Source organism: Acomys minous (genome assembly GCF_964271855.1).
Source record: "Acomys minous genome assembly, chromosome: 14".
NCBI classification, from domain to species: Eukaryota; Metazoa; Chordata; class Mammalia; order Rodentia; family Muridae; genus Acomys; species Acomys minous.
In genome coordinates, this window is record NC_140496.1 from 86618188 (window position 1) to 86762366 (window position 144179).

At 43.9% G+C, this 144179-nt stretch overlaps 1 protein-coding gene across 9 annotated transcripts; it reads right to left on the minus strand.

Moving 5' to 3' along the window:
- Nucleotides 1–2003: 2003 nt before the first annotated feature.
- Nucleotides 2004–83961, minus strand: SGMS2 (sphingomyelin synthase 2). Of its 9 annotated transcripts, none has more exons than XM_084756234.1 (6): nt 83801–83961; nt 24454–25150; nt 19280–19397; nt 14176–14329; nt 7645–7811; nt 2004–6323 (listed from the first exon to the last, which is right to left on the minus strand). In XM_084756234.1, exons 2-6 carry the CDS (start codon nt 24906–24908, stop codon nt 6120–6122), a joined length of 1098 nt encoding a protein of 365 aa, XP_084612360.1. In that variant the 5' UTR covers nt 24909–25150; nt 83801–83961; the 3' UTR covers nt 2004–6119. The 9 variants fall into 9 exon arrangements, with proteins under 9 accessions (XP_084612360.1, XP_084612358.1, XP_084612366.1 ...); XM_084756232.1 differs by lacking the exon at nt 83801–83961 and adding an exon at nt 83477–83697; XM_084756240.1 differs by lacking the exon at nt 83801–83961 and adding an exon at nt 83573–83674.
- Between the last annotated feature and the right edge of the window lie 60218 nt (nt 83962–144179).

Below are 144179 nucleotides of genomic sequence, written 5' to 3' on the forward strand. Positions count from 1 at the left end.
CTCTAAGCAGAATGATCACTATCTGAAGCGAATGAAGGCTCTTTACAAGCCTATGACCAGAATAATCTCCGAACAGAACACCCTTGGCACCTTGGAGCTGAGCCTATTGTTAAAATAAGCATGGAGGTGACGCTGCTCTATCTTCCAATGTGGTGGGGACAGATTGTGCAAACCTGACAGTGACACTAGCTGAGATTTCCACCCATGGTTGCTGTCTAATCCTGGTGCCAGAACTCTTGGGCACACTACTACACCCTGCCTCTAAAATCAGTAACTGGAATACAAGCCTCTCACCAAGCATGGATGACAAGCTTTTTTTTTTTTTTTTGTTCAGGAGCTTTGCACACAGTTCTGACATGTGGCTCCATAGTGGGAGCAGCTTAAGAGAACTGTGGGTCCAGAATAGTCCATCCCATCAGCACTTCTTAAGGCACTGGGAGACAGTGATGCTCTCACAGGAAGCCCACCAGGGGCTTCCTAAAAAGAAAACAAAAGGACCAATGAGCCTGTTAGTGGAGGCTCTGGCCTGCACCTAGTTAAATGGGCAAGAATTCCCATCAGTATCACACATTCTAGATAGCCACGGACTGAGGCTGAGGCCCTGTGCAGCAGCTTGCTGCTGTTCCAACAGGATGCCCATCACTGGGGTGAACTTTCCAGCTACCCTGGCAGAATTGGCACATCTCCTCTGTGGACCGCTGCTCTATCACTTTTAGACAGCCCAGGGTTAAAGCCGGGACCACTCCCCACAGCCCCATCTCTGAGCCCTACTGTCTCCCCCTCACTGTCCTCCCTCATCCTATTGGACTGCCTTTACTACCTTTCCTCTCATCTTCATCAGGGAGTCTAAAAATAACCTTCTGAAAGCTGCCTTGGAAATGACTAAGGAGTCCAATTTAGGTTAGTACTGTCCCCACCCCCCATCCCCCTGTGACATTTCCTTCAGAACTGGGGGGACAGAAAAGACCCTCCGTGTCTTCAGGGACTATTAAGTTTGTTTCTTAGAACAGTAATGATCAGAATATTGGATCGTATAACTGATTTCTTTTCCACCCACGAATGTTCTAATTTTTTTTTTTTTAAACCTTAAATCCATGGCTAGGAAAAATAAAATATTTAATTTACTTACAATTCCTTTAATTGAAGTTTATCCTCATCCAAAAAAATGTTTGAAGAAAATAATTCTTTGTACTTAAAAAATGACTTTATTTTATGTGCATTGGTGTTCTGCTTGCATGTATATCTGTGTGAAGGTTTCAGATATCTTGGACCTGGGGTTGGAGGAGGAGGAGGAGGAAGAAGAGGAGGAGGAATTGTCTCAGGTCCAAGACAAACCTTATGTGAGCGGCCATATGGGTGATGGGAATTGAACCTGCGTCTTCTGGAAGAGGAGCTGGTGCTCTTGACTGCCAAGTCACCTCTCCAGCCATCACCGCCCCTCTTGTGCTCTTACTACATCCTCTGAAAACCAAAGAACACAACTTCTGAATGGAAAGGAATGCTGACACCTATTTTGAAAGATGGACGACATTACTGTGCAAATACTGTGCAATTACTAGGCAAATACAGCTTTAGGCATGTGTAGGCCAGAAACCAAGTACACATTCTTCTGAATAGAAGCAAAAAATAGTTTTGTTACTCAAGCACTTAAATTTAAATATAAACTGGTCATTTCCTACATCCCTCCCAGAATATTTTCATGAGCACAGAAAATACATTTATTTCTAAACAAAGGACATTTTCTCTTAAAACAAATCAACAATGAAAACTTAACTCCCATGTGACAGATCAGTGACTGAGACACTATGAGGTGGCTTAGTGGGTAAGCATGCTTGCTGTGTGAGCCTGGTGGGGAAGAACAAATCTGACTCCACAATGTTGTCCTTTGACTTCTGCCTCCACCTATCCCTGCTCACTCACACACTCACACACACTCACACACTAGTACGTTTTTAAACATGTAAAAGATACTAGTGAGTAGAATAAGAGACTGAAAGTCACACTTGATTAAAATGTAAGCATTTAATAAAATGATTACAACAGCACACAGTAGATAATCATAATGAAAAATATAGGTCAGGAAAATAATGAATTCTAGACTTAAAATTTTACTTTACAACAAGGCACTTTAACACATCGAAATAGTATAGTAAATTTCCAAAAGAATGCAACTGGCTGCCTCTCATACCTTGTAAAGATATTTCTTTTGTGAACATACTGTAACTTATTAACTGAACATTTTTGCAGCATTAATCATTGCATAGGAGGTAAATTAAATAATGAATTCCCACTTGGCAACTAGATTAGCTCACAGCGTCTCCTCTTTCTTTTAAAGGACAGTTTAAAATAATTCTACAGTGACCCACTCTTGTCGTTCTTGATTAAGAACACAGTACAGTAAGATCAGTGAGTAATAAACCAGCGCTTACAAGGCCTCTATCTGTATAAAAACGTATCTTTGGGTACACAGACATCGAAGTCAAGAGCACTTCTTCATAAGAGATGTGTTTTGTTAAATGAGTCAAAGGAGCTAAATTATTGCAACACAACAGCATTAAAAACAATAATATTAGAAATTTTTATACATATAGAAAAGGTTCTAACACAATGCATATAACTTACATTTGACTTAGACATGTAAACTATTAAGGAATTCTTGCCAGATGGTGGTGGTGGTAGGCGCCTTTAATCCCAGCACTCAGGAGGCAGAGGCACCAGATCTCTGAGTTCAAGGCCAGCCTGGTCTATAGAGTGTGTACCAGGACAGCCAGGGCTACACAGAGAAGCCCTATCTCAAAGAACAACAATAGGAAAAATACTAACAACAACAACAACAAAAATCCCTTCTCACATTTCCTCACACTACAGAGGTGTGTTAAGACCAGCTTAAATTTTTAATCAGTTTTATAGTACAAAACCAAAATAATAACAAAAAATGTAAAATATTTATGGAACAAGAAAAGAACTACCAATTAAAATGAAATGATGAATTCTAGCACATAAATAAAGATGAGACAGTTGACTTTGGTTTTGAAGTAAACAAAGTCTGTAGTTATAGACTAGATATTAATGATTGTGACATAAGAGGTAAAAATGACCAGCAAATATTCTTTGATCAGATAGATTCTGAGCTCTTTCCCTATGGGAAGGATTTACAATGTCTTTAAAATACTTTCTTTCTCATAACAATTTCAAATTTTGGCAAAAACTGAACAACAACAACAACAAAAGTCAAGCAAACTAACTTTAGAGAAACCTTGAAAATATATTTTTAAAGTGGCATTTGCAGTCCAAACATGACATATTGCCACAAGGAGGCGCTGGTAATACAGCAAGGAACAAGGCCACAAAACCTGCCCAGAGATTTCAAGGGTTGAGTCTCAGCCACTGCTTCCTGGGGTGCCAGGAACTCAAAGGACAGTCAACATTAGATCAGGAGGAACTAATGGGAAGATGCTTCCGCTTTCAGGTTTATTGGAGGAGCTCAAATATTGAAGTCTGAGAGAGCCCCATTTCCATTGGGAGGCTTCAGAAAAGACATGTGGCATTTGTAGACATTCCCCAGAAGCAGGACACGAAAGGAAAGCCTTCCAACAGGAGCTTAGGCTCACAAAAGCCAAGATAATGGGGAAAGATCTGCACTGTACTTGGTAAAGGAAAAGTGCTGCAATAATTTACTGCTCTGGGCTGGGTGGGCATGGGAGCAGACACCTGCAATCCCAGCATTTAGGATGCTGAGGCAGGAGAATTGAAAAGTTGGAGGTCAATCTGGGCTACACAGTGAGATGAGACCATCTCAAAAATAAAGTTACTGTTCCGAAGGCAACATCATAATTATCTATATTTTTATCCCGAAATGGCATATTAAGTCTCAAATTTGCTTTCATACATTGAAATGAGTTTCTGTTATTTTTTGCATCTTGAAACCTTGGCGACGCCCGCTCTTATTTTCAGGCCATGTGCTTCCCTGTCAGCATCCTATCAGAGAGCCACAGCAAATACAGAGACATGGCAGTAGTACTGGCCACACAAGACTCATGGGTATTTTCACTTAGAACGTGATGGTATTGTTTTTAATAGTCTGGTACTTGGCCAAATGCAAGCTTTATTGTTTCGGGGATTCCCAACGATCAACACGCAATATAATAAGGCCCAAGCATTTCCCTTAACTGAAGAAACATGGAGAAGCCCAGGCACAGCTAGATAGGCCTTTCAGGAGTTTTGTTTCAATGAGAGACTGACAGACCAAAGCCTGGGTGTCAGCGTCAAACAACACTCCCATAATCAGACACAGAGGTTAAACTAGTATTTCCGAGCAAAACACTCTGTTCTGCCACAAAGCTGAGGAAACAGACATGTGGAAAACTGTATACAGTTGTGTCTAGTACAAGGTAAACTGGGCATGCATTTATTATTGGCCTAGTCAATAAAAAATACTTGGGGGAAAAAATCCCTGTGTTTCAAAGTCTGCGAAAGACGGTTAGACTTTCTGCTCCTGTGAGGACAGCCAGGTTTGAGAATCTTCCTCCCTTGTCTTTGAATCCAGTGGCCTTTATTTCCTTTACCCACCCCGAACCACAGAAAAAGAGACACTCTGAACACATACACAGAAGTGTAGCACCAGAAGGCAACGGTCCTTCTGAAAACCTTGGCATTGTGCTTTCCCTCCAAGCACTTTAAAGTTTAATTTGAACAATCAAGGCTGACTAGCTTTCAAGGATAACTCGGGGAGGTGTGGGGGGAGGGGGCGGGGGAGAGGCCTCTCTCTCCCTTCTCACCAGTGTGAATGTAACTGCGCCCTTCCACTGGGTGTCTCTCTCTCTCTAGAAGTTTCACAAACTAACCTTCTAGATGTTAAGGAAATCAAGGCAAAGATTATGTGAGAGCGAACCAGCACTTGAGTCATGTTCAGACTAAGTCAGATAGTTCTTAAAGCCACCAGACTTTAAACATCCATCGCTTCACATCAGACAAAGCTGTCCCCTGTTCCCATGGGGTTGCTGTAGTTGTCTGGAGCGCTGATGCCAATGGCATGTTTAAGTGCAGCACCACGTGTAACTAAACTGTTCACAGGACGAAGGTGAAATTGCTCAGTGGTGGTGGGTGCCGTTAGGAGCACTTAGGGAGATACTTTCAGCATCTTGCTGAAAGGCAAGGAAACAGTAAAAACCTTCGGGACCCATCTTGCCTTTCCTGCGATGCACAGTATTAACTTAAGAAACTGTTCTCGTGGACTGTGCCCAAAGGTTTCTCTAGGTTTCCCTGAGAAACGCGTCCCAGCAGGGCCCAAGCTAAAAGGGTAGCACAAGCTTGCTCCCCAGTGAGTGCGAACATTGTTCAACTGTGTTTATAGCCTGTGCTGGTGCCTTTAACAGCCCTGGGCTCCAGGCAGGCAGCAGTTAACGTGTATAGCAGGAAAGCCTCATGCTTCCTGTGTATGTCATAGACTTGAAAGTGAAAACTCCACACATAGGGGGAAAAAAAATCCAAGGGTGTGTCACTTTCATGTTTCCTTGGAACACCCCTTCTTTAAAAAAAAGTAAAAGTCATACATAGTGCATTGGGGAGGGGGTAGTGGCAAAGCGAATCCAGGATAACACCCTAACCTTCTCCTACACAGGGCAGACACAAAGTGACCTTGACTTTGACCCACCTGTGACCCACTTTTACTGTGACCCTCATTAAGCTGCGTGATGGAAAGCTCTCCTACCGTCAACTGTGGGTATGTACACAGTGGCCATACATATGCAGGCATTTTATTCAAAACATTAGCAAATTGTTGTGACCCTGATGGGGGAAGACAATCTGGAAAGAATGCAGAAGTGGAGGAAGAAATGAGGAGAGGCACAGCGTGTTCTTTACCGCCTCTTTACAATCCCAGTTTTGGGGGCCTTGTCATCAACTAACGAAGAGCTGCAGGAAAATATACGTTTCTTGGGATGAATTAAAAAAAAAAAAAAAGAAAGCCAAAAGGTAATACTTCATTCATCACTCTGATCTTCTGCACAAAATTTGGTCCACTTCATTTACCAGTCAGTTCTCTGAAAATAAATATAAAGCTGTGCCTTCGGTCGCAGCACGGACTCTTTTGGTGTAAAAGCTGCTGCCCCACTGGCAGCTCAGGTAGATTTCTCGTTGTCCTCTCCGATCTTCTGGACCCGTGAATACTTTTTACACGATGACTTGAAGCAGCCAGGGGGCCAGGACAGCGGCCAGGAGAAGCAGCAAGGAATCGAGCCTTGGACATTCTTCTCAAAAAAATAGAAAATGGGGAACCACCAAGCCCGAGATAGGAAATTTGTCTGGGAAGAAACCTTCAAGTTCTGTAAAGATGGGGAAAACGGAATAAGGCGTGGCTCAGAGATGCAGTCTAGATTTCTTAGTTAAATGGCTTTTTTTTTTCTTGTAACTTAGAAGGTGAACAGAAGTGAAATCCCATGGCACTAACTACCTACCACCCTGCCTATTCCCCAGCTCTGCTTTGACCTTGGCCCCATGCCTTGCCTTCTGTGGCTCATGAGACCTTGGCCTGCAGCTCCCTAAAGAGGTGGCCCAGGGATAGACATGGACAGCATTCAAGGGAAGCATCTCCAGGAAGTGCTCTGGTCAGATATAAGGGTCAAGGAGGAGAGGGAGGACGACTCAGAAGGCTGAACACACTCGAGGAGAAAGATGGAGATTTTGGTTGAGGTGTCAGGAAGCATCTACATCAGTGTGTAATCAGGCAAATGAAGGCAGGGGCCCACAGAGCGAGTGGCCGAGCAACAGGGTGAGATCCAGGGATCCACAGAAAGGGCAGTGGACACCAAGGGTTCTGTGTAGGTCTTTCATCAGTGACAAATCAATTGCTTATAGATCTTACATGTACGTACACACACACACACACACACACACACACACAAAGAGCACACCACACCACACCATACACACACCACACCATACCATACCATACCATGCACCTACCACATCCATCACAACCATGGGGAAATGTCTTCCAAGATAAATCAGTCATTGCAAACAGACCAACTGTATTACAGCAAGGATATTACCAAAGCCAGAAAAACCTTTGTTGTGTGGGTGTGGGTGTGGGTGTGGGTGTGGGTTGGTGAGGCAACCTTGGGTCCAAAGGGAGAGAACAAGAGAAATGAGATGTTTCCCAGGATGGGGTGAAGGGAGTGGCATTTGAGGAAGCACTAAAAGGATGAATGAGAAGATAATGGGGGGGAGGTTCTGATCACCCCAAAATATAATTGCTGAGGCAGGGGGCACCCCTTACTAACCTGCACCCTAATGCTTTTTTTTTTTTTTTTTTTACAGAGAGGGTTCCTAAGTTTTCGGTTTGTGTGTGTACTCACTCCTTCAGTTCCAGTGTAAACCAGCTGGACTGGCAAAACATATTGTCCATAATTTTATAACGTTCTTAATCCACACACATGTATATTTGTTAAGTTTTTTGTTGTTGCTGGTTTTTTTTTTTTTTTAAATAAGCTGCAACAACAGTAAATTTAGCTGAACTGACAAAACCACATAGCTGGGCGGCAACAACAGTCCTTCCCACGAAGCTATCTAAAACTCCCCGTCTATGAACGTGGGTCCCCGGCATGTAAAGGACATTCCTCCTCTAAGGACTGCCACTGCTCTCACCTTCTCATTGGCCATGGAATGGTACCACCAAAACAGTCGCGTCGTGATGTAGTAGGCAATGATCACGTCCACAGTATAGTGCTCATGTGCTACGAGAATGCAGATGATCCCGGCGGCGCTGAGCAGCCAGCAGACCAAGTGATACCACCAGAAGTGACGAGGCGAATCTAGGCAGTGGGAGAGCACAGTTAGCAAGATTCCCAGAGATGGCATGACTAGCTGACTGACTTGGGGCGGGGGATGGGAGGGCTGAGGATGGAACCCAGGGTCTTACACATGCTAAGAAAATGTTCTCTCCCTGAGCTACATCTTACAGTTGTCCCAATAACCTCAAGCAGAACAATTAAAGATTGCTATGGCAATGTGCTGCCTCAGTTTGCTCAGGTAGAGAGAGGGTGGAGGGAAGTGAATTAGCAGGTATGGGGCAGTCACTCTCAGGGTGTGTGTGTGTGTGTGTGTGTGTGTGTGTGTGTGTGTGTTTGTGTGTGTGTATACATACATATATATATACATACACATATATACAGAATTTTATTATGTCCAGAAATATATCCATTCATATACATTGATCAATTTTCCCATTTTTTGACAAGGAGGTTGATGGACAATGAGATATTCCAGGCCTTTCCATCATCAATAAGTTAATATGAAAGAGAATAGCTGAGTGCATTGATATACTACTGTAGTCCCAGCACTTGGTAGATAGAGGCAGGCAAATCACTGATTTCAAGGCCAGCCTGGTCTACAGGACATCCAAGGCTACACAGAGAAACCCTGTCTTGAAAAACAAACAAAAGACAAAAGGAAAAGAGAAAAGAAAAAAAAAATGAAGTAGAGAATAGAATTATTATTTAGGTTGGCTAGAATTGGCCCATACCAGCTCATATACATGACCCCAATGGAAGAGAAATAGCACAGGCCAATAGAAAAGGTCTATGAAAATAAGGGGGACAAAATGAGTAAGCAGAGGTATTTTGAAGTCTTAAGCTTACTTTTACTTTTTCAGGTGTGTATTTTTTTCATCTGTAATGGGGAATGTCACTGTGGCAAGCAAGATTTGATTCTCAGCCATTAAAAAATTTTTTTATTAATTCATTCATATTACATCTCAATTGTTATCCCATCCCTTGTATCCTCCCATTCCTCCCTCCCTCCCATTTTCCCCTTACTCCCCTCCCCTATGACTCTGACTGAGGGGGACTTCCTTCCTCTGTATATGCTCATAGGGTATCAAGTCTCTTCTTGGTAGCCTGCTATCCTTCCTCTGAGTGCCGCCAGGTCTCCCCATTCAGGGGACGTGGTCAAATAGGGGGCACCTGAGTTCGTGTGAAAGTCAGACCCCACTCTCCACTCAACTGTGGAGAATGTCCTGTCCATTGGCTAGATCTGGGTCGGGGTTCGATGTTTACTGCACGTATAGTCCACAGTTGCAGATAGCATGGTGCAGCTCTCCAGGGGAAGGCTCTGGCTTCTCGCCGTCTCCCTACAGAAGTTTAGCCTCCTGCTGAGGCTACTGAGAAATTCTTTGCACTGAGCGGCTGGGAGAGAACTGGGTTATGCATCGGGCTAATATGGCCACAACCTCCACTCCTTCTCACTGGAGTGTTCGGGACAGACATGGCTGAAACCGCCTACGCCTTAGTTATCTGGCCATCTGGCACCATTCCGTTTCTTTCTATTTTAAAGCTTTACTGTCTCGCAATAAAAGTTTAGTGGTCTAATAAACTGAAATCATTTTCATATTAAACTTTGTTTACGTTCATAGCAACATACGTGCTCAACTGTAAGAGAGTGCTTGAAGAGCATAAGGCTGACTCCCCAAAATTCCAGATGACCCAAACAGTTATTGTTTGTACACAAAATGATTCTTGGGCTGGGTGTGGTGGTGCATGCTTTTAATCCCAGCACTTGAGAAGCAGATCTCTTTAAATGTGAGGCCAGTCTGGTCTACAAATCAGTCCAGGGACTATATCATAAAACCAAAAAAAAAAAAAAAAAAAAAAAAAAAGAAAAAAAAAAAAAAAGAAAAGAAAGAAAAAAAATTCTTGGCAAAACAGCTACAGTTCTGTGGATTCTAAGTACATCCACAGCCCTATATTTGATTCTCTCATTTCAGTTTGCTCCTCATCATTTCTTAAGCATTTCACCCTGCTTCTACATTCCCCAAGATAATTTAAGGAATCCTTGGATTTAAATGCCAGGAGGGGCCTCAGGGGGGCCCAGACCCAGTCCAGTGGCTATTGCATTAGAACACTGAAAGCAGAGGCAACCCTAGCAACGCTCAAGGTCTCATTAAATGCGTTCTGCAGCCCCATGGTCCAGCCCTCCTGAAGTTTCACATCTGACCTACTTTGCTACACGTTGGCCATCGGGGACTTACTAAAAGCACAGGATGTTTGGGCTTTAGAGCTGTTCTGTACCATGGGTCACCAGGAACAGAGCCGAAATGGGGGTGGGGGTGGGGGGAGAGCACTGTGGCCCGGATGGCTATCTTATGACTGTTGGCATCGAGGGTGGGGTTTTTAGGGATTCTGGGAAACCCTCCTGTGTCCTTCTATGAAAATGTGTTTTCCATGATGCCACATTGAGACCACAACCCACTCTCCCCTCTCTACCCACTGAGATTTTTTTCCTGCTATTTATTGCTTTGACAAAATGTCTCGCTACATAGCCTTAAACAACCCTCCTGCCTCAGCCCCATTAGTTACCCACATCCAGCTAGTAAAAGCTATTTTGGAAAACAAACAAAGCGGCCAATGGGAATCCCGCTTGTTCTCTTACTGTAGCAGGGATAGCATCGAGTAAAGACATGACAAAAAATGGACCTCATTGTCTGTGTGAGATCTCCAGCACAGTTGGCATTAGACTGTGGCAAGCACTAAGAAAATCCATTGATGACAAGGCCAGACATATAGTATTAACAGCCACAGCTGACTTCTGCAGGGCATGGTTTCTAAAGAATCCAGGCTCCCATGAGCTTATTGGTGCAATTGAACCCAGTCATGTCAACTAGTGACATGGTCCTGATCCAGTATGCCCTTCCAATGTAACTCTGCTTTCAACCAGAGCACTAGCAAGAGAAGAACCCAGAATGATCCACAGGCAGGGGGGTAATCACATATAATAAGCAGTACTTCTTCTAGAAGCAGACTCTCCAGAGGACCCACCGGAGCCTCAGCTTACTCTGGGAAACAAGACAGCTATGACTGAGACGGTGACCATAGGACAGGTGCAACCACAGAGCACCCCGTGCACATAGAAGGCCAACGATACAGCTGAATTTATACTAGGCAGTGAAGATCTGATTTTTTTATTTGGCACCAAAAGTTGTTGGAAAAAATATAATTCTTCCCGTGCCATATGTAAACTTATATAACTTAAAAAAATCATGCCATGGGAAAACTATATTGTATATAGACTTAGTCATAACCTGCTTTTCTACAGCCCTATTTATCAATAAGTAGACTTCTTAAACAATCGTATAAGACCAGACAACTTGAAATGGCTCGTTTCTTTTTTTCTTGTTTCTCTGTGTGTTTGTTTTGCATGTGTGTGCGTGTTTTGCATGCATGCGTGTGTGTGTGTGTGTGTGTGTGTGTGTGTGTGTGTGTGTGTGTGTGTAAGCTGGAGGGGCCAATGTCAAGCGTCTTCCTCTGTTGTTCTTTGCCTCACTGTTTGAGTTTGAAGCAGGGTCTCTCACTGAATCTGAAGCTCACTGTGGTGGTTTGGTAGATATGGCCCCCACAGACTCATGTGACCACAGAGAGTGGCGCTATTAGGAGGTGTGGCCTTGTTGGAGGAAGTGTGTCTCTGTGGAGGCTGGCTTTGAGGTCTCCTATGCTCAAGCCACGCCCAGTGTGCCACACAGTCCCCTTCGGCTGCCTGCAGATCAAGATGTAGAACTTGCGGCTCCTCCAGCACCACATCTGCTTGCACGCTGCTATGTTTCCCGCCATGATGATAGTGGACTCATCCTATGAAACTGTAAGCCAACCACAATGGAAAGTTTTCCTTGATAACAGTTGCATTGGTCATGGTGCCTCTTCACAGCAATAGAAACCCTAATGAAAACACTCACTGAGCCAACAGGCCTAGCTATCAGCAAGCCCCAGGGACACGCCGTGCCTGCCTCCCTCCCCCCCCCCCCCACGCGCTCCTTCCCCACACAGTACCATACTGTCTCTATATTCCCAAATATTCCCAATGCTGGGATGACAGGCACGTGCCACTGCATCCAGTTTTTTGTTTTTTGTTTTTTACAGGAGGGCCAGAGATCCACACTCAGAGTTCCATGTTTGCAACAGCAAATAATTTACTGTCTGAGCCATCTCTCCAACCTAAAATCTCTAAAACTTCTGAACAGAACCAAGAAATTAAGACCATAATCTCAAGGCAGGGTGTGGTGGCGCATGCCTTTAATCTCAGCACTCGGGAGGCAGAGGCAGGCGCATCGCTGTGAGTTCAAGGCCAGTCTGGTCTACAAAGTGAGTCCAGGACAGCCAAGGCTACACAGAGAAACCCTGTCTCAAAAGACCAAAAAACGAAGAAGAAGAAGAAGAAGAAGAAGAAGAAGAAGAAGAAGAAGAAGAAGAAGAAGAAGAAGAAGAAGAAGAAGAAGAAGAAGAGACCATACTCTCTGGAGTCAGACTGACTGAGTTTGAAAACTCAATCCTCAAATACTAGAGCTGTGTATAATAAATAGCCTGGTCACTTTCTATAAAAGTGGAGAAAAATGGAGGGGAAACAGCACCCACTGGAGGCGGGAAGCTAACACTGCAGAGTTAGTTTGTGTCAAAGGCTCAGATTAATGCTGGCCATAGAACCATTCCTCTCTGAGCAGGATCATCGTAGCCATATCACTTACTCTTTAGCTACCAAGTAAACGGACACTGAGTTCCCTGGGATGTTTTCTTTTCACTACTTTAGGGTTTTCAACACACAGTGCCTTTGCTGTGATGTGCAGCACCTGCATGCCCATCCTCTGTAAGCTTCCCACAATCCACAGATGGAAGAGTGTGCCACTGGCCTAGAGAATGTCGGACCCTCTATGGATAGAACTTTCTTGGGCAAAAGGTAGAACTAGAACCTTAAAGAACATGCTGCCGTAACTAATAATTACAAATTAGAAAAGTGGCAATCCCACTTAATGGGGAGTCTCTGAGGCTTGTGAAGAGATGAAATAGCTCATCCCCCAATACACTGTAGTGTGTGCATGGATTTCTGGGATTGGCGCAGAAGCTCCTGGGCGTTAAATGCAAAGGTGGTAAGAACCCTACATGTGACTCAACCTGTTTGGATTAATGAAAAGTCGAAAGAGGAGAGGAAAGCCAGAGTTAGGGAAGGCCCTGGATGCAGGCCTCTGCTTGTGGGGTTTGAATAAGAATGGCCCTCACAGGCTCATATATTTGATTGTTTGATACAAAGTTGGTAGAACTATTTGCAAATGAATAAGAGTGTGGCCTTGTTGGAGGAGGTATGTCACTGGGGGGTAGGTTTTGAGGTTCTGAAAGGTCACATGAGGGCTGTGAGTTCCAGGCCAGCCCTGTACAAATACCGACAAACCAAACACCAAGCACTATCCGATCAAATTGAAAAAGTAAACTACTAGAAACATTAAAACAACAAACTACTACAAAAATAAGGACTTTACATAATGGGGACTCCGTGTATCAATACAGAAAGGATTTCAATTTCTTGCTAGGCACATTTCTTAAGGAGGAGATATTCCTCAACATACCATAGTATCACAGAGAAGGCTGGGAAGTGATGAAAGATGACATTGGAATAAAGTAGGGCAAGGGTGTGGATAAAATTGAGGATATATATGAGTTACTGTAAAAGTCAAAGGTCATTTGTCTTTTTTTGTTGTTGTTGTTTTGTTTTTTTTGAAACAGGGTTTCTCTGTGTATCCTTTACTATCCTGGACTCACTTTGTAGACCAGGCTGGCCTCGAACTCACAGCGATCCACCTGCCTCTGCCTCCCAAGTGCTGGGATTAAAGGCGTGTGCCACCACGGCCCGGCTAGGTCATTTGTCTTTGTCTTTAGAATGTACTGGCCTTTTTACAATACAATTTTCATTCCATTTGTTGCCTACTTCACACCCTTTTTGAAAAAAAATTTTTTTAAAAGACAGAGCCTCACTTTATCTCTGGATAGCCTAGAACTCACTATATATACCAAGCTGGCTTTGAAGTCCCAAGATCCACTTGCCTCTTCCTCTCTAATTCTGGGATTAAAGGTGTGTGCCACCACGCTTGACCTGATCTTAGTCCCGATATTAAGAACTTTATGCCTTGAGAGGCACTCAGGAAGGAGGGAGGTGTTTTGAGGCATAGTAACCGCTAGAAACAAACCACAGCAAGACTTCACTTTCCAGATTCAGGCCACAGATGGCTAGATGGAATGATAAAGTGTGTGCGCAGAATCTTTACATCTGTCTCTCTCCTAACTGTCAGTCCCAGTGGCAGGAGGGATCCCATCCATCCCAAGGCCCCAGGACCCCGCCCACCATAGGAGTCAGTTCACTTACATTCTTTGATGAACAAGTAGGTAAGTGTCAGCACAACTGTATGGCCGCTGAAGAGGAAGTCTCCACACAGGATGTGTGACCCCGTTATGGACAGTCCACCGCCAGAAATCAAGCGGAGAATCCGTTGTATTTTTGCCTGAGAGTCTCCATTGAGCTGAGTGACACAAGGCAGATAGGAAAGGTTACACAACGCTCAAAATCATGTAGAAAAGCCATAAGGTTGTGATCTTCTTTATAAATCTTTCCTTGTAACATGGAATGTCAAAAATATTCCAAGAGGAAACTCCTCAAACTAGGTTCTCCTCCTTACATTGGTCAGGCCTATTGACATGTTTTAAATTATTCAGCTTGTTACTAATAATATTTTTAGTGGTGTTGCGTCCTTGGGCAAAGCTTTAAAAATACTAATAACCAATGACTTCATCACTATGTGATAAAACGCAGATCAGAGCTACTTTGTTTCCTTTTGGCAGGAGGAAGTGAGGATTCGTGGCTACTACCATCTCACTGAGCTGTGTACCGAATCTATAGGTACCTTGTGTCAAGTGTGCAGCATCGAGTGTGAGCATCAGAGTGTGCACACAGTCTCATTAGTGCCTGCTGGTGACATGGTTACAGGAATCATCCATAATTTAAAAAGGTTTGGAAGAGACATGTTAGGGATTGTAGCAGCAGGCTTTCAAAACTTTGACCAGGAAAGCATACCACAAAGTTCTACCCAGGGGTCAAGGGTGCTGAAATCTCTCTAAACCACAGAGTGATGTCATAAGAAACAGTAACAGGCTAGGGCACGAGTATCAGGCAGTGGTTTAAAAGATGTACATCCTCTTAAAACTGAGCAGGCTACCAAGAAGAGGGAGGAGGTCACCCTCAGTCACAGTCATATAGGGGAGGGGAGTTAGGGGAAAATGGGAGGGAGGGAGGAACGGGAGGATACAAGGGATGGGGTAAGAATTGAGATGTAATATGAATAAATTAATAAAATATATTTTAAAAAGAAAAAATTAAGAGAATGAAAAAAAAGAAATAACTATGAATGAAAAATTCTTCAAAAAAAAAAAAAACTGAGACATCCAAGAAAGCGTAAGTTAAACTATGAGACATAAAAGCTTAGGAGAGGAAGGCTGAGGAGCTGGACGGACAACACAGAAAGCCAGTGGAGCGTGCCAGAGAAGGGTACTTAGGATGAAACCAAGTGATAGTTTGCATGAAGGAGGCTCACAGAACTGGTGCTGACTTAGTCCCTTGGGATCTTGGGGAGAAGCTTGTGACATGCTTTCTTTATACTCAGCTCTGCTGGTTCTGAGTGCTGCTGGTCCCTGAATTGTGGGCATCCAGCCGCACCAGTGGTTAGAGTGGCAGGCGCAACAAACACCGTCATGTCTTGCCCAAGTGGACACAGGTTTGTGAAGGAGGATGCGCACGGATGGATGGGGAAAGCCTTAAAGCAGCTGGAGTACAGTCCCACCTAGCACAATAAGGAACTACAACCAAACTCTTTGTCCCCCTTTAGGGGACCAGAAAATGCCCTGATTTAAAATATACTCCTGGCCTAATGCACAAAGCTACCTGCTTACTAAGAGACCCATGTAAGAAGGCAAACACACTGCAGTTGCTCAGCACTTAAATAAGCGCTGTATAGAAATGACTCAAAACGGAATTAGTACAGTGAGGGACTGAAGGCTTCTAACACATTTTGCCTTAAAGTTTGCTTCAAGATGCCCAGGTAGCAAAACAAAAATGAGTTTCCAGGAGTGGAGTCCTTATGATGAGCTGGAGAAGTGTCTCTCACGTATCTAAGAAGTGCTGCTGCTACTGTCTAGCTACTAAGTGCCCAGGCAGGGTGGCACAAGCCTTTGATGCCAGCACTCAAACTGCAGGCAGAGGCAGGCAGGTCTTTGTGAGTTTGGGCCCAACCTGTGGTGGGGTGAGATTGAGAGAGAGGGAGGGAGGGCCTTTTGACAGTCACATGACTGACTTTAGGCACTCCTCAAAAAGGCATTCAGCGGACTATATCATATAAAGCACCCGGGCCCCTGATACCAAAGAGACAAGCATTTGCTCTATCTGCAGCCATCACCCTTCCCCTGCCATGAGATTGGTACAGAAACTACCCATGATGCAGTCGATAAAAAGGAGCAGGCGTGATGGCCGGCCGAGTACTGCACCCCAGACTGAAAGGACATACTACAGTAATTCATTTCGCCTCTGCTCACCTGTCCCAGCGACTCCATGGTTCTGAAGGTGGGAGCACTTACGCCATCAGGTCCCTCTGCTGTTCTGCACTGTTGGCATTTGATGCCCTTCCAGCCCCGCCCAGTCCCCCTATAGTTTGTATTCTCAGGTCTTAGTTGCTCATAGTCAACCACAGCCTGATCACAGCCCCCTCCCTCCTCTCCACCCAGTCCCACTCTCCCTCTCTTATTCCCTTCCCCCCTCCCCTTCTCCTCAGAAATGGGAAGCGCCCTCCCGTACCAATCTTGTACCTTTTGGGGGGGCTCTTTTCCTTCTGTTTCTTTGTTTTGTTCTATTCTGATACGTTTGGTTTTGTTTTATCATACTATGTTTTATATTATTTTTATTATATTAATTATAATATATAACTAATTATATTATATATTATATTGCCTTAGAAGCCTATTCATTTTCTGCTGCAAGACAAAAGGGGGTGGATCCAGATGGGAGGGGAGGGGGAGAGAATTCAGAGGGGTTGAGGGAAGGGTAATGTGAAAAGAAAATCTATTTCCAATAAAAGGAAAAAAAAAACCAAATAATATGCTTATACAAAATTTTCAATTAATGAAAGAGCAGGGGGGAAAAAAGCCCTTTGGCCATCTATAGCCATTGCAAGGGGAAAGCAAGACACAAAAGGCTTCCATGCGAAAGCAGCATGTCCCTGTCCCTATACAGAATGGAAAAGTGAAATCATTTCACAATTGAGCCAACGTTCACCTAGACATTCAAACAGACATTCTGGCTGTAACCCAAAGCTTGGGGGTGGGGGGTGGGGCGGGCAGGGTGAAGCAAACTGTCAGCCAAGGGCTTAAAAATGCCATAGGATAGGTGAGGCAGAAGCTGATGGCCAAACTGCAAGAGCAGGAGTGGGGGTGGGGGGTTGGCGGGGGATGGGACATGGAGGGGGGGTGGCGGGGACTAGTGGGGAGGAGTGCCACTGTGATGACTGAGTGACAGTTGTGCTGCTCTCCAGTTTCCAGGCAGGGACAGCCTCTCCCAGCGACAGGTTTTCGGCATCCGACAGATCTGTCACTGCTGGCTCTGAAGGACATTCTACAGCCTTGCCAACACAGGAAACAGGTAGATACAGAAGAGCCCTGTGGCTACAAGCATCGAAGCAGCACTTGGGCCAAATTTAGAATGCGGCTTTGACTCCTGCTCGCTACCAGCACAGAGCTCCTTCAGCCAAACAGGGAGATACATGTGTCTGTTTTACAGATCTTTTCTTCGCAGGCAAGTGCCGCCTCCCTCCTTCTCGGGTGGAGGACGGGGCCTGATCCCTGACTTTGTTGGGTGCTTAGTCAGGGAGCCTTCACCAGGAGTGTCTGAGGCCAGGAATATCCCATAGGATATTTATGTCCTCCCGTGAAGGGTGACACTTAGTCCGCCTTTCTGTAATAAGTGATCCTTCCCACTAATCTCATCCACTCCTTGGAAGGCTCTGCCTTCCCCTTTGTGGTGGCCACCTCACTACGGAACACACGGTAATACGTTCAGTAGCCAAGACGCAGACCCGCTCGTTGCGTTTCTGAACTCTCATGTCTAAAATTAGTTTCAGTCAAGCCCAGCCAGTGTTTAAACTCAATATGTACACTGTTTTAATTACAGACACTCACTGCTTTGATGGTTTTAGGAAATGACTGCCTTTCCAAGCCACACCTATATTTGGTAAGGGAGGTGGCTGGCTGCTCCAGAACCACTCTGTCCCCCCCCCCCCCCTCCCTCCTCCTCCCCCCGCTTCCTTTCATATCTGCTTAGTGTTCACAGAACTCTAATGTTAGCCCCTGTTCCCTTACCCAGAAAGCACATGAGCTGTAAGCTTTTGCCTCATAAATCAGAGTGTCCAGGGATCTAGCAAGAAGAGTCACCCTCCTGTGACTGGGTACTATGTGAGAAAACTAACTTCCCTTCAGACAGCTTCAACAGCAGCGAATGCTCCTCTGTTATGTCCAAGGCTGAGTCAGCTGAATTCATCCTTCCTGTTCCCCTTTCAAACCCCTAGCCACAGAATTAGTGTGTCCTCTCAACCTCACCTGCAAGACATGTCCTGAGTTCACTGACATCACTTCCACCATCATGGCCACCGAGGCTCACATTCTCGACAGCAGTGAGAGCCTTTGCAGCCTGTGGCCAGCCCTGCTGACACTCCCGCTACCTGCTGCTCCTTAGTTGTTCTCCTAGCTCTCACCCCATCCATGTGGCTGACTCTCTTCCTTGCTTCCAGCCCAAGTATTTTTTTTTTTTGTCTGTTTGTTTGTTTTTAAACATCTTCTCTTGACCATTCTGTAGAACAGTAGAAACCTACTGTTTTCCTCTGAAAGTCACCTGGTTTACCACCAAGCGATACATACTGAATTTATTTATTATTTGTTGTTCCGTGAAAAAAATATAAGCTCCAGGAGAGGGCCTGTGCTTGGTTTCTACAGTGGCCGGGACATAAGTACAATCCTTACAGAATGAATGCTTGAGATACATAAACAAATAGGGGGGAAAAAAAACCCAAAGAGTGGTAAATATTTAGTAAGCAGAAAACAAATTCTTTATACATGTAAATGTAAAGTTTTTTGGGGGGAGTGTCTCAAGACAAGGTTTCTTTGTGTAGACTTGACTGTCCTGGACTCGCTTTGTAGACCAGGCTGGCCTCAAACTCACAGCGATCCACCTGCCTCTGCCTCCCAAGTGCTGGGATTAAAGGCGTGTGCCACCGCCGCCCAGCTGTTAATGTAAAGTTTTTAATGGCCGCCTTTCCTCAATCTAAAGCCAATTAGAGAATATGCTAGATTGCAGCTAACATCTATGACAGTGTGTGACAGAGCGGGGGCTTTGGAATTGCTTTCTTGATTCCCCTCTGTGGGACCCGGAGGCTTACCTTCGGAGCACACTGGAAGTGCATTCCTGGCACAGGTAACGTAGTGACGTACATAGTAATACAGCGATACAGGTATAAAGTTCCGATGATAAAGAAGAACCTGCGGCCCACTATTGACCTGAAGAAAACATAAGGATGGGGAGGAAACAAGTTTAGCAGTTTTCCGTCTTGTTATTATTTTAATTTCTTCTTTTGAGGGGTCGGGGCAGGGTCTCTCACTCTAGTCCAAATTAGCCTGGACCACACTATGCACCCGAGTCTCACCTCAAACTCAGGATCCTTAGGCCTCAGCCTCCCAAGTGCTAGAACTACAAGTGTAAGCTCCCACCCCTGGGGCCCCTGTAGTCCTAATGCAATATGAGACAATGTTTTATGGACTGAAAATAATGGAAACAGTGCAATTAACAAATAAAGCTCAGCTTCACATAGTTTTAAGGCCTGCGAACTTCCTATCCCATAATTCCATAGTAAGACTGGAAACCCCATCTCCAAAAAGAAAGATTTATAAACTGAACTACGACTAAGTGATTTGGGGCCTAAAAGGACTAAGAATATGGGGACAGGGGCAACTTAAGAAGACAAAGCGTCTACACAGTCTCCTTTCCTAATAAAGCATCTCCCTTTGCCAGGGAATTCAATGAGCCTCTCTCTGTTTTCAGTCAACTCGACGATTAACGGAACTCTCTAGAGAACACATCAGAGGTGTAAGTGAACCGTGGCCATAGAGGAATAATCTAATGAATCAGGTGACATTACATAATTGGATACACAGGGAAATGTGACAACTCATTAAACCCTAGTTATGTTTCGAGAAAGATTTTAATTGGGACCATCCAGAGGTAGTTTGACAGCTTAGGTATGAACTGTTTCCTCTGGCCGCATAGATTTTCATAGAATTATATTTTGAACACGTCCAAAGTAACTACTGCATTGATTTGCTATTGTCTTATTCACTATTGATTTTTAAATGGCAAAAGAAAATAAAAAGGAGTAAAAAGGTTAGTATCGTTTGCCTCTTTCTGAACAAGACTGCACTATTATTTATTGAAGCATTATTAAAGCATTGTTTATGATAACCACAAAATGGAAACAGCCTGAGTGCCCACCAGCTGACAAACAGATAAAGAAGACATCATGTGCATATACAATGTAATATTACTCAGACAGGAGAAAAAGTGCTCAGTCCTGTCATTTGCGGCAAATCAGATGGATCTAGAGGTCATCGTGCTAAGTAAGCCAGTCACAGAAAAACAAGTGCAGAAGGACTCCACTCCTTTGGCAAGCTGAAAAAGGCTGGTCTCTGAGAAGCGGGGCACATCTAGAGTTTACCAGAGACTGGGGTGACTCTGTGTGGTTGGAAGGATGTGTGGACTAAGCTACAGTTAGGAACAGGACCAGGTGCTGGGATGTTGCATATGGCAAGATGGCTACTGTTAACACGGAACTGTGTATTTCAAAAACAAGTTACAAGGACTGTAGATATTTTGCCATGAGGAAAGTAGTAAGTAGGCTACAGATAGATGGCTCGGTGACTAAGGGCACTGGCTGCTCTTCCAAAGAACACAGGCTCGATTCCCGGCACTCATATGGCATCTCATAACCATCTGCAATGCCAGTTCCAAAGGATCCCATGGCCTTTGCGGGTACCCAGCATGCATGTGGTGAACAGACATACATGCAGGCATAATATCCATATACACAAAATGAAATTTAAATTTAAAAATTTTAAAAAAAGAAATGTGTTTAAAGAGAGGCATGCTTGGCTTGATATGAACATCACATAATACATTTATATGAATATGTATATAATACCTCATTATGGAATCCAGTCTTGTATGCTTTATGTACCAGTTGAAGGCCTATGAATGTGGCTTAGGTGTTAGAATATTTGCCTTTTACACAAAGTCCTTGTTTGGCTTTCTAATACCGCATAAACCAACCCCTAGGATTTGGGAGGCAGAAGCAGGAGGAGCAATAGTTTAAGGTCAACACTAGCTACATCATAAATTTAAGGCCTGTCTCTATCTCAAAAATTAAAATAGAATTTGATAAAATGAAAATGAAAAAAAAAAGGCAAACAGGTTAAGAAATAGAGGCAAAAGTCCTTTTCACTGGACATTTTACCTAGACTGCACATGTTTATGAAGTGGTATGTAATAAACACACACACTTAGAGTAGATAGTGTGAAATTTCAGTATGGATGTGCAACCTCCACTGTGAGGCTCTGAGCTCTTCTGACCCTTCAGCCTAAGCTGAGCCCACTGACCTCCAAACCCACAGCATGGCTGCCTCGTGGGTGTGCCCGCGTGGTTATAAAAGGGTCTGCGGGCTCCCGGGTCCAGCTCATGGTGACAGTGCTCTTTCTGTGGTTATGTCTGTAAGCACTGGCTCTGAAAGTGGGCATGAGTCGGGGTGTATTACCCCCCCTCCCCGAGTTGCTCCTTTTTTAACTTCTCTAGAACATAAAGTGCATTCACCCCACTGGGCTGCTCGTCCTCACTGCTCTCAAACTTTCCCAACCATCCCTGACCACAAGACTCTAGAGGAACAGGTAGCCTCAGGGATGAGAAGGTTTTTTTAAATGTCAAATTCTGGTAACTGTTGGGACTTTTAATTAAAAATATGTACAAATATCTATTTTAGTTGTCTGCCACCAATAGCTATTTCGAGAACATTCTAGGGTTTCAGGGGAGGGGCGGGGAAAGAAGTAGGACCAAGGCCCTTAGAGGGAAATGCTTATTGACTGCATCCTTGGTAACCTAGCTTTACTCTCTTTGTACTGAGGAAGAATAGGCAGTTAACAGCACTGGATGCTCTTCTTTGGTTAAGGGAAAGCAAGTCACTCCGGGATTCAGCCCCAGGCCCCACACACAGCAATGCTGCTTTGAATTGTGCCCCGTGCTATTAGACAAGGACAAGAAATAAGGAGATGTTACTATGAGTCAATTACACTCCTTCCAGCATCCTGTGCCCAGGACAGAAAATTAACTTAGATGGGACATTCACTCCACAGGCTTACCTAGAAAAAAGAACTGCATATGGAATATTTTCCCTCATAGCTTTTGAAAGAGAAAGAGACTTGAGAGTTATCTCGTGGTTGAGGACATGCCTGGCATGTGTGTGTGCTGGGTACCAGCACCAAGAAAGGCCATATTGAGAAAGGCTGGAAGGGGCTAGGATTTCTTACTTGGATAGGGTATTAAAAACAAGGTTATGAGAATTACTCCGCCAGGTACCAAAATACAAGGTCCAAATCTACTTCTGAAACAAAATGGCAAATTAGTGCCGTTTGAGATGTTAGCAGTGTGTATAAACTACTTGGCCTAGGCATGTGACCCTTGATTATTTTTTTTAAATAGATAATTTCTTTTTGATTGACATGTCATAACTGCACATAATTTATAGTAGATAGTGTGAAATTTCAGTATCAATGTATAATGATAAGAGTAGGGTAGGGCATAGCTTTTTAACTGTTCCTCTCTTTTTATTTTTCTTTGTGTGCCGGGGATTGGCTTCATGTATGTAAGTCAAGCAAGGCACTCAGTGAACTACATCCCCAGTCCGTGATCATGACTTTGACGCGGGTGAACTCTGAGATGACAAGAGAAAGTCAGTCATAACAGCCGGCGCTCACATAGGCCAAGATGAAGACTCGACTGCAGGATGGAGTCCAGTCCCACACCAGACTAAAGATCTCTTCACACAAATGGGACTATGAGTCACCTTCACACAGAAAGTGATGGACAAAGTAAACACCCACAGCCTATGCAAGCCCTGAAAAGATAGCTAATGGTCAATAAATATATTCTTGCCTTTATCATAAAGGATGCCGTAGCTGAAACATGCAGAAGCAATTCATTTCTATTATATAGAAGGCAACTGATAGCTCTGCTACTTAGCAAAATACATTGAAGAAACATTTTGAGACTTACAATAAGGAAACTGCTTACGGGTGGCTTCAGTTTGCCATGCAAGTTTAGAAAGCTTAAAAATACAGGGTTGCTTTTGGGAAAGTCTTTAAGGCGAGCTGGTTGAATTCTAAATACAAAGCAACTGTCACCTTGATTCTGTCTTCTAAAAGTGACCTTGTAGCACTAACACTAAACTCTTACTTGACTTTGAATTCTGGACCTGTTTTGAGGGAGTTCCCCACACTTCACTTTTTTTTTTTAAAGTTGTAGATTGTGGGTATTTTGTTCAGACTTGTGTTTTAGGGATTTAATTTGTAGGCTCCAGTAGAAAGAAAATACCTAAATGACAACCGAGAGGACAAGGGGAATTGAGTGGCTTCCAATTTTGTGGACCAGAAGTTAGAATTTACACAGAGAAGCAGAAATAGCCATATTTTGCCTAGCTTCAAGTTGCAAAGCCTAGTTTATGCTTCCCACTTGGTACCGTTCTGAGACAGGTCGAGAGAGGCAGGGGCTGGACGACTGAGCCATGTCCTCCCTCCCAGTGCCAACGGGAAGGCAGGGAGGACAAGTTTACTTTAGAAATCTAAAACCCAAACCACCGAAACCCAGCTGGAAATTCAGCTTCTTAAACAAACACTTGTTACCTTGTGCCTGGCAGGAAAAGGACAAGAAAGGAAAGAGGGCTGAAGAACTTTTGAACAGATGTAAACTCAAGGCGGGCCATTATGGCAGACCAACCATCCCATAATAAGTTAGTGTCTTAGCCTATTCTCTAATGTACCTACTGAGAGCCTGAAGATCATTAGTCCTTTCCTAGCTTTTTTTTTCTTTTTTTTTTTGAGACACTATGTAGTCCTGGCTATCCTGAACACTCTATGTAGACCAGGCTAGACTCGAACTCGCAGAGATCCTTCTGCCTTTGCCTCTCAAGTGCTGGGATTAAAGGCATTTTTCAAGCATCTTGATTTAGAATAGGACTATGGCACCACCTTACTGGAAGCCAGGAACTGTACTTTAATTTGATAAGCCGAGTCACCCCCACAGGACTACCACAACTTCTTACTTTCCTACATGGTCACTCAATGCACGCTTCTGGAACTGTGACTGACTTTATCCAATTATGTCTGTCTACGCTTTCTTTCCTCAAATGCCTAGGTAAAACTAGATGCATCAGAAAACCCGAGAAAGATGATTTTAATGGCACATCATCTCTTTTAAAAACAAACCCAAACCCAGACACCTTATCAGTCAATACTTACTTGTATCTCAGAAAAAGCCACTGGACGATCCATAACCCAACTAATACAATCCCATTGATTTCTGATACAGAAAATGCCCATTTGACCCGGTCGATGTAGTCAAAAAACTTGTCTGGGAGTGGAGGGCTGAGCTCCTTGGGAGGAACCCTCTCGTGCACAACTGTGATCATGACCGTCGTCAGCACAAGGTTGAAGAGTGCATACACAAAGGCAATGCCGGTTTTCCACCACTCCAGGGGAAACTTGCTCCTGGAGTCAGGGGGCATAGAAATCTGGATGTAGTCCGGGTACTTCTTGGCTCCCTTTCGTAAGCCGTTGGGTAAGCTCTTGGGTTTACCGTTGCCATTTTTGCTTTCTTCTTCCACAGCTTCAGGAGGACTTGTGTAAGTGTCGGTGGAGTCATTGGTTTGATTTTCCAAATGGCCTTCAAGCTTTGCAGTGTCTATGATATCCATTGTCTGCCAGCCTTCAGAGCCGAAGGAGATGGCAAGGCTCCTGCTGCCTGTGGAAACTTATCTCTTTTAAATCCTTCTGCATCCAAGACCAACATGGACTCTTAGAATTGATTGTGTATGCCGATACAAAATGTAGACGGGTGGCCTTCTGGTTCCTGGTCCTCCCATACAACAATCTGCTTGCTGTGTGTTCACTACTCGGAAGCAGGTTCTCTTTCCCACAGGTGATGCTATCTTCCCTCCTGTAAGCAAAACAGAACGAAGTCAGAAATGGCTTGTCCAATTCCAACGAAATGTAAACGCTCTCAAAGTAAGGAAGCTAGTACCCAAACCGCCTGCTTTACACAGATAATCCTTGGAACACAGACAGGGCTGCTGAGATTGAATTTATTTATCAAGCACTGGATTGTTTAATATTGGATCTCTTGTCTCTCTTTGAGCTGATGTCAGCATAGATAAGAACATCTTAACAATCAATTCCCAGTTAATTTCTTCCAGTAAAGCCAGGAGACCTAGCATTTCAAACATTTTACAAGTTGCTAACTATGAAGTCATAATATGCTAGAAGCGGCCTGGACACCATGCCCCTCCTTCCTGAGACTGGAGCTTATCTAAGAAAAAGGATCAGATGGCAAGGCAGGACGGCTCACACTTCTAATGACAGCATTCATGAGGCTGAGGCAGGAGGACTACTGTGACTCTGAAGTCACCCTGGACTACATAGTAAGTTCCAGGTTGGCCTGAGCCAAAGGGTAAAACCTTCTCTCAAAACTATAAAAATGTAAAAAGAATTGAAAACAGCAGGGAATTGATGAATTGTTACTGTCTGCATTTTCCAAAATAATGTGGTTTTTAACTGTGTATTTTTAAAAAAAAACCCTATGATCCCGTTAGTGACTACGTTTATGAACAGACTGCAAAGCAACACAGTCAATGTAGTTAAAATGACACCGCCTCAGTCTATCCTTTCACATCCAGAGACACACACACCACACACACAAAGCCAACCAGCTTAAAACTACCAGAGTGGAAAGATGTGAAAGATGTACAAAGTCTTTTCTGTGTCTCATTTGGAAAATGGTTAGAAGGGGCCGCAGGGTGGACTTCCTAAAACTACCGCTGGAAGCTGATAACAATATTTTGATACAATCATCACAATTTCTACCAAGCAACAGAAACCAGCTCTCTTGGTCCCTTTGGGGAACTTACCTACTGTGGCCGAGGAGAGGCACCTTTGGTGTAAGTGCCACACACAGGCTCCGAGGAGCAGAGACTTCTTGCCACATGAGCCGGCGACTCTTATACTAGCTTGCACTATGGCCCAGCTGTTCCCAATTTAGGAAAGCAGCATTTCAGTCAGCCACCAGCCCGGCCACCTGAGGAGTTTTAGAACCTTGTAATTAGTCCCCACCCTGAGCACACTGTACAACTTTAGCACGCTTCTCTAGATTTTAAAGGCCTCTTTTTCAGGGTAGATGTGGGTAAATTCAATGTAGTGACAGCTAAGCCTTTATTTAATGGATAAAAAGGAAAATGTTAAGGGGTACAGTTAATACATCCTGCTAGTTCCTTGAAACTGTGGGGCAAACATCAACTACAAGGTTTATTGCCCACTCATCTTAACATTGAGGAATGCCGGGGCAGATTAAAGGGTTTTTGTTTTTTGTTTTTTGTTTTGTTTTGTTTTTTTTTAAAGACAACACAACACAGAGATTAGGGAGATGATGGCTCGGCTGGTAAGATGCCTGTTGTACAAGCATAAGGACCCGAGTTTGGATCCCAAGCTCCCACTTAAAAAACCAGGCAAGGTGGAGCATGCCAGTAACTCCAGTGGAGCAGGGGGGTGGGGTGGGGGTCAGGGTGGTGGCTGGAGACTCACGGACCCCTTAGGCTCACTGGCTGTCCAGTCTAGCAGAAGTAGTGAGATGCAGATTGACAGGCCTGGCTCAAAACATAAGGTGCAGGATGCCTAAGGAAGACATCTGATGTTGACCTCTGGCCTATACACAAGCATGAGTGTGCGTGAGAATGCACTCTCATAAATGTCTCTCACACACACATACACACTCTCTCTCTCTCTCTCTCTCTCTCTCTCTCTCACACACACACACACACACACACACCACACACACACCACACACACACACACACACACACTCAGCCAAAAGCACATAGTTTAGTTGAAGAGAGACAGAGCCACAACAAGGCTTTGGGAGACAAGGAAATATACACATTGTGAAAGAAAGACCTGAGATGAGCTGGCCGCTAGATAAAAGGTTTTTTGTTATGTGTTCCTCTCCTCCATCAAGAGGCATCCACCTTCAGACACGGCCCACTTGGGAGAAAGAAAAGCCACCGGGGAAGTTGACCTGGTAGGAGAAGTATCAATGGGGAATGCAGAGCCATCAGGGGTCACCCCCTTCTAACATCTCACCTTCCTCCTGTCCCTGTGAAAATCACCCAAGTCCTGAGACACTAGAGCGGGTGAGAAAGCCAGGGTTCCCGTAGCCTGACCAATGTTCTCTGCAGTGCCTTAGAAAATGCCATGGGAAGAGTAAGTGTTGCCAAGAGGAGCCTCGCCAACACGATTCCAACTTCACCTCTCTCCACCTTCCGAGGAGGATGCCCAGGCCCTCAAGCAGAAAAGGCTGGTTTCTACCCACTCCAGCTTAGTTGACTGAACATATCCAACATCCCACAAGCGCTCCTAGCCTGGTGGTGTTCATGCATACAGGACACTTTATCAGTGCACATACAGGTGGCCTTTGTAAGGTAGTCACCTAGTTCTAGAACATGGAACCTGGAGGAGAAAATCCGATCCATCACTCTTCTCCCCCAGAGGAAGAACTCCGGAACCTACCTCGGGGGACTACTATGAACTTGACTGAAATAATGATCTCGTAGAATGTGAGCCCTTGGGAGGAACCAGCCCGTGAGCACAGTGCCCGCTGATTGTCATTAGTGGGAGAATTGATATTTTCTTTGGGATTTCATTAAGGTTAAATACATAGCCTATTTGTCCTGGTAATCCAACGTCAGACTCTATGTGCACTGTGAAGATGATGACTATGCCATATTTGCCATATTCATTCTTATAATTATCCCTTCCCATCCCTGCCTGAGAAAGTGGCAAAAGCCATAGTCATTTCCTATTTGGGTGGCAATCCGATTAGTTTACCTGTTTGGGTTACCTACCATACCAAGGCATAAACAGGCGCACGACAGCAAGTACTGTGACTTACCCTACATAACGCTACGCTGCAACGATGTAGGGCCTTTACAAACCTATCTACTTCCTTGTGGTAGCGAACGCAAAATGCTGACACTTGTTTTTGGTACATTGGTATGGGACATATTACAGGTTTAAAATTAGGAAGTGATTATAGCCAAACATACCAAAAGCACATGTAAAAAAGGGGTCGTTAGGCTGGAGCTGGGGCTCCGAAGACAAGAGGACCCGCTGCTCTTGCACAGGGCTCGGGTTTGTTTTCTAGCACCCACACGGGGATGAGGGGGGTGGGAGGTAGGTGGATGGGTGGGCTCTCACAACCTCCTGTAACTCCAGTTCCAGAAGCTCCAACAGCCTTTTCAAGCCTCTGTGGACACCTGCATCACAGGTGCACATGCTTCCTCACATATACACACAGATAAAAAGATATTAATCTTTTTTTTTTAAGTCATCGAGTGAAGTAAAAGGGGGCATCTGATAACTTCCAGGATCCAGTTTGCAGATAAAAGTATCCGGTGCTAGGACTGGGAGGTAGCATTGCTAGGCTCAGTTGGTGGCAGTATCACGTTTAGTTGTGTTTTACCTGAGGTGATGTCTTGTGGGAAGCATTCCCGCTGCTGCTTCCCTTTGTGGAGCAAATGTAGGATCCTTCGGTCAGTTACAGATCACATACTGTGTTCCTACATTTTATGCCTGTCATCTTTACTACTGAACAGTCTTCTACTCGGTTAACCAGCTGCCTAGTGAGGGTTTCCATGGCTGTGATGAAACAAGAGGACCAGAAGCAATGTAGGGAGAAAGGGGTTTGTTTGGCTTACACTTGCACATCATAGACCATCACTGAAGGAAGGCAGGACAGGAACTCAAGCAGGGCAGGAACCTGGAGGCAGGAGCTGATTGCAGAGGCCGTGGAGGGGTGCTGCTTACTGATTTGTTCCTCAGGGCTTGCTCAGCCTGCTTTCTTATAGAACCCAGGACCACCAGCCCAGGGATGGCCCCACCCACAATGGGCTAGGCCCTCCCTCATGAATCACTAATTAAGAAAATGCCCTATAGGCTTGCCCACAGCCCGATCTTATACGGACATTTTCTCAATTGAGGGTTCCTTTTCTCAGATGACTTTAGCTTGTGCCAAGTTGACATAAAGGTAGGCAGCGTAAGACAAGTGATCCTTCATGGTTTCATAACTCCTGTGCATCAATGCACACAACTTAGTTCATGTGTAAAATTATTAAAATGACCTTATGTTGCACATATAAGGCATATATGAAGGGTAAATAATTAGGCTGGGATTCTACTTCTGAGAAATATCATTATGTATATGCTAATATTCCAAAATAAAAAAATTTCCCCAATCCAAACCATTTTTTTGTTTTTTTGTTTTTTGGTTTTTCGAGACAGGGTTTCTCTGTGTAGCCTTGGCTGTCCTGGACTCACTTTGTAGACCAGGCTGGCCTCGAACTCACAGCGATCCGCCTGCCTCTGCCTCCCGAGTGCTGGGATTAAAGGCGTGCGCCACCACGGCCCAGCCAAACCATTTTTTAAAAAAGATTTGTTTTGATTAGCAAGCCTGCCTCATGGGTGTAGGTGCCTGCAGAGGCCAGAAGGGGGCATCAGATCCCCTGTAGCTTATAAGCAGCGGCGAGAGGCTCAATGTCAGCTGTTCTCATGGGCAGGCAGCATTCTTAAGGGCTGAACCATCTGGCTCTCTACTCCCAGGCCCCCATTAGAAAGCTTTATGATCCCAGGCATAACTGTATGGCTACAAAAGAGAAACGTTAACTGCTAAAATAATACAGAATACAGTTAAGCAGAAATTCAACCTTCATAGACAGTAGAGCATCAACAAATCCTAGCAGAGGTTACAGTAAACCAAATGGAAAAGGGGTCATGTGATGCAGGGTCAAGGCTGCAAGCTGCAGTAAAAGCATCAAAGGCCACTCACTCCCAGGAACCTCCCTCTGCAGGGCTGATAGGAAGCTAGGTGTGTTTACATTTGCAGAGGGGCCTAAAGTCCAAGGCCGAGAAAGGCTCTGTTTATTAGCCCTGCAAATCTGCCCAGCTGCGCACATGACTCCTTTACGGCGATAAGGTATATTAACTGTGTAAATACAGCTGACAAGCGAAAGAACTTATCTAAGTTTATGTGTGACTTTAAAAGAATTTAATCTACCGAAGATAGAAACTGAACTTCAGTCAAGGAAAATATTATCCTATTTATATAAATTGAAATTACAAACATATTGAACTTTAGCACACAGGAGAAACTACAGCTTAATGCTACGTCTTAGTGGACTGAACCAAATAAACATCTAATGAGCCAGGCGTGGTGGCGCACGCCTAGAATACCAGCACTTGGGAGGCAGAAGCAGGCCAATCACTGTGAGTTCAATGCCAGCCTGGTCCAGGATAGCCAAGGCTACACAGAGAAACCCTGCCTCAAACCAAAACACACCAAAACAAAAAAGAAACAAAAACAAAAACCCCACCTACTGAGTTTTTTCAGTAGACCACCAAAGCTTTGTCAAACCTGACAAAACAAAACACATTGTCACCATAAAGCCATTAAGAAAAGCAGATAAAGTAAAAGAGCTACAAGATGCCATGGCTCAAAGCAAATGTTGCTCTCATGCCAGGTTCTTCATTGGTGCTGGATTTAATCACCCCTAACAACCCTAGGAAATATTATCAGCTCAGTTTTAAAAAATGAAAAGAAAAGAAAAATGACAAAGCGAGGTTGCTCAAGGTCAGAAAGCAAAGCTAAACTTTAAGTAAGGGCTCTGCCCTTTAAGAAGTTTCATGCTACAGACTCGAAGAAATAGCACTTTAACAGGTGAGCAATAGTCAGTGCAAAACCAAGAGACAAGCATCAGGCTTTGTTTTTGTTTTTGTTTTAAAGAAAGAGACATAAACACAGGAACGTCCTCTAAATAGCAACTGTCAATATACACTTAAGGGCTGGGCATGGTGCTCAGGGATAGAATTCTCTTGCCCAGCATATGGGAAACTCTGAGATCAATCCCCAGCATTAGAAAACCAAACAAAATCACCACTACCACCACCACCAACACCCACGCATGTGCGCATGCACGCACGCACGCGCGCACGGGATACACCTAAATAGGTAAATTTTAGTATATAACTTGTCCCTCATCTTGGGAGAACAAAAAGAGCTTTATAACAACTTGCCTATGATTTACATTCACCATACTAATTAAAGTTAGTATCATTAATAAATCATTGTCTTATATTAATACAGGTATATTACTATATGTTAACAGAATCCAGCTGGTCAGAAACTCTCCTGCCCGGAAGCTTTTCTTATAGAGACCAGGACATGTTAACTCTGTGCTCCGTTTCCTTGTGAAACTCTTTCCTCCTGAATTACAACAATGCACTCCCAGCTGCAATGGTGCTTTCTGACGGATGCAACTCCACTTGAGAAGCAGCCACAGCATTTTGTCATTTTAAGGCTGAGGGTGTGGGTGGCTCGGTTAGAAGAGCGCTTGCCTTGCTTGCATGATGCCATGAGTTGGGTTCCCTAGCGCTTCATAGACTGGGTTTGGTGACACACATCTATAATCCCACCGCTAGGGAAGTGGAGTCAGGAGAATTGGGAGTTCAAGGTCATCCTCAGCGACAGAGCAAGCGCAAAAGTCAGCCTGGGATGCACAAGACACTGTCTCAAAATGAAAGTTCATCTTGTTATTTTTATCAACAGGTTCTCAAAAATTCTAAAGATGACCAATCAATTGCTTGTTGAAAACTAACGTCTGTTTTAGAATGCTTTGCCAACAAACATAAGCTATCAAACATCCCTGCCAGGTCTAAGGTTGTCCGTAGTGCTTTTTGTGTCTGTTTTGCAACAGGGTCCCTCCATATATCTCATTTGCCTGGAACTCCATACATGGTCTAGGCTGGCCTTGAACCAGTGAGCTTCTTGGCTTAGCCTTCTGTGTGCTGGATTACAGGCCTATACCACTGCTTCCTGCTTAGAACATTAAGTTTTGGACAGCCACAAGGTCCTACATCTCTTCAGTAGAACTGAGTTCTAATTATGGAAGTAGGCTCATAAAGTATCCGGTTGACTATTTTGTGAATGCCTTGAAAAATATTTTAATGTAAAAAAAAAACCTGAAAAGCCAATTTTAACCAATCCTATCTGCCTATATTATTAACGTGGGGTAAAGTGCTTTGTAGGGATGAGATGCTTTTCCTTCTGGTGTGCACCTCTTAAGGGGAATGGTTTAGTCCAGTTCTGAACCTAGCTGGTGAGAGAAAGAGAAATCTAGTTGATATGAGAGAAGGGGAGAGGCAGGAGGTGAGCTGTGTGTCTGAGGCTACAGGCAGGCCTGGAGAAAGCTGTGTGCAGGCTGGAAGTTTCTCTGAGACAGCAGACATGTTCTAAAATTAGACACTGACAACGCCTGCAGTTTGTTAATCTACTGAAAATCATTTAACTTACATGTGAAACGGTGAATTTAATTGTCCTGAGCCACAATGCAACTCACCTGTTAAAAACAGATCTAGCCTCCAGGATAAACTTTTTCTAAGTAACTAGAAAACCGAGGAATATTCCACACTCTGCCTTCTCAGCTGTTGCGTCCCTTCATGGCGCTGACTGAGCAGCTGGGCGTCCCGTTAGCAGTGATTCAGAACTCTCACACATTTAGAAGTTTTCCACAGACCAAAGCAAAATCTAGCCAAGGAGAAGCAAACCTTTTGGGGGGTGGGGGGGTGGGGGGGTGGGGGGTGGGGGTGGGGTAAGGGGGTAAGGGCTGGGAGGCGATGAGGGAGGGAGCTACAGTTGTGATATAAAGTGAACAAATTAAATAATAAAATAATAAAACAGAGCGAAAAAGAAAAGAAATAACAAAACAAACCAACCCTTTAACTGAAATCAAGTAGTCTGTTCTCTCCAGTCTCCATAAAGCGTAACTAAACAATATGAAGAGATTCCAGAAAGATGGGCTTTCAAAATGGAGTTGATCAAAAAGTCACTCTGTGTAGCTGAGACTCTTTTTGTTTTTAATTTCTGCAGTAATGCAGATCCTGGGGCCTTTCTATACCAGCAGAGCACTGTACCACTGAGGCAGAGATTAGGGACAAGTAAGTGCCTTTCTCAGCAAAAACTGGTCACTGTAATGGCTGATGTGAGTCCTCCTCTGGGGCACATATGTGCTGTGGAGTGTTTTACGGGAAGGGACCATTTATGGTGCTGCATGGGAGGCAAGGGGTGCTGCCGGTAGCAATGGTTTCTGCTTCACTGAGATCTGACTTGCAGCGTCAGTACTGACTTGCAGTAAAATATCCGTGGGATATTTTAAAGTTGGATGTGTTTTTGTAGACTATTTTCTGGCTGCATATTGCTCCTGGTGACTGGATTATTATATCGCCTGTGTCTAGTTCTTGTGTGTGTTGTAGGGAAAACTAATTGCACTTGGAATTGTGAGGGTGATACTGCAGTCAAAAAGGAATCTATTTTTTAAAAAGATATATTAACGTGTGGCGTGTGTGTGTGTGTGTGTGTGTGTGTGTGTGTGTGTGTGTGTGTGTGTGTGTTGGGGGCGGGGGTCAGATACCCTGGAGCTGGAGCTGGAGTTACAGGAGGCTATGAACTGGGAACCAAGCTTTGCGGCATCAGGAGAAGCATCCCAGTGGGAACTGAAGGCACAGTGGGCAGTTTAACAAGTTCTGGTGCAGCAGGTATCATGCAGGAAGGTGAACAAACAAGTGAGGTGATGGATGGGTTGGTAGACTTCACAGACAAGTAGACGGACAGGGTTACCCGGATCATGAAGACATTAAGAGGGCGATATAATTTGGTCCAAGACTAAAGAACAGTTAAAAAAAATAAGAACAACACTCCATTATGTTTGTATTCAGTCTAAATCTGAGGCTCTCAAAGTTCTTAAAGGCTCTTAAAGGAGGCACATCACACATTTAAGGAATTTTCCCAAATGGTGGGAAATCCTGGCTTATGTTTGGCTCAAATGCTTTTTCCCATACCGTCACATCTGCAGAGGTGCTGGAAGGTGTAATGGGGAAAATGCTGCAGATAGTATTTTCATCATGCATCAAGATGCTCTTAGCAGTAGCATGGAGAACCGCCCAACTGCCTACTGTACCGTCTATGCCTCTACAACAAGTGAAGAACCACACACCCATGGCTACAGGGGATAAGCTGGGTTGAAAGTGTCTTTAGATTAAAATGCTTTTCTATATTAGCACAAGGAAGCAGCCTTTATATAATAAAAAGGATGCTTATCTTTTCAGTAATCTGAATTATAGTTGTGCATGGGATTGGTGTAGTGTTCCAGGAATCTGAACTATAATTCTGTCAGTGTGTGAAACATTATACAGTGAAAATATTTGTTCAATAAGTTCATTAAATTTACCTGGCATGGCTTGTTCCACATGCAATGGTCAAACCATAGTATTCAGCACTTATTTAGTTAGAAATATTGGCCTGGGGGTAGGGGTGGCGGTAGGGCTGTACCAAAAAGGTTAGCTCTAGCAGCCTTACCAAAAAACTTATACCTAGAAATTGATTCGTTTAGGCCTGAATAATTAATACTCTATAAGAAGAGACTGAAACTATTTACCTATTGAAGTGGAAAGTATATTCAAAGAATGTTTTATTTATTTATTTATTTATTTGAGACAGGGTTTCTTTGTGTAACCTTGGCTATCCTGGACTTGCTTTGTAGACCAGGCTGGCCTCAAACGCACAGAGATCTACCTGCCTCTGCCTCTCCAGTGCTGGGATTACAGGCATACACCACCACACTTGGCTCTTTACATTCTAGTTAATATTTAAGTCAAATATTGGAATTTATGATTTTGTTTCCCCAAAGAACAGTGTCTCGTCCAAGAAAGAAAGCAAAGCAGAAGCTTAAACATTATATAATGCAAAGTGCCCTGTCTAAATGACAGGAGGTCTTATTCCGAGTAAGTCAGATTCACAGTAAGAGGCAGCAGTACATTTCCAGGCCAACAGCAAAAAGTTATTAGATTTGGAAACATAATTTTACTGTAAGAAAATTAGCAGAAAAAAAAATGAGAGAAAAGAGGATCAGTTCCCTTCGAGTAACTTTTTCATTCTCTGCTTTAATATAACTTCTTCTTTTATGGGCTTCAGAGTACTTTAGAAGCCAGCCTACTGATTTCTCTGTCTACCACATGGTAGCCAGAGTATGTATGTCAAACCACTGTACAAAGTATAGTACAATGTACACTATCCTGTGTAGCAAAGTGGCCACTTAGGCTAGTGTAAGGCCACTGCTGTAGTGAGTGCTGGGACTACTTCTTGACGCCTTGCTTTGTATCTAATGTGCCTCTTCTATCGTAGCAATGAAAGTTACCTTTAAGTAAGATCTACAGAAGGAAGGAGGGTAACCCTACACTACTGAGGTGAAGGCTGAGGTCTGAGAAGAAACCATGCTTAACTGGGCCCATTGGCTGGGACATTTGAAGCTGGTGGGGACACTCTTAACCGCAGGGAACTGACTCACCCATCCCACTGCTGTGGAAAGGCTACTCGGACACACCCTAGTATCATTTCTTTGTGGAGGCCTAAAACCCAGAATTAGACACATGGATGTTTATTGAAAATGCATTGGGCTACTGGCTACTATATTTGTGCTTAATGTTCTAGCCAGCAAAATGAGTTCAAGGGATAGTTTAACATATAGCTCTATAGATAGATGCAGAGAATTCCTCCATTGTGGCAAGGATTGTGATGTTGTCTGGACCTTATCATGGGTGACATGGGACATGCCCAGCAAGCCACACATAGGCTCAACAGGCCTGCACATGGTAAGACCTATGCTTCTGCCCATTTGGGCTCCTCAGAACACACTGGCTTATAGCTATTTCCTATAAACTAAAACATTCCCTCCTGATGCAAGAAAGACCCAGACTTAGGAAGCTAATATAAATCATACGACTTGGCTACCTCATAAAGTTAAAGGTACATGAGGTCTTCCTCAAGGTCATACAAACAGTAAGTGATGCTTGGGAAGGATGTGGTGGAGTTGCCTGCAGGTTGCATAGGGAGCTCAGAGGTGCATCTTTCTTGATATAGCACCACACTAGGGTGGGCTTTGTGATGACACTGCTGCCTCTGAGCCAGCCATGCTGACATGTGGAACCTTAACAAGCCCACTGGTTCTCTAAGACTTGAAGGCAAAGCTTTCTTCGGGCTGTCATTGGTTCCCCATCTAGGGTGAATAGATGTCAAAAGTCACAGAACAGTAAAGCACGGGTTTTCCAATAAGGAAGAGAACAATTAGGGAAACAAAAGAGGCCCTCCTATAGTAGGAGATCCAGGTCCAGGGATACCACACATGGCTTACAGCTTAGGGTGCTAAGGAAGGTGGATGGGAAATCAAACCATACTAGGGATTGTGGGAAGATGTCAAACAGCAACATGAAACAGTCTAGGAAGTATCAACAAGTTGCAATAAATAGACTAGGGACTATCTAAACGAGGGCTTTCTGCTGTAGGGCAAGGAAACAGAATCACAAATCTATATATGGAATGTTGGGTGCTTTAATTAGCAGCCATGTTATTATATGCAAATAAGCATATATCATTAAACATAAACACATATGCTCTCTATAAATAGCATATAAACTACAGCTGTGAAATTTACTGGTTGGAGGTTTCTCACTTGGGGGCTTTTCTTTTCTTTTTGCCTATGAAGAAGGCTTTTCATTATCTAGAGGTGCTGGCCTGTGAGGTCCACTGCCAACTGCCACTGAGAATAAAGTGATGGCCATATATTAGCGGCAGTTAATCCGTAATTCAAAAACAGCACAAAGCCCCTTGAACCCAGTGTGGTGGCTTGTGCCTTTATCCTCAGGATTCTGGATGCGGAGGGAAGAATATGGAGAATTCCAGGCCAGCTACACAGGAAGACTCTGTCTCAAAACCCATCACTCACCCACCTAACTAATTAGCCAACCAACTAACCAACCAACAAACAAACCAACCAGCCAGGTCAAGACCAACAAAAACCTTCCCTACATCAAACACCATGACCAAAAGAACACGACAGAAAAAGACTCCAGTGAATTCCTGGTAGCCACAGGAACACATCCAACCCCTTTGAAAGTCTCTCCATTCATTTAAGAAATACTGAAAATGCTGTGTCTCTCCAAACAGCAGCTCTGCTACTGAGAATTTGTCTTGGAACAAACTACAAAAGCAAGAATCACAGGAGAAATTGAATGAAGCATGCAAAGGAGCTAGTGTGTACAGCCATGGAGTGAACTGTGCTTGAAATGCGTTTTGCTTTAAGGCAGAGCTGCATTCTCATTTTTAAAAAGAGCAATCTAAATACATAAGTATTTTCTGAGAGTTCATAAGAATTTGTCTAGGGCTGGAGAGATGGCTCAGCGGTTAAGAGCATGGGCTGCTCTTCCAGGGGTCCTGAGTTCAGTTCCTAGCAACCACATGGTGGCTCACAACCATCTGTACTGGCATGATGCCTTCTTCTGACCTGCAGGTGTACATGCAGATAGAACAGTCATATGCATAAAATAAATAAATATTAAAAAAAGAATTTGTCTAATATGCCAGTGATGAGGAAATTACAGTAATATAAAGAATTTATATTTCATATACACAGAAAAGGTCTTAAAATATAAAAATTAACACTATTATACATTTATGAGTCATATTTTATTCTCAGATTGTATTTTCTAATTTGCTATATTAATTATTATTACATTAAAATAATTTTTGCTGTATAAAGCAATGGCAGAATTACTACTGAAAAACATGCTTCTGCTTTTAAATGGTACTCTGCTTTGTACAATTTTAGATATGCAAAAAAATGTATAAAAAGATAAATTTTCTAAAAGTTTAAGAATAGTTGTTCAATAAAAAAAAAAAATAGTTGTTCGAGTGGTAGGAGTATGAGGTGTTTTCATCCCAATAGTTTTATACAGCCTTTCTGTATAGGCGGTGGTGGCGCACACCTTTAATCCCAGCACTTGGGAGGCAGAGGCAGATGGATCTCTGCGAGTTCAAGGCCAGCCTGGTCAACAAAGCAAGTCCAGGACAGCCAAGGCTATCATAGAGAAACCCTGTCTTGAAAAAAAGGAAACAATATATTTTCATTTGCACCCCTTCCTCCCAAGGCTCATGGTTCCCTGTGGAAGGGGAGCAGAGGGAGTATACATATAAGAGCCAGAGGTGACGGATGATTCCTCTGGACACAGCAGGGCATCTGCACACAGGCACCCATGGCAGCTGTGATAGTGTGCACACGACCAGTGTAAGCCCAAGGCACGGAATCCCAGTACAGAAAGGAGATTCTACCCTTAGCCTAATAGCTACTAGCAAGGCAGCTTCTGAGAGAGGGAGGGTCGGCTTTCTCTAAGAGTGTCAGGCCCTGGGAAGCTGTCCAAGCTCTAGCATAAGGCCACACATATCCAAGGATATTTGGGCAGCACAAATTGGTCTTGACATGGGGGGAAAGTATACAATGTTAAGTGGGAATGGAAGGGAGGGTGGATTTTGGAAGAGGTGGGAGAGGGAACATGAATTTGATCAAAATATATGAAATTCAAATATACACATATTATATGTAATACACACTTTTTTATTTATAAGCCTGTTATATTGAAATGTATCCTGAGTCATGTACAGTGGTTACTCTTATTTGTATAGACTCATCTGACTAATCTTTATTTGCCTAATATCTTCTTGAGGTTTTTTAATTTATTATTTTATTTTATTAAGTTATTCAGATTACATCTCAATTGTTCTTCTTGAAGTTTCAATGGGACCAAAAGTACATTCAGTATGTAACGCTTAAGGAAAGTCTACAGTTCCACTGTTACTTGAAAAGGCCAGGGAAAAGTGCTGTTTGGTCAGCAGGAGGTACCAGCCAAACAGCAGGGAACTGGGCAGTACCCAGCATGATGGAGCTCAAACCAGAATTTCCCACCCCTGTTTTGCATATGCTTTTACTTTTTGATGTACAACATGTGAGTTTTTCATAAGACCATAAGTAAGCATTCTGTACAGGTATTTACTTATTGTTTTGTGTGTACATGTATGCCATGCTGTGTATGTGGAGGTTTAAAAAAAAAAAAAAAGACAACATTCACCAATGGCTTCTCTTCTTCATACCATAAAGGCCCAGGGCGGGCCTCACTTAAGTGGTCAGCGTGGCAGCAAGTGCCCATAGAGCTATCTTGAAGGCCAAATTTTATGGTTTTGCTTTTAAGACAGGGTCTCACTATGAAGACCTGCTTGGCCTGGAACTTTCTATGTGATAGATCTGATTGGCTTCGAACTCTCTGGGATTAAAGCATACACCACCATGCTGAGCCCAGTGTTAAGCATTTGAAAAAGCCTTTTCCCCACTATTTAGTGGATTTTACTTCATTGTATATATTACTGTACTGGGTAGTTTGTGTCAACTTGATATAAGCTAAGTCATCTGAGAGGAAGGAGCCTCAATTAAGAAAATATTTCCAGAGGATCTGGCTTCAGGCAGGGCTATGTGTGGTCCTGGCTTCTATAGGAAAGCAGGCTGAGCAAGCCATGGCGAGCAAGGCAGTAATCAGCCTCCTTGCATGGCCTCTGTATCAGCCTCTGCCTCCAGGTTCCTGCCTTGTTTGAGTTCCTGTCTGGATGTTCTTTGATGATTGGCAGTGATATGGAAGCGTAAACCAAATAAACCCTTTCCTCCCCAGCTTGCTTTGGTCATATTGTTTCATCACAGTAATAGTAACCCTAATATTTTACGTTATATAAATTTTTCTCTAAAAATATTTTTCCATAAACTCAAAGCCATGTGTCACTTTGAATCATTCTAGGAATTTATCTTTTTTAAAAAAATTTTTATTTATTATTATGTATACAGTGCTGTCTGCATGTACACCTACAGGCCAGAAGAGGGCATCATATCACAGTATAAATGGTTGTGAGCCTCCATGTGGTTGCTGGGAATTGAACTCATGACCTCTGGAAGAGTAGTCAGTACCCTTAACTGCTGAGCCACTGCATACATAATAATAAATCTTTAAAATAAAAAAAAAGTACCCCACAAGCATAAACATCTTCTTCCTATACTACAGATTAGGTGGCTTTAGCAAATTATTTTATTTTATTTTATTTTTTTTACTATGAAAATGACTGAATATTTTAATTTGCTCATTTTAATTTTTTAAAAAAAAATCTGTTTGAGGTCAGGCATGATGGTGTATGCCTTTAATCCTAGCACTCAGGAGGCAGAGGCAGGTGGATCACTGTGAGTCTGAGGCCAGGTTGGTCTACAAAGTGAGTGCAGGATAGCCAAGGCTATACAAAGAAACTCCGTTTCAAAAACCAAGCCAAACCAAACCAAAACAAACCAAATCTGTTTTTTGTTGCACATAGATAATCCCAGGGTTGACTACTGTCTATTGGATAACCAATTAGGGGGTGTCTCTGTGAGGTCAGCCTGTGCTACATACACAGTGAGTTCCAATAAAAACAAAAGCACAAAGATGGTAGTAGGGGCTAAATACCTTATAAAGAGATGTATATAGAAGTAGAAATGAATATGCTGATTGTAGACATATGGCTACTAGAAAAATCATAAAATATGAGAGATCTCCTTTACTTTTTAAAACCTTTTTGTGTTGAAAACTGTAGTAAATGAGCAGTATATTTTAATTTCACTGCCTAGATAGACGAAAATGGATTTCACATTTCAGTAGACACCAAGTTCTCAACACTGCTGTGGGGATACAACAAGTCTGGGGATGAACAAGATGGCTAAAAGCAGCATAACTCACCTTGGTCACAATGCTTAGCGGGAGCCAAGAGACAAGATATAGCCAGAGCTTGGTTAATATCAGGAAGCTAAACGATGTAATTCCATATTTAATCTTATTTCCATGAAATCTAATTTTCATCGATGACACTGCATAAATAAAAGTGCATGACTATAAATAACCACTTGAAGATGTTTCCATGAAACTCTATCTCATTCCTCCCTGTAGAACCAAGAGCCCAGAAAACGAGCTTTTGGGTTTTATGTGTGTTCTGAGAACACCTTTTGGAACACATGAAATGCTTTGGAAACAGATTTGTAACAAGCACTTTACAGGAAAACTGGAAGTCCATTGCTCAAGCTTATGCCCAAGACGGGGAGAGGATGCTCAGACTGAGCATATGCATATTTCAGAGCATCTTAGGGGTACGCCTCAGCTCCACATCCCTCCCTTGCTCACCAACACTCACGCTGAGCCTCAGCATTTCCATCTCCCCACTATCTGGGTACTGCTTCTCTCCCAAACTGAGATAAGCTCAGAAACAGTTCCCGCTTCTAGAGGGCTGGAGTACGTGCAAACATAGCATCTACTGAAAGGACACATGGAAAACGGGCTGGTATGGCCCTTGAGCACCAGGCACTGTTTGTTGGTTCTTTGTACAGTGTCGGTATTGATAGGGAACAGATAGCAGGGAACAGTTCACAGAGATAGAAAACATGGACGCCCTTGAACAAGGGGACACACAAACTCTACCACCAAGGCATCTACAGCAGTCCACACGGGAGCTCCCAGCCCATCCTCTGTTTTCCCATCCTCTCTGAATCCCTGACGTCCTTATCGTTGCTTAGCAAATGTTCTAAACTAAGGCATCTCTCTAGCTCCTGAAATTTATTAATGAGTATCATATTGTAATGTTAATGACACAACAAAATATATTAGTATTCTCTATTCTCTCCATCAAGCGAGTTTTTTTTCCCCCTTAACTTAAGGAATCTCACTATGTTGCCAAGATGAGCTCGTATTCCCGGACTCAAGCCAAGCAGTCCTCTTATCTCAGTTTCCCAGGTAGTCGGAACTACAGGCATAAGTCATGGCCCCTAGCTTAAACTATGTTTAGTTTAGCAAAACTAGGCTGGAATTTGTATGCGTGCGCACACATACATGCACACACGCATGCACACATGTGTCTTTTTGAGACAGGGTCTCAAGTAGCTCTGGTCTTGGACTTGCAAAATAGCCAGAGGGTGACCTTGAACTCCTAATCTTGCCTCTACCTCCAAGTGCTGAGGTTACTTGGCTACACTGGAATATACTTATTTCTAATTTTCAAATTCGAAACATTAACAATTTACACAACACAAGCCTCCTAATCACTTCCTGTGTGGTACCCACTACTCTTGAAAATACTCTTCCAAACATATTATCGGTTTGATCTTCACCACAAATCTAAAAATATGTATTTTTTTATTTTAAAATTCCATTTATTTATGTGCATCTGTATGTACGCATATATGGGTGCGCATGCACTACAGCACATGTGTAGAGGGAAGAGGGCAACTTGTGGGGGTCGGTTCTCTCCTTCTACCCTGGGGGTCCACGGATCCAACTCCGGCTGTCAGGTTTGATGACGAGCACCTTTACATGCTGAGCTAGCTGGCCAGCGTGGTAAGTATTCGTTACTACCTGAGTTTTGCATAGAGCTCCTCTTGCCACAACTCTGACAAAAGCACCTTCAAATGAGTGGAAAACTTCTACAGTAAAGAAAAGGAAAGGCTGTACATTGTCCTTGCTATGCTGGAAGAATCAATGTCAGAGGTGAATAGGGTCCCACGGCCACTGGTCCCCTGACTCAATGAGGAGAGGGCTCGTGGCATTCCACTGATGACAGGGGCGCCCCTGCTGTGTCAATTTACCTTCTCTAACTTTTCTGCTGCTGTTTTCCAATGGCATAGTAGACGTGTTCCACAAAATCAGAAGCAGATGATGTTGTGTTTGTTGCGCTAGGAAGGTGAGGGCAGGAGGGACAGTCCACATGGGGAACTTGTGTTAGACGTTAAGTAACGAGACACCATTAACTATCATGGGGGAGACCGCACCACGATGGCATGCCTTCGGCTCCATCTCGAGGTGTGCAAATACCATCTGACAAATGCCTTTTGCAGCTAAAGACATTTTAAAACTAACAGTGTCACTGCCGGGTACTGGGTCACAAGATGCACACCTGCATCCTGATCCCAACTGACAGTGGGTAGATGATGTCAGAGCCAGGGTTTGGGGTTCAGTTTTCCATTTAGTGCAGCCTCACTCCATGACAGCTCTGGACACTGAGCTACAGTGATAGATTAGCAAATACACAAAATTCTACTTTAAAAGGAAAAGGTATGCTAATGATTACATCAAAGGCGGCTGAAGAGGGCAATGAAAACCTCATTTCTCATGAGAAGCAGAATAAAGCACCAAAGGGAAGTAACAATTAAATGCTTCAGGTAGGGCCTTGGTGTGATAAAGGACATTAATGGCAACCAAAGACTTTTTTCTTTAATGGTGGAATTATTTAGCTTGATATCAGCATATATGGATGCCAGGTTCAAAAGGGTTTATTAAGATTAGGAGCAGCCAAAGTTCACCCAGTGCTACGTCCTTACTACACTCAGAAGCAGGAGGCCAATTTGCATGGTAACACACTAGAATCAAATATCCGGTTTCTAACTCAGACTTTGGCCTTCGATAGAACTAAATCTCCTGGCTCTTTAGTTTCTTCTGCCCTACTCTGAAGGCAGGATGATGCAAAGATAAACTCCTATCTTATTACGATTTAAAGCATGATCTGCCTTCTATATGTATTCTTCAGGTAATCACATAGAATAAGCCACAGAAATATGGAAATAAATCATGGGGAAAAAAAAATCACCCACCGAGTTCCATTTGCTACTACGTAGGCATCTGAATAGGGCGGGGGCGGGGGGGGGGGGCGGGGAAGCTTTGTGGAAGGCCTGGTATGGAAATACCCTGTCATACTGGGAATGACTCCAATTAAGGTGTTTTGTTTTGTTTGTTTGGCCCCCCCCCCAAGACAGAGTCTCTCTGTGTAGCCTTGGCTGTCCTGGAGTTACTTTGTAGACCAGGCTGGCCTCAGAACTCACAGCAATCCACCTGCCTCTGCCTCCTGATTGTTGGGATTAAAGGCATGCGCCACCCACACCCGGCTGACTCCAATTAAGTAAAACATTACTGTTAGCTGTGGATGCTGTGTGAAGCAAGGTCTTGTCCAGGCTGCCTTCAAACGTCCCTCCCTCTTCTAGATCATGTTTCCCACACGTGCCTTTAATTAAGTAAGATTTTTAATAAAGACTTTTTGATTCAGGCTCATCAGAGGAAAAAAATTAATCATTGATACCAAAGAAACTTATTTTAAGTGGAAGCAAAAGCCGGAAGTTTTCCAAACAAGATGTGGTTACTGAGCAGCACATTCAACAACGGGGAGTTAACGGGTGAGCTCAGAGACCAGCCCCAAAGGAGCGAGGAGTAAGTATTGTTCGCCAACTGACCATCAGATGGCTGCAGATACAGTCCTAGTAAATCATTCTAATTAGCATAAAGAATCATAACATAGGCGATATTTAAGATGCCGTTTCTAAAACACTTAAGATTGAGGCTGGAGAGGTGGCTCCGTGGTTCAGAGCACAGGACTACTGTTCAGTTCCCAGCACCTACAAGGTGGGGTATAGCTGCCGTCAGTTTGAGCTCCAGGTGCTGTGGCACCCTCTTCTGACCTCTGCGTGCACCAACACATCCTGAGTGTACACACACGCACGCACGCAGGCAGGCAAAACATGCATGTATCAAAGGAAAGTACAATTTTTAAAGCACTTAAAACTGAAGGCCAGCAAGATGGTTCAGCAGAGGAAGGGCCTGCTACCAGGCTCAACAGTTTGAGTCTGGTCCCCAGTTGCAAGTTGTTCTCTGACCATCATATATGGAGCATCTGGATGAATGACATGTTAAAAAAAAAAAAGTTAAGAGAAGCATTCCAAGGAACTGTCTACGGCTGGGAATCTAAGCCAAGGCCTGAACACAGTAGGGGTGTGTTCTGCTACTCAGATAACCCTGGGCTGCTGACACTGGAAACTTTGACTTACAGAGTCCATCCCAGAGTCGGCCCCTGGCATTAATGCTTCGTGGTAGACACTTTTCCAAACAGGAATAGAACTCTCTGGAAATGAATTTTCAACCTTATATTTGATTTTTTTTTATGGGTAACATACCATTCCAGATTTTACTTAGATGTTACAAACATGTGCTTGAACTTACACACACACACACACACACACACACACACACACACACACACACCCCTGAGCCCATACTGCAGTAGTTAATCTGTATATTATATATATAGTACATATGTTATTTACATAAACACCCATATATGCAGAATAGTAAAATTATTTCTTTATCAGCAAAATAACATCCATCTATATATGTGTGTGTATAAAATCTAGAATCCACATGAGAGAAAAATGTGTGATAATTTGTCTAGAGTCTGGCTAATTTGCCTTTCCATCCATTTCCCTGTAATCTTAGCACTTAGCAAGTAGAGGTCGGAAGATGAGGAGTTCAAGGCCAGCCTGGGCTAGATGATCCCCTGTCTCAAAGCAAAACATCTTCAAGTTAGTGAACGGAACGGTAGCATGTGTTGAACAGTTGAACAAGATTTCTGGTTTAAAAACTCATATTAACTGGATTGGGGGCAGCTCCTGGAAGCAAGTTCTTGGATAGACTTTGGGTCCTACCACTTCCTTAAGAAACCTTTACCTGCTCACCAATACCCCTGAGACCTGACAGAAGCAAACTGCAAGTTCTGTGGGAAGAGCGCTCTGCCCTTCCTCATTCTGCTTTCATAGGTCACAGCTCCCGTGGGTGTGTAGACACAGGACATGAACCCCTGGCCCAAGGTGAGTGACCTCAGTCTAAAAACAAAATCCAGGAAGTTAGTTAGGTGGGAGTGTGCTTCCGCTGCCTTCTCCGTGATCCTATACCTGTCCTGTAGTCCTACACAATGCCCCAGCTCACCGCTTACATGGGCATCTCTCTTCTACTAGGTCTGAGTTGAGAGGGTAGAGTCCATGTTTTATGACGATGCTGTCACTGGCCTCTAGACAAGCACCTCCATTCAGGACCTACAATGGCTGCTGAGTGTACCTCCCATATACCCGAAGACCAGAATTACCCTGCATTTTGCCAAAACCCTGAAGTACCCTGAGTCAGTCAATTTATGTCTGCATATTTGCATTTCTGTCAGATAGAAGATCCCAGAATCTCACTTGACTTACTGTGGCTACTTTTTTTGTTTGTTTATTTTGTTTTGTTCTTTTAGTTTTTTGAGACAGGGTTTCTCTTTGTAGCCTTGGCTGTCCTGGACTCACAGCGATCCACCTGCTTCTGCCTCCGGAGCACTGGAATTAAAGGTGTGCACCACCACGCCCGGCAACTACTTTGTATAATTACATTTTCTATATCATAAATTCTACAAAGAAAAAAAAAAACTGTGACGCAGCATGAGGTATTAAGAAAACTGCAAAAGTGAAAGTCAGTTTTTCTTGGGATGTGAAGGCAATCTTAGGAGGCACGAGACAAATTCTCAAGGTGCATTGCCACGACAGCTTCTTGACATCCGATTTTCACAGTATGAAATCCCGGAGACCCTTAGAAAGTTTCCAGAAGTGGTTTAGTTACAATTAATGTAACCAGAGTTCTCAAAACCATAATGTCCCTTAATATGTTGAAAAAAAGGTCCCATTTATATATGTCTCCCTTTCTTCCTAATTTGGCTGTGCCGTCCTGGGGGCTAGCTGTCCCTTCCCCAGAGCACATGGACTAGCAGCTGCTTGGTTGTTCCAGCACGTCCCAAATACCGGAGTCAACATGCACAGCCACTTCATGTGGCAGGCACTCTCCTTACCCACAGCTGAGGAGCGACAAGCTCAACTCAGAAACCTAGCAGAGTGACAGAGGCTATCTCTCTCTGAGTCACTAAAGTTATGTGACTTTCTGGGATCGTAGGCTAGTTTCCCTCTCTAATGGCAATGGATTTCATGAGTCATTCTGTGAAAACACTGATTCACTGCACCCCTTTCCCCTACCTCAACACTTCCTTCTCTCCGGCACCACATTAACATCTGTGTTTGTCCTAAGGTTACATCTCTCGAACACTGACTGGTGACAAGCTATGGGGTCACCTGACACCCTGAGTGCAATGTTGAGTGTTCTCCCCGGTCCCCAGTGACTTAAAAGAAAGGCATTTCCTGGAAATGCGGGGGCCCAGACATTTCACTGTAGTGAAGCATTCAGGGTGTGCGAGTCACCTTCGTTGCCTAGTTACTTGTTTGTGTTTAGCCCTGGAAAAGCCAGCTCAGCCCAGGTACTTCTGACCGTGGGCTGAAGATTTACTTAGTATGACCTTCTCCCGGCTCCACACTCGTTGCTGGGTTAATGCTTAACCCTGACTCTCCCCCCACCCCCCCCCACACACTTTCCTCACTGGTAGTGGCGACTCCTTGGGGTACTCATTTTGTTTTAAGTCAAGAGAACTCAAAAGGGAAATGCCATACAGAGAAAACACCCATTCCTTGTAGCTAAAGGAAAGGCAAGGTTGGAAGGTAATGACAGGTCTCTCTTCTGCTCATCGAAGAAGAATGGAATTCCACGGAGTCCGGAAGTTACTTATTTGTCACCCCTTTGCCAGTGAGCCTCACTCTCATGAGCTCAGTTAATGTAACACACTCCTGTTACCTTCTGACCTCATGGGCAAATAAAGTGGGCTTTTTGTTTTGTTTGTTTTTGTAAGAAGATTGACTCATTTGGTGGGATACATTCCAGGCCGGAAATATTGTTTCACTTTTTTTTTTTTCTCTTGGATCAAGAGTTGTGGACTATAATATAAGCAACTTTGGAATTCAGAGGCTTCCCCCTCAGGTACCATTTGATGGCATGGCTGGTTAAAGTTGTTTACTAATTTCTGTCGTCAGAGTCAGCATGTCATATGTACTTGGGTTCCTGTAGACGCTAAAACTAGAAAATGACATGATGCTGGTGGGGAACACAGCAGAGTGCTCGCTTAGCACACAGAGCTTAGGGCTGACTTTCAGCTCCCCTGACCCCCAAACACTCTGAGCTAGACTCCCACAAGGGTCCAACAATTTTTGTCTTTTACTATAATTAAAAATATATATTTATATTCCTTGAGAATTTCATACATGAATACCATGAAGCATGATTACATCCATCCTGCCTCTATTTTTTTTTTTTTTGGACTCCCACTTTCCTGGTTATTTCTATATATTAAATTTTCAAAGGAAGAGAGTTGGTAATATTTTTTTGACCTGAAAGCATATATACATATAAGGTACATGCATGGGTTTTTTTGGTTTTTTTCCCCATTTTTTAGTTTTTGTTTTGAGTATTCTGGGTTTTGTTTCACTTGGGTGTCTAGTGAACATAATCTACATAAGTACAAGGAAGTCAGATGTAAACTTCATCTTTGTGGGAAAGCCCTAGATTCTGAATTTAACACTTTTGGATTGAAGGATACAAAAGTAACTTTAGATGTTTTTCTTCTTCTTGCCACATAATGTTCATTCTAGTAGTGGGTTTTCAGGATGCCTTATACCCATAGGTACTAATGAACACTCTAAGGATAATATGGATTTTAATTTATTTTTCTTCCATACTCTCTCCCTCTCAAATGCATGTCTTCTTTTTAATTATTGTTATACACACACATATGTATATATATGTGTGTTTGTACTTATATATGTATGTATATATATACTCATATATATATGAGTAAGTATGTAAGCACAGATTGCTAAATTTCTTTAGCATTGCTTATATGTATGTTTTTAGGTCTGACCATCTTAAGCATCATGGTAAATATTTATCATCTCCAAAACAGTGTTCTTTCAAAAGACATGTTTTTAAAAAATTCAACCAAATTCATAGAATATGTAAGAAAGGGAAGAAAGGGGTACTTTCATGCTCCAAAACTGGTGGTGTTTAAAATTACTGGCAAGAAGCCGGGTGTGGTGGCACACGCCTTTAATCTCAGCACTTGGGAGGCAGAGTCAGGTAGATCTCTTTGAGTTTGAGGCCAGCCTGATCTACAAAGTGAGTCCAGGACAGCAGAGCTGTCACACAGAGAAATCCTGTCTCAAAAACCAAACCCAAACCCAAACCAACAAACAAAAATTACTGGCAAGATCCGATGGTTATGAACTATTACCCAAATATTTTAAGTCCTTAACCACGTCAAAAGCAAGTTTTCTTTAACTAGGGTTCACAATTGATAGGTGGACTGTTTAGGCTCATGTATGTCACTGGGCCTTGATAGCTTAGGTCTTAGATTCTCTGCGTTTGGATCTTGAGAGATGAATCTGCCTCCAGACACCTAAGAATTTAAACTCACGCATGTGTTGGTACCTCCTTAATAAAAACTCTAAAAGAAATTCATTCCTGTGATTGACTGGGGCTTCCTGACTACCACTCATGCACAGTGCCCTGTGTAGGACAGTGAGCAGTTTATTGTGTGCCTACTCTGAGAACTAAAGGACCACTGACTGTCTCATATTTTGAAAAGGTATTTAACCTTCATTTAGGCATCTTTCCATTACGGCCAGGTGAACAAGATAGCATTGGCTCCTGTTTCACAGAGCCTGCCGAATAGTTGAGAAAATACATAATTCACCATCACACAGAGAGATAAATGTTTGGGTAATCCAAAAGTTCAGGGCTAGAGCAATGCAAAGCTGAGGACACAACCTTGTCTGGAAAGTTCAGGGAAGGCTTCTTGGAAGAAAGGCTTTCTCAACTCAGATCTGAAGGATGAAGAGGAGTCACGTTAGCTAGAGTGGGGTTGTCTGAGACAGAAGGGATGGTATGTGCAAAGGGGGGGGGGGTGTTATCTCTTTACAAACAGACAAGTCAACTTGGCTGTAATGAGTAACCTATGGGTCCTGGGGGTGCTGTTCTCCAGTTTGTATTTTGCAAAAAATCCTGAATATGATTCTGGACACTCAGTGGCAAGGGGTCATCAGATCGTCACTACTCTAAAAAATAAAGACATAAGAGTCTATGTCTAACCAGTTTCCTGGGGTGCCAGTGAGATGTTAAAAGGTGTGCAGCACAGGAAAAGCTGAGGGCTAATGGTTCAGGGGGTAAACAGGGAAGACTTGCTTCCAAGTCCTATCCTGTCATATTCTAAGCAAATCACTTACTACTTGGGTAAGTCTTCTCTCCAGATGTAAAGCAGAACCAAGACTAGGGTAGCTTCTCAAAAGGCTGGTGTGAAAACTAGGAGGTGACACACGTAAATCCCTGGGGATGACGGCTGCCATAATGCCACTCCATGCTCGTTGTCACCCTCAGAACGGATAATAGCTGCACATTATTTGATTCCTGGGGCTGATTTATATTCATTTTCACCTTGACAGTGTCCTGGATCTCGCTGCAAACAAAATTCTCAGTGTAGCTATGACAATACTTCCAGAATGGAAAAGGGAAGACCTGTTCTGATGACCAAACACAGAACTGGGGTCTCCAGACTGAATAAAAAGGAGAAAAGTCAGCTGGGTATCAACAATTCTCCCTCCCTCCCTGCTGCTCCCCCCTCCCTCCCTCCCTCCCTTCCCCCCACTCTCTCTTTCTCTCTCTCTCTGTGCTTTCTGACTGCAGACACAACATGGCAGCGCCTCCTGCCCCTTCCCTACCATAATGGGCTGTCTCCACCAACTAAAACAATCTCTTTCGTTAATGAGCTTCTTGTCTGCCGTTTGATCCCAGCAACAAGAAAAGTAACCAATAATCTGCAAAACCGTGCTCAGGAATTCGGAGCATTCAAAACCATTGCCCTTGACTACAAAAAACACCAAGTCTTAGTTTGTTCCTTGCCGAAAGGCCGAGAGATGCTAAAACCTGTAATTTCTTGGGGGTTATGTATGCAGTTTAATGGTAGAGGAATGTTTAGCATGTATGAGGCCTGAGGTTCAATCCTCAACACAAATACCAAAAAATAAAAAATAAAAAAACCATACACACACACACACACACACACACACACACACACAAACACACACAAACAACCTTCCCCCCCCCCCCCCGAAAAAAAACCAGCTTGTTCTTTATCTTTAACTTTTATTTTTGTTTTATGTGTGTGGGTATTCTGCCTGCAAATATGTCTATGCACCAGGGGCATGCAGGGTCTGTAGAGGCCACCATGCGGGTGCTAGAAATCAAACCCAACTCCTCTGGAAGAGCACACAGTGTTCTTTATCACTGAACCATCTCTCCAGCCCTGAAACTTTAAAAGCAGTGCATCTCAACCTTCCTAATGCTGTGACCCTTAAGCACAGTTCCTCATGTTGTGGTGACCGCCCCCCCCCAACCAGATAGCTATTTTGTTTCTACCCCCTAACTGTAATTTTGCTACTGTTATGAATTGTAATGTAAAGATCTGGCATGCAGGATATCTGATATGCGATCCATGTGAAAAGGTCATTTGAACCCACAAAGGGATGGGGGACCCACAGGTTGAGACTCTCTGCTTTAAACTACCTTAATTCTTATAGGGACAACAGCTTAAAGACCAGCTGCTTATCCCATCTATTGGCTTCCTATGTCAATATGTAAAAATGTTAAATAGGACACCAATGCAGCATTATTACACAATGACATCGTTTCAGGTTTCAATCAAGGCAAACCAATGTGACCCTGAAAATGGGTGTGTACAGAGTCCAGAGGCCAGAATATGAAGTTTCTAGAACTATGCATTTGCAAATAAGCTTCAGAGTCAAAAGATAACTGGGGAACCAGACCGTTTAACTAAAATCTAAGGCTAGAAACACAAATGGAGTTATGTAAGTCTACGTGCTTAACAATCAAACTATAGAAACCCCAAGAGAGTTATAAGCCCATGTGCAAACACTGATGACCAAACAGCCGTTGACTTCACTGAGCTAAAACCATGCAACACTAGGGTTCCATTTCTCAGGTGTCAAGGCTGAATCACTATTCAGGAATCTGCAAGACAACATAGTCTATAATCAAACAAATTGCCAGTCAAGACATGGTGCTAGAAGTCCATAACTTAGGTTAGAGCATTCATTTGTGTCACTTGCCCGTAATACGGCTAGCAGACAGAATCTCTTAGCAACATCCACCGTACTGAACCCTCAGGAGCATCCTCGGTCCAGCACCTCACACGGAGGCCTCACAGAGCCTGACATTCTGTAATAGTCCAGACTGACCACGGCAATAAAGACATGAATGAATATCAGCAAAGGGTAAAGGACCAAGGAGTGCCCCTCCCAGTGGCCTCATCAAGCACACAGGCCATTCCCACCACTGCAATTGACAGACATTTTAGGCCAGGGAAGAGTCACTGATACACCAGCCAAAGGACCAGCCTTGTGAGCAGGACTTTCTAAGGATATCAGTCTCAGGCCCTATCAGCTCAGCTTTATACACTGATGTATTTCCATTAGCTGTAGTATAGTAAAGGACAGCACTATAGAAGGCCTCACTCAGTGGGTCACCTAAGCACATGAGGGTGTCTGAGAAACACGTTTATCCTGTATGTTAAAAGGATTTTAAAATGTAAGCAGCCTGGTCCACAAAGCAAGTCCAGGACAGCCAAGACTACACAGAGAGACCCTGTCTTGAAAAAACAAACAAATCAATAAATAAAATAAAAAATAAAATGTTAACACTTTACTGAGTGCTCAGGAGGCAGAGGCTAGCATCCCTCTGGGAGTTCCAGGCCAGATTGGTCTACATAGCTGGGCTAGCCACATAGACAGTGAAACCTTGTCTCCAAAACACCAACAAAAGCAACAACAACAACAACAAAAAACCAAAGCAAGTCAACACAGAAATGTAGCACTCCAAAATACCATCACCATCAGCCAAAACCACAAACCAAGACAACAACACAGAAATGTAGCGCTTTAGGGCTGGGCACTGTGGTGCAATGATCCCAGCAAGGAAGAGGAGTCCAGGGCAGGCTGGGTAACAGTGAGTTTGACATCAGCATGAGACCCATAAATAGTGAGGGCCTTCATCACAAAACCACAATGGGGTGAGGGTGGGAGAGATGGCTCCACAGCTAAAAAGTACTTGCTATTCTTGTAGAAGACCACGGCTTGCTTCTCGGCACCCATGTGGCTGCTCATAGCCATCTGTAACTACACTTCCAGGGAATCTAATGTCCTTTTCTGACCTCCTCAAGGACCAGGCACACACATCACGCACATATGAGCAGGCGAAAACACTCATACACATATCTAAGACACACACACACACACACACACACACACACACACACACACACACACACACACACATAGCCCACAGTGGGGTTGGAAAGATGGTTTAGCATTCAAAAGCACTGGTTACTCTCGCTGTGGACCCACACTGGGTCTCTAGCATCCAAGGCAGTTAGTTCACAATCATGTATAACTCCACTCCAAGGGATCTGACACCCTCTTTTGGCCTTCACAGGTACCCACAACTATGTGGCATTCATGTAAGATACACACACACACACACACACACACACACACACACACACACACACACACACACTACTAAATACATAAATGCAATCTTCTCAGTCTATGTAATAATACTCTTATCTTAAAAAAAATTATCCTCCCCCTCAAGCCCCGGCCCCGGCCCCCCCTGCCAGCAGCATGAATGATAAAACCCAGTTCTAGTCTGCTTTCCTTCTTCTTCTTTAAGCATTTTCTTTTTAAAGATGTCGCCGAAAACTGAGAAATCATTAGGAACCTGATACCAGCCACTCTTACAAGACACATACACAAACTGTACACACCTATCTTTGCACGTTTATGTAGATACAATTGCACATACAAAAAAGTAACTTACGTAGTTATTCATCCCGATAGTGTTGAAAGCCAATCCTACAACGCACATGTCCATCGAAAGGTCACTTTTTACATTGTGGTACATCTGTATAGTGTGTGATCCTGTGGCTGCTCTTAAAGGTTATTAACTCATCAAATTCCCTCCACAGGTAGTTAGGAGGAGGTCACAGCATGGTATGCTATTTAATACATTTTCTACACCACATATAAATTCATTTGCTTATCTAGGCATTCTAGAAAGGACACTGACAACAGAGGCTGAGGGAGGGGCAAAAGTTTAGGTGAATTCTGTGAATCCAGGAAAGCTGGAATGAAAAGAGTAACCTTGAAAGGTAACTTGCCCTTTTCAAACCCACGTTGTATCAATGTGGCACTGTCCTCTTGCCTGTTCTTTAATGGACTTCTGACATCCCACAGTCTCTAGCGCACAGGGCCGCATTATTTCCCAAAGCGGACGACAACACCTTCCTTCTACACTGGGTTCATCTGCCATATTGAGGGTAGTGAGGGATCGGTCCCGGGATACCTGAGGTAGCGTCAATTCTCTGCGCCTCCCTGCTCCCAGCTGGTTCTGGAGGCGACACGGGAGCTTTTTGTTTTGTTGACTGCCTTATTCCAACACTGACAGAACGCCTGGCAAACAGACGGCGTTCAGCAAGTATCCGCAGAATCGATCGATTCTTTTCTGCACCAGCTTCAATGGGACAGACACTACCATACAGATGGAGAGGCAGCACAACTATCCAGTGTTTAGAAATGCCTGCTTTCCTAATGGCAGCCCAGTGTAGGCATTCTAACCCTAGCAACATTCCTAGACATTTCCTGAATTTCACAGAGGACAAACAAGTCTATAGAACATTTTGTAGGACAATGAGCCTGATGAGAAAAGAAATTTTAATGACTCTCTCTCTCTCTCTTTATGTTATTTATTTATTTATTTTGGTTTTTTTGAGACAGGGTTTCTCTGTGAAGTCCTGACTGTCCTGGACTCACTTTGTAGACCAGGTTGGCCTCGAACTCACCGCGATCTGCCTGCCTCTGCCTCCCAAGTGCTGGGATTAAAGGCGCGCGCCACCACCGCCCGGCTTTTAATGACTCTTTTCGTTGTTGCTGATTTACTTATTTTTATATTTCCGGTGTTCTGCCTGTGCACCGTGTTGAGGCAGTGCCTGTGGAGGCCAGTAGAGGGCATCAGAACCTCTGGAACTAGAGTTAGAGAAGTGTGTGAGCCACCATGTGGGTGCTGGGAATTAAATCCAGGTCCTCTGGAAGAGCAGCCAATGCTCTTAGCCACTGAGCCATCTCCCCAGCCCCAAGAAAATAGTGTTACCTGAATTCTCCAGGTAAATGCTACATGTAGCAATAAGAAACACATGAATGGTACACGGTACATGCCTTAAATCCCAGCCTTGAGGAGGCAGCAGCAGGGGTGGGGTGGGGGATCTGTGCCTAAAGCTCCAAAGAGCAAACATAAAGATTTCTCTACTGATTTTCACTTTCCAGAATAAAATTATTCCTAATTTCAAAGAAGCCTAGGCAGGGAGTTGAGCTTCAGGGTGTTGCAGGCCCTTGTAGTGCAGAACTGACTGAGGCTTTGCAGAGGATCGTAACCACAAACTGTCCTTAAGGCTCAGCTGGAGTGGACTACTGAGAGCTCCCTTAGAGATTGACACTAAAAGTTTGAGTATTAGCTGCTATGTTGCCCCCGAGTCATTTAAAACATTAGTAAGTCAGGGAATGGCCCCTTACCTGGAAGAAACAATGAGTCAAGATTCACTTGCAGGTAAAGTAAGAGTTTACAGAGTTCAGCAGAGCCACACCAGGACTCTCAGCAGAGCCACACCAGACCCCTCCACAGAGCCACACAGGCCCCTCAGCAGAGTTATACCAGGCCACTTGGCAAAGCCATACCAGGCCCCTCAACAGAGACACATCAGGCTGCTCAACAGAGCCACACCAAACCCTCACAGAGCCACACCAGGCCCCTCAGCAGAGCCACACAGGCCATCGTCATAGTTACACTGGGGCTTCCTAACTCCCAAGTCTACACTGATCTTTCTAAAAGTTCAGTTTTTACACTTTAAACACTTTAAAAGTTCCTCATACTTCAGAGATTTCTAGGGCATGGATAGGACATTTTATTTCTTAGGCAGCAAAGATAAGTGAAAGGAAAGCAAATGATCGCTCTTACGCGGTGGACAAATAAGTCAGCCCATAACTAAAAGTGTGTGTAAGGCAGCATTTGCTGTAGTAATATAACCAGCTTGTCGATTCTGTTCAACAACACAGCTAAACACAACGTCTTCTACATCTAGTCAAGCTGAGCACACGGGTCCTGGCCAAAATTATGTGTACGTCCCAATGTACAATGTCACACTGAGAAAAGATACAGCGTCACAAAATTTGGGCAGATATTTTCATTTGAAGATGATGTGCCATGGACAGTTTCACACATGAGTAGGGCGAGTGCTAAAACTCAATGGGGAATGAATTGTTACCAAGTAGGGAACAGAAACCCTGAGCTGGACAAATTCAGAGCAGAGGTTCTTGAGCACGAAGGCCGTGAAGAGAGAACTGGGGATGAAGGATGCCACAGCCAACACCACAGGCGTTCCTGTGCTTCGGTGGCCTCTCCATAAATCCAGGCAATAAGCACACAAACTTGACAAGGTGCTTAAAAGATATATTTTTTTAATTGGAGGAATTTATATTAAGGGAGTATCACTGAGCATGTGGCAAAGCTCTTATGTATTTGGTAAATGAATAGAATCAAGATAAAGAGGCCAGAGATAGTTTATTCCTAAGATCTTGTAAGATGACTACAATGTGGACTCTTAGCTGTTGTTTTTAGTGCAAACACAAAACAAACAAACAAAAATCCAAGAACAAAACCATTTTCCCAACTCAGAGAAAGAGACACAGGTTGAGGTGTGTGACTGTTTCTATACACTCCACAGGCGTCCTGTTTACAGTGAGTCTCCCCACGTTCCTGCCGAGCTCAACCGCAAGAGCAACAGTGGAGGCCAGGTCGCCGATGTTAAATGCCATCGTAATTTTCACTTTGATGAATGGAAAGCCAAGGCCATATCATGGCACCACACAAGAGAGACTTGCTTACCCTCAGCTCCATCCCCACCACTGTGTGCCTGCACAGGTAGAGCAGAAGGAGACGGCTGAAACACAGCCATGGGAAAACACGCCATGCCTCGATGCAGTGGAGTGCTTCTGTTCCCAGGTCTAATGGAGCTGAGAGTCACTCTGTGGCAGAGGAACATCTCAGGGGATTAAACAACTCAGAAGCATATTCCTACTGGTCATGGTCATTTGGGCTCTATGCTCTTGTGGTTAAAACATACCTTTTCTGTAACAGATTAATCATTAGAAAGAAAAAAAAAATCTCAGCTAATCTTAACTGTCCTGGCTAGTTTTTACATCAATTTGACCCAAGCTAGAGTCATTTTGAAATGAGGAAATGTATGCTCCCCCCCCCCCCGCCCCACTTACCCCAGATTGGCCTATGGTGCCTGTTTTAAAACTGATGATTGATGTAGGCAGTACCACTCTTGGTCTGGTGGTGCTGGGTTCTATAAGAAAGCAGCATGAACAAGCCATGATGGGCAAGCAAGCCAGTAAGCAGCACTCCTCCACGGCCTCTGTATCAGCTCCTGCTTCCAAGTTCCTGCCCTGTTTAAGTTTCAGTCCTGACTTCCCTCAACAATGGAGTGTGACCTGAAAGTTGTAAGCTGAAATAGATCCTTTCAGCAATAGAAACCCTAACCAAGTGCCGGGTGTGGTGGCTCACGCCTTTAATCCCAGCACTCGGGAGGCAGAGGCAGGCGGATAGTTATGAGTTCAAGGCCAGCCTAGTGTTCAAAGCGAATCTAGGACGGCCAAGGCTACACAGAGAAATCCTGTCTTGGAAAAAAATAAAATAAAATAAAAAGAAAGAAATTCTAACCAAGACAGGGCTCATCTTCCTACAGACACCCCCATACTATATACGGACACCATGATGTGTTGAACCCCCATTATGACTTCCCATTTTACATAGGTAAGTATACTGTTCTGGAAGCTATTTTTAATTTTTTTTCTTAAGATGAAATGCTATTAATTTATTAACTGCAACATAATGACTGTACATATTTTTGCTACACTGTACGGTATTTCAATACACAGTATGCAATGATCAAATCAGGTTAGGCAGATTCCCTGCCACCTTATATTTATTACCCATCACTACACCCACACCCCATTTGTGTGTGTGTGTGTGTGTGTGTGTGTGTGTGTGTGTGTGTGTGTGCTCGCGCACTGCCGTGAACATCCCAACCCTCTCCTAGTTGTTTTGAAATAGTGTTGACGGTACACATTGCTGAGGTTGCAAATGGACTACCACATTTCATTTTAGTCCACGTGGTATACTGCAACCGAAAGCCGACTTGCAATTCACAAGCACAATGTACAGCCAGGGGAACGGCATTCGAAATTAACCCTGCACATCCCTGGACAAACCTTACTTCCTTAAAGAGGCCTTCTGGGACTCCCTTGCACTTATTCTGCCCTACTCTGTATTTTCTTCTCTGTCAATGTAGTTCCCTAAAAGCAGTTATGCAGTCAATTAGTAGATAAGATTTCTTTATGTCCTTTCAGGGGGCTCCACGAGGGAAGAGCCACTGATCGCCTTCTAACTGCCTTTTTATACCCAAGTCCTGGCCGTTTATGGCTACATGTAAAAATTTTCTCACTGACTAGCTCATGCTAAGAGTCACATGTTAAAAACTGGGCTTGGTGGCACATGCTTGTAACCCCAGCACTTGGGACACTAAGGCAAGGACATAATGAGCTGGAGCTGGGCCACTCGGGAGTCCCAGAAAACGTGTCACAAGTCAGCTGTTTGCAAGGAGGATCAGAAGTCACTGAGGCAATAGTACAAGGGGAGAGATGGCGTCACTTTACTGTCTGGAACTGGCTCTGCAAGTGAGTCCTTCAGAGGCAGAGTGTAGGGCTGCACATACAGGTAGATATTAAAGGGGGGGGCAGAGCTGGGCATGCTGTGTACACTTTTAATACCAGTACTCAAGAGTTCAAGGCTAGCCTGGTCTACATTGTGAATTCTAGCCTGGGCTCATAGTGAGACCATATATATGGAAAGAGGAGCAAGGAATCCCCACCACTAATACAAATGGGTGTGATGAGGGTTAAAACTGTACAAGGAACTCACGAAGTGTTTCCTAATTATAGACTCTGAAATTTAAAATATCTTGAAAGGCTACCTTGTACTTCACGTGTCTGAACCATCCCAGGAACAGGAGGCCACTCATCTCTTCATTGTTAAAGCCCAGGGAGGCTGTAGGACAGATTACAGCCCCCGCTCTCTATAGTGTCTGCGCTATCTTCTCTGGCTCAATCTAACTTTCTCTGCATGACACAAAGTCTCTCTCGACCCTCAGAGGAAAAGAAAGTTAGAAGCCATAAGAATGTCCCATAGTATAGCAGAGGTAATTAAACTGCCTTTAATTTTAACAAATGCCTGTAGATCTTCGCAAGAGAAAAAAAAAACTTCATGTTTCAACACTGGAACTGAAAAATTATCTAATCTGACTGGTGAGCAAAGAAACTCAGTTTAAAAATGACTGTTTTTCACATAATAATTAGCCTTTTGAAAAAAAATCCCCAAATTATCAGACTGCTATTCAGCTATAAGTCTTCGGTTTAAAAAATATGGACAAATTTAGCTGAACATATTAACCAGGACACTGTTAATTGACAGTGAAAAACTGAAAACTTAAGTGCACAATAGCTAAGAAACTACTTAAGTTGTGGTAAATGCAATGGAATAATGAACTAGTCCTTTAACATGTGTCATTGTAAGAAGATCATGGTTTGCTCATGGCTACAGAACATTGGCAGGTGTTTCCCTATACCCTGCTTATTTTTCTTGTCTCAGATTCAGTTATTTTACTTTGTGTATACGAGTGCTTTGCCTGCATGTGTGCGCGTCCCCACACATGTGCCTGGTGCCTGCAGTGGTCAGCAGAGGATTTTACATTCCCCTGAAATTATGGATGGTTGTGAGCCATGACTTGGATACTAGGGACTGAGCCTGGGTCCTCTGTAAAGAGCAACGAGTACTCTTAACCACTGAGCCATCCCTCCAGCCCTCTATCCTGGCTCTTTAAAGTTTTATATATAAATGTAAAGGTGACTACAAAGCAAACAGATTTATAGCAAAGGTTGTTATACTAAGAGACAATATATCCACAGAAGAAAAGGAAGAAAAAGAAAAGAATAGGAAAGAAAAATGGGGCAAAAGCTTCCAAGACAGATTTCTAAATATCAACTACATAACAAGTCTCTACAAAAAAAAGACATTGCTGAGCATGCCTAATTATTATCATATACTGAGGACAGAACAGTAAGCCTCATTTTCCCGTGAATTCATTACATATTAGGAGACGGGCGTTGGTGAAGAAATAAAAGTACTCAGTCCTAGTTTATTAAAAGTTTTCTTTTGAGCAAGATGCCACTTGTGGTCTTGCCACCAAGCAACAAAGTGACCCACAACTCTGATTAAATATAGCTTAATTACAGAGTTGATAGACTCAAAGTACAATTCACATATTTACTATGATTGCTACTCTTACTTAGATAAAAATAAATCTTTGCAAACAGAAATGGAATGGGGCACGGTGTCACATACCTGCAGTCCTGGCACTTGGAGGGCACAGGCAGAAGGACCAGAAGTCAAGGTTAAAAATCAGGGGCTGGAGAGATGGCTCAGAGGTTAAAAGCACTGGCTGCTCTTCCAGAGGTCCTGAGTTCAATTCCCAGCAACCACATGGTGGCTCACAACCATCTGTAATGAAATCTGATGCCCTCTTCTGGTGTGTAGGTGTGCGTGCAGGCAGAGCCCTGTATGCATAATAAATGTTAGAAAAAAATAAGTAAGAAAATCTCAAAAGAGGCTGGGAGCTGTCGGTGCATGCCTTTGATCCCAGCACTTGGGAGGCAGAGGCAGGCTCATATCTGTGAGTTCGAAGCCAGCCTGGTCTACAGATTGAGTTCCAGGACAGCCAAGGCTACACAGAGAAACCTTGTCTCAGAAAACAAAAAACAAAATCACAACAGAAAAGAGAAACGAAGCTGCATCATCATTATCATCATCATCATCATCATCATCATCATCATCATCATCATAATAACAACAACAACAACAACAATAATAATAATAATGAAAGAATTACTAAATATGAAGAGAGAAACCAATTTACCCTGTAGGTGTGGCTTATTATAGAAGTGCCCCCCTCTGCTCAGGTAGAGGAGACCTTTAGCAAGATCTGGTGGTGTATGTAACTCACTAGGTTATCAGTATGATAAACAGCTGCTCTAAGTCTCCTTGCGGGACTGACACTGGACTAATGATCTGAGAGCGAGGACTCTGGGTTCCATCCGTTATGGAGGCCTCCTTTGCTGGTAATTAAATTACAGTAAAAACAAATGTTTAAATAAAACAAATGTTAAGATGTTAAGGTTAAAACAGGGTAGTTGGGAGCACAGAGGAAGGTGAATTAAAGGGCTAACCACTGCATATGAGATAGCTGAGCTGACCAAACAAGAGGAAAGACTGTGACGATAATTCAAGTTGCCTTGTCCCCTGATGGCAGGTGTCTGGTTTCCTCCTGCCAAAGTTTGCAGGACTTCCCAGTAGCTTGTGTGCTTAGGAAGCCTAAAGGTGTGCTAAAGGCCCTCCGCAGCATTCCCAGGGACTTGCTGAACCATAGCTGCCCACCCTTTTCCTTCATTTCCTTTGCATAGATTATGAACGAGCCCACAGCATCAGAGAGACACAAGTCACTGCTGGACTCCTAACCCTGCTAATATATAGGCAATTCTACTGACCTGCTCTCAGGGACCTAGCAACTGCTTATGTCATCACCTGCTGCTGCCAGGGGGGACAGGTATGTGCCATGGATAAAAGGACCTGCCTGCCACCCCAGCACCCTCTCTCTCTCTCTCTCTCTCTCTCTCTCTCTCTCTCTCTCTCTGCTCCCCTACCCCATCTCTGCCTCTCTGCATAGTGATTTCCATTGCCTCATACTCTGAGACCAGTGAACCCGTCCAACAGTTGCCCCAAATAAACCTGCCATTACACTTTTAATTCAGCTTGAACTGGCTCCTTTTGAGAAAGGAGTCCCCACCTACATCAAAATAAACATTAAGTGAGTGCCTCTCCTCTCATGAGTTTGGTAACCCAGATGGGGTTGTAGTGTACTTTTTTTTTTTTTTTTAAACAAGATGAAACTGCCTTGCTGGGTTACTTTTACTTTGTTTGGGCGTGACTTTGTGTGACACCAAGAATACTATTTTCCAACAATCTAAATAAAGACACATTTAGGAGAAGTGTGAGGTTTTGCACATGAGAGATGCCCTGAGGCTTCATCTCACCTCTCTAAAGTGTCTAACACTGGCCAGCGTTGAGCAGCATAAATGATCACAATTCCAAAGGAGGGACAAAATGTGTGCATGCGTCTTCTTTCCAGCACAGGTAGATTATTCATTCATACACCCGCCCCTGTTTTCCCTTCTGTGACATGAAGGACTGAGCCGAGGGGCTCATACATGTCAACACTCTGGCCTCCCCATCTTCACTTGTCATGACACCTTGGTGACATGTGATAACATACTAGTTGGTGAGCAGCCTTCTAGTGGTGAATGCTGAGAGACAGGAGTTACGAGGCTTCCTGAGGGAAACAGCATGGGCAGAGAGTATTTGATCACCATCAGAAGACCTGGAATCTGAACCCGTTCGCTGTGACCTTCAGAAAGTCACTTGAATTTGAGGACCTAAGTGAATTCAGCCTTACTGCGTGCTTCACTCTTGTTTCCCCCGTCGGTACCTAGGACTCTGCCTGATGCATAAGAGAGGCTCACCGACAATGCACTGAAGGAGCCAGGTGAGCAGAGTGCACCAGGAGTCTTTCTAATCTGTCCTGACTTTCCCCTCAAGTTCTGTTTTCTGCAACAGCTATAAGCTGCACACGCTTAAATGAACTGAAACTCAATTCCTGTCCTTAGCCCCCCACTGGCCATATTTCAAGGGCCCAATGGCCACTGTGGCTGCTGTAAAATGGATGGTACAGAATTATGGAACGCTCATCACTGCAAAGTTCTGGGCAGGCCGGCTCTCGGGTATATCTGGAGAGCGGTGGGAACACGTTGTGCCCATGAAAACACAGCCCTGTAGTCCAGAAGCATCTGTTGAAGGAAATCTGCAGAAATGAAGCATTCCCTCCAAGAATGAACCTATCCAGAAAGCTCTGTCTCATGCTAACGACCCTCTAACAAGCTATGCCTCAGCGACGGGACAAGTGCATATTTGTCTTCGGCAATAGGGTTTTAGCTACAATGTCAGAAGCATAAACAATTAAAGAATATAACGGTTAAGCTGAATTTCGTTAACCCATGAAACATCTGCCTGTAAAAAGGAAAGCTAGGAGAAGTAAGACAATTTCCAGACTAGTGGAATTCTTTTTCCTTTCAAAACACATAACTTCAATGCCCAATACGGAGGCTGGAGAGACAGCTCAGCAGTTAAGAGCACTAGTTCCCATTGCAGAGAATCCAGTTTCAATTCCCAGCAACCACATGATGGCTTACAACCATTGGCCACTCCAGTTCAGAGCATCCAATGTTGACCTCTACCAGCACTATGCACAGACATGGTATATATACATACATGCAACCAAAACATTAACGTGTAAAATAAAATAAAATAAATCTAATTATCTATCTGATAAGAACTTTGTTTCTGGGCTGGAGCAGTGGCTCAGAGGTTAAGAGCACTGTCTGTTTTTCCAAAGGTCCTGAGTTCAATTCCCAGCAACCACATGGTGGCTTACAACCATCTATAATGTGATCTCAGTCCTCTGCAGGCACACATATGGGCAGAATACTGTATAAATAAATAAATAAATAAATATATATATATAAAAAAAAGAACATTGTTTCGTTTGCTTATATTAGTTTTTTGTTTGGTTACTTGGGGGTGTGTGCTTGGGGGGTGTGTGTATGTGTTTGTCTAGGGAGTACCAGGTATTGAATTCAGGGCCCTGTTCAAGTGAAGCAAGTGTCTATCACAGGGCTACATTCCGAAGCCTCTAATAAGGACATTCTGGCAGGGATGGTGACATGGCTCAATGGGTAATAGTGCTTGCCGGCAAGCCTGATGACCTGAGGCTGATTCATATAGACACCTGCCTCAGAAGTAATGATCCTGGCAGGGGTAAGTTGGTTCAGGAGACACTGTACCCCTCCCATAGGTGGTCAGGCGATTGAAACAATAGTTTCTGAGAAACTGGAATTTCCCTGGGAATATCATGCTGGGAGATTAAGGAAAAAAAAAAAAAAGGCTCAAGGCTGGTGCCAGCCAGAGCAGGAACCTGCCTCCCGGAAAGAGATTATACACCCCTGACCTTTCCTCTCGGAGGACCTGGCGGGAGAGGTGAGGCTGGGACAATTGTGAGGAGCACAGGCCTGACCCTGGACTGCTCAGTTGTGCCTGTTCCTTATGTTCTGTTTAAAGCTAAGCCTCAGTCAAGACCCAGAACATGGAGTTTGGAGGAGACGAGGGAGCCGCTGGAACTCCTGGGTTGTTCTTCCCCCAAGGCGGCCACACAGAAGGCACACACCTTCCTCTGCCCTTTACTATTATTCTGTGTAACTGGCGTCCTGAGGGAGGGTGGCAGAGCCTCTTAAGTCAGGCAACCAGGACTTAAGCCCTGACCCGAACAACTCGGTACCAAAACCAGACCAATGGCTATACAAATCAGCAGCCAAAATGAGTAGGAGTACTTAATCTGCATTTGAGACATAGATTCCACTTAAACATGCACTATTCCAAGTGATAGACTGATATTTTTTTTTGTCTCCTTTCAGTATCATGAATCATGTCTTTTGAAGAGTAGGCGCTCACATTTTTAAATCACTTAAAAAAAATATGTATAAGCACTTTGGTTACACAGTTCCCTACCCCTACAATGATAGAAACTCAAGTATTTTAACCACTTCTCAAAAACTGACCACCTATTATCCTTCTAAGCATTTAGTCCACGTATCTTGTACTCGACCATCAGACAGAAACAAACTACAGAAATAACAGCCACGTACCCAAAGGTATTTCTCAGCAGTTTTCAAAATTCCAGGCAAGCCCAGCCCTGTAGTTCCAAATACCAACAATTCATCCTGAAAGACCTTTCTTGTGGCTTTTAGGAACCACATTCATAGTGACAAATGACACACAGGTCATGGCTGGCTACCCTGGGTGCCCTTTATAGCCCAGAACTCACTGCACAGTGAATTTACTCTTCTAGTCCTAGTCCACAGGACTGGAGCAGGGAACCTTATCAGGCACATGTCACCCTCAGATGGAGGCCTGGCCTCAGGGCTCCACCTCCAATCTCCTGTTGCCATGACATCCTGGGTTAAGGGCGCATGTTGACAAGTGTATCTATGGCAACTCACCCTGCTGACACCACACTTCTTTCCACTTCTGTTTCCAAACCCAGCGTTAAGAAACTGTGGGTAACACTGAACAGTTTATAAATTAGTGGGGTGGGCACACCCCACAGCTCTATTTGTTAAATCCTGGATATATTAAAAGGGTCTGGCTAGGCTCTTTTTGCACATACTTTCCCTGAAATTAAGATGCTTGTGAAGACAAATGATTTTTTTTTTAAAAAAAAAGGAATTTCTTTTAAATTTCATATTTAAAAGTCAAAAACATAGCTAATTAATCACTTGAGTGTGTGGTCAACCCTAAGACATTTGGAACATTTTAGTGAAAGCAAGTTTCGAAAGGTTCTTTCTGTTATGAAGGAAAAGGGGAAATTACTAAGAATAGCTTCTACTAAAGACTAAAGCATACAAATTGAGATGGGGGGGGGGTCATGTGGAAGAGGGCAGTAGTACATGCCCTAGCGTGGGCATGAGTTTCTCAAGTGAGTCATCTCACACGTATCACTTAAATGATAAACTCGAAGCCTGGACCAGTGGCTCAGCACTCTGGAAGCAAAGATAAATGGGCCTGTTAGCTTAAGGCTAGCCTGGTCTACATAGTGAGTTCCAAAACAGCCAAGGTACATAGAAAAACCCTGCACCCCCATGCCCCCTCCCCCCCCCAAAAAAACACAAAAATTCAGCTTGGTATTTATTCTCTGGCCTTTAAAGAAAAGCAGCGCAGGGCTCAACCATCTGTGACAGAGACAGAGTAGGGGTAGAGATGGAGCTTAGGGACTAACACCATACGTTGCCTTCCTCTGTCCTATCAAACCACTCAGAAGCAGCATCCTAAGCCACTCCCTTCTGCATGAAGCATCATCAGCATCCTTTGCTCACTGATGAAGGGCAACTAAAGAAATCCCAGGAGGCTCCGGCAGGAGTTCAAGGCCAACCTGGCAACAGCATTAAGACCCTGTCTTAAAAAAACAAAACAAAACAAAACAAAACAAAACAAAACAAAACAAAAAAAAACCAACAGAGGCTGGAGAGATGGCTCAGCAATTAAGAGCGCTGAGAGCTTTTGCAGGGCATCCGAGGGTTCCAAGCCCAGCACCTGCTCAGCGGCTCACAACTTCTGCAACTCCAGTTCCGAGGGATCCAACGCCCTCTTCTGACCTCTGCAGGCACTGCATGCAAGTGGTACATAAACACACGCGCATGCAAAACACTTATATACAAAAATAAAAATAAATACAATCTCAAAACAACCTTTTTGTTATTGTTGTTTTGAGACAGGGTTCCTCTGTGTAGCTCTGGTAAGTAGTCCTGGACTCACTTTGCAGACCAGGCTGGCCTTGAACACACAGTGATCCGCCTGCCTCTGCCTCCCAACTGCTGGGATTAAAGGTGTGCGCCACCACCGCCCAGTGTTCAAAGCAACCTTTGAAAAAGGAGCAGGGCAATAACTAGATTTAGATTGCATCCTAGGACAGAGGTCTATGCAGTTAAGAGTCCCTGAAGAAACCATGGGGATGTAATGACAGAAGTCTAGAGTGTGTCCAGCGAATGGCCACTGTGTAAAGATCATCTAACAACAGCTCAGAGCCCTGGCTGATAAGATAGATGAAGTTGTTAGGAATTTCTCTCTCACATGCCTTAACCCACAGACACAGATAGAGAGCACCGAATCACAGCTTCCCTCATCAGACTGCAAACATGGTCCCCGTGTCCCCTGACATACAAGCATGAATCTTGGAACACCCCACACCTTTAGACATGTGGAATCTCAGTGCTGTTATATTCAAAAAAATTTTTTTCCTTTCTTGGCAGTGGTGTTTGGTGTGTGTGTGTGTGTGTGTGTGTGTGTGTGTGTGTGTGTGTGTATAAAGCTAAGAGAGATAGAGTCTCCCCATGGTGCCCAGGATGGCCCTGTATTTGAAATCATCCTGTCTCTGTTTCTCTAGCAGCTGGGATTACACGCAGGCATCACCACACACTGACACCAAGTTGGTCTTTCTTGAACTAGCTGCCAGTTGCCAAAATTTGGTTACCTCTGAAACACACAAATGAAAACTCACATTTTTCTCTTTATCTCTCATAGAGGCGCTCTGTCATGATCTTTTCCATGACGCACTGTGAAAGTATTAGAAGAATCTAAAATTAATTACTCAGACTTTCCATACACTAAGTCTTCGGGCTGCAGAATAAACTGTGCACTCCGGAGGGTCACCATGTTCCCGATTCTGGCTATGACAGGGACAGTCTGAAAACAACACCAAATTAGTTAAAACCTAACTTCTCCACTAATCTTAGTTTCTACACTGAAACACAATGACGCTGGACTAACTCTACTCCTGCCCTTTTTGTTCGACCTCTTCCAGCCTCAAGCAGTATTTTGTTTTTTTGTATTTTTGTTTTTTTCAGTGTTAGCACCCTGATAAGTACCCTCTTAATGTTGTCCCCCCTAGACTTGGTCTCTGCTTCAGGGATTTAAAATCTAGCTGAAGATCCAAAACCACCCTGTTAAACACAATGGGAGCCTGTTTTTGATTGTCCCGAAAGAAGCCATTGAAAATAGGGCATTCTATAAGCAGGCTACCAAGATGAGACTTGATAGCCTATGACCATATAGTGGGGGAGGAGGTCCCCCCTCCGTCACAGACATAGGGGAGGGGAATAGAGTGAAAGTGGAAGGGAGCGAGGAACGGGAGGATACAAAGGATGGGATAACAATTGAGATGTGATCTGAATAAATTAATTAAATTTAAAAAATTAATGAGGAAAAAAATAGGGCATCCTAAAAGACCTTGTGTTGTCAATAGGGGTGCTCTAGTCTGTAGTCTATTGCTATAAGGGAAAACTTGGAACTGTGTAGTTTATAAAACTAAGAGGTTTATTCATTTTAGAGTTCTGAAAGATGCAAAGCTCAAGGGCAGGCAGCCACAGCTGGTTAGGTAAGACAGGTACAAGCATGCCACAGGGAGTCTTTTATAACTAGTCACTCCCTAAATAATCTATACATCCATAATATTAGCCCATTCTCAGGGGTAGTGCTCTGATAGCCTGACGCCCCCCCCCCCAATGAGGCTCATTGGTTCAATCTAACATTTTCATTTATTTATATTATTTGGTATAGTGTGTGTGGGAGGCTCACACAGCATATATGGAGGTCAGAGGGCAACTTTGTGGGCTCTGTTGTCTCCTTAGACTTTATCTGGACTCTTAATGCAAGAAAATCAGAGGTTACTGTCAAAACAAAAAATTACTTTAACTAGCTTTTCTTCTTCTTCTTCTTCTTCTTCTTCTTCTTCTTCTTCTTCTTCTTCTTCTTCTTCTTCTTCTTCTTCTTCAAGACAGGGTTTCTCTGTGTAGCCTTGACTGTCCTGGACTCACTTTGTAGACCAGGCTGGCCTCGAACTCACAGCGATACACCTGCCTCTACCTCTCAATTGCTGGGATTAAAGGTGTGCGCCACCACCTCCTGGCTAAACTACCTTATTCTAAAAGAAAAAAAAATTATATATATATATATATATCTTCCTCCAGTATGAAGACATCTAGTAAGAGTCAATACATTTAGTTGAAAGGATATTTAGAATCCATGTGCATGTGTCCTTAATTAAGTATGACAACAGAACTTAACAAGCCAGGCATGGAGGTGCAGCCCCCACTGCTGTAACCTGCTTAGCCTCCTTAAACTCTATAGCCCCTCCATTGAGAGCTCCTTTATTTCCTAACATAACTGTAGCTCTTCTGTTAACACCTGTTCTCAGCAGACAAGTCTCCACTTTGATTATGAGGTGACATTCCTTACTCCCAGAGAGCTGGAAAGCCCCCCAAAGCTCCCCTTCCCTAAATCCCAGCCAATCAGCTTAAAATGCTTTGTCTAGCCACCTGGTTACATTGTGCTCAGAACAGAATCCATTTTTCTTGTGTTTAACTGGACAAAATGATGTAGCGCTGCCCTCCTCCTTGCTTCCCACCTGGTTAAGGTGTTCTTATTTAAAAAAAAAAAAAAAAACCTGCCTGAGAAGCAGAGCAATGTCATGGTCTAAGTTCAGACTCTGGCCCTGACAGGTCAGTTCTTGTTACCAAGGTCATAGTCTGAATTTACAGCTTTTGGCCCTGACTGGTCAGTTCTTGCTCAGCGTTCAAATAAACTTCCATCAATCTGAGTCTGGCATTTGAGTGGTCAGTATGCGGCTGTACCTGAACCCTAACACCCCACCTGGCGGCTCACAACCAGTTCCAGGCATCTGACGCCCTCTTCTGGATTCCAAATGACCATGTGACACATTGTGCACACATTATGTACAACACACTCAAGCACAGTAATTCTAAAAGTAATTCTAAAAAGAAGAAGCCAATCTTTCCTAGGAAATAAGCAAATCTCATACAGCTGTTTCTATATCACAGTCTGTAGTAATTATTTCTGTTACTAGGAAACATTTGTAGAAAAACAAGGCTCATCCCCCTCCTGCTTCTCCCTCTCTACCTAAAGGAATATCCACTTAGAGTGCATTACTGTCTCCATGGCAACTGGTATAATTGGGGTGCTGCAAGAAAAGGATAATGAAGAGAAAAACAAAGTGATTGGACGGAAAGGGAAAAACAAAACAAAGCCCAAATACTCCACGCATTGGTGAGAAAGGTAACAACCGAAAGAGAAAATAAAAAGAGAGGGGAGTTGCATAGCAGCTCACCTCCTCCCCAGGCAGTGAACCCCAAACTTTCTTGGGACACACAAACCCTTCAGAAAAGCTGAGGCTAGCTCTGTGTGGTGGTGAACACTTGTAATCTCAGCAATAAAGAGCTAGAGGCAGGAGGATCAAGAATATAAAACTAGCCTGGGCTATAGGAGGCCCTGTTTCAAAACAAACAAACAAACAAACAAACAAACAAGAATGGTAATTCTGGTTGTGGTGGCTCACATATGCAACCTCAGCACTTTGGAATTGGGGGCTAGCCTGGGCTATGCAGCAAGACTGATAAAAATGCCAAATATGCTGGGTGTGGTGGCGCACGCAGAGGCAGACAGATCTCTGTGAGTTGGAGGCCAGCCTGGTCTACAAAGCGAGACCAGGACAGCAAAGCCTACACAGAGAAACCCTGTCTTGACAAACAACCCACCAAATATTAGAAAGAAGTGTGTAGAATGACTTAAAGGATTAACTCGCTCACAGGACATAGAGGAGAGGAGGTGAGGGTTTTGAAATGGGTACTTCTCATAGGATCTCAGTCAAAATTCCCACACAGGTGCAGGACGCAAAGGAAACATCTTGAGATGAGGAGAGAGATGGAATCCTGGGGAAAATACAGTCTCAGTCCAGGCAAGGCAGAGGCAACTAGAGACCACTGGTCAACAGTAGCACATCAGAGTAATGGGAGAGGGTCCTCCAGCCAGGTCCTGCAGGAGCTTTAAGACTCGAGCACCCGTAGCTCAGGCAGTAAAAATGAAAAGAGGTTTCCCACTGCAGGTACCAGAGGCTAATGCATCTGTGCCCTAAACCCTTCCTCCAAAAGCACTCTGTGAGTCCTACTGCATTGCTAAACCCAGTGGAGGCCGTGTTCTCATCTTACTCAACTCACCAGCAACTTACAACACAGTGGATTACTCCACCACAGCTCTCTTCAACAGTCAACTGACCTGCAACATGGCCCTCCCTGGTCTGGCCCTGCCTTGCTGATGGCTCCATCTGTTTACCCTGACTTTGCTATGCCTCGGGAGTTCCCTGCTTACAAAATCTCGCCACGGGATTCTCATAGTCTTCGTGCTACTGCTGCGTTGACCACCCTGGCTCTAATCTGGGTCCTGGAAAGCAAGTCTCACTCACAACTGACATCTATCTCCACTGAGATCACCGAATGGTCAATTAAAACTAGCCAATCACCAGACTCTAACGCCAGCCATTACAGCCCTCCTACCCACCAGCACAATCTCCTACGTCACGTTTATTTGTCCCACCCATACACCCTCAACTCTCAAACCCGCCCACCGCTCTCCACCTCCAACACCGTCCTCTGCCCCACACCACGTCACATCACATAGAACATTGCTACTGCTTCATGGTGGCGGGGTTCTTGCCACTCCCTGGCAGCAGCTAGAGGGACATGCCACAAATACAAGTCAATCATTCACTCTCCTTTATTCAGTTCATGTTGCTTTCTTGTGGCATTTGGAATAATAATAAACATACTTCTCAGAAAAAAAATGCAAGGCCTACCCACCAGGTCCTGCTGGTGAGCTGCCTCCCTCCTCTCCTCTTGCTCCTCTCCTTCCCCTTCTCTTCCTCTTCCTCTCCCACCAAATCCTCCTCCCACTCCTCACATGCTTCAGCCATACTGGTTTCCTAAGTGTCTCCTGACCTCTGTGTGCTGCCCTCTGCGGAGCCTTGCAATCCTCCATGTCTCAGTACGTCCCTGACCTGTCTGATGAGCCCTGTTCTGCTGCAGGCAGGCGTAAGTGGGCTTCTCCATCACTGCTGACTTCCTTCAGAGAAGGAACATGGAGTGGGTTTTCTTATCAACACCACTTGCTCATCACCCTGTCAATCCCTCCGAGAACCTCACCTCTCAACACACAGACTGCATTCAAGGAGAAATCCTGACCCGTGCTCACTGCCACATCCCAGAAGGGAGAAGAATGTCTAGAGCTGAGTATGATGTACTTGCGATCCCAGCATTGAGACATGATCTTGATTTTTGAGTCCAGCCTGGCCTACCAAATGAGAGACTAAAAGCTTAAAATGACTGGCTACAGCTCAGTGGTAGGGCACTTGCCTAGCATATGGAAAGCCACACCATAGTGGTGGTGCTGGTGGTGGTGATGGTGGTGATGGTGGTGGTGAAGTCTAGCACACAGCAGGTACTTAAATGATGGTGTATAACACAACAACTTTAAAAGGAACTGAGGAAGACTATTAGTTGCTGCACTCCAAGCACTTATAAAGTCTAAGGCAGTTGTTCCTGAGAATCACTGAGCGAGGGGCTAGCCCAGAGCTGGGGGGTCGTTTCCCTGTGCAATCCTTAGTTACCCCTCCCTCCCTCCTTCCCTCTCGCTCTCCCCGCCCCTCCCAAGCTCCACTGCACCACGTCCATGTTTTACATCCTGATCCTATCACTTCCAGGTAGACTAATACGATATCAATTAATGATTTCTCTGGCCCAGATTTTACTGCGGCTGTGCTTCCTAAACTGTCACAATAGGCAACTAGACACCATTACAAAGATAAACAGGGGAAGGATAGGGTGACAGTCAACAGCCAGGTGAGCTGAGAGTTAAAGGGTTATGTCCTATGGTGTCTTCTCACTGTACATTTGGCTAGTCAGTCATATGACCAGATTTCTATGATATCCCCTGTGTTGTTGATATAATTAAATAAACATATAATATCCTATCAGATGTGGCAGCCAGTAGCCATAAAACCCGGTACTTGGGAGACTAAGACAAAAGCACTGCATGTTCAAGGCCAGCCTGGGCCATATAATGAGATCCTGACTCAAAGAAGGGAAGGAGGCAGAGAGACCAGAATATTCAAAGGCATCAGACAGTGCCGACTAAAGGGGCTGGATATAGTCTGAGTGTTTCTCAAAGGTTCATTTGGTACTGATCTCCAGTGCAGGGGTGTTAGCCATGGTTGCAGCGTCAAGAGATGGGACTCCTAATTCCTAGTGGAATGTGGTAGTGGGCCCATCCTGGATTAGCCCTCCAGAGACAGTGTGAGCAAAACTGCTGTCAGGAGGCCATGCCATGATCCATCTCTTTCTGTCTTACCTGTCTGTCACTCTGGAAGATGCTCCTGCTGTGTGAGACCATCCACCACATTGTCGGTCAGCAGGAGCTCCTCCAGAGAGTACAATCCTGGCACTACCCTTTTGGACCTCCACAGCTGTGAGCTAAAAACTCTCCTGAAGTACTTGGGTCTCCAGTGTTTTGTTTGGCAACATAAAAGAGGCCAAGAGAACAAGTATTTAGATTATCTGCAGATGCAGGCAGATTTCCTAAGGTAAGCTGGATTCACCTGCCCTGCATAATGCAATGGCTGTTAGACCCAATACTGAGTACTTGATCTTCAACTACGAGAGGAGAGCACATACCAGACTAAAAGAGTTAAGAAAAATATAAACATTTCAAAGGCCTGTCATATTGACTCTAATGGACACTGTTATATTTTGACATACTAGGTTATATAAAATGTTATTTAAATTCATATCACCAGCTTCCTTTTTACTTTTCATAATGTGGCTGTTAGGACACTGGAGTTGCACGTGTGGCTACTGTGGCTGGCTCACAGTTTTTCCATTGGTCAGCACTGGGTTCTGCATTTCACCCACAGGGCAGTCACTGCACTGCTCTAGGTTTTTGCAAGCCTGGAGACAACTAATTGCAGCAATTCATCCAGAAGGAATAATAAATAAAATTCTGTATTAAGAGATGCCCAGCTGGGCGTGGTGGTGCATGGTCTTTAGTTCCAATACGCAGGAGACTGAGACTGATGAACTTCTCTGAGTTCGAAACTAGCCTAATCTACAGAGTAAGTTCCAGGCAATCCACAGGGCTGCAATAGTGAGACTCTGTTTCAACAAAAAGTGACAATATCAATCTTTTAGTTTACTGATGATGGGTGGGAGGCAGAACACACACTTATCCAATGCCTATGGAAGCTAGTTTCTTGACTACTTGTATGTCTAAAGACAGCCTCATTCTGCTATGAAAACGCAATGGTGAGTGCTGACTGCTTCCCAAAGGACCTGGTCTTAAAGGCTTGGTCCCCAGAGGTCCTCCAGGCAAGCAGTGGAAGTTTCATGAGGCAAGGTCGGGTGAGGAGCCCTTGAAGGTATGGTCCTCGGGAGAGCTGGTAGGGGTGGTAAAGACAACGGAGCCATGAAATGAGTGGCTGGCTCTGCATGGACCTCTACCACAAAGTCAACACCCGTCCAAAGCAACAGGGCCTCACAAAGCAGCCAAAGCAAACCTTTGCTCCTTATAAGATGATTATACTGTGCACTTTGTTACCGTGAAGGAAACCTAACCCTAGAGTTAGTCAGCTGCAGGAAGAAGGAAACTATTAACCATGACTTGCTTCATTGGATTCCTGCAGGGCTCTATACCCCTAACCTGGACAACATGGCTCTGAAGTAAACAGCTAAAGGCTGAGAAAAGTCTACAAACCTGTTTCAGAGAACAAACCAAAACTTCTGCCTACATGAAGTTTTCCCCAAAACCACTTCATCTTTTTTTTTTTTTTTTTGCGCATGCATCCATATACACACACCAATTTAACCAGAATGTATTTGATAGAACTGAAGATGTAGGGGGTTGCAGCGATGGTTCGGTCAATGCAGTTGAGTGCTTGCTGCACTAACTTGGGATCCTGAATTTGATCCCCAGCATCAAAAAGTCCCACCCAGCAGCATAGACATGTGACCTCCATGGTGGGGAGGCAGAGGAGACAAAAGGATCCCCTGGGCTTGCTGGCCAAGGGAGTCTAGCCAAGTTGATGAGGTTCACAAAACAAGGTCAACAGTGATCAAAGATGCCAACATAGACTGCTGGTACCCCCTCCATGCAGCACATGCATACAAGCATGTACAATTATATGTGAACGCACACATGATCATGTACACACAAATACATGCACGGAACATAGAAAAGAACTAAAAATATAGAAATGATCTATCTCTATGGTTTTCAGGTTTTAAAGAGTTCTATACAAGACAGTCTCTTTATTCCTAGCAAAACTGCTTTTACAGCTATACAGCTTAGAAATTATCAAAGTCTCTCTCTCTGTCCCTCCCTTCCTCTCTCTCTCTCTCTCTCTCTCTCTCTCTCTCTCTCTCTCTCTCTCTCTCTGTGCAGGGAATTACTGTGTAGCAGCTTAGGCTAGCCTGAAACTCACTATGTGGCTCAGTCTGGCGTCAAACTCATAAGTCTCACATTGTCCCTGCCTCATCTAGTGCTGGGCTTAAAGGTATATGCTACCATGTCCAGCAATTTTATTTCTTAAGTAAGGACAAGTCTCAAGATAACATCACCCATTTATTTTATTTATGTGTTTTTGTAGCACTAGAGATTGAACATCATGGTTGCTAAGAAAGTATGATTCCGCTGAGCTCATCCTTTGGACCCCATGACGTATACTGGCCTCTTGGGCAGTGCATGCACATGGTACACAGACATGCAGGCAGGCAGACCATCCACAGACATAAAATAAATGGAGGAAAATTAAGCCAATAAAATCTTGTTAAGTAGAGCACCCAATATTGTTCTTTTTGTTCAACTCATACGATGCCGGGAGGTGGGAGGCCGGGAGGTGGGAGAATGCCCTCTTCCTTCCTACACTCAAGTGAGCCAACAAAATCCTTGACAATACCACACTGAAAATCAAGCACAAACGCTCATCAAATACATGTTCTAGCCATGACTGTCTAAAGGCTAGGCTACAAGGAGCTGAGACACAGCATGTTTAAACAGGTATGATTTTCCTTTCAATCAATTCCACGCTGGGGGGCGGGGTGTGGGTGTGTGTCCAAAACAGTGAGATTCTAATCCAACACCAGTGGTTGGGCTCCATAGTCCCAACTGCTACCCTGGAAACCAAATTCTGGAGCTACAGATGCTGCTCGCTCAGTGGAAGAAGGGCTCGACTAGCAGGTGCAGATGCTCTGAGCTCACGTCAGCACCACAAATCACAAGGAGAAGTTTGGTTTTTGTTTGTTGGTTGGTTGGTTAGTTGGGTTTTCAGGATGAGGTTTCCCTGTGTAATAGCCCCGGCTGTCCTAGAACTTGTTTTGTAGACCAGGCTGGTCTCAAACTCATGGAGAGAGAAGTTCCTTCTAAGGTACACTAACTGAACACTGCAAAGTATCTTTCTGTTTCTCAAATCAAAGGGATCTTTAAGGGTTGGGGATAGCTCAGTGGTAGAGTATTGGCCTAACAGGTCTACAACTCCTGTTTTGATGTTTTGCAGCACACACACACACACACACACACACACACACTCACACGTACTCACACACAAACACTTACGTACACTCACATGCAGTCAGTCTCTCTCTCTCTCACACACACACACCACACACAACATGTGCACATGACGCATGGAATGAAATGAGAAAATAAAAGGAAGATAGCCATACTGACTTATTTTAGGAGTCAAAGATTAACAGTTCTAAGGACAAAGAACAAACCCTGGGTTCTAGTAAGGACTTTAAATTTCTTGTTAAAACAAACTTCAAATGTTCCTGATTGTTGCTTAGAATTTGCCAATCTCTGTTTCAAGGCAGCACAGTTCTCAGTCTTACCTAATGTACCTTAGTGGATATATTTTATACATATGTAAATATATAAGGTGGCATTTTTCCCAGAAGTGACCCATACACTAATTTAACCAAAACAACATCCTGTGTTGCAATTAAGCTTACTAGAACAACAGCGCAGTCCATTAAATAGTTAAACAACCTGCTGAGCAAAAGAAACTCCCAGAAGACAGTAGCAGCCCTGTTAAGCAGCTGTCTTGGGCTTCCTAAAGAAAGACACACATAGGCGAGGACAGTAGGGTTTGTGATTCCTAATGGCCTTGCAGTTTCAGGGACAGTGGTGCCCATGGTACAGTATTTCTCAGAAGGCAAAGCGCTGGGAGGGGCAGTACCAGCTGTGATGGACTCTCACCGCCCACTCCCCATGTCTGCCTATCTGCAGGGCGGGCAAGCACATCCTGCAGGCACTGCAAAAGCTGGCCAGCACCTACAGCAGCCCTTCTGGTCACCAGCGTACACCCCTGTCACTCATTACGCTTTAACACCAAAGGAAAGAGAGTAGAAGAGTGGGGAATTGACGTGAGACCCCACCAACTCGGACAAGCTATGTCACAGAAGCAGCAAGCCACCTTGGTGAGAGATACTCAATTTTTGAGGCAATTAGTTTGAAACCTCTTTTTAAATTAGAAGTGTAGCTTTTATGGAAAAAAAAAAAAAAGAAAAAGAAAAAGAAAAAAAGAAAACCAAGCTAGCATTCCTCAAATGGTTTCTACACATTGGGTCACATAGTTCACATGATTACCCTCTGACATAAATACTATTTCATTCCCATTTTACAGCCAGGAAGTGTCGGGGAGTTCTTTAAGTTAACCCAGTGACAAGCAGTATTATAAAGAAACACGTTCATGCCTGGCGATGGTGGCATATGCCTTTAATTCCAGAACTTGGGAGTCAGGCAGGCAGATCTCTGTGAGTTCAAGGCCAGAACTTGGGAGTCAGGCAGGCAGATCTCTGTGAGTTCAAGGCCAGCCTGTTCTACAGAACTAGTTCCAGGACAGGCAAGGCTACACAGAGAAACCCTATCTCAAAAAAAAAAGAAAGAAAGAAAGAAAAGAAAAAGCCACATACACATACAACACACACACACACACAGACACACACACACACACACACAAAAAGAAACTCATTCATGTCTGTCAGGCAAAGCCTAGCAGGGACACAAGTTCATGGCACTGAGAGCAGGGAACAATTCTATAGAAACAGTCCTATGTTAGAGCATGGCCCCTAAGCCCCACACATCTCTGAAGCTACAGTTACCAGAGAGCTGGGAGGAGACTTGGGAGCCCCTGCTGGGCTTGGCTTCGAACCCCTGCTCCTTCCACTCCCTACAGTCTCTACCCTTTGGGGTTCCTGGAGTAAGACCTGAGTCTTCCTAAATCGCTCAGCCCCTCCACTGCAGAGTTGAGACGGCACCGTCTGTTTTCCAGGGTTATCCGAGGATGACGACAACACTTCAGGGCTCTATCTCCCCACGACGTTAGTATCTACCATCACTTAACCTTCTCTGATTTGACACGGGGGCGAGGCTTGGAGCCAACGCAGTTCTTTAGCCTCTCTCTTTCTCAAAGGCTCCACACTTAACCAAGGTGCACCTTCCCAGAAGGTCTCCACTTCCTTTTGAGGACTGGGCACTGCGGCATCACAGTTGGCTAAATGGCCCATGACTTCAGACAGCTTTTTCTCCCTTCAACGCTCTTCCTTCCCCCTAAATGAAGCTCATTCTCTTACATCCTCTGTCAGGGCTAAATCACACTAATAACCAACATGGTATTTACAACTACAAAAAGTCGTTATGATGTCAACCGGAGGCTCCGCAGCATGAGCCTCTTTAGTAGATGGGTCAGAGAATCCGGAGATCCCATCGTCTGTCTGCTAGACCAGTGCCCAAAGGACCATAGTAGGATGCAGGCCCAATAGAAAGAAGTGATCCAGGAGGCAGGGGCAAGGTGCTATTCTAAGGAGGGATGCAGCACCCGCCTTTGGCAATATAGCATCTCTCCATTCTCCTGTTTGCCAGCTCAAGGCTATCCCTTCCTCCAGTATATGGAAAAACTTTCTTAAAAATTTCAATTCTTATCCAGGGTTGGTTAATCCCAGCACTTTCGAGGCTGAGGCAGGTGGATTGCTGTGAGTTCCAGGTCTACAAAGTGAGTCCAGGACAGCCAAGGTTACACAGAGAAACCCTGTCTAGAAAAAACCAAAGGTGGAAAAAAAGATTCAATTACCAGGTGATGGGGGTTACAGCTTTAATCCTAACATTCAAGAAACAGAGGCAGGTGGATCTCTGTGAATTCAAGGGCAACCTGGTCTACACAAAGAGTTCCAGAACAGTCAGAGATACAACAAACAAACAAACAAACAAAACAAAACCAATAAATAAGTAACATAAAATTGATGCAACTTATTATGTTAAACCTAATATACTAAATATAATATAAACATCTGAAAATACTTAATGTTTGCTCACGGGCGCTCACTGTAGAAATAAGATTTCCTTTTCAGAGCTGCCTGGCAGGGTTCTACTCTGTTATATTTCCTCAAAAAAAAAAAATTAGCTTCATGACTAATAATAAAAACACAAACAGTACTTAACGAAAGCTGGAATGTTCTCTTTTCATCAGATAATCCCCAGGATGAGGAGCCAGCCAGCGCCCTGCTGGGCAGCTCCACCAAGGTTGACCCCCTGAGCTGAAGGAAAAGCTTAAAGAAACAGGGAAGTGAGATTTAAAAGGAAGAAAAGGGACTAAGGATGTAGGCTGGTGATTAAAGAAAGAAGCATGCTGCAAGCCCCTGGATTTGATCTTCAGTAAAGATTCAAAAAGACATAAACAACAGAACGCAGTTTTTCTAATTCTGAAAACGGCCTTCTGAGAAAACAGCTAAGTTAATAGATTTCACTTTTTAAAATGCAAAGCAAAGGGAAAAAAATAACCATGTTGTATATCGATATTTAATGCAAAGCTGCTAAAAATACTGAGAACGTGGGTTCAGCGGTTGAGAGTGGGTACACAGAAGTCCTGAGCTAGATTGCGAGCATCCATTTTTGTAACTCTAGCTCCAGGGGATTTGATGCCTCAGGCCTCCAAGGTGCTAGTACTCACGCACACAGAGCCCCATGCAGACCCACATACATACACGTAATTAAAACTAAAAATAAGAAAAATGCTTAGAAATAGTGAAAGCTGGAAACAAACTTGGTGTCCCACAGTGTGGGGTTGGTTCAAAGTAAGTGACATGAAAAATGTTTATAATTGAGTCGGGGGCGGGTGGGGGGGGAGGAAAGTCAAAATATGTAAAAAATAAACGCGGTTTTATAGAGAATAGCTTTCCCGTTGTGCACTTTGGGAAAGTTAAGTAACTGCCACAAAGTACTTTCTCTCCCCAATAAAAAGTTAAGGATGTTTGCCATCGGGCTGGAGAGATGGCTCAGAGATTAAGAACGCTAGCTGTTCTTCCAGAGGACCCAGGTTCGATTCCCAGCACATGAAGGCTCACAACCATTTATAAACTCTAGGTTCCAGGGGATCTGTCTTCCTTTTCTGGCCTGCAAGGGTACCCCATGCACTCAGTGCTCAGACATCCATGCAAGCAGAACAGCCATGCACAAAAAACATGTCACCCTCACAAAGCTGTGGTGATTAAGTATAGCACACAGCTGGCACCATCCACAGTCATCTCAGTACCATTAGCTCTTACTCATACATGTACAAAACAGAAAGGTATGAGGTAAGTAATTTTTAGGGTGAAAACAGGTTTATTCTGCCCATTTTCCCTACATATTTCTTAACTTCTAAGACAAAGGAAACCAGGGGTTAGTCACACACAATGGTAAGTCTGTTAAAGATCTACCTTAGAGCTTTGTTAATGGGAAGTAAGTCTTCGTTGACCTAAATTTACCCTTCATATTTCTTTTTTTTCCCCCCCTTTGTTTTTTCAAAACAGGGTTTCTCTGTGTAGCCTTGGCTGTCCTGGACTCCCTTTGTAGACCAGGCTGGCCTTGAACTCATAGAGATCCACCTGCTTCTGCCCCCCCCACCCCCAGTGCTGGGGTCAAAGGGGTGCGCCACCACAGCCGGTGTACCCTTCATATTTCATTTCCATGGGTCTGTTTTACCTCATTTAGACTAGCCAGCACTCTTTACCAGGGAAAGCAAGGTGTCCTCATAGTGCTCAGCCTCACAAGAACCATCAGACGGCCACTAGGAAGGCCTCACAGCATTACTCAGTCATTTCTTGTTTCCTCCCAGCTCCAAGCCTTCCTGTTTTTTGACTCCATAATACTTGGGTTTTAGTCTACAGGACTGTATGTCACAGGGGCAGTAACAGAATCTCCTTTATCTCAGCATTGTTATACCAGTGCTGGCATATAATAGTTGATTAAGTCACCATGACGGTGTACACCTTTAATCCCAGCACTTGGGAGGCAGTCAGATGGATCTCTGTGAGTTCAAGGTCAGCCTGGTCTACAAAGTGAGTCTAGGACAGGCATGGCTACACAGAGAAACTGTGGTTCAAAAAAAAAAAGTTGCTTAATAAATGCTCAGCAAATTTATGAGTTGATACTAGTAGATCAGGATCTGATTCAACTGGAAGATAAAGGAAAACTATGTTTTTTTTAGTCCAGAATTCTTAGAGAAATTTCCAGGAAAACAAAAACAAAAACGAGGCCTGGCGGTGGTGGCTCATGCCTTTAATCTCAGCACTCAGCACTCGGGAGGCAGAGGCAGGTGGATCTCTGAGTTCGAGGGCAGCCTGGTCTACAGAGTGAGGCCAGGACAGCTAAGACTACCCAGAGAAACGCTGTCTCAAAAAACAAAACAAAACAAAACAAAAACTCAAACCAAACAAAATCAAAACAAAACAGAAAACGAAGCACGGTATGGTTGCGCACAATCTGCAATCCCAGTACTGGGGAGACTGAGGCAGGAGGACCTCAAATTCAACATCAGGTAGCCCTGGGCACAACACAGTAAGATACCTCTCTCTCTCTCTCTCATACACACACACACACACACACACACACACACACACACACACACACACACCCCTCCCCCTCCCTTATTTTCCCTCAAAGTATCACTTTTTAAAAAAGTCATAATCTGCATTTAATTTTTTATTTTAACAAACGAAAGATAATTTCTCTTTCTATATTTTGTTTGAAGTTGCACAGACTTCTAAGAGTATAATTCACTTAGGATCTACAGCTAACACCTTGGCTCCCCAGAATCCCCATGGCCACTACCTGCTCTGATCCTTCCTATTACCCCCTAGGACTTTTTTTTAACAAACTCTGGGACAAAGAAACTTAGAATAGGGTGAAACAACCTACAGGGTGTTCCTGAGTTTCTCTGCCGGTTCATAAGTCATCCAGTTTGACTTAAAAATGAAACTAGCAACAGCAAATTAAATATTAACCTGCTTAATAAAAACAAAAAAACAGAAACTCCACCTAGGAAACCACTATGAAACAAAACTATCAGTGGACCAAGGAAAGGGGCCGTAAAAACTAAGCAAACAAAAAATGAACTTTGCTTGCTTCTTAGAAGGAGAGAGGGAGAAGGAGAGGGAGAGAGAGAGAGAGAGAGAGGGAGAGGGAGAGGGGAGAGAGAGAGAGAGAGAGAGAGAGAGAGAGAGAGAGAGAGAGAGAGAGAGAGAGAGAAGAGTGCTCTCTACAAATACCTTCTTACTCCAAAGTCTGGGCTTCCAATTCTCTGTCCAGCTGCTTTGATGTCTCTTAAACACTTAGCAGCTCCCACGACAGAGGGTGGGGACAACCCTTTTTTAGGTATCCACCCTGTAAAGTTTGACTTCCTGAAAAACCTCCCTTCCCACTCTAAGGGAATAGACACAGTGTCTCACGTGCTAACCTGGGCCCTACCAGGTCTATCAGAAGGAAATTGATATTTACCCAACTCAACTGAAACTTAACTATTTACAGGTCAAGAGTTACAATTTATTGGAGTCTGCTTTGAAGAGATTTACATTCAGACGTTTGTGCCTTCCGTCCCCAATTACTAACTTCATTAATCCTTATTTAATCCTAGTTATTGTCTGAGGTAGTACTAATGTCACTTTACCAGTTCGGGATGGTTAATGTAACCGAGGGTTCACGGTTAGTTAAATGAAGCTAGGAATTAAAGAACTGAACAGTTAAAGAGCCACTCAAAGTCCACGCGAACCCACTGACAAAAAAGCGTTGAACCTTTTCAGAATTTCCAACACATGTCAAAATGATTTTAAAGTCATTTTAGAATAAGCAAGTCTTGAAAATAGAGGAACGGCGGATTAATAAAAGATTACAGGAAATAACATTTGAAGTATTTGCTTTTGAGACGGACCGATCACCGGACCCACAGATGGTGACGGTGTAAGGTCCACTCCCATCTCTCTGTGCTGACAAGCCGAGTCTCCCTTCGTTAAGGGGCGCGGGACTGGACGTCAAAGGCATAGAGGTCGCCTTGGGCAGCCCGAGGCTTGTCTTGTGCACAGATCCTCAGCAAGTGACAGTCTCTTCTCCGCCACCCGAACTTCCACCCTGACCTCCGCACAAGATTGTGTGGCACCGCACAATCTACGGTTTAAGCGATGCCATTTCAATGCCATCACCAAATACCCAAAACCGGTTTGCAAATGAATGAGCAGGAGGCTGGAAGAAGAGACAGCCACCGGCTGACCCCCAGCACCTGAAAACTGAAGAAGGATGCCTGGGGCGGGGCGGCCAGAGCCACGTCCCCGCTGGAGCCACGTCCCCCGCGCGCTCCGCAGGACGCGCAGCCCGCAGCCCATCCTCCTCCCGGCCCGGCGCTCACCGCTCGCAGCCGGTGCTCGCACGCCAGGGGCGCTAGCTGGGTGCCGAGGACCTGGGGGACCCGGCCCGAGAGCTGTAAACTTTGCGCGGGGCTCACCAGCTGAGGAAACCTCTCCGCCCCAGGCCGCAGTCCTAGCTCTGCGGCGGGCCGGGCTCCGGGAGGCTCCCGTGGCGCCGAGGGCGGGGTCTCCGGTTGGCGGTGCCCGGGGCAGCGCGCAGCTCTGTTTACCGCGGCCCGCCCTCTCCAGCCCGCGCCCTGCGCGCTCCTGACATCATTCATTCTCGCACTCTCGCCAGCCCGCTCCTGCTCCCCACAGTGACTCACCCTGTGGCCCGAGGTTCCTGCGGGCTCCCGCGACTCCGGCGGCCGAGTCTCTCTGGGTGCCTAGCCGAGCTCGAAAAACCGGTGGGACTTCTTCAGGAGGCGATCCCAGCCGACCCTCCCTCCTCTCTGCGGCCCTAGCAGATGCAGCGAAGGAGGGGCTTGGCAGGCAGCACTAAGTGGCTCCGGGCCGGGCCGCAGGTTGAGCGTAGAGCTCGGCCGACCTCCCTGAAAGCGGGCAGGGATCAATCTGGGAAAGTTCTCTGGATTCCTCTCCTAACAACTTTCAGGGGTGGGGCCCGGGAATGGATAAGCCACCTCCGCACTGCCTCGGGTTTTGGAACTGCTTCCTGACCGCGACCCGTGCGGGGGCCCGGGGCACCCGCGCTGACTCAAGCGGTGCTGCCCCGCCTAGGTCATCCGGGTGGGTTTCCACACATCACAAGACCGCTTGGCGAGGTTAGTCATCATGCCTAGTGGCACCTCTAGGAGAGCTGGAAGGGTGTTTGTTCCTGATTAATGAGACTAATGATGCTAACCACCTGGACATTTGCCCCGTTAGGTGAATTGCGTCCTGGCAAGGAGGAGAAACCCGTACCAGAATGACCACTGAAAGAGTGACTCTCTACTTAAATGGACCCGTGCGTTTCTGTTGCCTTAGAGGCATAAGTGTCCATATGTGGGTTCCCCAATGACCTCAGCAGTAAGGTTGTAGGAAGGGTTGTCTCTTTAAAAATGGCGAAGGCTCAGTAATTCCTTAGAGTTGCCCGTTTCCACATCTGGTGGCAGTTTTCAAAGTCAACATGGTAGTCTTAGAAGGTCTAAGGAGGCATCCAGGCAACTGGCTGAACCTTTAGGGAATTTAATCGATACGTAATGCATTTTATGTCGCTGTCTACTTCCCTTCCGGGTTTTGTTCGTATGTGTAGGATTGTACAGACTTCTTCAGGGATTAACATAATACACAAACATAATAATAAGCATTTCTAGTGTTTAGTGTGTGTATCATTTGTGTCAATAATCACTAAACCTAACGGTAGTAAAACAACTTGGGAGGGTGGTCCCAAGCTGACAGGTCAAAGGTGATGTCACAATATAGAAGTTTTAGTGAAAGGCCCCTGCAATTAACCACATGCACTTATGTTTAAACTACAGAAAGGTAGGAATCCAGAAAAGAGCATCAGCAGTGAAATTTCTTTTCCTTGGGTTTATTTCTCCTTTTCAATAAGGAGTTCCTTTTTGCATTTACAAAGCCCAGGCATTTTGCCCAGAAGGCAATAGATATGGATTGGTTTGCTAGCATGCTGTCCAAGTAAATGGAAATTTGAACCGACAGTTCCTCCCCGCCCCCTGCCCCTCCCCCCCAGACAACCCAGATGTAATTCAAAAGTTTAGGGTCTGATCCATGGGTGACACAGAGGGTCAGAATTCTATGTAGGTGAATCGGGGTGAAGAGCCCACCTATGTCCTGCTTCATGGCTCAAATATTTGTACATCAGGGAGATCGGTGTAAGTAAAACCTTCTACAGAACTCAGAAAAATGACATTGTAAGGTTTTGAACTACGCGCATGGATGAAATTTTAAGAACCCGGACGTAGCTGGGCGTGGTGGCACACACCTTTAATCCCAGCACTCGGGAGGCAGAGGCAGGCGGATCGCTGTGAGTTCAAGGCCAGCCTGGCCTACAAAGAGAGCCAAGGACAGCCAAGGCTACACAGAGAAACCCTGTCTCAAAACAAACAAACAAACAAATAAACAAACAAACCAAAAAAACAAAAAACAAAACCCAAAGCCCTTGGTCCTGTGTGCACTGTTACAGGATATCAATGCTACAGAGTTTGCATGGGCCTCTGTGTGGAAGGCTGTTTAACGGATAGCTTGGAGCATGTGGTCCTGTTGTGGTTTTCTACCAGCCACTTACAAGAAATAAGGCTTGGGTGTATGGTAGGACACTCCTAATCCCAACCTTTGGGAACCAGAGTCAGGAGGATCAGCAGTTCAAGATTGACCTCCTCCATAATGGCCAACCTGGGCTACATGAAATCCTGATCCCAAAAACTCCAAGCAGAATAGAAAGGAGTAAGGCTATATTTATGAATGAGCTTCCTGTAGTTTTTCTGTGACACTCATGGACTTAAAAAAAAAAAAATCAAATTTTGGGGCTGGAGAGAGGACTGGCTGTCTTTCAGAGAGATGGGTGAGTTTCAGTTCCCAGCACTCACGTGGCGGCTCACAACTGTCTATGTCTCCAGTCTCAGGGGATGCAATACCCTCTTCTGGCTTCTGGAAGCCCTGCATACACATGGTGTACAGATACACATCCAGTTCAACAGATGTAACTCCGAAGTTTAGGATCTGATCAGGGGTGACACCACAGAGGGTCAGAATTGTATGTAGGTGAATCTGGGGGAAGAGCCCACCTGTGTGCTGCTTCATGGCTCAAATATTTGTACATCCGGGAGATCGGTGTAAGTAAAACCTTCTACAGAACTCAAGAAAAGCGACACCCTTTTCCGGCCTCCACAGACAACCGGCAAAACACCCATACACATAAAATAAAAATAAATGATGTTGGTGACCTTTCTAGAGTAGAGGAAGGACTGGAAATAAAACTCAGTGGTAGTGTTTGAGTAGATTTAGGAGTTGGGTCCCTACAAGAGAAAAAGCAAAACAACAACAACAACAACAACAAAAACCAAAACAACAACAAAAACCATAGTTTCCCTGAGAGAGGAGGTAGGGTGATGTGGTAGGGCTGGGTGTGGTGGTACATACCTGTAATCCGGGGCCTGAGCAGGATTACTGAGGAGGTTAAGAGGTCAGAGGCAGCCTGGACTACAGAGTGAGACCCTGGGTAGAAGAAAGGTGTTGAGAAGAGAGAGCAGCTCTCAGTTATTCTAAGCCAGAGCAGACTGTAAATCAGCTTTTACAAACATTTCTTTGGTTTGATAAAACAAACTGATTGAGGCAGGGAAAAACACACCTATGGTACTTATTTCCTCTTCTTATTTTATCTTCTGCTTTCAGCATACTCAGAGTCAGGTATTTAATCAGTAAATTGTATGGAGTTTTCACTTGGTGTGCATGGTTGTTTATCTAAGGATCTTGCCATGTGCCTTCTATGCATGTCTAAGCAATAGAAAAAGGTGTTCCTCTTTCTTTTTTTAAAAAAAATATATATATGAGGATGTTTATGTAAACGTCTTTCTTAACTTCCCTGATGTCACGTATTCTGCCTGGCATGTAATTGTTACGAAAACAGAGGCATGAGGAACAAAGGAGAAGAAGACTCAGTGTTATGGAATATTACATAACCCCAGGGGGTGGGGGTGGGTGGGGGAAAAGACCAATATTGTTCTACCTTCCACATTGTTCTGAGGAGAGTAAACTGTGAGGCCGCTTTAGAAATCTGTCCAGAGTTTAAACATGAAACAAATCTAAAGGGCTGGTGAGGTAGCTCAGTGAATAGAGCTGCTTGCTGGCCGGCCTGATAACCTGAGCTCAAGTTCTGGGATCTACAGAGTGGAAGGAGAGAGCTGTCCTCTGACCTCCACACGTGCCCTGGGCTGCAAGTTCCAGAGGGAACCATTGCCGGAGTGGTGCCTTGAGGGAGCAGGAATAGCAGAACATAAGGAAAATGAAAGTAGAGAGGAAGACTCCCAGGGTGTGAGAGGTTTAAGCAGGGGGAAGAGTGTGGGAATGGGAGAGCGATGAGGAGGTGAAAGGGAAGCATAATCCAAATAAAGGGCATATGAAAAAGCTGTATGGAAATCTGTTGTCTTGTAACTCAATTTAAAAACATAGTGTTTTTTTGCTTGGTTGGCTTTTTGTTGTTGTTGTTGTTGTTTTGTTTGTTTGTTTTTTGTTTTGTTTTGTTTTAGACTTAGAAGGGAGATAGTCTGAATGGCTGGACAATGCTGCTCCTAGAAGCTGTGCATTACTTAAAACAAACGAACAAACAACAACACAAACAATCTCATTACCAGGACCACCAGGGAGATCCCAGAGTGTCCCCCCACCCCAACAGCAGAGGCTCTTGCTATTCTTCATTGCCCACAAGAACTAGATGATAAGACCCTACAACCAAAGATACTACACACCTCAGCTGTAACATATAGAACAATCAAGCTAGAACGAAATGAAAACTTTCTCCCTGCTGGCTGTAGTTCACATTGCCAGAAGGTTCTGTGCAGGCTGTATCCGGTAACCAAATGCTCTCTGATTGGACTTGAGGCCCTCAGGACAGAACCTGTTTTTGGTATTATAAACCTGGGAAAGTCATTGGCCCTAATGGGGACCTTACTGTTTTGTTTCATTAAGTTTACACAGTGTCAGACTGCTTTCTAAATATTTGTGTTTCTGCTTTCAAACAAATACCCTCAGTCTTAATCAGAGAAGCATCTTTTCACAATGAACAGTGGTGAATACAGACTCATGGCTGCTCGGGGTACTGAGACTAAGTTTTGGTCAAGTGCTCGGCCCTCAAGAAGACATTTATACCACTCCTTGTAAAGCTCAGAGAGCATTGTGAGAGAGGGGTCAGAAAGAATGCAAAAGTCAGAAGATAAGAAGGGAAAAGAGAGCCGGGCGTGGTGGTGCACGCCTTTAATCCCAACACTCGGGAGGCAGAGGCAGGTGGATCGCTGTGAGTTCGAGGCCAGCCTGGTCTACAAAGTGAGTCCAGGCTAACACAGAGAGAACCTGTCTGGAAAAAAAAATGGAAAAACAAACAAAACAAAACAAAAAAAAAAGGGATAAGGTACGCCAATCTTCCTGACATGATCTAGTCATTGCAGTCATGAACTTGGAATAACTGTGGCTACCTGCACTAGGCCTACAGGAGGCTTGCCTTGCCAACAGTCATTCAGAGACAGGAAGGGCTTCATGTGGGCCTCGTTTCCTTGCACACTATTGGCTACTAATAGATTCTGTGAGAGAATCTACCTTCAGCTATGTACCAGCTGTTGAGCCCACTGGGCTCCAGTGGACAGTCTCAAACCTATGGTCACGTGGTTAAGCTCAGTGGGGTCACCAACACACAGAAGAACATGAATTTGTGGGAGAAGGGGGGGGGGTAGACTGACACATATGGGAGGGAGATAAGAGAAGGTAGGCAGTGTAATTACAATGGATTATATACATGGCTGAAATTGTGGAAGAACGAACAGTAAATAATGTTTCAAAAATAAACTCTTGAAAAGAAAAAGAATGAACTGCTCTGCTTGGCCTCAAAATAACTCAGCAATCTGCTCTAATCTTCTGGCTTCTTCTCATTTTCTGGCTTGTTCCATCTTCACCTGAGTTCTCTCTCTCTGAAACCCATCTCTCTACTGCTGTCCTAGTAAAACTCTCCTCTATCTGTAAAACTGCCTCTTAAGTAGCTTCTCTTTCCTCTCTCTTCTATGAGAGTTGGGCGTATTCTATTCTGTCAAATCTTCTCTGATTTGTCACCTTTTCTGCCACTCAATTAGACATCACTTTCTTTTCTTTTTTTCTCTTTCTTTCTTTCTTTCTTTCTTTCTTTCTTTCTTTTTTTGAGACAAGGTTTCTCTGTGTAGCCTTGGCTGACCTAGACTCACTTTGTATACCAGGCTGGCCTCGAACTTATAGCGATACGCCTGCCTCTGCCTTCCAAGTGCTGGGATTAAAGGCGTGTGCCACCATGCCTGGCCTTAGACATCACTTTCAAACATGGGTGCTGGTTGGGGATTTAGCTCAGTGGTAGAGCGCTTGCCTAACAAGCATAAGGCCCTGGGTTCAGTCCTCAGCTCTAGGGGGAAAAAAACAAAAAACAAAAACAAAAAAGACAAACATGGGTGCTTCCTTCTAAAAACTAACTTTACTTTCCTTCTCTGGGATTAAAGGCATGTACCACCACACCTTGACCTAAGCTTTTCTTTATCTGAAACTTGCTCTATACCAGGATGGCCTTGAACTCATATCTGTTTGCCTCTGTCTCCTGGATTAAAGGCATGTTTGTATTCCAACTGGATCACACAGATTCTAGAAGATCTTTGGATGTGATCTCTTGCCAGAACAGCCATGTTCTGAATGAACATTCTTCTACACTAACTTAAACAACAATAACAAAATGCAACAAAACAAAACTACCCTAAAAAAAAGTGCCCAGGGGGCCTAAAACATAGCTTAGTGAGTCAATGCATCTGCTGCCAAGGCTGAAGACCTGAGTTCAATCCCTGGAACCCACAGGGTGGAAGGGGAGAATTAACTCCCATAAATTGTCATCTGACCAACACATGAGAGCTGTGACACACACACACACACACACACACACACACACACACACACACACACACACGAAGACAGTTCCTGAGAATTTTATTGTTTCCTGTATTAAACAGCTGTCTGTCAATGTACTAGGCAAAAACTAGCCTGAAACGTATGTGTCAGATGGCCAGTGTGCGCTGCATGTGACAGCTGACATCTCTACTATGGTCTCAACTGCTCCCTTGTGCTGAGCTGAAGGATCATTTGAGCACGATGACATTTACCTACATTTATTTTGTCTTACAAGCACTTTGTTTTATTTTTTTTAAAAGTAAAAAATTCTTAAAGCAAAGGAAAGAAATCTGCCTTTAAATGAAAAATGTAAGCAGAAAACAAATACATATGCCACTTGGCGAAACACATATTACTCCCCCTACAAAAAGCATATCTGTAACCAAACTATATACAGATAACTCCTGTTATGTTTGGGGATGAAAGGCCCCTTAGGTACCCAAATCTATGTACTTTCAAGTCCTTTATGTAAAATGATGTGGTATTTGCATATAAATTAATATAATCTATGTACTTTCAATCGTACCTACTACAAAATACAATCCTCCTGGCAACAAGAGATAGAAAGATGAAATGGGAGGAGCTTTATAACTCTAGGCTGCTTTCCAGTGAATGTTTAAATTAATAAGAATAAAGGAGACACCAAGGACTGACCTCAGCCGGACCACACAGCTTGGGTGGGGAGAGGACACCCAGAGGCCAGCCTGCCACCACAAAATGCAGTGCAGGTAGAGGATGACATCTAGAGACCCACCTGCCTCCATGCCACACACAACGTGGCATGGGAAAGATGCCCAGAAGCCCACGTGCCTCCATGCCATGGGCAAAAATGAGCAGAGGACACCCAGAAACCTCCCTGCTACCATGCTACTTGGTGCAGGCAGGTGAAGAACACCCAGAGCCCCACAGGCCACCTGGCCCACCTGAAGCAGGAGCCACTGTAATGTGCAAGTACAGGATGGATAGGTGGGCAAGAAAGAGAAGTGGGAATAGCTTGAGCTTCCTGAGGAGATGCAAGGGTGGAGATGAATAGTCTGATGTGCCTAGCCTGCCCTGGCCTGAGTCATGATGAAATCCCAGGCCATGTTGCTGCTGAAAGTTATGTCTGGATCCACAGCCATGCTGCAGCAGGCATCTGTGTCAATGCCAGTGGCTCATATTATCATTAAAGACCATGAAGGTATCCCTCGTGTGGCCTGCAGCCTGGGACAATGTGGGGTTGTGCAGAACTTGACCTGTTCCTCACTTCACCTGCACTCTGGAGAGCGGGCCCCACCTCTCACTGGTTGCAGCAGGCCCTGTACTCTGCCTGAGAAGCACAGCAGAGTTCACTTAGGTGGTAGCACAGGTGAGCCCGCCTGATGGTTTGAGAGCAAGAGAGCTGGCCAGCCCCTCACTGGCTGCAACAGACCCTGTACCCCACCTGGGAAGCACAGTAGAGTTCACCCTGGTGGTAGCACGGGTGAGCCTGCCTGATGATTTGAGAGCAGGAGAGCTGGCCAGCCCCTCCCTGGCTGTAGCACTCAGGAGACTGGGCCCTCTGCCTCAATTGGGCAGCATGGCAGAGTTGGCTCTGGTGGCATAGGTGCACCTGAGCTGGAGATCTGATCTTGCTCCTTGTTGGCTGCAGCATTGGGTGAACTAGCTGGGGCAGTGCTGGAGAGCTTGCCCTGCTAGTGTAGATGTGGGAGGGCTGGCAAGCTGACCAACTCAGTTACCATCCAGGCTGAGATCCAGAGCTTTGAATTATTCCACCTTAAAATCTACCTCATCTATGAACTTCTGGAGTGCATAAAGGGGCCAGCCAGTCCCGCAGATCCAAATTTGCAGGACCTCCATGACACTGGGGAACAATAGCATAACCGAGAAGGATTCTGGTGAGGATGCAGTATTATGGTGTAGCAGAAGCCAGAGGCCTTGATCCAGACCAACGAATAACTCATTGTAATGAACATTCACAAGTAAGGATGTATGGACAAAAAGGGTAACTGTGGGACGCACTTTGACACACTGCAGCTTCCAAGATGAATTGTTTTTCAGAACATGTAACTTTTAGTCTCCTGATTTGATTGTCATCTTGGAGGCTTGCTGCCTCTGTCAGCTAACCTAGGCCTAGTCCTGGAAGCTTCCAGCCTCTGGACAATCTAACCTAGTCCTAGAATGTTTTCAGCCTCTGAGACTTACTGCTGAATAAGCTCAATCTTTCTTGTTCCTTCTGAGCTCTGCTGAGTGGATCAACTTAGCTGTTCTGGCTCAAAGTCCCCTTCCAGCTGATTTATTCAATGTGCTTTTTTCTTCTTTTTTTCTTTTCTTTTCTTTTCTTTTTCTCTGTGTAACAGCTCTAGCTGTCCTGGAACTCGCTCTGTAGACCACGCCGCCTTCAAACTCACAGAGATCCACCTGACTCTGTTTCCCAAGTGCTGGGACTAAAGGCGTGTACCACCACTGTGCCCCTTTTCAATCTGCTCTTTTTCTGAGTCTCTGAATTGCTCTGCTTGGTCTCAAACTAACTCCAATCTGCTCTAATCTTCTGACTCCTCCATCTCTGGCTTGTTCTGTCTTTACCTGTGTTCAGCTTGTTCTCCCTTCAACCTCTCTCTGTAAAACCATGTCCTCTCTCTCTTATTCTCTGTGCTGCTCCCTTCAGTGGCTTCCCTTTCTCCCTTCACGAGAGTTGGGCATATCCTAGTCTATGTGCCACTCAGTTAAACATAACTTTCAAACATGACTGCTTCCTTCTACAAACTATCTTTACCTTCATTGTATGGGATTAAAGTCTTGTACCACCACACCTGGATCTAAGCTTTCTTTACCTGAAACTTGCTGGTATAGACCAGGCTAGCCTGGAACTCAGAGATCTTCTTGCCTCTGTTCCCTGGGATTAAGGCATGTGCCACCACCGCCCAGCATGTCTGCAACCTAGCTGAACCACACAGATCTGGAAGGTCTTCAGATGTGAACTCTTGCCAGAGCAGCTATGTTCTGAATTAAAAGTCCTCTACTGTTTTCTATGCTTTCTTTTTATTATCTTATTTTTTTATTTTTTGGGTTTTCTAGACAGGGTTTCTCTGTGTAGTCTTGGCTATTCTAGACTCACTTTATAGACCAGGCTGGCCTCAAACTCACAGTGATCCTCCTGCCTCTACCTCCAGAGTGCTGGGACTAAAGGCATGTGCCCCCACACCTGGATCTTTTATTTATTTAAAAAAATACTTGTTTTTCTTTCTTTTTTCTTTTTCTTTTTTCTTTTTTTTGTGGAGAAGGTTGTAAGACAGAGGGCAGATACAAAGGAATGGGGAGATGAGTGGAACTGAGGTGCATGATGTGAAACTCACAAAAATCAATTAAAAAGTTTTTTTTTTTAAACGGGAGGCAATATTAAAACTGGGGAAGTAGGATTATACTGAGTCCATGCACTCAGGGAACTTGCTTTCTAGTTGCAAAACAAAATAAAATAAAAAACAGCTAGAAGGTGAGGTGCCCCCTTCTCACCATTTTGTGTGTGGGACTCACCATTTCAGAGCAATCCAAAGGGCAAACACCACCTATTCGCCGAATGCTTATTTTATGCAAGGGACATCAGAGATCCTGGGGTCAGCCGGTCTAGCTGCCTTGAGAGGCATGAATCAGGCTTTTCGGGTTAGAGTTTGTGGCTCCTAGTGTACAATGTACCTTCCAGTTCCAGAGAAACCGAGGCACTCCCTCAGGCAGTGAAGCATTCAGGCCACCTCTGTGCTTCTGCATGTTTCTTAAAAGTCAACGATGCATAGAGAAATTTGACAGAACAATTGGTTTTGGCATGAAGCTCCTGTACCCTGTAGAGCTTGGAAATGCCATTGTATTCTTCCTTGAAACCACCATTATATTTTGTTTCTAATAAGGACATAAGGAGTCTGATTGCCTCAGTCTTGCTGTGACCCCTCCAACCTGCGCCTGGTAAAGAGTCATTTCCCACTGGTGATATCAGGTAACCTTGGCTCAGTAAGGAAGCACAAGGGACTATTCAGATTGCGCCAAAAGTATTCACATTTAGTCTTTTTAGCAACCTTTACTAGTCAAGAGGACATTAAGGGAAAGCAATATTGTCACCAGAGACCTCACTTGCGTAGGTGGTATAAGCCAGAATATGAAGGCAAATTTTTCATCTCTAGTATTTAGATTTTTGGGTGCTGTTCCCTAAACATCTACTCTGTTATAGCTCTTTAAAAAAAAACAACAATATTTTTCATAGGTTTAAGATCATGGGCCAGCTAGATGGTTCAGTGGGTAAAGGTGCTTGCTACTAAGCCCAACTGCGTGCCTGACTTCCATTCCCAGGACCAACATGATAGGGAGGAGAGAGCCAACTTCAAAAGTTGTCCTTTGACTCCCACAAGTGCACTGTGATGCGCGAGCACGCACACACACACACACACACACACACACACACACACACACACACACAGTAAATAAATGTGACTTTTAAAATTCCAGGTGCGGTGGTGCATGCCTGTAATCCCAGCTCTCTGGAAATCAGAGGCAGGAAGATGGATCTCTGTGGGTTCGAGGCCAGGTCTACAAAGTGAGTTCAGGACAGCCAGGGCTACACAGAGAAACCCTTTCTTGAAAGAAAAAAAAAAAAGAGTGCGCCAGAAAATGTTAGAACCCACCTAACCTAACATCGCCATTGTTACTTAATCTCCTCTTGAGAAACATTATCTTCAAATATACACAGTCCCCCGATCTTCATAGTGCTGCTTACTTTTTTTTGACTTTACAGTAGCTCAAAATCAATCCACACAACTTAGAAACACACTTCTTTCATTTGGCTGGATTCCTGAGCCAGCAATATGTGATGTGATCCTTGTTCCTGGTGTCAGGCAGCAGCCGCAGCCCATTGCAGCTCCCAGACAGCCATGAGATTACAATGGCCACCAACCAACCCTGTGCAAGGGTACTCACTAAGCTGTCAGTTTTAGTAGGTGGGTGTAGTAAAATGCATTTTCCACTTCTATTTTCAGACTCTGATGGGTAATTAGACATAAAGCCGTAGTGAGTCAAGGAATACCTGCATGGTCACATTCTGATGTGTGAGGCACGGGCTCACACATATGAGCTGGGGGGGTGGGGGTGGGAGGGGACACAATTCAGCCCCGAACAGTGACTGAAGCAAACACAGTGACCGTGCTTCCCAACTGCACCTTTTATGTTGTTATTGCTCCCCAGCTATTAGTGGTTACTCTATTGTTTTTTTCCTTACCTTCCTTTCTGATTCACTCTCTTCAGTATTTGGGGGTGGGGGAAACAGGGGTTCAGGTTTTTAATTTTGAGACAGGGTCTCAAGGAGCTCACACTGCCCTTGAACTTGCTAGGTAGCAAAGATGACCTTAAACTCCTAATCCTCCTGCCTCCACCTGCTGGGATTACAGGAGTGTACAAGATCACCTAGTTTATGTAGCACTGGGGATCGAACCCAGGGCCTTATGAATGTCAGACAAGTGCTCTCCCAATAGAGCTACAGGCCCAGCCCCAATTCCATCAAATTCAGAACATTTTCATCATTCCCCAAACCCTGTGCTCATTAGCCGTCACTCTTCCAATCTGCATAAATTTATCTTAGTAATGCATTCCCACTCCTTTTCAGTCAGCCCCTGGAGGGCCTCCACGCCGAGTCAGGATTCTACCCAACACAGCTCAGTCAGGACCTCTGTGTCACCAAATCTGAGGAACACCTTTGTCTGTCACTCTTTATTTCACCCGTTCTCTCAGGAACATCTTCCTCAGAGAGAGGCTTTTCCTGGGTTACCTGACGTACCTTCTGGGTTTTTGTCTCTCTGTGTCATCTGCTGTGGGAATCCTCTTACCTCACATGACATTTGGTTCTCTTTCGGAACCCCTTCTCCCTTTGGACTCCGTGACAATATGTCATTATGTTCCCCCTGTGACACTCATTGTTGTTATTTGCTGACTATTATTCAATGTATATCTCTATGCCATGCTTCTTTTCTGAGACCCAGACAGCTATTAGCTTCTCATGCGACGTCTGTGTTTACACACTTCACGACACATCCTCTGGCCCCATAACCTGCAGCTACTTCAACACCCTTGCACCAGCATCCTGTAGGTACTCACACATAAGCAAGAGTTCAACATCCTTGCACCAGCATCCTGTAGATACTCACACACAAGCAGGAGCCCCGCAGGCTCCATCTCTACATTGGATTGATTGGCATTCTCTGTCTTTTTTTTTTCTCCAAGCTCATTTGTGTTCCTTGCTGTCCTCATGCCTCTGTGGATCAGACACTGCCGTCTTGTACCTGGACAGTTGCAACACTGAGCTACTTTCATTCAGCCCTCCATCATCTCCAGTCAAGAAGTGCCATGTGTGATAATGCCAACAAAAGGTTTTACGCAACCTTTTTGTTTCTTTTCTGAATACCCAAATACACTTACTTAATATGCAACCTTTTAATTCACTGGTGTAGCAGGTACTAACTATAAAGATCATCCAAAGGCTTTTTTTTTTTTTTGATAAACAGAGGAATGCCAAACAATCGTCCTAAAGCGTTTTCACAATAAGAACTAACTTAACACCATGCAACAAAAGCACACACATTTTAGCACACTAAGGAACACCTAATGTGATCCCCAGGACAGGATGGATGATCCATTCATCTGATTCCAAACGTGAGACTGTCATGTGGCATTCTGGTTTTTCAGGTGACTCTATTGACAAGATACAGGTGGGTTACATGTGGAAAGCACACAATACAAAAAAAAATGTTCTTCGTATACTCTTCCATTCTCTCCTGCACAGGCGAGCCTTCCTCTTGTGGCTACATCCTCTTCTGGCCTTTCCTGCATATGCACCCACCCCTGTTTGCTCTGTATGTTCCCATTTCTTCTGCCTATAAGAATACCAGCAGAAATCAGGAGAAATCAGAGTTGCTCTCAGTCTTGGGTGTCTAGCACCCAGTGGTTTAAAAATAAATTTTACTTGATTTAAGCCACTCCACCTGTGGCGTTTTTTACCTTAACACCCCTGTCGGTTGCTTTTCCTGTTGCTGTGCTAAAATATTCTGACAAAAGCGACTTAAAGGAGAGAGTTTAACCTGCCTCACAGATCCAGGGTCTGAGTATATGGAAAAGCTTGGGCGTCGTGATATAGGATCCTGGAGGTCACACCAGAAGAATGCACTGGGAGCAAAGGGTGGGGTGGTAGATGGCCAAGGGAAGTTGCTTATACCAGTATGGAAATAGTGGGTGAGGGGGCACAGGAGAAGCATGTGCATGTGGGTGATGACTAGTTTCATGTCAGCTTGAAGCATAAGCTAGAGTCATCTGAAAAGAGGGAACCCCAATTGAGAAAGTGTCTCCATAAGGTCGGGCTGTAGGCCATTTTAATTAGTGATTGTTGGGGAGGGCTAAGGTTATGATGGGTAGTTCTATCCCTGGGCTGGCGTTGCTGGGTTCTATAAGAAAGCGGGCTGAGCAAGCTAGTAAGTAAGCAGTGTCCCTCCATGGCCTCTGCCATCAGCTCCTGTCTCAGGTTCCAGCCCTGCTTGACTGTCCTTTGCTGTCCTGACTTCCTTCAGGGATGTACTACAATGTGGAAGTATAAACCAAATAAATCCTTTCCTCCCCAACTTGCTTTTGGCCATGTTGTTTCATCACATCAATAACAACCCTAACTAGGACAGTGGGGTTGGCCAGGAACTTCTTCTAGAAGTTATTCTTACCTCTTCTGGGGCCAGCAGCCTTTCCTGAAACTGGGGCAACAGGTGGGAGTCCAATGGCAACCCAGGCTAACGTGGAGACAGACTTACTGTAAGCCAAGGAGCACTCTCTCCAGGAAGAGCCTTTCCACAGTACAAACGGTCCCATTGTATATCTGCTGTTTCTTTCAGAGGCCAAACTGCTATGACTAATCTGTCTGTCATTCTTTCCTCCCTCAGGATCCAAGGACCACTAACCTTTTGTACTCTGATACGCTTGGTAACGAAGGGGGAAAAAAAATCACGGGGATCGTCAGGAGTCCCTCGGGAGAAGAGAGAGTGCCACAGTTTCCAATAGGGCAGAAGTTGGGGGTCCACTCCCTGTTGAGGAAGCCTGGGGCCCATGGAGATAGCACATAGCTGGAGAGAGAGAGAGCAGGAGTGCCTAGGGAGGAGAGAGTACACGTTGGCTCACTCAGGGGCCTCTGTCTGCTTGCAACCCAGCGACTGAGGAGGAAATAAGAGCTCTGTGATTGGCTAGCAGATTGTTTTGGGTTTTTTTCTGGATGGTCCTTGCTTTGACTACAGTGGGAGAGTGTTCCTCCCCTCAGCAGATAGTCTTTAGTGCCTACTGTGGGGGTGGTGGGAGGGACCATGCCTCCCAACAGGAGCAAAGGAAGCCGTATTTTGATAATGACATGATTCTCAGGAAGGTTAATCTGTAATAGCATTGTCTGAACTTGCTGGTTTCATAAGACTTATCACGCGGGCCCATCGGAGACTGAACAAAGCCTTCAGAGAACAGATTCCAAGAACTGTTGTAGGTAAGTGCCTGCCTGTGTCGGCTCTTCTTATGTCGACTTGAAACACAAACTAGAGGTATCTGAAAGGAGGGGCCCTTAATTGAGAGGCTCCCAGCTGTAAGGTATTTTCTTAGTTAGTGATTGATGGGGGAGGGCCCAGCCCCCAGCCCCCAGCCCCCAGCCCACTGTGCGTTGTCCCATCCCTGGGCTGGTGGCCCTGGGTTTCTATAGGAAAGTAGGCTGAGCAAAGCAGTAAGCAGCACTCCTCTGTGCCTCTCAGCTCTTGTCTCCAGGTTCCTGCCCATTCTGAGTTCCTGACCTGACGTCTTTTGCCCATGAACAGGGATGTGGAAGTGTAAGCCAAATAAACACTTTCTTCCTCAACTTGCATTTTGGTCACCATGGTTCATTGCAGCAGCAGTAACCCTAACACAGTGCCCAAGATAGCTTTCTGTTGTTTTGTTTTGCTTTTTTGTTTTTTCGAGATAGGGTTTCTCTCTATAGCCTTGGCTGTCTGGGACTAGCTTTATAGATCAGGCTGGCCTTGAACTCACTGCAATCCACCTGCCTCTGCCTCCCAAATGCGAGGATTACAGGCCCAAGATGGTTCTTACATTAAGAAAACTATAGAAAGATTTGGCTTAAGATAGTGATCTTCTACTGTCTTGGCTATGTAAATAATGCAAATTCTACGATGCTAAATACATATTAACCATGATTTCTATCAGGAATAATGCTTTCTAAAAATGGACTGTCCCAAGCCACTCCTGAAGACTGAAGGCCACCACCACCACCCATTATATTTTCTCTGTTTGACAGTCACTTGTATGAACTCTAGGCTAGAGGAAAAGAAGTCACAAACAAGCTAAATAATTATATTCTGGCTTTTAAGAGAGTTATTTTCAAGGTATTAGTGTGCTCTTGCACGTGTTGTATGGACACAATTGTACAGAGGCCAGTGAGCACCTCCAGGTGTTGTCCTTAGGAGTGCTGTACAACTCTTTCCAATGAGAGTCTCTCCTTGGCCTGGAGTTCTGCTAGGCTAGATGACTAGTGAGCCCAAGGGAGTCCTCCCATCTTCTCTTACCTAGTACTGGGGTTACAAGCATCCATCACCATGCCTGGCTTTTCAAATGTGCACTCTAGGACTCACAATCAAGTCTCAAACGCTCGCAAGGCAAGCCCTTTACTGACTGGGCGATCCCGTGCAGCTCATGGTTTTAAGAGTATTCTGTTACTAGTTGGAAGTCTGTCTGTAGAAGGCCCGTCACCTTGCACAGTGGAATCGCCAGCTATAAAACTAAAGTCGTCTTTCAGATCCTGTTATGTGGCCTGGGAAAGCAAAGCCCTGTAGCCTACATGGGAACAGCCTGCCAGGATTCTCCCCTTTGCTTCAGAGTTTGTCTCTAGTTGTTTCCCTAGATTTATTTCAACTAGGAACTCACACACACCCTCCTCCATGAAGTTTATTAAGCCAACTCACCTTTCCTGAATGTACTTGAGATGCAAATTAAAGCAGGCTTTTAAAATGTTAACACGTAAAGAAGGACAGCACTTCTGGAAGATGCTAATTCACAAAGACCTAAGTTTCCAGCGGGTCACTGAAGTGGAAATGATTAAAAGAAATACACTAAGTTGGCATGTACATCCACATATGTTCTGTAATGAAGGGGTTGTAATAATTACACAGTGCCATGCTTCCTATAAGAAAGTGGCCAGGCCGGGCGGTGGTGGCGCACGCCTTTAATCCCAGCACTCGGGAGGCAGAGGCAGGTGGATTGCTGTGAGTTCAAGGCCAGCCTGGTCTACAAAGCAAGTTCAGGACAGCCAAGGCTACACAGGGAAACCCTGTCTCGAAAAACCAAAACCGAAAGAAAGAAAGAAAGAAAGAAAGAAAGAAAGAAAGAAAGAAAGAAAGAAAGTGTCCAAAAGCCAGGCGTGGTGGCACATGACTTTAATCCCAGCACTTGGGAGGCAGAGGCAGGCAGATTGCTGTGAGTTGAAGGCTAGCCTGGTCTATAAAGCAAGTCCAGGAAAAACAACAACAGAAAAGAAAGTGTCCAAGGCAATGGCCTCAAGCATGTAATAAATCCTCCATCAATTATCTTTACAACTTCCTAATGCTGTAGTTAAATATGGCCAAGGATAAAGAGAGGAAAAAGGATGAGTAATACCAGATTCAGTCTTTGACTTCGCCTTAGCCTCTTCAGCGTTCTTAGTCCTCCCTGTGTTCTCAGACAGTGGCCATTAAAGTGTATATCATAAATATGATCTATAAATTCAGCATGAAACAACACCTTGCATTTGTACTAATGGTGTTGCTGAAAAGAATCCAGAGCCTTTCACAGGCCATTAGCTCATTTATCATATCTGTACGTGTCTTTTTTGAATTAACCTTCCATGGCTCCCTAGTTTGCATTTGTTATTTAGTGTCAAGAGCTTATAGATTCAGAAGAAAGTAATTGCCAATTATTCTTTTAAAGATTTTTTTCCTCTTAAAATTCAATGTTTTCAATTTGATTCTTTTTTTTTTTTTTTTTTTTTTTTTTGAGACAGGGTTTCCCAGCACTTGGGAGGCAGAGGCAGGTGGATTTCTGTGAGCTCAAGGCCAGCTTGGTCTACAAAAGCAAGTTCAGGACAAGTCAAGGCTACACAGAGAAACTCTGTCTTGAAAAAACAAGAAAAAAAGAAAAAAAAAAAGAGAGAGAGAGAGAGACAGGGTTTATCTGTGCAACAAAAGCCCTGGCTGTCCTAGACTTGCTCTGTAGACCAGGCTGCCTCAAACACACTATGTGCTGGGATTAAAGGTGTGTACTACCACTCCTGGCTTCAATTTAATTTTTCAACACTACACTCTACTCACTTATACAATCCTAAATGCTATTTTTTATTTTCTTTCACCCTTGTCCTATTTTCATTGTTTTGTTTTTTCTTTCTCTTTTCTTTTTTTGTTTTTTTGAGACAGGGTTTCTCTGTGTAGCCTTGGATGTCTGGGACTCACTTTGTAGACCAGGCTGGCCTTGAACTCACAGAGATCTGCCTGTCTCTGCCTCTGCCTTCCCGAGTGCTGGGATCACAGGCATGCATCACCATGCTTGGCATTTTTTCTTTTTTAATTTGTGTGTGTGTGTGTGTATGTGTGTGTGTTATATGCATGTGTATTATGTGTATGTGTATAAAATATATGCATATAATGTATGTGTGTATGATAAAGTATAAAGTGCTTATGAAGCATGTGTGTGTAAGTGCACATTCATGTGTGTGAAAACATGTGCATGTGTGTTATGGCATGGGTGTAGAGGTCAGAAGACAACATTCGGTATCTGTCTTTACTGTCCACCTTGTTTGTCACTGTATAGTGTACACTTGGATGAAAGGAACATTAGCCACCAAGGATTCTCCACTTTCTACCTCCCATCTCTCCATAGGAGCCCTGGAATTGCAGATGCACAAATGTTTGTTTTATGTGGACCCTGGGGATTCAAACTCAGGACCTCAGGCTCACATAGCAAGTTCTTTACTCACCTGGCCGTATCCCCAGCCTGTTTCATTGGTTCATTGTCACAATTAATCTTGTTTTTCTTTTAGTATTAGCTTTCTTCCTTTGTCTGACTTTATTTGATATATTTACTTTTCTTCTATCAGAGGGAATAACTAAGTTAATTTCCATGCTGTATACTTAAGTGTCTTTAGTAACAGCCTACTCATGGAACACTTACACTTTGCACCCATTTTTTTTAATGCATTGGTCAGTCCTACAGGCATTTAGCAAGTAGCTACTATATGCTGAGTTTTAAAAGGAAGAGAAAGGGCTAAGTCATATTCTTGTATTCAGAGTTACCAATACAACAACAACAAAAATAAGATAAACATATAAGGGTTACAATGATCATAACGTGGTCATATCTTAATGTATTTGTTTTCAAAGTTTTGTTTTTATCCTATAAACTATGGGCAACAAGCCAATCTGCTTGGAACTGGTTTTAGCTTCTTTGAGAATCCCAACAGGCTAGCTTCTGGCCTCCCATGGCCTCTCCTACGCGCTAAGTAATTTAAGCTGTAGATAACCATATAAACAGGAGAGGGTGAGAAACATCACAGGATGTCAGTGGTCTTTAGGGCCACCGAAAGAAGTGCGTTCACATAGAATCTTGGCAGGAAAAAGGACTCAGACTCAAAGAGTTTAACCAAAATGAGTTTTCATGCAGATACTATTTACAAATGGTGTCCTCAAAGAGACCAGAACAAAGGCACGGTAAGAAATGTTTAGAAATGGCATCCCAGAGATGCTGGGAAGTCATTACCACCTCTACACTTGAAGTGGGGGCGGGGGAGAGGGAAAATTCCAGAGACAAGGAAGGTGGATCTATGGGTTCAAGAGAGTCAGTCAGAGGAGGAGGCATCCGCACTTGTCACTGAGACCACTGGTTCCTGTCACCAAAGGAAACGTTCCTATTGATATGCCAAGGCCAGCTGGTGAGCCATGAGCAGTCACAGGGGAGTTAAAGCTAAGCTCCAGCTCCTCATGTGGCAGAAGGTAAGGGGATGACATTTTGTGCTGTCTCAGGATGCTAAACGAAATAAACAGAATTCTTTGCTGTGGGTGCCATGATGTGGAAGCCTGGGAGAATATTGCTTTAGATCAGTGGTTCTCAACCTTTTTTAATGCTATGGCCTTTTAATACAGTTCTGATGTTGTGGTGACATTCCTGCCCCCAATTGTCATTCAGTGTGGCCAGTGGCCTAGGTCCCATGTGGGCTAGTGGGCTAATCTAGGCACTGCTTATCTCTGGACTAGAATAGAGGGACACTGAGATCATGTCATGTCGATACCAAAAGCGTTACAGCTCCTTGTTAGAGCTGCTGTGTTGAGCACGGCTGAGACATGGTAGCAATGGAGCAGGCCCCAGGCCTGCAAAAGGCAGTTCTGCCATTGCTGCCTTGACCACCTTAGGCAGCAGCCAAACCCTGGGTGTTCAGCGGTGTGTCTTCTGCAGAATTAGTGGAATCTCCAACGACCATGGTGGAGAAATGGTGAGCAAAAGTACCCCCCAAGCACACCAGCCAGCCTTTATTTACAAACCTTGGGCAGTGGGGAGGGGTTTCGAGGGTGAATATATCTGATTCAATAGGGCTGAGAGTGCTAGGATACTTAAAAAACATGGTACAGTACCTCATTTACAATGCAGTAACACTAGAGCCCTATCACAACAAGAAGAGAGGACAGTTCTTAATTATGCTATGGATGAGGGCATAACTTCTAGGTTTGGTTAGAGGTCTTTTGCTGGAGGCTAGGATCTCCTCATCATGGGTGGAGTACTTTCAGGAATTCCCTGTGCTTGTTGAACAAGTTCCTTATCGGAAAAGGGTCAGGTCTGTAATTTTCCTTGAGGGCTATATGATACTCCTTACAAGAGTTGGAGTTGGGAGCATGGTGGCGCACACCTTTAATTCCAGCACTCGGAGGCAGAGGCAGGCTGATTGCTGTGAATTTGAGGCCAGAGAAACCCTGTCTTGAAAAACATTAAAAAAAAAAATCTGGAGTTACCAGATCAGGTGGAGTGGGAACCCTGCTGAGAAGCGGGAGTCCACCTTCATAGACCTGAGCACAAGATGGCTATCCAGAGAAGCCAGACTTCAACCTTATCCAGCAGAATCCTACATAAAATTATTGTTATTATTATTATTATTATCATCATCATCATAATCATCATCATTGTTGGTTTTGGTTTTTCAAGACAGGGTTTCTCTGTGTAGCCTTGGCTGTCCTGGACTCACTTTGTAGATCAGGCTGGCCTCAAACTTACGGAGATCCGCCTGCTTCTGCTCCCAAATGCTGGGATTAAAGACGTGTGTCACCACCACCCGGCTTATAAAATTATTTTTGTTGCTACTTCATAGCAACAATTTTGTTCTGCTATGAATTGTAATGTAAATATCCATGTTTTCTGATGGTCTTAAACAACCACTGTGAAAGGGTGGGTCAACCTGGAAAGGGTCAGGACCGACAGGTTGAGGACCACTGCTCTAGTGTGATAGACACGGACGTCTAACAGCAGCTCTAGAGGGCCAAGCGGTGCTGGCTGAAGCTGTAGAAAACCCTCTCAGGAGACACCTCATTGAAGGGATGGAGGATGGATGCATCTAAGCTGAATCCAGCAGCAGGTCCTTCAGCAAAGATGGAGAAGGGAAGAGAATGAAGTAGAAGGCAGAAAGGAGGTAAATGGCGTGTGGTTACAGAGTGAAGGGGAAAAACAGAGACTTCATGCTTATGTGTGCTATTTTCTTTGATAAATAAGAGGAGATTGAATTATCAGTTTGGAAAAATGAGGCAGGATCTGGTGAGGGGGGCGGCGTCTGAGAGAAAGATTTGAATACCTACTGTCGAAAAGGAGAAATGAAGCTGACAGAAGATAAAACTTTGCTAATGCTGAGGGCTGGTGCTGATGGTGGAGCTGTAGTGTGTGTTCCTATGTGTGCGTGCGCATGTGCGTGAGTGGTGTGTGTGTGTGTGTGTGTGTTTCAGGGTCTCGCTGTGTAGCCCTGGCTGCATAGTGAATTTGAATTTGCTGGAACATGAACACTTTCTTCATTGCTGCCTCTTTCATACCTGAGGAAGTGGTGACTGACTTGCTCATGCATTCGATCTCTATAGAACTTAAGAGTCCCACCATCTAAACTGCACTCTGAACTGATTAAGTTAGACCCTCAAGGTCAGTCCCCAACACAGTGATTTTTCAGAAGCTCTCCGCATAGTTCTGATGCGCAGTCAGGGGTGAGAGCAACAGGTCTAAAACAAGGCCTGATATAAAGTAGGAACTCAATAACCTTACTTTTATTACTGAGGGAATGGAATTCAGGTTGCACCGCAGAAGCCCCGAAGCTAGGAAAGACTGGAGTTTATGCATATAATGTGTGGGTTTGGAACATTGTTATGGGGAGAGATTTATAAGATCATTAGTTTAGAATGGGCACAGCGGGTATAAGATTGAATCCAGTCATGGTTAAGGGATCTGGCTGAGGACTGCAAAGGACTAGATATGGTATGGTAGTTAAAGACTGGAGATTGCCATTTTGGGAGGTGTGAGAAGTGGACTGTTGAAGTTGTCTGTGGTTAGTCTTTTTGTTTGTTTGTTTTTCGAGACAGGGTTTCTCTGTGTAACAGCCTTGGCTGTCCTGGACTTGCTTTGTAGACCAGGCTGGCCTCAAACTCAGAGATCCGTCTGCCTCTGCCTCCTGAGTGCTAGGATTAAAGGTGTGCACCACCACACCCAGCTGTTCGTGGTTAGTCTTGTTTACAGCATCAGACCATTCTTCTAGGCTAAGCAGGCTCTGACCCACACCTTTCCCTGATCCTTTTATGATGCTAGATCCATGTTTCTCAGGAAATGTCTTTTGTCTTCTGAGCCCGAGACTCAGACTTTTGCTTCCCCGGACAAAGAAACACATACTGCTGCATGCTGCGGGCTACACCTGTGTCCCAGATACCTGGGCAGGATGAGGCAGGACGGTCATGAATTCAAGATAGGCCACCTAAAGAGACCCTATCTTAAAAAAAAAAATCACACAGCATGTACTAAACTTGTATTTTGAATCAGTTGATACATTTTCCTGCTTGTTTAAAGACAGTATGGGGCCATAGCACTGAGGGTTGAGAATGAAAAGAGCAATGATTAGTAAAATGAAGTGCTTAGCACTCTTATTTGTAATTTTACTTGAGGCCATTTACCTAGGGCTTCTACTGAGAAAAAAGGAAGAGCCATAAAAGTACCCCCATCTGCATGTCCTAGAACACCCCAGGAGAGAACACTTGAGGAGTGTGACCGTGGTGGTTTTGATCGCAATATGAATAAAGACTTACTTATTACTCATTTAGCTTAGCACATCTCATAGCCCTGGTAAGAGTTATGTCTTAGCACATTGTAAAACTCTGATGGTGACTTGGGTAGAGAGCGTGAAACTCCCATGAAAGAGTGAATTTCTACCCTCCCTCCTCCCCAACATTGGAGTCATTTCTGATCAATTGTTTTAAGATAGCGGAAGGCAGTGCAAGCTAATGGTGAAGGAGTTTGTAACTTGTGACTTATGAAGAAATGTTTGTACTTCCTGCAGCAAGGTAAACATTAACCATCTAGAAGGAACACTGCCGCCTCGGTAATCACACTTCGTAATAGGGGCATCATCGTGTAAAACCTTTATTACAAGCCTGGAGCAATACCTGGTTAAGAATTGATCTCTTTCTGAGAAAAAAATCAGCATTCAGACCAGGAAATCCTGCTGATTGCTTTGGTCCTGCTTGCTGCTGCAGCCCCATGGTGAAGGAAATTACAAGAGGATAAGCAGAGTCTCCGTGACAGCAGGGAAGGGGAGGGGAAACTCAGGCATGGACACACGGAGCTCTGCCTGGGAAGTGAACACAGATGGACTGGGAGTTGTGGGCCACACCTGCCATCCCAACACGTGGGAAAGAGAGACACAGAGATCAAGACTAGGCTTTAGTACACAGGCAGTTCAAGACTTGGGCTACATCAGACCCTGCCTCAAAAGACAAAGAAAAGAAAAAGGGAAAGCTGAGTATTATGATCAGATTACATTATAACACGCATATATATATATTTTATATTACAATATCTCCCAAGGTACTGTCTCCATGTTTTTAGTCCAGTGTACCCTGGGAAGCTCCTTGCTCTTTACCAAGAACTCTCAGGCCACATGCTATGTCCCATGTCCTCAAGGAAAACCCACAGACACACAGAGATGTTAGTAGCCTGAGGAGACAATGGGAGATGGAAGAAGAGATTTGATTTTGTTTTTTATTTTTTTTGTCTGTCTGTTTGTTTGTTTGTTTTTGAGACAGGGTTTCTCTGCATGGCCTTGGATGTCCTGGACTCACTTTGTAGACCAGGCTGGCCTCGAACTCGCAGCAATCCACCTCCCTCTGCCTCCCGAGTGCTGGAACTAAAGGGGTGCCCACCACTGCCCTGCTTGATTTTGTTTTTGAAACAAGCCCTTTTCATGCTTTTGACCATGGAGTCTCTTTTAATCAAAGGGTTAACAGCTCATTTCCTGGAATGCCACCTCTACAAGGCAGTATCTCACAGGGGGTGGGGGGTGGGGGGGATGGGGGGTGGGTGGAGGGTGGGAGGGGCAAGAACCCTCAGATTTCCCTCTCCAGGGTCAGTCAGAAGACCTCTTCATGCCTATGCCTTCTGCTTTACAGAACAGGCCCAAGAGCAGGGCACAGCAACTTTTTTTGGCAAGCAAAAATCATCACTTACTTATCTCTGAACTAACCTACTATCGCCAATTGGGCACCCAGTAAAGTGTGTTCAACTGTCCAGGCAGTAGTGATATTTCAGCTTAACAGATAACACAGCAGTGACCTTGATCTGGCATGAATGTGTGTGTCACCTCATGTCAATTCCATGCCACCATACGAGGCCCTCCTCCAACTGCTTCTCTTAGACAAAGCACCCGACTTCATTAGTAGTTTGCTCTGAATCCATTTGGAAGTCATTTGGCTTCCGTTATTTGGGGTTGGCATGTTGGGTGCCAAGTCTTGTGGGTTGAGAGCCTGGGTACCACAGCAGAGGAGTATATGCCTGCTTATCGGCCTGGTAAGAAAATGAGATGTGCTGGGCTTCATGGCGCATGCCTTTAATCCCAGCACTTGGGAGGCAGAGGGCAGGCAGATTGCTGTGAGTATGAGGTCAGCCTGGTCTACAACATGAGTCCAGGATAGCCAGGGCTACACAGAGAAACCCTGTCTTGAAAATTTAGAAGAAGAAGAAGAAGAAGAAGAAGAAGAAGAAGAAGAAGAAGAAGAAGAAGAAGAAGAAGAAGAAGAAGAGACATTAATATGCATACTATTATGTACCTCAGTTTGGCTTGGAAGTTTATGTTGGAAAACAAGCCCCCTTCCCAGTCTCTCCCTAATTTAGAAACCACTGAGAAATTTTTTGGCTTTGCTTTCAGCAAAATTTGTTGAGAGAAGTGGAGGTCTCATCACCTCTGAGGCCTCCCAGCCATTTCACACCCTTTCAGTTCAACACGCTAAATGACCATCTGTGGTGAACATGTGAGGTTTCTTATGCTTTTTAAATTAAAATCTGGTTTTATCCATCACAGTGATTATTGTAATTACTGCTGGATATGCGTGTATGCATGTATGCAGGCGTGCATGTATGTGAAGGTGCTCTGTGGAAGTCAGGGAAGTTTCCAGAGTCACTTCTTTTTGTTTCCATCATGGGTTCATAAAGTGCTACCCTGCAAGTTTCTTTGTAGGGGAAGGTAGTATAGAGCAAAAAAGAGTGCTTTTCTGGTGTGTTAGCTTGCTAGGCCTTAGTTCTAGCAGCCAGATAGGTAACCTGCTGGGGAGCTATGTTCCTTTGATGCCTCCAGGAGACTGGACTGGTTTTCCTCTGGCTCTTCCAGCCTCTGGTAGCCCCAAGGAGCCTTTGGCTTGTGGCAGAACTACTCTGATTGCCACTTCTACTCCTGTACCATGTTCGTTCGGCCTCTGGACACTGTCTGCTCTCTATTCGTGTCTGTCACCGCATCCAAATATCTTCATTGTGTAAGGACACCAGTCACATAGTGTTTGGAACCATAAAAACTCCTTTAAACTACATCCCACTATTCCCAAGCGTCATTACATTCTGAAGGATTGGGGGTTAGGACTTCAACATATCACTTTCAGGAGAACACAGTCCAACTCATGACATCCTGGAAATGGGCCCTCTAAAACTACAACCAAGTGGATAAGCACTGCTTCATCTTCCCCTCATTGCCAGGGCATCATTTTTACTTTCTTGGGGAGGAGGCACAGAGGCCAAGAGTGTCCAGATTATTTCCAGTGCTTTCTTTTCTCCAAAGGTTGGAATTTGCAGATTACTCTCACCTCCTTCTTGAAGATGAAGAGGTAGAAACAGGCTGCCCCATTTCCCAAACATCCTCCACTGGTGGCTGTGGGGGCCAATTAGCTCTTTGGAACTGCTCGAGGTCCTGCCTTAAAATGGTCTGTTGGAGTGTTCTGTCTCTCCTGGGCCCAAATGTGTACCTGTGTGCACTGATAAACCTGGTTACCTAGACGCCAGAAACTAGAGTGCTCCACGGTGCACATGGGGCCACCGCCAATTGGTCATGCCCTTGGGAGTTGGTCCTTTCAGGCCTGAGCTTTGTTGTTGCCAATGTTCTCACTGGTCTCAGAAATAGCTGTTAGCAACTAATGTACAACACGATGTACTTAGATTTTCAATTAAGATTTGGGAGAGAGGAGTGAATATTCAATATAGGAAAAATATGGAGTGGTACATGGAGCAAAGATATTGTTTTTAAATAGCAGTGGAGGAGGCTGGAGTGTAGGCTCAGTTGGTAAAGTGCTCAGGCAATCATGGGACCTGTTTGGGTCCCCAGAACCCATGTGAAAAGTGGGGTACAGAAACGCGTACTTGCATTCCCAGAGCTGAGGAGGCAGAACAGGTAATCTTGGGGCTTGCTGCTAGGTTAATTGGTGAGCTGCGGGTCACTGAGAGACTCAGTATCAAAGGAAGTGAGTGACATTCCTAAGGACAACACTTAAGGTTGTCTTCCACCTACACAATTACTCACATAACACACACACACACACACACACACACACACACACACACACACACACACCCCAAACAAACAAACAAACAAACAAGCAAAAACAACAACAGAGCCTGGAGAGATGGCCCAGCAGTTAACAGCACTGTCTGCTCTTGCAGAGGATCCAGGCTCAATTCCCAGCACATATACGATGGCTTATAACCCTCCGCCACTCCACTAAAGGGACCCAGTGCCCTCTTCTGGCCTCCATTGACACTGGACATGCATATGTTGCATAGATATCCACTCAGGCAAAATACCCTTACATATAAAATAAAAATAAATGAATCTTTAAAGTAAAGGAAAAAAGAAGGAAGGAAGGAGAAAGAAAGAAAGAAAGAAAGAAAGAAAGAAAGAAAGAAAGAAAGATCACTGGAGCGAGCTAGCCTGACATCATACCTTATGGAGAAAAGTTAGCAATGGTTGAACATTTACTTGTCCTTCATCAGTGAGGGCTAAGGGCAGGAGACTCTGACTCTGAAGTGTGTATTTCTCAAACACAAGTACAGAGAAGAACCTCTGACAAAGGAACATTTATTTGAGAAGGAAACACTGAGAATGCAATGCGCAGCATACGTACAGCGGCCTGGAGGACAAAAGTCACGTCAAGGCTTTACCAGGACAGTGAAATCTACGCAAGTTGTTTTAGGGAGCTGGCAAGCTCTGCATGGTGAACGCTCTGCTTGGTGAACACGGCAGTGACGGTGTAAAGTTTTAAGGCCATAGTTGGCAGTTCACTGACAGTTGTTAAGAAGAAAACATATAGTCTTGGAGATCAAGCAGGTGTTAGTAGTTCCTGAAACAATCACTTGTGACCCAGGGGACATTTTTCCCCGTGACCTCTAAAGGCTCTGTTTTTGATCGGCATGATAAGAATAATTTTATTTGTGTACTCAATTTCCACACTGGTAAGCACAGGGCTCTGTGGCCTTCTCTGTAGGAAGGGGAGGAGGCTGTCTCTCTCTTGTTGTCCTGAGAGCAGATTGGCTAAGATCCCCCAGCATTTAGCATCTCTACCACACATCCTATTGTTCTCCATTACAGACTCATTCAGGGTATGAACTTGCCCACAGGCACCTTTATTACTTAGTTTTCTGCTCATGACTTTGTGAGCGATTTTCTTGTTAAGTAGATGAATGATACTTTTATCAAAGATTTGATTCATGACTTTCCTGACACACACACCTTGGTCTTGAAAGTTGTATGTTTTACGCACTATGATTGCTTCAAACACAGAAACAAAAATGCCAATCATCTGTATTCAGAGATGTGACACTATGTTGGCTCCCTTTCCTCCTCCTCCTCCTCCTTCTTTGATTTAATTTATTTTATATGTACAAGTGTTTTACATATAAGTATATATGTTCACCATGTCTTTGCCTGGTGCCTGTAGAGGTCAAAAGGGGTATTAGATGCTCTGGAACTGGAGTGGTTATGAGCCGCCTTGTGAGTATAGGGAATGGAACCTAGGTTCTCTGCAAGAGGAAAAGTGCTCTAAACCACCACCACCACCACAACCACCACCACCACCACCACCACCACCACCACCACCACCACCACCACCACACACACACACACACACACACACACACACACACACACACATTTTCCTGGTGGTGGTGGTGGTGGTGGGTGGGTGGGTGTGTGCGCGCGCGCGCATGTGTGTGTGTGTGTGTGTGTGTGTTTGGGAGGCACATGTGTGTGCGGGTCAGAGGACAACCTGCAGGAGTTGGTTTTCCTTCCACTTCCTGAAGATTGAACTAAGGTCATGAGGCTCGGTGACAAGCACCTTGAACCTTATTCTTTTTCACTGACTGGTGCTTTCTCTACAGTTTTCATTGACAAAGCCAACTTCTCTACATGTAAGTGATGTTTCATGCCAGGTACTCAAGTGTTTCCAGGATCTTACTGAACAGTCACCTAAAAGTCTCTTTCTAGACTCATTGGGACATTATCAACAGAGACTCACACATGGCTCTGGTCCCACTTAAGACATAAAGGTGTCCTGGCTAAGTTTTTTTTTTTTTTGAGACAGGGTTTCTCTGTGTAGCCTTGGCTGTCCTAGACTCACTTTGTAGACCAGGCTGGCCTCAAACTCACAGAGATCTGCCTGCCTCTGCCTCCAGAGTGCTGGGATTAAAGGTGTGCTAGCTAGTTTTGTGTGGACTTGATAAGGAGAGAACTCCAATTGAGGCAATGCCTCTAGAAGATCTGGCTGTAGGGCATTTTGTTAATTAGTGATTCGTGGGGTAAGGCCTAGCCCACTGTAGGCAGTGCCATCTCTGGGCTGGTGGCCTTGGGTCTATTAGAAAGCAGGCTGAACAAGCCATGGGGAGCAAGCCAGTAAGCAGCATTCCTCCATGGCCCCCTGTATCAGCTCCTGCCTTTGGGTTCCCTGGTCTGCTTGATGAGTTCTTGCCTTCACTGCTTTTTGATGATGAACTGTGTGTGAAATAAACCCTTTCCCCCACCCCCAAGTTGCTTTTGGTCACGGTGTTTCATCAAAGCAACAGTAACCCCAATTAAGACAGAAGAAAATGACCTTTTTGCTTTATTTTACTGTTCACAAGATACCCTGTTTCTGGAACCCTTGAAGCATAGTCATAGTCTAGTAAACTCAAAGAAAATCATATATTAGAAGAGTACTAAATTAGAATCTGATGTTGACTGATCACATGGCCTGCTTGGGGAGCTGAGAAGAGAAGCTCTAGCTAATTAGTTCTTTATTAAACCAAAGCAACAATCTTTGTGCTACTTTGGACATCTTGTTCCATATAAGACAAATGAAAGGGTAGGGGGATGATATGTCCACAGGAAAATGGCAAGTACTGGATTCTGGGTGTTGTTAAATGGGTAGGAATGGTGGCAAAGACTAAGTATGTACTATTTCCTAAACTCAAAGAAGAGAGATAAAAATAGATACCACTCCAGGTTGATGGTGCATTATTTATAATGTTGGCCTGAGTTTCATACCAAGACCTTGTGTAAAGAAAGGAAGTGTAGAGGGATGTTAATTCAGAACACGGCTGTTCTGGCAAGAGACCACATCCAAAGACCTTCAAAGTCTATGATCTGGCTGACAAGGGATTACATCAAAAGATCTATTAGATCTGTGTGATCTGGCTGGATTATAAACATACCTTTAATCCAGGAGAGAGAGGCAAACAGATCTGAGTTCAAGGCCAGCCTGGTATAGAGCAAGTATCATATAAAGAAAACCTTAAGTCCAGGCATGGTGGTACATGCCTTTAACTCCAAATTAAGGTAAACGTAGTTTGTAGAAGGGAGCACCCATGTTTGAAAGTGATGTCTAATTGAGTGACAGGAAAAGGGATGAATGAGAGAAGATTTGACATAATAGGATACACCCTACTCTCTTGAGAAGAGAGAGGAAAGGGAAGCTACTTAAGAGGCAGTGTCACAGAGAAAGGAGGCAGGTTTTACCAGGCCAGTAATAGAAAAATGGGTTGCAGAGATAGAACTCAAGCAAAGACGGAATGAGCCAGAAAATAAGGAGCCAGAAGATTAGAGCAGATTGCTGAGTTAGTTTGAATCCAAGCAGAGCAATTCTTGGCCGAGAGAGAAGCCAGATTAAATAAATCAGCTGGGAGAAGAGTTTGAGCCAGAACAGCTGAGTTGAACTAGTCAGCCCAGAGCTCAGAAAGAACAAGTAAGGGTGAGCTTATTAAGCAGTAAGTCTCAGAGGCTGAAAACATTCTAGGCCTAGATTAGATTGTATGGAGGCTAGAAGCTTCCGGGACTAGGCCTAAGTTAGCAGAAGGAGGCAGTAAGCCTCCCAGACAACAATTGAGCCCGGAGAATAAAAGTTACTTTTACGAAGAAGGAAGAGGAGGAGAACAGAAAGGATATTCAAGGGGTGATGGTGATGGTGGTGGGACATACCTTTAGCCCAAACACTCAGGAGGCAGAGGCAAGCAGATCTCTGTGAGTCTCAATCTAATGTGGTCTGCAGAGTGAGTTTCAGGCCAGTCATTGCTACAAAGTGAGACCTTGTCTCAGAGAAAGAGACACACACAAAGACAGAGACAGAGACAGAAACAGAGACAGAGAGACAGACAGAAAGAGAGGTACAAACAAATAATATCGTTGATTGCTTCCTGATTCAGAGTCTTTTATCTAACTGGCTCTTTTTGGTTTTTTTTGAGACAGGGTTTCTCTGTGTAGCCTTGGCTGTCCTGGACTTACTTTTGTAGACCAGGCTGACCTCGAACTCACAGCAATCCACCTGCCTCTTCCTCCCAAGTGCTGGAATTAAAGACGTGTGCCACCACCGCCCGGCTCTCTAACTGGCTCTTTAAACCCTCATTCTACAAGCTTCTGTTTCTTAGTTAACCAGTTAGTTCATGGATGAAGGAGACCGAGGACAACTTAAAGGCAGGAAGGGAGACTTTCCCATCATTGCATTATCCATACCTAGTATGGTGGTAGCACTTTGTGGAGAATTAACAACTGCTTATTGACTAACTTAATGAAGTTCTGGCCGTATGATAACAAAGCCATGATCATCCTGTAGTGTTAACGATCAAATACACGCGATGTAGTCAAAGATTTCAATAAGCACCAGACTGTGATTTGTGTGGCAGGAATTTCAATAGGACTTTGCTAGCTAGAAAGCATCCATTGATAACCTATACACACTCTTTGACATCATGACTGCAACTGGTCAACAGCACTGCCGAGCTCCAATGCTGCCTTAACCGGCTCATCCTAACTTACAGTTCCAAAGTAACCCGTTCTTCCTTAGTGCTATTTAATATTTCATTCAACCACAGACGAACCTGCATGAAATAACTGGCCTTAAGAGGATGCCGTTTGTTCTGGTTACCTCTGTGAAAAGGGTAGCGTGGCCCAGGATGACAACTGTTTCGAGGACATTTATAATAGCGGGTGTGTTTATGTTCTTATTGATTTCTCATTGCACTTTAAAAATAGCAGCCATAAATTATGCATGGCCAAAGCCACTTAGGAATTGTAAGGAAACTACACTTAAAAAGAAATGGCCCAAGAACTGAAGCGTCAGCTGGCTCTGAGGGAGAATTTCTAACAATAATTCTATGGAATGCTACCAGCAGTGCTCTTGGCTTTGGGGGGGACCATGAAGGGCCATCTATGGTGTGACCACAGCTGTGGATTAGAAGTCAGCTGTGGGAAGAGTACACATGACTCAGGGGTGCCTAGAGGGGTGTGTGTGTGTGGGGGGGGAGACCGGGGTCACTGAAGTGACATCCAAGCCTACAGGTGAGACTATCTTAGCAGCGATTTGTCCCACAGCTGCAAAAAGACACAAGGCAAAGGCTACCCTGCCACAAAGTAGGGGTAGGCAGTACAGCTTCCTCACAGGTATGATCAGAGTGGACCGCAACTGATGTGATGTGGTCTCCATGCAGTGGGGACTTAAGTAACACGTGCTAATTTCTTTTTTTCAAGACAGGGTCTCTCTGTGTTAATTTGGCTGTCCTGGAGTTGCTTTGTAAACCAGGCTGGCCTGGAACTCACAGGGATCCGCCTGCCTCTGCCTCCTGAGTGCTGGGATTAAAGGGGTGCGCCACTATGCCCAGTTTACACGTGCTAATTTGATTTGAGGCAGTGTGAAAGATAACTCACCTCAATTTCACCCGACAAGACAACCTTTGAGCAGACAGCCAACTGGGGTCCTTGATCTCTAGGAGATAGTAGGGTGTTTAATCAGTATGAAAACAGGGAGGCATACGTAGCCTTGAACTACCTCACTCCTACCTCTCTCCTCCCAGAACCAGGTGAAGATTGGGCCTTTTGGTTTTCTTGTCACAATATTTAGATATATAAATATATGCCACTCTAAAAACAAAACAAAGCAACAGAAACTGACTTTGTTGTAGGAAAGAAACCTAGAACCTTTGGAAAATCTTTGACCAACTTTCTAAGACTTTCTCCTGCCATGCAGCGTGTCAGTAGAATGCATGCGTATTTATTCGCTTTTTTCTTTTTTTAGGCAGGGTTTCTCTATATAGCCCTGGTTGTCCTCGAATTCCTTATGTAGCCCAGGGTATCGCTCAATATCCTGCCTCTGCCTCTGGAGTGCTGGGATTAAAGGCATGCGTTACTACACCAGACCAAGACTTCATTCTTTCAACAGACATTCATTCACTCCTTTCCTTCCTTTTGTTGCTCTGCTGCTCCTCTTTTCTGTCTGTGTCTCTCTCCCTCCCTTCCTTCTTGACAATGCTTCCTGTTGCCCAGGCTGGCCTTGAATTTTGGCATAGTAGATTCTAGGACCAGGACGGGACACTAGAAACCATAAACAGAGCCTTAAAAGACCTCGATATCTATTCAATAAACTACCTATAGCAAGAATAACCATATATGTAAAAAAAATTGTTTAAAAACCTTTTAGACAGGCAAAACAAACAAACAAACAAAAACCTCGATATCAGAGCCGGGCAGGCATGATGGCACACACCTTTAATCCCAGTACTTGGGAGGCAGAGGCAGCCAGATCTCTGGGTTCAAGGCCAGCCTGGTCTACAGAATGAGTTCCAGGACAGCCAGGCCTGTGTAGAGAAACCCTGTCTGAAAAAACACAAACAACAATATGTTGGGGGGATGGTCTGATGCATTTTGATGTTAATTACTGTTTTTTGTCTGTGTACCACCTTTTGTTTAATAAAAAGCCATCCCACCTGGACAGGGCAGAGGAGATAGTTGGGGCTTAGAGAGAGAGAGGAATTCTGGAAAAAAGAAGGACCACCACCAGGAGAAAGGAGAAGGAGAAAGACCTAAAGTGAAGAGAGGAAGGCCATGGCTGGCGGCATGGATGGAGAATCCAGCCTAAATGAAGAACATGAGCAAGTATGTATTTGGGATTATGGATGGGAGGTAGCTTGATAGAAGTTATTAGAAGCAGATAACATGGGATTGAGGCAGGGATCCCACGCCTGTCCCACTATGGGAGGCAATTTAGAGGATTGATATCTGCCCTGCCCCAGGTTAACTAAGACTATTTTAAAATATAACAAGTGTCTGTATCTTGATTGATTGCTAGCCAGGCCTACAAATAATACTTGTAATTTAAAAAACAATAACAGGGCTGGAGAGATGGCTCAGGGGTTAAGAGCACTGACTGCTCTTCCAGAGGTCATGAGTTCAATTCCCAGCAACCACATGGTGGTTCATAACTATCTATAATGTGATCTGATGCCCTCCTCTAGTCTGCAGATGTACATGTAGGCAGAGTTCTGTATACATAATAATAAATAAATAAATCTTAAAAAAAATAAAAATAAAAAACAATAACAATAACAACAAAACAAGACAACCCCAAAAATGTTGCTATCAGCTTGATGTGAGAAATACTTTCAAACCAAGTTACAAGTTACAAAAGTGAATGATATATTTTTAAATACCATGACATATATTAGAAAAAGAAGTATTAGATGCGTGGAAACATTGTTACGGGGAACTTAATTTAGATTTGGAAATTGGAGAATGGGACTCATCTGAGGGCTGAAATCTGAGGCGAAGTTAGTAAAGTGTACGTGGGGAGGGAGGGTGGCGTGGGAGGCCTGGGAGGCGACTTCTGGGAAGGTGAGAAGCAGCCTGAACTGAGGGAACAGCCAATACCATGGAGAAGAAGCTTGGTGTTATTGAAGACTCCAAGGAAGCCAGGGTGGTTGCTATGTAGCGATTGGGCAGATCTGAAAAGACAGGCGCACCATAGGCTCCTATGGGTTTGCCCGTGATGTGGTACGGTCCTTCAAAGTGAGCAGGGATCATAGTGTACCACACTCAATGTCTGTGTTTTTTAGAACATATTGCAGGTTATCAGTGAGACTGTTTTAAAAAAGGCACAGGATCATGCTGGCAGAGACACACCCATTTATTGGACCCTGCCTCCCCTCCCCTCACCCCCTTGCCCCCATCCCCACAACCTCCCTGACCCCTGTTCCCCCCAGCCACCCCCCTGGCCATGTCAGGTGCCTTGAGCATCTGTGCATACACGGATAATCAGAGCCAGTGGAAGAGTGGATTGCAAGTAAAAGGGGAGCCAAAAGGCGACAGTCGACTTAACATCCTCCACTAACAGTCTCTCCTCACAGCCTATGTCCTCCTGTCCATCAGCTCAAGAAGGACGAGGGCCTTAGCTGTCTTTCTCACTGGGCCCTTCTTTTAAGTTTGAAAAGCAATATATATATATTTCTTAGGAAAAAGTACTACGTCCCCCCTCCACACACAAGTACTATGTTGAGAAATCAATGGCATTCTAAATGATGCCCTTTATAAGGCCAGAACTGCAATTTCATTTCTGGTTAATATCCCAGGAAGCATGTACTTTATGAATGTTTGTTTGTAAGGATGTAACTCATCATGGGTGTTTCAGCTAGGAAGTCAATTTTTCTTCCTTTCAAATTTGGTCCATGCAAAAATATTAACAACTGTTCCACAGCCCTAAAGAACCGGGGAAACATTTTTGGAATAAGAAGGGACATGATCATAACTCCAAGCTATAGTTTTATGTATTCATTTGTTAAATACATTTTTAAAAAGACACTAAATTAAGACATTATAGACCAGTGGTCTTCAATCTTCCTAATGCTCTGTGACCCTTTAATACAGTTCCTCACTTTGTGGCGACCCCTAGGCATAAAATTACTTTTGCTGCTCCTTCATAACTGTAATTTTGATACTGTTATGAGTTGTAATGTCAATGTCTGATATGCAGGATATCTGATATGTGACCCCCGTGAAAGGGTTATTTGATCCCCTAAGGGGTCTCAACCACAGGCTGAGAACCACTATTACAGACTATGAGATGGTTAGATACGTGGTATTGATTACAGTGCTATGAGATCAGAAACAGAGTGAGCTTTGGTTTTGATTTTGTTTTGCTTTCAGCAAGTATTAGAGATTGCAATGATCTCCACTGAGAAGTCTAAATGGGCTAGGGAACCAATGGGCTAATTGTACCCGAGGGTCAGGAAGGAGCACAAACCCCAGCAGGAGCTCACTGGCCCCACATGTGGCTCAGAATGGGGCTTGACAACCAGCAAGCCCAAGGCAAAAAAATCGTAATTAATATTTACTCTAGTATGCTTCTTTGTTCACACACACACACACACACACACACACACACACACACACACACACACTACTTTCTGTGCTTGGTTATTTGCAAACCCAGGAAAATAACAGTAATTTAAGTGACAACTTGAAGTATGACCATGAAGAAATGATTATAAAACTTCTGGGAAATGCCAGTTGTATCGAAAAAGCTGAGCATCCTGGGATCTGGATGAGTATTTTCCAGGCCTGCTTGCCAGAGGACAATGAGGATAGCATTTTGATTAGGTCACTTTCATCTCCCTTGCTAGCCTTGGACCTTAGAAATTAGTTATAGTGTCTGAGACTAAACATAAAATTCCTAATGGTTTCCTAAGGCGCACTGTTGAATCTCGGATGAGGACTGGGGAGATGGCTCAGTTGGCAATGTGCTTGCCACACAAGTGTGAGGACCTGAGTTCGGATCCCCAGTCCCCACGAAAAATTCAGTGGCATGCCTGCTGTCCTCTTAGTGCTGCTGAGCAGAGGCAGGAGGATCCCCAGAATCTCTGGCAAGCTACCCTAGCTGAAATGGTAATCTTCGGGTCAGTGAGAGACCTTGTCTCAAAAAAAAAACAAAAAAACAAAAACAAAAAAAACCAAGGTTGCTCTGGGGGGAAGGGAAACCTGGAGAGACAGCTCAGTGCTTGAGGACACTTGCTCCTCTTGCAAAGGTTGTGGGTTTGATTTCCTGCTGTCACATGGTGGATTACAACCACTTGTAACTCCAGATCCAGGAAACACAACTTTTTTTCCTGACCACCATAGGCAACAGGCACACATGTGATATATATATGTATATATATAACACATATATGTGTAATGTATATATCATATATATGTGTATATATACATATATATACATACATACACAGGCAGGCAAAACACTCATAAGATAAAATACATAATCAATAAAAAAATTAAGGTAGGAAAAGAAGCAACTGAAGAAGATACTCAATGCCAATTTCTACTCCTACACACATACATGCAGACACACATCTACATGTATATATACATAGACATGTATGTACACATATACATATACACACACATGATGGTTCTACACTGAAGTTCAGGGGACACAGGGATCTCTCAGCTGTGAAAAAGGCATAGGAGAGAGTAAGTTACATTAATGCTGTTTAAAATCCAAATAATTCCAAATGCTTTTTTCCATATTTTGTTTCAACATGCGCTGTCGCTTCAGTTTCAAGAAACTTAACATCTTGCTTAAACAGCATCTTAATCTCTTAAGGAATGGCCACAGGAGGGCTGATTCCAGGATTTATTAATATTTGGGAATTATTTTAATAAAAGGGGAAATGATTGCTTTGCTTCTAACGAAGACCACTTTAATTAGAACTGTCGAGTGAGCCTCTGACTTTCTGGTTTGGCAGTTTGTCTGGTCTTACGCTAAAGTAGATTGGTATGCCACTGAACTGGAAAATATGTTTTAATTTTTCTGTCTTATTAACATTCTCGTATAAACAGTCCTTTGTAATTTCCCAACATGTTGTCAAGTCCTTAAAAATAAAAACAAGTAAACATAGACAGCAGCAAGCTAAATAGTTTCCTCAACAGGTGGAGAGTTTGCGATCTTGCTATCATGAAGAAAAGAAACTAAAAAGCAAAGACAAATTAAATTTGCCTATTGTTATAGTTTGAACCAGAAATGTTCCTCCAAAGGCCCATGTATTAAAAGGTCAGCTGCTGGCCTGGCAGTGAGGCAGGAGGCAAAGGCAGGGGGATCTCTGAGTTCAAGGCCAGCCTGGTTTACAGAGAAAGTTCTAGGACAGCCAGGACTACACAGTGAAATGCTATGTTGAAAAAGTTAAGGGCTGGAGAGATGGCTCAGTGGTTAAGAGCACCGCCTGCTCTTCCAGAGGTCCTGAGTTCAATTCCCAGCAACCACATGGTGGCTCACAACCATCTATAATGTGATCTGATGCCCTCATTGGCAGGTAAAGTATTCATATACAATAAATAAATAAATCTTTTTTTAAAAACCCGAAAAGTTAAAAAAAAAAAAAAAGACCAATTGCCAATCTGTGGTGCTATGAAGAGTTGGTTAAACCTTTAAGAGATGGGTCCTGGTAAGTAGAAGTTTGGTCCCTGGGGTGCCCTTGTAGGGAGTATTAGGACCCTGCCCCTTCCTGTCTTTCTTTGCTGTTCTACCATGCCCTCCCCTGCCACAGCATAATGTGTCTAATAGACCCCAAAGTCATGGCCTAGTGACCATTGGTTGAACCCTCTGATATTGTGGACCTAAATTATTTTTTCCCCTAAAAGTCAGTTATCTCAGGTTAGTATTAAAGTGTGTCCCTGTAATTCCAGATTCAGGAAGCTGATACAGGGGATTGTGAGCTAAAAGCTAGCCAGGACTGCATGCAAGATCCTTTTTGCAATAAACAGAAGTTAAGTTGGTTATTTTGGGGGGTTGTCAAGTACATATATCCTATGTTTACTTTTCCATGTGCTTATAATTTATGTCAGATGGAATCCAACATGCTTCTGGGAATTTTTGGAGGAGAAGGTTCAAGATGACACCGAAAGCTGACTACACTTGAGATTCGGTTTTAAGGGTACACGTGAGCTGTCTCATCTTCCTCCTTGGAACTCACACACTGCATTCATTTGTGTACGCCTGAGATGGGACAGCCTCAAGAAAGGATGGCCACTGTAACTGAGGTTCTGTAACTGAGGTTTTAGAGGTGCACATTCTTTGACTAAACTATCATAAACTCCCTCAATGGATCAATAGAAGCCAGGCGCCTGATATAGTTTATTTGCTGAAACAGGCCCTGTGAATGAATGCTTCTTTGATGTTGGTTTATTTTTTATAATTTTAAATATTTGTTTCTGTCTTAAGCCCGTGTTTCCTGATGAAACCCTGGCTGGCTTGGGACGTACTGTGTAGACCAGGCTGGCCTGGAACTTACTGTGTAGACCAGGCTGGCCTTAAACTCACAGATGCCCTCCTGCCGCTGTCTCCCAAGGGCTGGGACCAGAGACAAACATCACCACACCAGTTTGTCACTGGGTTTATATCTGCTGCATTCATGAGAGCTTAAACATCTATTTACCAACTGTGAAGATTAACATTGATTAATTAGTTTTACAAAATGAAATGATTTGAAAGTTCTTTTAGCCATAGCTGAAGCACAGCACGCTCATGTGTGGTCAGTGACTTTCAATACCGGGGACTATTTCCTGCACACACCTATTTTGGGGCTTGTCCAGCTTCCGGTTTTCGTGAGGTCGTCTTGTCCATTGTCAAGTGTACTAGGAGAGAAGCCAGTCCAGTACCTTGTTGATTTGGAAACTGTGGTGTTTGAGTTTTGAGCCACACCTTCCCCGAATCCTTACTTGTGTGTAGTCTACTGTGTAAGCTATTCTAGTCACTAAACAACAAACATTTAAAAGTCTGAGCAGTAGGTGGACGGCATCCTGGCAGGCTCTGTCTGAAGCAGTAGGAAAAACCAGGATTAGCACAGGCATTCAGGCAGCTTCTCTCACCGTGCTTAAATGAACACTTTTCTGGCCAGTGGTTTATATGTGTTCTTGTGTTTGCACAGGGTGGTTGACTTTTAGCCTGTGATTCACTTTAAGGTCTCTACACTGTTGTTGTCATTCTAGATAAAACGTACTGTCCTAAATACCAGATTAGGTGGATGCTGCAGCTGCGCATCAACTTGTCTTCTGCCCTTTCTCTAAGTCTTCAGACTGGCCTGGCTTCCAAGCCAAGCAGTGATTTCCCGACCCCTTGTATCTGGATTGCTTATGTAGTCAAAATGATATGTACTGCGTCCAGCCTAAGACCTCAAACACTACATGGCTCTGGGCAGCAACTCTGGACTGTAATATGATTGCATTTAAATAAATGGATAAGGAAAATGCCCTAGACAATGGAGGAAGGAGACCGGGCATGGTGGCGCACACCTTTAATTCCAGCACTTGGGAGGCAGAGGCAGGTGGGTTGCTGTGAGTTTGAGGCCAGCCTGGTCTACAAAGTGAGTTCAGGACAGCCAAGGCTACACAGAGAAACCCTGTCTCGAAAAACAAACAAAAAAGAAAAAAAAAAGAAAGAAAGAAAAGAAAAGAAAAAAGAAAAAGAGAAAAAAAAAACAAAAGAAAAAAATCATGGCCGTCTTTGCATACACTTAGAAAGAAAATGAATAGAATACACATTTTTAAAAAATGAAAATAGCCAATAAGAGAAACAATGCAGAACAAGGAGACATTGTGGTGTCATGCCTTTAGAGGAGACTAAATACAATCAAACAGCCTGTGTTGTCCTGAACATATGCTGAGATGAAAGTAGAACGAAGAATGTTTGCTGAGGGCCTGGGTGTGGGCACAGGAAAGAGAGAGAAAAGGGCCAAGAATGAGATTTACCTGATATATTTATATGTAATATAAAGCCATTATGTTTTATATAAAACAAGTGATTTGAGTGTCACTGAGGTATCAAGAGAGGTCTCATTTGAAGTCTGTTTGGTGACTTTTGACATAGTTATCTATGGTTCTGTCATGTTTCATTTTCTTGATCTTCAAAGACCAAGAAGTTACCTCCTGCAATGGGCCCATTTGGACAGCCCTGGATTTGTTGTTGCTTCCAAGCTGTGCTTGCTGCCCGGATTCACAAGCCAGGGCAGCGAGCAAAGGTCTATCCAGAAGCCACTCGGGGTGACTGGACAAAGCCTCCTTGCTGCCATCCCCTTCCTCTGTGATCCTGTTATCTCATACCCCGAAGAATCTGAAGATCTTGGCCACCACTCAAGAGCATAGATGACTTCTCCTACGCCCATAACCTTCCCTTTTAGGTGCAAATAGTTTGGCACTGATCCAGCGTTTTGCAAGATCTACATGCTATTAAGGGCTCTTTTTAAAAGATTACAGAGGATGCGAAAACGTAAAAAAACGGGACAGAGTAAAGCTGCTAAAGCAAGCTGAACTTCATAAAGCGTCCATCTTTACTTGCTCCTGAGTGGAAACGCAATCCTGAGTGGGGGCCACACCTTTAGGCCTGGTCATAATAGGAAGGTTTGAACTCATAACAATGGCTCCAAATAGGAGATTGGCAAGTGTCCTAATCTATCTATGAACAGCAGGTTTGTAGAGGTTAAATGTCACTGTATAACGTGAGCTAGAAGGCCTGGGCTTCAGCTTGAATACGCAGATGTGAGCTGTGGTTTTCTGAGACATCAAAACCAAAGGGGTGATCACCACTGAGGGCCAGGAAAGAATATTTAGCATTGGTGGTCGGCAGGCCCGAATATTAAGGCAATATTCAAATTGCCAGTCCTGAAGAGCTTGAAGCATTTCTTATAGTTCAGTTTATGTAGCTGGAGACATGAAAGCCAGGAGAACTGATCTGGAGGAGGGGAGGGGTAAGTTGATCTGTGTTGAGAAGAGAACATTGTAGGGAACTTACGGACAACTGTGAGAGACTAAGCATCACCTCCTCCCCCAACCCAACACACAACCTCATATTCACATCATGTGTATGCATATGGGCAGAGACCAGAAAGTAAAAGGAGAAGTTTGTTAGTGTCTTTTCTCAATTGCTTCATTTATTTATTTTTCTTTCCTTTTTTGGCTTTTTGAGACAGGGTTTCTCTGTGTAGCAGCTCTGGCTGTCCTGGAACTCGCTCTGCTCTGTAGTCCTGGCTGGCCTCGAACTCACGGAGATCCTCTGCCTCCCAAGGGCTAGGATTAAAGGCATGCGCCACCACCACTCCCACTAAACTTGAAGGTCATTGTTCATGCACTCTAGCTGGCCAGCAAGCTCCTGGATCTGCCTGTCTTCCCAGCTTTCCCCCTGAGCTGGAGTTACAGACACCTCTGGCCATACCTGGGTTTTAGATCAGGGCTGGAGACTTGAACTCAGGTCCTCTTGCTTTCACAGCCAGGGTTCCTACCTACTGAGCTGTCTGTCTCCTCAGCCTAGGTGTGCTCTTTATATGGGTCAATAAACCATGCATGTCTCGCCAACTTGCCTTGGTTCTTCCTTCACTTCCACATTTATTCCTTCACTCAGTCAGCAAATGGGTCAATGCAAAAGTTGAAGCTAGGTCTTAGTCCTAAAATGCTAGGGAGAATTGGACATGATACTTGTCCTCAGAGAGCTTACAGCTTTGTGGAAACAGATTTTTTCCATTATTAAGTGATATATATATATCCATAATATATATTCATAATATATATTCATATATATTCATAATATATATTCATATATATATTCATAATAGTCTATGAGGTGGGTATTGCTGTCACTATCAATGAAGAAACTAAGCAACAGAGAAACTGTATCTGAGGACATTCATCTACTCTATACTGTGCCAAGGCTTGCAGCCTACGTGTTTGGCAGCAAGATCCACGCTCTTAAGTGTTTGTTTATACACTCTACCAAGTGTTCTGTAGGGAAGTATAGGCTGTCATAACAGCATCTGACAGGGTAACTGATCTAATTTAAGGAGAAGAAATTCAATTAGGCTTCAAGCTAAATACACATTTTAGCCATTAGTGTCAAATGTTCCAAGTAGTTCAAGTGATGTGAAATAAAAATGGAATGTTTAAAGGAGAAAAAAAAAACAGGTCAATGAAATGGTTTGACACGTGAAGCTGCTTGCTGCCAAGCCTGATGGCTTGAGTTTGATTCCCAGAACCAACACAGTAGAAGAGACAGGTATGGTAGTGCACAGCTACAGTCTCGGTACTTGAGAAGCTGAGGCAGGAGGATTGCCAGCCTGTGCTACCTAGAAAAAAAGAAAAGAAAAGAAGGAAGGAAGGAAGGAAGGAAGGAAGGAAGGAAATGTGGCACAGGTCATTGAATCATTGGATTTTGCAATTGAAAGGTCAGCAGTGGGCGTGGCCAGAGCAGAGGTTCAGCAAGCAGATGGGGAGCACCTGTCATCAGTTCAGCTTTGAATGCTGGGACTTCTCTGCAGGGCTATGGAACATTCACCAGAAAGCCTGGAAAGCACTTAGCATGGGCTGTACATAGTGTGTGCTTCTTGAGTTCATGTTGCAGAGACAATGGTTTGAAAAGCCGGACCTTAGGTTTCCTCCACTGCTGAGGATCTACCATTTGGTTCTGCAGTGGCTTTCTCAATTTCCAGGTCCTGAGCTCTTGATTAGTAGATTCAGCTCTGACAAAGTTCCCCACTACAGCGTCAAAATGACATGATCTGGGAAAGTCTAATGGATCTGAGTTTCTCCAGACTAACATGAATTTTTTTTTTTTAAATCCTATTTGCCTGTATTGATATGTTACTTTAACATAGGATCCTCTACTCTTTGGTTTTTGTTTTTGTTTTTTGTTTTTTGGTTTTTGTTGTTGTTGTTGTTCTCTGTGTAGCCCTAGCTGTCCTGTACTCGCTTTGTAGACCAGGCTGGCCTCGAACTCACAGCGATCCACCAGCCTCTGCCTCCCGTGTGCTGGGATTAAAGGCATGTGCCACCACACCCAGCTGGATCCTCTACTCTTAATTAAAACCTGCCATATTCATTATGGCTGTCAACATTTATCATTTTGTGATAAACTAGACTAGTATCTGACATGACCTTGAGTCTGATGGATTAACTATTCATTTTTATAAGCTAATTCTTCTAAACAGTTTGTAATAGCAGCTTTAAACAAGACTGGAAGTAAACCTTACATTTGAAAATGAATTGTATAGGTCCAAATAACTCATACCAGAGTAGAAACATATATACATATGTGTATCAAAAATAACCTTAAATTTGAGTCAATATTAACATTCTATACCCATGTATCAAAAGTAGCCTTATTTCTGTAGCAATATACAGAATTCTGTACCAATGAATTAAAAAATATTTGAGAATGGCAATAGTTTTATAGTTAAAGAGCAGATTCAATAATCTATCCTTTTCTCCAATTATTTCTATATATTTCCTATATGATATTCCTATATTCCTCCCTTTTCTTTTTTTATTATATTTATTTATTTATTTATTTATTTATTTATTTATTATGTATACAGTGCCCTGTCTGCATGTACACCTGCAGGCCAGAAGAAGACATCAGAGCACATTATAGATGGTTGTGAGTCACCATGTGGTTGCTGGGAATTGAACTTAGGACCTCTGGAAGAGCAGTCAGGGCTCTTAACCTCTGAGCCATCTCTCCAGCCCCTATATTGATGTTTTTATTTTTTCACTTTACATCCTGATCCCAAGCCCTTTCTCCTTTCCTCCCTGTCCCACTCTCCCACCTCTTTCTCTTTCCCTCCTCCATCCTCCATGTCTCCTCAGAAAAGCCCCTCCCCCCAACCCACCTGGGCACATCAAGTCACATCAGAACCAAGGGAATCCTCCTCCACTGAGGAGGGGAAAGTGATCCAAAACCAGACAATAGAGTTCATGTCAGAGATGGCTCCTGACCCAGGCACATGAAGATCAAGCTGCCTATTAGTTACGTGTGTGTGTGTGTGTGTGTGTGTGTGTGTGTGTGTGTGTGTGCGCAGATCCAGTCCATGCATGCTCTTTGGTTGGTGCTTCCATCTCTGTAAGCCCCCTTGGGCCTAGGTGGGCTTCTTGTGGAGTTCTTGTCTTCTCCTGGTCTTCCTGTCCCTTCCCCCAACTCTTCCACAAGACTCCTCGAGCTCTGTCTAATGTTTATATCCTAGGTTGAACAGATGTAAATGTCTAGAACAAGCAATGTTTGCCTATTCAGATTTACTACAGATAGATAGATATGATTATATACTATGTAAATATAAATATATAGATAGATGGTCCTCAAAAACTTCAGAGACCTACAGAATATGGTACTTAAAGATGTTTTTTTTATTAATTTAAGTCCTTTTTGGCTTGAGACATGTCAGATCCTGGCAACACCCCACCCCCCAGCCTACATCAACAAAGATGATAAACATCATAAAATCTTCTTTTGGAGATAGCTTCATTAATGGCAAGCTAGCCACTGAGCAAAAGTGCTCCAGCTCTCTCTACAGACAACACCCTGTCCAAAATGGACAAGACTTGGATACAGGCTGAGTTGACTGCCAGGCTATGCCATGAGAGGGTAAGCAAGTCCCTCATATTTCATGATTCACAAATATGTCTACCAGATATAATGGGCCAGAAGGCTGAAGATGATGCTCCAATATTATAGAGAGAGAATGGATGACTGTCAAGGAAGTAAACTGTCTCTGTCATCTCTTTAGTTTTGGAAGCTGCTTGCCTGCACTTCCTACTTAAGTAATAATTTTACTCCTTCTCAAGTGTCCAATGGAGTTGAAGACTAGGGTAGGTAGTTATAGTTTCACAGTTAGGCTTAAATTGTTTAAGGTTTTTGTTTGTTGGTTTGGTTTGGTTTAGTTTGGTTTGGTTTTTCAGGAGAAGGTTTCTCTGTGTAGCCTTGGCTGTCCTGGACTCACTTTGTAGACCAGTTTGACCTCAAACTCACAGAGATCCACCTGCCTCTGCCTCTCCGAGTGCTGGGATTACAGGCATGCACCACTGCACCTAGCAAGTTGTTTAGGATTTAATACAATGTTTTAAGGTCTAGAAATATTTTTTAAGTTGATAAATAAAAGATATGATAGTGAATGGTTTAGGTACAAAACTTTTGACTCACCTAGATAGGATAGATATTTTCTTTAAGGTTGCCAAAAATAAATGCACTAAACATTTTGAATGTAACTTTTACATATGGCTTTCCTGGTTGTTTAATAACTGTCTTACTATATTATTATAAATAAATAAAGTCCACATGCATTTGGAGAAAATTGTTATTTTCATATTCAAATAGAATCCAAGAGGTGTCACATTTTGTGACAGCGCCCTCTTGTGGCCATTATGGCCACGACTCTAGTTTTCCTAATATTTAATCTATAGGGAATTTCACTTGGGAGATTTTCCTGTTCATGGTTAAATATATGTATATCAAGGTAGATAACACCACACTCAGTTTTTGTCTGAGGAGGTCGGAGAGCTTTTCAGCTCTGTGACTTCTGGTTGTATAAAGTACCACCATCCATTCTTCTGGCCTCTCTTTCCTCTGGCCCAAAGCACTGGCTGAAGCCGGATCCTTAGGATGGTCAGGCTTAGGAAAGATTTTATCTGCCTGCCTGCCTGCTTGCCTGTCTGTCTGTCTGTCTGTCTGTCTGTCTGTCTGTCTGTCTGTCTGTCAGTCTGTCTGTCTATCTATCTATCTATCTATCTATCTATCTATCATCTACAAGATTGAACTCTGTATCTTTGGTTGAGCTGAAGTATACTGTGTAGACTAGGTTGGCCTGAAACTCACAGAGATCGTCAGGATTCTGCCTCCCCGGTGCTGGCATTAAAGGTGTGTGCCACACACTTGGCTCTGTTGCCTTTACTTGTGTGTCTGTGTGTGGAAGTCTGTGCCTGTGGGTACAGGAGTTTAGAAGAGGGCATCGGATCCCATGGAGCTAGAGCTACAGCAGTTGTAAGCTGCTGGGTGCTGGGAACTGAGCAGCAGTGCTCTTCACCACACAGCCAGCTCTCTAGCCCAGTCCTGTTTGTTTGTCTGCGTTTTTTAAAAAAAAAATTTATTTATTTATTGCATATGAGTGCTTGCTTTATCTGCAGAAGAGGGTATCAGATTACATTATAGATGGTTGTGAGCCGCCATGTGGTTGCTGGGAATTGAACTCAGGACCTTTGGAAGAGCAGGCGGCACTCTTAACCACTGAGCCATCTCTCCAGCCCTTGTCTGCGTTTTTGTCCTTCCATTTTCTTCTTGTTTTCTTTACTATTTATGACTTCAATTTCCTTAGAATTGTGGAACCCATATTCACTGTCAAATGATGGATGCTATTACTCTTTGGGACTTTTTTGTTAAAAGCTCTTGTGGAGTTGTGGATGTAGCTCAGTTAAGAGAGTGTTTACTGGGCTGGAAAGATGACTCAGCAGTTAAGAGCACTGTCTGCTCTTCCAGAGATCCTGCGTTCTAATCCCAGGAACCATATGGTGGCTCAGAACCATCTATAATGTGAGTGTGATGCCCCCTTCAGGCATGCAGGTGTACATGCAGACAGAGCACTTATATACGTAAAACAACTAAATATTTTTGTTGCTCTTTTAAAAAAAAGCACTAGAGAGGCAGGTGGATTGTTGTCAATTCAAGGCCAGCCTGGCGTCCAAAGCAAGCCCAAAAAGGCCAAGGCTACATAGAGAAACCCTGTCTTGAAAAACAAAAAACAAAAAAACAAAAAAAAGTTTTACCTAGGCTGCACAGGACCCTGCGTTTGACTTTAAGTATAAACCAGGTATGGTGGTTCATACCTGTAATCCCAGCACTTGGGAAAGAAGGAAAACATTCAGTTGGGCCTGGCTTACAGTTTAGAGGTTTAGTCCACTATCATCATGGTGGGAAACATGGTGGTACTCAGGCAGATGTTGTGCTGGAGAAGGAGCCAAGAGTTTTACATCTGGATCGTCAGGCAGCAGGAAGAGAGAGAGCCTCTAGGTCTGACTTGAGCATCTGAAACCTCAAAGCCCTTTCCCAGTGACACATTTCCTCCAAAAAAGCCACACCCACTCCTCTAAGGCCACACCTCCTAATAGTATCACTCCCTATGGACCTATAAGGGCTATTTTCCATTCCAACCACCATAGATTTTCTTTTCTTTTTCTTTTTTCTTTTCTCCTTCTTCCTTTTCTTTTTTAAATATGGAAAAGTTTATTGTAGAAGTGTGGGAGAGCAGGAAAGGGGAAGGAGAGAGAGAGAGAGAGAGAGAGAGAGAGAGAGAGAGAGAGAGAGAGAGAGAACAAGAGATGACCACCATATTCTTTATATGAGGGCTGATCCCCCCCATCCCCAACCCTTTCACAGAGATCCACCTGCTTCTGCCTCCCAGGTACTGGGATTAAAGGAATGAACCATCACACTGAGGTCCTTATTTTTCAAATTCTGGTTTATTTTCAAATTAAGCTTGGTGGCTGTACTGAGTTTACATAATTCATCAGAAATTCTTGCTTTTGTTATTGTTTTATTGTTTTCTTTTTTTTTTTTTTTTTTTTTGAGACAGGGTTTCTCTGTGTAGAGTTGGCTGTTCTGGACTCACTTTGTATACTGGGTGGCCTCGAACTCACAGTGATTTGCCTGCCTCTGCCTCCTGAGTGCTGGGATTAAAGGCGTGTGTCACCACGACCAGCTTGCTATTTTGTATTTCTATACTAGTAAAACTGAGGAAAATTTTTTTCTCTACAAAGTATTACCTTTGTAGAAACTTGTATGTTATACAATCATGGGTATGTTATATAATCTTCAATTTTCAAATACTTGTGCAAGCTTGACGCCCAGCACAACGAACCTCTAACCATGTCTAGGCCCTGAGTGGGCATTGGTTGGTGCTATAACAATTGGTTCTTTTGGCTTCAAGTCTATCAAGGATTCGTTTAGAGGCCCTTGTGGGCCTCAGCTATGACTGCACATTACAATCACCTTGCTAGGTTATAAATGCAGATGGAGAACTTGACCAGACTCCCAGGATGAGAGTTCTTTGGGCTTTGGCTACCCCAAATTCATCTCCCACGAGGACATCCAAAAGCGAAATTAGGTGTTGGATGACACAGTCTTCATCCTCTGTGGAACTGGCCGGAGGATCCTCAACTGAGAGTAGAGCCTTTTGGGCTCAAGGGGGAAGTAAGGCAGGATAAGATCTAAGACACTGGCCGAAACTTGACTGGGGGCTCTTTCAGATTCTTTTACCTAGGTTGTTAATCCACTTGCTCCCTAACACCACCACCAGGACCACTGCCGCCGCCATTGCCACCACCATCCATCCTAACCCTCAGGTGCCTCCAATTGGTGCATCAGCTCTGGCCCCTGGGGGAAGCAGGTCTCAGGGTTATCAAGGGCTGGAAACAAATGATGCCAATGTCTGTCTCCCCTCCTGGGCAGGGCAGACATGCCTTGGGGCCAGCCACATTCTACCTGGACTGAGGCGCCTGCTCAAGTGCTGTGTCCCAAGAGCCATAGTGGGGTGCAAGGTTTTGGGGAAAGGAGGGGTAGTCATAAGAATGTGCCTTCAGAGAACTTCCTTTTTCATTCACCTAGTGGTGCCCTCTATGGCCATTTATTTCTTTAGTGCTGGGAGGGCACAACAGGGCAACTCTGATTTTTAATAAATGCTGAATTGTACTTATTACAAACAACAACAACAACAACAACAACAACAACAACAACAACAAAACAAATGTAGATAGAGAACATTTAAGTCACGATGTCTAGTGATAGGGCCCGGGAACCAAGAACCACTGACAAGGCAAAAACTATTTTGAATTTATTTTAATGTTTCCCTGATTACATTTTCTTACTCGTGATGGTTACAATACCTAGTAAACTACGGTTGCTACAGAAATAAAGAAAGACCTTTCCCAAGGATTTGGATTGGAAAACGAAACAGCCTTTCCCTCTCTGCTTCCCTCCTTTGCCTTAACTACGTGGAGAATTTAAGAGAAAACACAGTGACTGGGGTGGTGGTGGGGGTTGGTGAGGGGTGGGGTGGGGTGGGGTGTGGGGCGGCTGGGGGGTTGTGGAGGCGGTGTGGGGGGGGTGAAGTGGTGGGGTGAGGGGTGGTGGTGGTGGTTGGGTGGGGTGGTGGTGGGCTGCAGTTTGCTATCTTAGCCTTTTCTCCTCTCCTGGAGCCCTTTGGTCTGGAGCAGCAATTAGCTCTGAAATGGTAGCTACATGAGCAAGGTTAGTGAGTGGCCTATCTTTTTACATGACCTCCATAGTCAAACAGTGGTTTGCCGACCTGGGAAATTCAATGAAAGAGTGGAGTTAAAATTCAATCTATTTAAAGTTCAAGGAGGTTTTGTCCTTCAAAGGCAAGGCAAAGTTAAATTAAGGGGTTCAAACCATAGTTTTCAGTGTGATGTTTTTAAAAAGTCTTATTTTTGTAGCTGGTTTGGGGATAGTTGTGCCTACAACTATAGACACGGTCTTCTAATCTTTATTTCCCATAATTCTAACCTGTGGTTTTGTTTTTTTTTTTAAACCCACGGGTAGAAGCCACCAGAATTAAAGGGCTTTCTGTGTCCTTTTGTAGTAAAACACCAGTACCCATCCCACAGTAAATGAGACAGACACACAGACAGACAGTCTCTGTTGTGAGATAGATGGTTAATTAAAAACTGAGGTAAAAGAATATAAATGGCAAAGTGTTTCCGTGCATAAAAATATTCCACTGTCATAGCATGAAAGACAAAGGCAGTATTTATTTCATAGAAATGAGCATTGCCAATAAATCATGCTAAATATGTCACTTCAAATTATAAACAAACATAAAACTTGACTTTTGAGTGTTGCTGTTGTTTTAAAAATTAAAACAATCTACACGTGTGTGCCTGGGGTAGGGTGGGTATATGCGTATGTACCTGAGGAGCCTGGAAGAGGCCGTTGCATCCCTTGGAGTCTGGGTTACAGGGACTTGTTTGGGTGCTGGGAACCAAACTAGGGTAGTTTGCAGGAGCAAGAAGCACTCTTAACTCCATCTCTCCAGCACACCCGCCTCCACTACCCCACCCCCACCCCAAATAAACGATTTTAATGACAAGGTCTTACTGCATAGGGCCTGGAACTCTGCTGATAGACCAGGTTGGGCTCGAACTCACAGAGATTATTGTGACTGTGCCTTGTGAATGACGGGATCAAAGGCAGGCAGCACCCTGCCTGCTTTGAAACATTTCATTAACAATTCATATACTAAAATGTTTGTTCAGAACCCACACATGGGGAGTGTGCGCCCTAGGGAACCTAACCGCTCCACTCTGAATTGGGCTGTGTACGTGGGCAATGAGCTTCCTTCTCTGTTTTTCCCTCAGACTTTTCAGTGTCAGTGTGTGAAGTCAGTGGACTAACTAGTTGGAACCTTTGTGAGAGCCAGCTACAAAAGATAGCTGTACAAATACGCTGGTCTCAGAGGGAGATTAAGAAAAGAACAATCAAGTCACCTGGTACGTTGTTCGCTCTGCTCCTACTCAGGAAAGCATGACATGTGACAATGAGTTGTCTATTCCTGAGCATAAATTTTCTGCTACTCTTTTATGTGTTGCCTATCCCCTTCCCGCCTGCCTCTCCTTTGCTCTCCTTTCTTCCCCTCCTCATTTCCCCTTTTCTCCCTCCACTGCTTTCTCTTCTCCTCATTCTGTGTGCTGCGTCTAACTTCTGCTCCAAATACTCTTAGCTGTGGGAGCACAAGCAAAGGACACCTAATTTCCTCTTTTTTTTTCCCCAAGTTGAAAATTTTAGCTGAAAAGCTAGAAAAGTAAATAAAAATTTATATTATTAGTATGGATTACAATAGTATTAAGAACTATTAACTACCTTACTGTTACATTATTAACTAGTAAGAACTGTTACTTTATTATTATGAACTACAATGATAGTAACAACTATAAATTACTTTCTCATTATTGTACTATAAAACCACTATAAGGCTAGGGATGGTGGGACATGCTTCTAATCCCAGCACCTGAGAGGCAGAGATAGGCTGATCTCTGTGAGTTCAAGACCAACCTGGTCAACATAGTAAGTCCCAGGCCAGCCAGGGCCACATACTGAGACTTTACCTTAAGACAATAATGACAACACAGAGCTAGAACTATAGTAAATTGCGACTATTAATAATGCTTTCAGCACAGTTATTTTATGTGCCAGATACATGTCTAACATTTTCTCCGCCTTATCTTATTTATACTTACAGCCACCCCATTAAACTAGGACCATAGCATCCCCTCATTTACAAGTGTGACTAAGGCCTGAAGAAGTTTAAGTTTGTGGCCAGGAGTGCAGAGTTGGAAGTAGATGGAAGTGGGAGTCAAATGCAGGCGAGTGGGGTCCGAAACCTGAGTGCTCTGTACACTGGGGAAAGCCTCAGGTTGCAGAGAAGGTATTGTCAAATCGCTTCTTTGGTTTGGGTGATAAAAATGGCTTCGGTGCCTTTTATCTAAACATAGCCTGGAATCTTGGAGTGCATTTTCATCTCTATTGTGTTGTCATCAGTGGGTTTTCCCCAAGGGTTGGTTCCTATTTGTCTTTTCATGTCAGAGATCTGTTCTCCTTGCTTTGTACTCTAAATTTTGATTACAGGACAGGAAAAGCGTGTTGGCTGCAAACTAGATTGATCAAAAAAACCTTCCAAATGAATGGCTTTCAAATGGGTTTGGCAAAACATCTGTGACTAGTGAAGATAAATTTCATGTCTAAGCCCTCGTGGAGTGTTCCCTTAGGAGAAGGTGGTTAATATTGCACAACTAGCATTCCCCATGGCCATTTTCAGAGATATTTTTAAAGGGAGACTCTTTAGCTTGGGAATTGATGTGCTGTCTATACACAAAGCCCTAATCAAAAGTTCATGTGTCAGACTCTAAAGCCGGGCCCCTCCATCACTCTGTGTGTTTGTGTGGGTGTGTCTCTGCGTACCATGCCATGACTTTCCTGTGAGAAAAATGCAGCTAAGCTGTGACCAATGCTGTACTAGCTGTGGGAACATGAGTAAGAGAGCTCTAACCTCCTCTATAACAGCAACTTAATACTCTGTGTCAGAAGACTTAGTTGTAAATTTGAAAAGTAAACAAAGAGTTGTCATAGTATGACGACAACAACAGCAATAAAAATGATTATGACTGTTTATTTGGTGCTACGAGCCAGGACTTAAGCTCTGCAAGCAATAAAAAGAATAAAAATGAGATTTGATAAAAAGCCATTTAGTGCTACAAGAAGGTCAGTGACACGCCACTTTCTATAGTGTGTGAGGACCCCAGTGCCATTTGTGTGAAGGGGGCGGGAGATGTGTAGTAAGCTGATCAACGTAAAACACTTGTTGGGCCATTCTTTTTTTCTTTTTTTCTTTAAAGATTTATTTATTTATTGTTATGTATACAGTGCTCTGCCTGCATGTACACCTGCAGGCCAGAAGAGGGCATCAGATCACATTAGAGATGATTGTGAGCCACCATGTGGTTGCTGGGAATTGAACTCAGGACCTCTGGAGGAGCAGTCAGTGCTCTTAACCTCTGAGCCATCTCTCCAGCTCTGTTGGGCCATTCTTGCCTGGGATTTCCTAGTCATGTTGCTCCTTTCATGGAGAGAGCCAGTGCTTTGGTTATGTAGTATTTAGTATTCAAAGAGTCTGCCTGTGGAGACATCTCACCTCTATGGGAGAAGGATGCTAAAGACTGGTAGCAGAGACCCGGGTACAGGATCATCACTAAACAGATGGGAGCGGGGGGGGGGGGGGGAGCATCTTGTATTTTAATTCTATTAATGTCTTCTCTATCTGTGATGAGAACTGTGTGTAGATCTGTTAAATTTTGCTTTAGAGGTAGCTTCTATACAGTTCTGTCCCGTGATGCTAACTGTCGCTGCTGCTCTGTGTAGAGCTGGCTCTTAAACTACAGCAGCTTTCTAAAAACATGACAAGTATATGATGTTTGTAAATATGTACATGGTTAATTATTTTGAAACTAACAAACAAACAAGCAAAAAAAAAAAGAAAGGCCCCTCCTGTGGGCCCTGAGCACCTGTGTGTAAGCAGTGACTCATTTCCCTTTGCAAGGGAGGATTCTAGAACTATAACGCACACGGGTGATCTTACGAGGCCCATGAAATCATTTAGAAATACGAATTTCCCTCACCGTGGCTCCCAATCAGTCTTGGGGCTGCAGTGTGTTTGTCCTTTGGCTTTGTTCTTTAGTAGAGCAGGCTGACCTTGAACTTAGAGATCTACCTGCCTCTGCCTCCAGAGTGCTGGGATTAAAGGCGTGTGCTACCACTACCTGAACACAGGAGACTTTTAAAAATTTGGTTTTGTTTTTTATCTTGTTTCTGCATGTATGTCTGTGTGTGGGCATGTGCGCATGTGAGTGCAGGTGTCCAAGGAAACTATGGAGTGTCAGAGCCCTTGGGTCTGGAATTGCAGACAATTGTTAGCCACCTGCAATGGCTGCTGGGAACTGACCTTGGGCCCTACACAAAAGCAGTGTGTGCTCAGACCGCAGAGCTCTCTCTCCAGCCCCACAAATGACTTTTGATTCTTTCCTCGGAAACTCCCTGCTGTTACTAGTGTCTACTTTGCAGCCCGTTCTATTGAGTCAAACGCAGCAGTCACACTTTGTGACCATTGGCCCCCACGCTGCCTGTGACCCATTTATAATTACCTCTCTCAGAACGCTTGTTCCGGTTCCTGTGAGTGGACCACGGAGCGCAACATCTGCAGAGCGTAAGGCCTAGAGTGAAGGTCTTAGAGTCAGCACAGGCCATTGACTGGGCTTTTGATCCTTACACAGGTAGCTCCAAGAGTTTTATACTGAATTTCTTTCTGAGGCCCTCACTTCAGTATTAGCCATCCTCTCTAGAATTGCCTCTACTTAGTTTATGGAAAGAAACAAAAGACAAGGGAGGGGCAGTACTGTATGTGTTACGAAGCAAGATCGTGTGCGGTTGTATAGGAGGTAAACAATTGGTAGGGTGGAGTGGGTACCTGAGTGTTGCCACCGGGACTCTTCAGTGATTCCAGCGTTTTCTATTCAGCTTGGCTGCGGGGCACTCTTTCCTAACGTGGCCACCTCAGTCAGGTCCTCAGGGTGCTTTTTGTGAGTCATGTCCGCTGTTTGTAGGAGTCTTCCGTAGTCTACATAGCTGCCTTTGAGTCACCCGTGCTCCTTCCTGTAAGCCACCGCAACGAACGCCTTACTTCACCAAGTTGCACTCAGACGCAGTGTTTTCTTCTGCTCTGTCCTGTTTTGTCTGAGGTGAGTAGTCACAGGTGTTTCTTTATGGCTTCTTTGGAAAACTGCCTTGCCCGAGGAAAATACAGTAGTAACAATAGCGACCATTTAACGAGCTCTTGTTTCCAAGCACGTTCCAACAAAACTACACGGAGGACGATCTTACTCCCTATTTTCCAGCTCCTGAGGTACAGACTTTCTCTACCCACTCTGTATGCCGAGTCTCTTTATCTCATAAGATACAGTAGTCAATATGTACATAAATATGTATCTATAATAAAATAAATGCAATAATTATGCATAATTCCGCCTCTTGTGTCAGGAGCTAGAAGTTTCTGCTGGTGCATCTACATGTTTTTCTTTCTTTCCCTGCCATCTTGGCTTTGGTTGAAGTTTTTCAATTTGCTTAGGCCTTTGATATATAAAAAGAGGCAAACTACAGAGAAAATTATGCAAGCAAATGGTTACTATTTTTGTTTTTATTCTCACTCCATTCCTATTTTTAGCAATTACTTTCTTCATTGTTGTTGTTTTGTTTTGTTTTTTTCGAGACAGGGTCTCACTATGTAGCCCTGGCTGTCCTGGAGCTCACTTTGTAGACCAGGCTCACCTCTGACTTAGAGAGATCTGCCTGCCTCCGCCTCCCAAGTGCTGAGATTAAAGGCATGCACCACCACACCTGGCTGGCATTTAATTTAAGAATTTAAGAATAACTTAAGGCATTAAAAAGGTCTAAGTTACATTATAAAGCATTCTTGTATGTCCTTCACCAATTCAGTTGTCATTTTGTCACACTGACATCTCATTCTCTCTGTTATGTATGTTGCTATTTCTGAATCATTTGAGTTATGATATAAAGTTGCCTTAATTCTTGATCATATATTTTCTAGGAATAAAAATATTCAACTATCAAACTCAGGGCAGTTAACACTAATATATCTTACTAGCTCTAATCAATGGTAAATTTCTTTCTTTCTTTCTTTTTTTAGTTTTTTGAGACAGGAATTCTCTATGTTATTTTGGTTGTCCTGGACTCACTTTGTAGACCAGGCTGGCTTCAAACTCACAGCGATCCACCTGCCTCTACCTCCTGAGTGCTGGGATTAAAGGCATGTACTACCATGTCCCGTTCAATGGTAAACTTTTAATTTTCATCAGTTGTTCCAATAAAATGGTGAAAACAACAACAACAACAACAACAATAAAATGGCCTTAAAAAAGAGAATTATTTATTTTATGTATGTGAGTGCTCTGTCTACATGTACACCTGCAGGCCAGAAGAGGACATTAGATTCCAGGATAGATGGTTGTGAGCCACCAAGTAGTTGCTGGGAATTGAAGTCAGGACCTCTGGAAGAGCAGACATTGCTCTTAACCGTGAGACATCTCTCCAGCCCTAAAATGGCCTTTTTAATGCTCCAATTTCACCTTTTCGTGCCCCTCCCTGACCTAGAACAGGGTCAAGTCTGGGCTCAGTCATTGCATTTAGTCGTCGCGCCCTGTTTGCTTTCTTTCATGTGGAATAATTCTTTAGCCTCCTGCCATGATTCTTGATATTCTTAACAGTGGCTAAATTGTTTTGTGAAATGCCTCCCAACACAGTTTTTCCTCATGAGATATGTATCTCCTCCACACTATTCAGATGACTCGTATTTAGCAAGAACGCTAAATCAGGCTGTGTTCTTGTGAGTGTAACATCCCAGCAGTCATAAAATGCCAGTGTTCTCCTCTCCTCCCCCACTCTCTCTCTCACTTTCTTTTTTGAGACAGGGTTTCTCTGTGTAGCCGTGGCTGTCCTTCCTGGATCTCCCTTCCTAGACCAGGCTGGCCTTGAACTCACAGAGATCCACCTGCCTCTGCCTCTCGAGTGCTGGGATTAAAGTTGTGCCCCACCGCCACCTGGCAGTTTTCTCCATTTTGAGTGATGTCAGCTTTGCTTATGTGTTTGCTTTTCAGATCTCTCACGGTTCTGTTTTCCTCTCTGTAAAATAATCTGTAGAGTGATCTATAGAACTATGCTGTTCTTCAAAATAGTTCAACCTCATCGTCTTGGCATCAGCTGGCAATTTTGTCTAATCCACTATTCTTACGATGAATAAATGGTGACCTTCTATGTCTACCATTCCCTCTCTGTGAGAGGGCTATCTCTTTCCAAAATAATTAAGAATTTACTATAAATCAGAAACCCATCTATTCAATCTCTGTGACTTTTTCTCCCCGGATGGCATTGCTAGTCTTCTTCTGTGGCTTCCCATTTGCTCACCAACCTTTCTGGCATCTTTCTTTGTTTTGGCTTTCCCCCCCTCCCCTGATCAAAAAATCTTATCTTACTTATAATAGCTTAATTATTAGTTTCAATGTTGATTGATTTTTATTTTTTTGAGATAGGGTTTGGCTATGTAGCTCTTGATGGCAAACCCCTGTCTCTGGTTTGGGCAAGTGAAAGGCTTGGTCCTCAGATGGTGCATTTCTGAGAGGCGATGAAGACTCAGGGTGTGGAGAATCCAGCTGAAGGGCGCGGGCACTCGGGCTATTTCATTCACGGTCCTTTGTTGTCACTCTGCTCCTGGTGGCCACAAGGTGAGCAGCTTTGCTCCATTACCCACTTTCCACCCTGATGCTCAGACCCACTCCAGGCTGCATGGATGGGCGCCACGTGACAAGGACTGACTTCTCTAAAACTGTGAGCCACAATAAATAATTTCACGCAAAGTTATGATCTCAGCATTTTGTCCGAGCAATGAAAAGCCAGCCAACACAAGTATCTCAGACATTCCTACTTCAGAGACACAAATCTTTGTTGTAGAAGCATACATTATGCTTATAATTTTATTGGAATTACATGACAATAATTTTGAGGGAATTGGATGAATTTTCGTACTGTTTTTCTTTTCAATTAGGCCTCTGTGAACAAATGTGAACAAAACATTTCTCTACGTGGGTATCTTACAATAAAGTTCCACTGCTTTTTAATTCTTAGACTTAGTTTTAGATATTTTTTCCTTCTGAGCTACTTAAGTGGGATCACTATTTAAGTTATGTCTCATATATATTTACATTTGATAATGGTTGCTGGATGCTTATTTTGATTTTTAGAAATGCAGTTACATTTTGCATATTGACTTTATAGGAAATGTGTGCCTCTTACTGGGATTTTGAGCATGCACCTCTACACCCACTTTACAAAGCTTCTCCATGAATTCAGGCTCCGTTAATAAAGTTTTGGGTACTCTGTTTTGGATTGAGGCCATAAAATTATTTTAATATTGATATGCATCAAGCTTTCTTTTGGCTAGTATCTATAAAGAATGTATTTCCATGGATATACACCATTTATCTGGATTTAATATGATATAGTTGGACCATTGAACACTTAACTTAGTTCATTTATGTTTATGGTAATTATTGTTTTATGATTTATTTATAAACATCTTTAGTACATATTTAACTTGCTTGCATTAAAAAAAAAAACCAACATACAAGCTGTGATTGGTGGCTCATGATTTGGGAAGTAGAAGCAGGTATATTTCTGTGAGTCTGAGTCCAATTTGGTCTATATAGTGAGCTGTCTCAAAACAAACAAATTAAGGAATTATGTATCTAGAAAGTCATTTCTCTGTTTGTTTTGTTTTGCTTTGCTTTGTTTTGAGATAGGGCTTCTCTGTGTAGCCTTGGCTGTCCTGGACTCGCTTTGTAGACCAGGCTGGCCTCAAACTCACAGAGGTCCACCTGCCTCTACCTCCCTCAGTACGAGGATCAAAGATGTGTTCCACCATGCCTGGCTTCTTTCTCTGTTTTTAGGACCATTTTTCTGTTAGACTTTTATCTGCTTATCTTTGTGATTCTGTGATTCTTCTGACAATTACTCGGTCCTTCATTCTACCAAAAATATTAGATGAGTAACATTGTAGAGCTAACCTTCATAAAGTGTTAATATGACGGTCACATACAGTAACTGTGTAAACTTTGTTGAGTATTCTTAAGACCTTTGCTTGTGTTGGTGTGTTTGCTTCCTCGTTAACCTCTGCTGTGGTTTGCTATTGTTTTGTTCCCACACAGGATCAGACCCTAGAAATAATAATATTGAGAGGTGGGGAAACCTCTAGGTCGAGATCTCAAGACTGCATTAGTCTTTGGGGATGAGTTCTTATAAACTGCAAGCCTGACTCCTCCCTGGCCTCTGGCTTCCCCTCACACAAATTGTTTCTCTTCTCCTGTCTTCAGTGTCTTTAAAACCCCCACATCCAGCACAAGTTGCTGTGAGCCATGAAGTCTTCAGCAGAAGCCACTGTGCCTTGGACCATCAAAGCTATAAGCCAAAATGCCTTTTTAAGGAGTATTTTATTTTACCAGCAGAAGACAAAGATGACACCATTTCAGATACTATAGAAGCATGTAAAAGAAAAGGCAAAAAATCTGACCAAGGTCTTAAGATCAATTTCTGAGTTGGGTTTGGCATCTTTGTCTAAGAACTCTATATGACTTTTCCTATTGGAAAATCTTTGCCTTAACTATTATAAAATATACTTTATTTAATTGGTTGCATGCTTATTATGAATTAAATGCAAGTTGACAGTTTAATTTCCTAAGAAAAATGGACAGAAGATTCACAAAACAGTGGCCGTATTACTTCATTTGTTTGGTGGTATAGAGTCTTATTATCTAGCCCAGACTGGCCTTGCTCATGTGTTCTCCTGTCTCAGCTGTCAGAAGGCTGGAATTAAAGGTATGGGGCTGGAAAGATGGCTCAGAGGTTAAAAGTACTGACTGTTCTTTGAAAGGTCCTGAGTTCAAATCCCAGCAACCACGTGGTAGCTCACAACCATTTATAATGTGATCTGATGCCCTCTTCTGGCCTTCAGGTGTACATGCAGGCGGAATGCTGTATAATAAATAAATAAATAAATAAATAAATAAATAAATAAATCTTTAAAAATAAAGATAATTAGCCGGGCGTAGTGGCGCATGCCTTTAATCCCAGCACTTGGGAGGTGGAGGCAGGCGGATCACTGTGAGTTCGAGGCCAGCCTGGACTACAAAGTGAGTCCAGGGCAGTCAAGGCTACACAGAGAAACCCTGTCTCGAAAAACAAACAAACAAACAAACAAACAAACAAAAAAGATAATTGAATCTTTTTTAAAAAAGGTATGTGGTTTCAAAGAAGTATCCCATTTTATTTCCTAATCTCTGTGTTCAAATTCTCTTAATATAAATAAATTACATAAGGAGTAGCATGTCTTTCTATTTTATATGCCATATGATTTTACATTTGCACCTCTGTGATTTTAAGTAAAACAGCTTAGTTATTTCAAAGAAATAATCTATTTAATGTGCCATGAATTACATTCATTTTAAGGAAGAAGTCAGAAAATATTTAAATATGAAAATTAATGATCATAGAAGATATAAGAAGAATTTATTTTTAAGAATGAAACACTGTAGAGTTTGGTGGCTTACACTTGTAATCCTTGAGTCTGGGAGTCCGAGGTAGGAGGACTGCTGTTCAGGACAACCTGGGTTATAGAGTGAGCGCTAGACTAGCCTGTGCTACCCACAGGGAGGAAAACCTTGTCTCAAAAAAATTATTTGATTTCTTAAAAACAACATAAAAAGCTTAACAGCCTAACAGCTAAACAGCCTAAACAATCATACATTTTTATGCCCATTGGAACCAAACAAATCACAAACAAGCCATCCCAGCAGGCAGCCTAAACAGAGTCAGCGTTGGCCGCCATCAGACGCCACGTCCCACATAAGAGCATAATTTACAGACATCGCCACCTAGTGTCTAACTTTAGAATTCACCTTGTAAAGTTCCTGTAACCCAAACTGACTCTTTCAAAATGTTGATAGAATTTTAATTGAAATTTGAAGTCAGAACCAGAGATTAAGAATTTCTCTCCTCTTCTCCTCCCCTCTCCTGCTTTTTCCCCTCTTCTCCCTCCTCCTTCCTTCCCCTCCCTTCGCTCTTTCCTCTGTCTGCTCTTTGCTCCCCTACTCTTCCTTTTTCCTACCCCTCTTTCTTTGTAACTTACCGCGCTGCCTTCCTGGAGAAGGGACTCATCGCTGTGTAGATCAGACCTGCCTCAAGCTGTGATATCCCTGCCGTACCTTCCTGATGCTGGGAT

What these genes read in the sequence shown, in the direction of transcription:
- SGMS2 (XM_084756234.1), bottom strand. Translation starts at nt 24,908, where the DNA reads ATGGATATCATAGACACTGCAAAGCTTGAAGGCCATTTGGAAAATCAA. An exon ending in TGGCTTTTTCTGAGATACAA is followed by an intron (nt 19,398 to 24,453) that starts GTAAGTATTGAC and finishes TGTTTTCTTCAG; the next exon opens with GTCAATAGTGGGCCGCAGGT. An exon ending in CTACTTGTTCATCAAAGAAT is followed by an intron (nt 7,812 to 14,175) that starts GTAAGTGAACTG and finishes CCCACTGCCTAG; the next exon opens with ATTCGCCTCGTCACTTCTGG.